The sequence below is a fragment of the Rana temporaria genome, chromosome 9, assembly GCF_905171775.1.
Source record: "Rana temporaria chromosome 9, aRanTem1.1, whole genome shotgun sequence".
In the NCBI taxonomy this organism is placed as follows: domain Eukaryota; kingdom Metazoa; phylum Chordata; class Amphibia; order Anura; family Ranidae; genus Rana; species Rana temporaria.
The window spans coordinates 37,290,437-37,420,154 of NC_053497.1; the positions used below are offsets into that span (position 1 = coordinate 37,290,437).

The window sequence follows — 129,718 nt, forward strand, 5'->3', positions numbered from 1 at the left end:
AACCGAAAAAAAAAAAAGAATTTGGAGATTTGGAGGAGGCTGAGAGCAATAGAAGGGACTTTTTTGAGTTAACAATACATACTGCAATAGAAAATAATTTATTTACACTAGAGCTTTCTGTCACTTTAAAGAACAGTAAAGAACATTATTATGTTGGAAATTCAGACAAAAACTAACTAACTCTAAAGCTACTGCCAGTCACATTCTAAAACTAGTCTATCTAACCCATGTTTTGTAAAGCAAAAATCGGTATACATACTTTTTTGTTAACCAATCCGGTCTGATCTCCAGCTGTGGATGCTGTGTGGGAAATACTGTACCTTGGAAGTGATGTCACCTATAGAAATACTATGGGGCCTCCATTGTCAGCTGCCTTTACTGCACACACCTACACAGGGAAGCTGCCACTGACAGCTCAGCATGGGACAGGATCAAAGCGGCTGCAGAAAATATATGTATTGCGATTTTTTTGCTTTGCAGGATTAGTCTTATAATGTGGCTGCCAGTTGATTTAGGCCCCGTACACACATCAGAAAAACTCGACGGGCAAAACACATCGTTTTGCTCGTCGAGTTCCTTGTGAAGCCGCCGAGGATCTTAGCGAGCCAACTTTCCCCTTGACTAACGAGGAAATAGAGAACATGTTCTCTTTTTGGCCCGACGAGATCCTCGTCGGTTTCCTCGGCGAAAAGTGTACACACGACCGGTTTTCTCGGCAGAATACGTCTCCCATCGAATTTCTGGCTGAATTCTGCCGAGAAACTCGGTCGTGTGTACGGGGCATTAGAGTTAGTTTTTGGCTGAACTTTTACTTTAAACATTGAGTTCCATGTTTCAAACGTTTTTATTACTTTTTAAAAACAGGTAACAGAGATACAATTTGTGATCACAATATCAGGATACATGTTAAAATACCCATTGAGTTCCAATACAACGTATAATACTTTATATATATATATATATATAAAAAAAAAAAATGAACTAACCTCTATTTCCAGTTTTTAGACACAAACCTCCTAATATGTCTATGCATTTTATTACACTGTATTATCTAAGCAGATTAAGATTTAGATCAACCAATTAGCTAAGTACACACTTTATATACATATATGGAATCTGCTTTCCTTGCACAACATTTTTTTACTTTATTCAGCAAGTACAGAGGTTTACAAAGCCCTGCCAGACAGCACAGTCAGATTGCTGACCTCAGTTTTATCTATTTCTGATATGCAATACAGCTTTGGGCACCTCACAGCCACCAGCCACATGTACATGCTGGAGAGTCTCAGTGGCTGAAAGGGTGACTCCTCTCTCCCAGTGTACTGTACAAAGGTTACCAACAGATATCAACAGATTCTACAGAGAATACATATTGCAATCTGTGGTATTTTATATCTGTCTGGACTTCAGCTCTAACTTTTCTTTACAAAATCAAATTCTTATGTGTACAATTTAAAGCGGGGGTTCACCCGTACATAACACTTTTTACCCTTAGATGGATGCTCGTTTTGTCTAGGGGAATCGGCTAGTTGTTTTAAAATATGAGCTGTACTTACCGTTTACGAGATGCATCTTCTCCGCCGCTTTCGGGTATGGGCTGCGGGACTGGGCGTTCCTATTTTGATTGACAGTCTTCCGAGAGGCTTCCGACGGTCGCATCCATCGCGTCACGATTTTCCGAAAGAAGCCGAACGTCGGTGCGCAGGCGCAGTATAGAGCCGCACCGACGTTCGGCTTCTTTCGGCTACTAGTGACGCGATGGATGCGACCGTCGGAAGCCTCTCGGAAGACTGTCAATCAAGAAGGAACGCCCGCTCCCCGAAGACCCATACACGTAAGCGACGGAGAAGATGCATCTCGAAAACGGTAAGTACAGCTCATATTTTAAAACAACTAGCCGATTCCCCTAGACAAAACGAGCATTCATCTAAGGGGAAAAATTGTTTTATGGGTGAACTCCCGCTTTAATATGGAATGCTCCACATAGGCTGTAAGGTGGAAAGGTGGAGATTATATATATATATATATATATATATATATATATATATATATATATATATATATATATATATATAAGAGAGAGAGAGTATCTATCTATCTATCTATCTATCTATCTATCTATCTATATATATATATATATATATATATATATATATATATATATATATATATATATATATATGTAAATATATGCTTTCACTGTGTTAGAAGGCGCATTTCCGGTTTGAAACTCAAAATAACAAGTACAATATAAAGTTCAATAGTCCAATTGATTAACGAGGCAGGAAGCACAGTTCATAGGAAGGTGGGACGTTTCCAAATCCACTCATTTGTGGTGTAAGGTCTAGGTCTTGTGGGTCTACCGGGGATTTCAAGGTGAAGTTCTGTAAAATTGTAGTGAGAAACAAGAAGAGCTCCATTTTTGCAAGACCTTCGCCCAGACACATCCGCTTCCCTGTGAAGCAAAAGAGAATTATAAATGGCATTTAGTGCAAGTTAAAAAAACAACAGAGCAACATGAAAAGTGAAGTAATCTACAAAGCAGATTAAATGTTTGGATTCAAGAATTAGCCCTTCTAATATTGAAATTTCAATTCTAGGGAGATATTGACAGTTTAAATTGAAACTATGCTTAAAGTGGAGGTTCACCCTAAAAACAAGTATATACCATTCAATCCAGCATACTGCTGACATGTACAGTATGCTTTTTTTTTTTTCGGTTTACATACCGTAGTATAGGTATTCCCCCACCCCGACTTCCGAGTAGTGAATCCCGCGGGGTGGGCGTTCCTATTCAGAGACTAAGTGATTGACGTATGACAAAAGCTTCACCCCCGGTGCATAATGCGCGTCACCAGTTTCCGAAAGAAGCTGCGAGTCGGCTCTATACGGCGCTTTACGGCGCCTGCGCACCGACGTTCGGCTATTTTCGGAAACTGGTGACGCGCCATTTGCACCGGGGGTGAAGCTTTTGTCATACGTCAATCACTTAGTCTCTGAATAGGAACGCCCACTCCCGCAGGATTCACTACCCGGAAGCCAGGGGGGAAAATACCTATACTACGGTATGTAAACCGAATAAAAAAAACCCCAGCATACTGTACATGTCGGCAGTATGCTGGATTGAATGGTATATACTTGTTTTTAGGGTGAACCTCCGCTTTAATGCAGACCTTCAGTCATTTTTTTTAACTTTCCATCTATTAAATGTTCTGCCCTTGTTGTTTTTACTTTGAATAATAAGCGTTTTTTTGCTAGAATTGCTAGAATATACAAAAATTTATTGTGATAAAGTTTTAATTGCATACAATTGGGGGAGGGTTCATCACATTAAGCACAGCGTTTATGTACCTATGTGGGGTTAACCACCGCTGCAAAAGAATGAAGGACAAATATTCTTATGATAGGCTACAGGAAAATGGCCGCGGTATACATTGACACGGGCTATGGGAAAATGGCAGCGGTAACCGCTATTTAAATAAAGGGAAATTTGTCAGCCAATCATATCTCCATAAGGAAGTCACTAGGAGTGACAAAACTAGTAGGAGGGACCTGAGATGCTGACGATTGCAGAACAAGGAAGGGACAGTCTGAGTGTAACGGGGGAAAGGAGTACCGATGGCCGGGGCTGCAGAGTTGAAAGGTGAAACATTCTTCCTAGCACCGTTGGAACATGCCTACGTTTTTCCAAATGCAAGTGCATATATGTTGTGCGATTTTTTAATACATTTTTAAAAATGATAAAGCACTATTGCAAGATATGTTTGCTTTGCGTGTGGTCATTGTGATTGGGGTTCACTGGCAGCATTAAGGAGGCATAATACTAATGCTGCGTACACACGACCATTTTTCGGGTTGTAAAAAATGACATATTTAACGTTTTTTTCAACCCGATCGTTAAAATGGCCTTGCCTACACACGATCGTGAAAAAAAATGCTCTAGCAAAGCGCGGTGACGTACAACACGTACGACGGCACTATAAAGGGGAAGTTCCATTCGGATGGCGCCACCCTTGGGGCTGCTTTTGCTGATTTTGTGTTAGTAAAAGACGATTTGCGCTTTTCAGTCTGTTACAGCGTGATGAGTGAGTGAAAAACGTATATAGCGCAAAACATGCAAACTGAATCGCCTCTGGGCGCTTGGTATCCAATCCCTGGGCCCTCAGAAGAGATGGGTCTTGATCTTTCTCCTGAAGGCCAGGTGGTTTACCTCCAATCGGATGGTGGTTGGTAGAGCGTTCCATAGTCTGGGTCCTTGGACCGCAAATCTTCGTTCTCCTTTGGACTTGTATCTGGCTGAGTCAGTGATGAATGTGCTTACTCCATTACGAACGCTAGTTTTACCAGAACGAGCGCTCCCGTCTCATAACTTGCTTCTGAGCATGCGCGTTAAAGTCCACACACGACCATTTTTTACGACGTAAAAAACGACAACGTTAAAAACGTAGTAAAAAATTAGAGCATGTTCTAAATTTTTAATGCCCATGTTTTACATTGTGAAAAATGCTCTGGAGCCCACACACGATCGTTTTTAATGACATTACAAAAAAACTAATTTTTTTACAACCCGAAAAACGGTCGTGTGTATGCGGCAATAGAGGTGATCGATGTGAATGAAGCTCACGGGCAGCTTTTAAGGAGGAGGAATACCAGGAGGAGTGCTCCAGAGGATTTACCATTTTTCAAAAGCACATCTATAAGGTGAGGGCACAACCGGTGGAGGGAGCACAAGGATTCTGAGAATATACATAGAGGTGGATGATTGTGGAGAGATCGTTTCATCTATTATTGTTTTTACTTTTCACATAACAGACTGGCACGTTGCTTTCACTATCATTTTATTTACATAAGTCTACTTTGTGGAGACATACAGTATTTGGCACATTGCACTTTATTTTGCTTTCAATTGTATATTATTAATTATATCCCTATGGGATAGTCCTATGTTTATTTAGTTAGGGCTGCACTTATTTTATTATTTTTTATTATTATTGTTTTTTGTACATTATTTAAGGAAGTGTGGGAAGTGTGGGCAGCTTCGCTGTTTTAGCACAGCAGCTCACAAGGTTTCACATATTTACATTTTAGGTCACAGACCGCTGTTCTTTTCCTTCCGACTGTCATCTGATCCGATCCAACCCAACAGAATAATGGGGAATGTATTTCTATCCATCTGCTTTTAGTGGACCGGATCGGATGCCAGCAAGTTTCAGCAGACACATGCCCACTGACATTGGCCGCGCCATACAGAACAATGGGTGGTCTGATCAGGTCTGCCTGAAAAATGGACAGGCGGACCTGATCGGTCCACTGGTCTAAAAGGGGCCTTAATCTTTGACAAACTATCTAGAAGTTCATTGGTTTCTATGTACAGCCACACCAGATTTTGCACTTTTAGTAAATTAACCCCATTGCAATCTCTGTCTATTTAAGCTGGCGTTATATAAAAAAAAGATGCCCCAAAAAAAAAAGAGACGTACAAAATCTCTGTATCAAAATTCCTAGCCCCCCAGCAACTTTTTTTTCTCTAATACAATTTGTTATGAAATCACTCCTCAGTTTCTTGTAGTACTAAGGAATTGTCAGTAGTAGAGTTGGTCTTACCAATCTAGTTGAAGTTTTCCTGTAGTTTAGATTGCAACAAATATAATGAAAGTCTAGCTATTTCTGCACTCCCGGCTACCTTTATTTGTACTACCAGGTGAAACATATTTTACAATTGAGTATCTTATTTACTTGCTTGTGTGGTTTATTATTTTAAGGCAGTGGCGGCCCATCCATTAGGGGTGCACGTAGCTATAGTGTCAGAGAAATAGTGTTCGGAGAATAGGCACTAGAAGTACTGGCAATCTTGCCAGTAGAAGAAATGGGTTCCATAGGCGCATCATGTGCCAGATGGTTCCCCCTGCTGGCCTATAAAAGGCTGCCTCTGTCTGTCCCAAGTTGCTGGATTGTCTTCAGCTTTTCCTGTTGCTGTGTTATACTTTCAAGTGATTTCAGTTGTGACCTTGGCTTGCCTCCTGACCTGCTCTGATCTCCTCTCCAGTGTTTGACCCCCGACTTGGCTCACAGACTTTGCTATACTTGCACCTGCCTGATAACCAGCGTTTGAACCCCGGCTTGGCTCACGGACTTTGCTATACTTGCACCTGCCTGATAACCAGTGTTTGACCCCCGGCTTGGCTCACGAACTTTGCTATACTTGCACTTGCCTGGTTACCAGAGTTTAAACCCACGGCTTGACTTATCACTTACCTGTGATTGACCCTCAGCTGGCCTCACCACAGCCTACATTCTGCTCCCCTGTGTTCTCCCCTTAGCCAGGCTTTTACTGGTGTTTTACTCCTTGTCGTCTTCTCAAGCAAAGTCTCCAAGTGATCATCAGCTCATGTCTTCTCAACCTGCTGGAAACCTGTGCTTCTTTGAGCCCTATACCTCCTGTACCACCTTCAGGGGTATACTGCTATTAGCCACAAGGGGAGTCTCTCTCAGCATCTTGGCCTCTGAAAGGGTACCTGGCATATAGTTATTTTGGTAGGGGTTCACTGAGACCAAAAAGTTATTTCAAGGGTTCCTTTGTGTTAAAGAGGCAAGTTTCGATTTAAAAATTCCTCCTGAGGAAGCAGAATTCTGCAAAACATGTTAAGGGCAAGGATGGTGGAACTCCCCATGAAATATACATAGTGACATCAGTGACTGAGTGCTGCTGAACATTAGTGTTCTCCTTCCTCCTAGCAGCTATAGCTGCCGCTAGCAGTAATTGCAAGTAAAATCCAGCAGGCTGGCTGTACCCAAATTGTTGATCCATCAATCATCTTCTGCCCATACACAGTTCTAATTTGTCTGGTTCCTGCTGAACTGTCCGAGATTCAAACCTTCTATGGCCGGGCTTAGTCTAGCTAGACAATCTTGTAGGTTGTATACAGGGAGTTATTTTACTGTACCATCAATGGTTCTGATGAAGACCAAGTGCTTTCCGTTCTAACACCATAGTGAAAGTCATTTACCATCAGCTAGCATAACAGTGTACTTTCTATCTCCTGTACTTGCTCTTCTGTGTGTCTGTACAGTGTTTAGATTTTATGCTCTCTCCTAGACTTCTACTATGCTTCTGTTATCAGGTTCCATTTTCACTGGAGCTCCTAAAACCCCCAAATACGGACAGCAATCAAATGCTACCCATGATATACTGTAGGTAATATAAAAGATTTGGCTGTTGGGTGCCCAATGCAGAAATCCAGTTCCACAATAGCTGAACATGTTAGTAAATTGTGACGCACAACAGCCAATGTGTTTCAGGGGCCAAAAACACGCCCTCCATCGGGGCGTGATTGAAAACAATGTGAATGGACTAGAAGTAAATTAGACCTTTAATGTTATTTTTTCCCTGTGCAATTACAAGCACAGGCCTTGTCAGCAGCAGGTTTTTCTGGTTATTGAAATAAAAGTTGTATCTGGACCTCTTAGGAATGGTATGGCACTTCAATTTCCATTTTTGTTATATTACACTACAATTCAAAGAGACAAAGGAGATCCTTTGTGGTGTAGAATCCATCTGCCCAGAAACCAGAATATTTACATCAACATCAGTTCTTTAAGACAGTAATTTCAATAAGATAACCTTATGGGTCCAGCAATATTTCCCCACATTCCTCAACTATCTAAAAGATTACAGTGGCTCAGCTTTCTTATTTTTGTTTGATGAAGCCCCTGTTCTCTAGTCAATTAAAATTGCCTGCTGTTTACATCATTGTATTGAGTAATATCCAAATTCTCAGAATATTTATGCATCCTGAGGTCCATCACTTTATCTACATGGTACAATGATACTGGTAATACTATGTGTGTAGTACTGTAGATGGCACACAGATGTGTATGTTGATCCTACAGTATTTAGTGATCCATACCTGAAGAGAAGGGCATGTATCCATCATTCCTACGGAACTTCCCATTTTCATCCAAGAAATGTCCAGGATTAAACTCATTGGGATATTTAAACTGCTTGGGGTCTCGGAGAACAGAGCCGAGCACGGTATACACAGTGGTGTCCTATAAAAGTTGATATGATGTTATATAAGATGTAAAAGTATACATTTAGTAAGGTCAGTCGTTGACTGGGTGTCTGTTCTTATGACTGAGAACTATATAATCACACCCATATTAGTACTGTAGGATTGCTATCGATAAATGTATTCAGACACCTGCATACTTCCCAATGGCTACCAACAAGACACATATGGATTTACTCTTGCTTTGTTCAGTTTGAGTTTTAGCCTATGCCAGTACATGTCTCATTTGTTTATTAATGGGATCATAATGGTTTATACCAGGAAAATATCCATTACATAAGAAAATGTTATATATATATATATATATTAAGGGCCGGATTCACAAAGAGTTACGCCGGCGTATCAGTAGCCGACGTAACTCCAAATCTAAGCCCGTCGTATGTTTAAGTGTTCAAAGTGCTCAAACTGAGATACACTTAAACATGCCTAAGATATGACAGCCTGCGCCGTCGTATCTTAGGGTGCAATATTTACGTTGGCCGCTAGGTGGCGCTTCCATTGAGTTCGGCGTAGAATATGTAAATGAGCCGTTACGCCGATTCACGAACGTACGCTTGCCCATCGCAGTAAAGATACGCCGTTTCCGTAAGAGATACGCCGCGTAAAGATAAACATGCCCCCAGGTGACGTATCCAATGTTAAGTATGGCTGTCGTTCCCGCGTTGCAATTTGAAAATTTTACGTTGTTTGCATAACTCGTCCGCGAATGGGGCTGGACGCCATTTACGTCCACGTCAAACCAATGACGTCCTTGCGACGTCATTTAAAGCAATACATGCCGGGATATTTTAGGGACGGCGCATGCGCAGTTCGTTCGGCGCGGGGACGCGCTTCATTTAAATGGAACACGCCCCCTACCCGCCGAATTTGAATTCCTCCATTTGATTTACGATACTCCGCCGCAACTTTACAGGCAAGTGCTTTGTTATCAATCTGAATTTTATTGGGTTTTAGTAGTACCTAAATAAACATACAATACTACTATAATATTAATGACTAAACATACATGTACATGATACTTATCTTATCTGCAACATATAATACCCATAGACACATAAGAAATAAAAAGGAAAAAAGGAGATCAAGAAGGAAAAAAAAAAAAAAAAAAGGAAGGAAAGAAAATAAATAAAAGGGGAGGTAAAATCAAACGATAATAATCACCCCACCATGGCTACTCGTCTGTAAGGTTCCCTTTAACCCAGGTTGGGAATTCATCTGATTTACGAAAGTCAGACCATGCAGACCAAGTATGAGAAAACTGCTCTTCCCTTCCAGTTTCCCGGGCCAATAGGCTTTCCAAGTCTCTAGAACGTTCCAATTCCTTCACCCACTCCCCCAGGGATGGCACTACCCTTGTCTTCCAATATCGAGGAATAACTACTCTGTAGCTGCTGAAATGAAATATCCAATCACGTCCTCTCTTGCCTTTTTTAAAGGGCCTGGGGTCATGTTTAGGAGAGCCACTCTGGGTGAAGCGCAAATTGCTGTATCCTCCAATTTTCCATATAAATCAAAAATTTGTTTCCAGAACCTTCTTACCGGCAGGCAATCCCACCAGACATGTAACATACTACCTTTTGCCTCATGACAGCGCCAACAAATGTCAGGTATATTTTGATTAATTTGATGCATTATAGAAGGGCACCTATACCATCTACTCACCAACTTATATGCCCTTTCTTGTGATCTTGTATCTATTGAGGTTTTGTGAGTCAAGATAAAACTTTTTTGCCAGTCTGCTAAAGCTATATTCTCTTGGAGTTCTTTCTCCCACTTCCGCGTGAACGGGGGGAGATCTGGGTGAATTGAGAGCAAAAGGATAGAGTAAATTATAGAAATTGAATGTGATAGTGGTTCTTCTTGCAGTAGCAAGGACTCAAATGCAGTTGGTTCAGCATAAAAATCTAGTTTCGATGGGATTGATCGTATATAGCATAAGGCTTGATGTCTCTGCAACCACTGCGCAGGGATCTGAAACTTCTTAGTCGATGGAAAATCTACCCCTGATAGTGAATCTGTCTGGAGTACTTGAGCAATTCTTCTATGTTCTTGTTTATACCAGGGCCCAAACGTGATTGAGTGTAGGGCTGGTAGAAAATCCGGTGTTCCAAAAAAGGGGGTCATAGGGCTCAATTGTTTTGATACTTTATATATAGGTATCAATCGGTCCCATATATACAGTGTTTGCCTAGTAAGATCCACCGGTATTGAAAGGCCTTTTCGAAGAATAGGCGAGGTCCATGGAAGGGCACATAAATCTATAGGATTCATATGTCCCTCCAATTGAACCCATTGCTTCGAGGTGGAGTGGTGAAACCAGTCAGTAATACGTGCTAATATAGTCGCTTTATGGTAAGTCGAAACATCTGGTACCCCCACTCCACCTCTAATTTTTGGTAGAGATAGTGTCCTGAAGCTAATTCTTGACTGGACTGAATTCCAAATAAACTTAGAAAATAATCGGTGAATTTTACGGAAAAACAATGCCGGAAGGTGGATTGGGATTGTTTGAAACAGGTATAGAAGACGAGGGAGTATGTCCATCTTAAGGGTATTAATTCTACCAAACCATGAAAGACGTTTGAGTGTATACGATGTCAGGGTCGTTTGAATTTTATTGAGCATCGGTAGAAAATTTAGAGAGTGTAGTTGTGCTGGTGACGCTGGAATACTAATCCCTAAGTATCGAATCGACTCCGTACATGTCTTAAAAGGAAAGTTCTTCGATATTCGCTTCATTTTTGCTTGCGGGACAGATATATTGAGAAGTTCTGATTTGTCGCAATTAACTTTAAAATTACTAACTTCACTAAATCTCTGGAATTCTGAAAGTATAGATGGGATAGAGATATGGGGATTTGTTACAAATAGTAATAAATCATCTGCAAATAGGACCAGTTTTTCATGTAAAGGACCTACCTGAATGCCCGTTATGTTTTCATTTTGTCGCAGTGCATTTGCAAGGTGTTCCATTATTATAACATACAATAATGGAGAAAGAGGACATCCCTGACGTGTTCCATTAGAGATATGAAAAGCTGGGGACAACGATCCATTCACCCTAACTCTAGCCGAGGGCGATTGATAAAGAGACATAATCCTTGCCAACATACAGGGACCCATGCCAATCTGTATAAGGGAGGCTCGTAGAAACTTCCAACTGACCCGGTCAAACGCCTTCTCGGCATCAACTGTTAACAGACATAGAGGAATCTCTTGAGTGCGAACATAGTCCGTCAGCAGGAGAGTTTTAAGCGTATTGTCTCTTGCCTCTCGACCACTGACAAAACCAACCTGATCTAAGTGGATTAATTGAGGCAATAGTGGTTGTAAACGGCCTGCTAAAATTTTTGAGAATATTTTAACATCTACCCCAATTAGAGATATAGGTCTAAAATTTGCGCACAGCGACAGATCTTTATCTGGTTTCCGGATGAGTGAGATATGTGCTTCCAGCGTTTGTTTCGGAAAAGTAGATCCGTTCTTTGTGAATAAAGCACTTGCCTGATAAACTTGCGGCGGCGTAGCGTAAATTAAATACGTTACGCCCGCCCACAAATACGCCCATCTACGTGAATCTGGCCCATAATATACAAAAAAAAATATTTATACAAAGAGATCATATAAAACAAATCCAAAGAAATTCTCAGCTTACCGACCAGCCCGCAACCAACCAAATTGTCCTGTCTAAACAGGTAAGTTGAGTTGGGAATTTTCTTTGGTTTTGTTTTGCATGCATTGCCCTTCCATGTGCTCCTTGCTGCAAAGGCCAGTAATAGGTAAGGACAGTGACTTTTTATTTGTAGGAAGACCATATAAGCCTGATTATGACAGAATATAAAGCGGCATGCTTTCATATCATCATATTAAAAATTCAATTTTGAAATGTAGATATAGTTAATGACTGTATTGTCACAGGTATGCATTTATTTACATTTCACAACAGGTAGATAAACTTGGTCTTAGCCCTAAGCCCCACTTTAGTTAAAACCAAAATGTGAGCATGGTTAATATACATGTGTTTGTTTATTCATTTAGGATAAAGAGAAACATGCAGTAACCAATAGAGACAATGCTCAATCAACTATTTACTGATCTATCTTCAGAAAAAGTGAAATTTAATTGGTTGCTATGAATTAATGCACTTTGCATACTCTCTCTGTTTTGTGTACTGCCTAAATAAGCTAGCCAAAGCTAGCCCAAAAAAATGGGTTGGCACATATTGTTTTACCTTTGGAATGATGAAATCTCTGAAGTGCACATCACAAGTTACTTTGTGTGGGACTCCCATTGGGGCAAGGTCAATGAATCTCTGAATCTCATGGATCACAGCATCCATATATGGCATACGAGACCGATCTTCAATACAAGGAGCCCGGTTCCGGCCAATGACATGGTCTATCTCTTTGTGGATTCGTTCTGCAAAAATTGAAGCCATGGAAGCAGGTGATTTAAAGCTAAAATATTGTTAATTTAATTATGTGATTTAATTATCATAAACTTCTGAATTTATAAAAAAAAAAAATGAAAAGGTCTATAATTGAATAAACTTGAATGGCTATTTGACAGCCAGTTATATTAGTTTATCTAATGTTTTATAACACAATATCTAAATGTTGCTTGATCAAATAAATGTAGTTCTTTATTTAGTAGTCTTTTTTTTTTTTTTTAATACAATTAGTATAAAGGACTGAAAAACTGCCAGACATGCATCCTGTGAGGCTGCTATCAGGCTGACAGAGGGGGATGGTAAACTGCAGGCAAGCTCAGAATCCTTAGCCGTACATGGGGATTTTCTGGTGCCTCTTTTACTAGCCCTTGAACCTCTTCTCGGGGACATAGTCCTTACTGCAAAGCAAAGGTACTATCCACAAATATAAATGCAATCACTGTTGTGCTATAGTCTTACAATACACAAAATATCAGCTCACTGAACAACCTGATGCACAACCTGATGCCGAGTAGGAGTCTTAGGTTTGCCTGGTTCAATCCACAGGGATGCTTACAGCCCACAGCTCTGTGTCCATACCGCTTTACATAAGGCTTCTAGCATGCTGGGCTTTTTAAACCAACCTCTTGGTGCCTGCACACGGGCACTAGCAACCACGGCCCTCACCCTATCCATGTCTTACTAAGACAGCTAAAAGCGCCCTCCCGCACGTTCTGCTGTCATGGCAGCGGCCAGGAGAAAACGAGGAAAGGGGGGAGAGATTGCTGGGGGCATCATTGTGGACCCCTGTATTCGTTTTGTGGCAGAGCCTGCAGCGGAAGGAGGTGAGTGGTGTTTTAAATTTGACCGACTTCACTGAGCTTGTTCCTGGATGGCTTATGTAAGAATACACCAGGTATGCACTTACTGCCTCCAGTGGTAAAAACCAGGAAAGACATCCTACTCACAGAAGATAAAACAAAAGGAATTATCCTCTTCTCACCTTATCTACGACGCAGGAAAAGCTACTAAAAGTAGTTCCAGCTTTCACCTATCACGGCGGGAAAGTTGTGCCAACCTTCAGGTTTACAAAGCCTCATACCTGGACCTGTAGAAGACTGCCAAAAACGTTTCGTGCCACAGATGTATTAGTACACCAAAGTCTGGATCCCAGAGCCCAGACCGCCGCAGAGAGACATTACAGGCAAACCTTGTTTCTTCTTTACGCGAGGCCCGGGTACCAACCATCTTAGGCTTTTGATATCGGCCCGAGGTATGGATCTAGTTATAGCTACTAGGTCTCATCAAACAGACCATCAAAAGATCATTTTTCTTCTTAGCACATGTTGAACGTGACCAACCACCTAAAACACTGGCAAAGAAACTGAGGTACTCCCCATTTGGGAGGGGTTATATAGGGGAGGAATTAAATTTTTATTGGGTTTGCCAGTGTACAATCACCTGTGTTGACAACATAACCCATTAAGTAATTAAGGCTCTGTGTCCCGTGATGTATGATCAAGAAACGGGTTTAGTGCACACGCGTGAGCTACGCCACGGCACCCTGGAATCTGTGGTCCTAACGCTAAACTATGAGTGTCCCCATAATGGAGGCACATGCATACTGATGGATAGATGAGGACAGGTGGACTGAGGGGGAGCCCACACCTTCTTAAAGGTACAGGAGCACACCAAACACCCAGCATGTAGCTCAATGGCTGCAAAGGTGTTGGTGCGTTGCTGGACCAATACAAACACCAACGTGATATGAAAAACAAACTTGTCCACCACCCTCATTTATAGCTGGCCATTGCAGTAAGCAGCATTGGAAGGCTGAAACAGATACAGTAACAATAAGGCCTGGGGAATGCCCAGGAAAAACCCAAGCCTACTTAGTATAAAGGACTGATCTGAATATCTAAGCCCATGTCAATGACATTAAACAGGCCTCACAACATTAAAGTGCCTTTAAAAAGTATTCATACCACCTGAAAATTTCCACATTTTGTCATGTTACATAAAAAAAAACGTAAATGCATTTTATCAGGATTTTATGTCATAGACAAACACAAAGTGGCACATAATTGTGAATTAGAAGGAAAATGATAAATGATTTTCAAAATTCTTTACAAATATATATCTGAAAAGTGTGGTGTGCATTTGTAGTCAGCCCCCCTGAGTCAATACTTTGTAGAACCACCTTTTATTGCAATTACAGCTGCAAGTCTTTTTGGGGATGCGTCTACCATTTTTGCACATCCAGAGAGAGTAAAATATTTGCCCATTCTTCTTCGCAAAATAGCTCAAGCTCTGTCAGATTGACTGAAGAGCGTCTGTGAACAGCAATTTTTCCATCGGAAATTCCAACCGTGTGTATGCCCCATCGGAGTAATTCCATCGGATATTCCGAGGAATTCCATCGGAGTTTAGATAGAGAACATGTTCTCTTTTACTCCGATGGAATTTCATCGGAATTCTAATGTGAGTTTGGCCGGGCAAAAGCCAGATCTTGTGTATGGGGCTTTACAGGTTTTTATTCTAAGATTGCCCTTTATTTGGCTCCATCCATCTTCCAATAAGCTGTCCAGCTTCCCTGTCCCTGCAGATCCTCCAGAGTTATCATGGTCTCTGCTTCTATGATTAAAGCATTCCTTGCCCAGAGTGTCAGTTTAGGTTTACAGCCATGTCTTGGTAGGTTTGCAGTTGTGCCATACTCTTTCCATTTTCGGATGATGGATTGAACAGTGCTCCACGAGATGTTCAAAGCTTGGGATATTTTTATATAACCTAATCCTGCTTTAAACCTCTCCACAACATTATCCCTGACCTGTCTGATGTGTTCCTTGGCCTTCATAATGCTGTTTGTTCATTAAGTTTCTCTAACAAACCTCAGAGGGCTTCACAGAATAGCTGTATTTATACTGATAATAAATAACACATGGGCGGACTCTATTTACTAATTAGGTGACTTCTGAAGGCAATTGGATTAGACTAGATTTTAGTTAGGGGCATCAGAGTAAAGGGAGCTAAATACAAATGCACGCCACACTTTTCAGATATTTATTTATAAAGAAAGTTTAAAAACCATTTCTCATTTTCCTTCCACTTCACAATTATGTGCCACTTCACGTTGGCCTATCACAAAAAATCCCAATAAAATACATTTAAGTTTTTGGTTGTAACATGACAAAATGTGGAAATTTTCAAGGGGTATGAATATTTTTATAATATCTACATAATTAATTATGAAATGAATTGGAGCGAAGGACGACGGTTGGGAAGTCACGCTATGAACTTGTCTTATTAGCTTAAAATGTTTTATTATTTGTGATGTCATTGGTGTTCCCAGAGTTCCTATATTATACCCACAACCTCTTTCCAACTACCTTCTGTGTTTTTTAGTCCTTTACTTTTTTAAGAACTTTACAAACCTTCAACATCTGCGTGTTTGAGCAAAATCAACAGTCCGTAACGCAAAGTTGTGCTGACAGATTCTGTACCAGCACTAAACAAATCGAATGTGGTATGCACAATTCCCTCCACGTGAAATTCAGTTTGCAGCACATCTTTTTCCTAAAGAATTGGGAAGACAACTTAGATGTCAAAAATTTGAATAAAGCTAAGGCTTGGACAAAATCCTGGATTCACATTTTTTCTTTTTTGAATGAGTAAGACAGAATTATAATCCCTGTCAGGTTTTTTCACCATCTGTATCCTATTGGGGAGATTTCCCTTCCCTTTGTGTCCCATAGCCAAAACAAGAAGTGCAATGGAGATGTGTTCAAGAGGAGGGGTCCGTCTTACACATTTTCTGGAACAGCCCGGATGCAAGACTATTGGAAATAAGTGAGCGACATTACAATTACCACTTAAGACACGGACCAAAATGCAGGTAAAGGACCCAGCCAGTTTTTGCGATTCGGCACTGCGTCACTTTAACTGACAATTGGTGTCCTTTTTTTCCCACAAATAGAGCTTGGTGGTATTTGATCACCTCTGCGGTTTTTATTTTTTGCGCTATAAACAAAAATAGAGCGACAATTTTGAAAAAAATGCTATATTCCCCAAAAATATATAAAAAAACATATTTTTTCCTCAGTTTAGGCCGATACGTATTCTTCTACCTATTTTTGGTAAAAAAAAATCGCAATAAGCGTTTATCGATTGGTTTGCGCAAAATGTATAGTGTTTACAAAATAGGGGATAGTTTTATTGCATTTTTATTAATATTTTTTTTTAACTACTTATGGTGGCGATCAGCAACATTGTCGCGACCGCGACATTATGGCAGACACATCGGACAATTTTGACACATTTTTGGGACAATTGTCATTTTCACAGCAAAAAATGCTATAAAAATGCATTGTTTACTGTGAAAATGACAATTGCAGTTTGGGAGTTAACCACTAGGGGGCGCTGAAGGGGTTAAGTGTGACCTCATATGTGTTTCTAACTGGAGGGAGGCGGGGGTGGGGCTGGACGTGTGACGTAATTTATAGTGCTTCCCTATATCAGGGAACACACGATCAATAACAGCGCCACAGTGAAGAACGGGGAAGGTGAGTTTACACACGGCTCTCCTCGTTCTTCAGCTCTGGGGGCCGAATGCGGGACTCCAGCGGCAATCGGGTTCACAGGTCCCGCGCCCGTGGTCACAGAGCTTCGAAAAGGGTGCCCAGCCGTGCCATTCTGCGACGTATATGTGCAGGAGGCGGTCCTGATGTTAATTTAAAAAATGACCTGGATGCTTTCCTCCTACATCTTGCCCCACTCCCGGCCAAACGTTATAAGAAATAACTTTTCATCCGTCTCTCAAAGGCCTGTATCCCTATGTTATAGAAACAAAGCACTGCCCCATCACTTATGCTGCGTACACACGATCGTAATTTCCTGAAATCGAAAGTCCCGTTGTCACATGAAAAGATACAATCATTTTTTTTAACAAAAATGTGAGGGGTGTACTCACTTTCGGGAGATACTGTGTGTGTATATATATATACACACACACACACACACACACACACACACACACACATACACACTGCTCAAAAAAATTCAAGGAACACTTTGAAAACATATCAGATCTCAACGGGCAAAAATCTCATGCTAGATATCTATACTGATATGGACTGGATAATGTGTTATGAATGAAAGGATGGCACATCATTTGATGGGAATGAAAATTATGCACCTACAGAGGTCTGAATTCAAAGACACCCCGAAAATCAAGGTAACATTTTTTTACAGCAAGCTAGTCCATTTTTTCATTGCAACAACTCAAAATGGTCCTCAGTAGTTTGTATGGCCCCCAAGTGCTTGTATACATGCCTGACAACATCAGGGCATGCTCCTAATGAGACAACAGATGGTGTCCTGGGGTATTTCCTCCCAGATCTGGACCAGAGCATCACTGAGCTCCTGAACAGACTGAGGTACAACCTGGCGGCACCGGATGCACTGAAACATAATGTCCCAGAGGTGTTCTTTTGGATTTAGGTCATTTGAGCGTGGGGGCCATTCAATGGTATCAATTTCTTCATCCTCCAGGAACTGGCTGCATGCTCTCATCATATGAGGCCGGGCATTGTCGTGCACCAGGAGGAACACAGGACCCACTGCACCAGCGTAGGGTCTGACAATGGGTCCAAGGATTTCATCCCGATACCTAATGGCAGTCAGGGTGCAATTGTGTAGCCTGTAGAGGTCTGTGCGTCCCTCCATGGATATACCTCCCCAGACCATCACTGACCCACCACCAAACCAGTCATGCTGAACAATGTTACAGGCAGCATAAGGTTCTCCACGGCTTCTCCAGACCCTTTCACGTCTGTCACATATGCTCAGGGTGAACCTGCTCTCATCTGTGAATAGCATGGGGCACCAGTGGCGGACCTGCCAATTCTGGTGTTCAATGGAAAATGCCAATTGAGCTCCACAGTGTCCGGCAGTGAGCACAGAGCACACTAGAGGATGTCGGGCCCTCAGGCCACCCTCATGAAGTCTGTTTCTGATTGTTTGGTCAGAGACATTCACACCAGTGGCCTGCTGGAGGTCATTTTGTAGGGCTCTTGCAGTGCTCATCCTGTTCCTCCTTGTACAAAGGAGCAGATACCAGTCCTGCTGATGGGTTAAAGACCTTCTACGGCTCTGTCTAGCTCTCCTAGAGTAACTGCCTGTCTCCTGGAATCTCCTCCATGCTCTTGAGACTGTGCTGGGAGACACGGCAAACCTTCTGGCAATGACACATATTGATGTGCCATCCTGGAGGAGTTGGACTACCTGTGCAACCTTTATAGGGTCCAAGTATCGCCTTGTGCTATAGGTAGTGACACTGACCCTAGCCAAATGCAAAACTAGTGAAAAACTGTCAGAAAAGATGAGTAGGGAAAAAAAATGTCAGACACCTCCACCTAAAAAAACATTCCTGTTTTGGAGGTCGTTTCATTGTTGCCCATCTAGTGCACCTGTTAACTTCAATTAACAGCAAAGCAGTTGAAACTGATTAACAACCCCCTCTGTATACACCCCTCCCCCTCTGCTTCTTAACTGACAAGATCAATATCCCAGGAGTTCTGATTCAAAAGTGTTCCTTTAATTTTTTTGAGCAGTGTATATACTGTGGGTATAGAATTGGGTATATGGGATTGTATGATATTTTTTATTTTATTTATTTTTATGGTTGAACTGAATGGACTTTTTTCAACCTGACTAACTATGTAAATATATACATTTCTGCAGAGTTTAGGAATAAAAGCAGAGTTTAGAAATGACATTTTAGATTGGCCATTTTCCAATTTAATGGTGGCTACAATTTTTTAAATTTCTGGTCTTAAAGGGGTTGTAAAGACAAAAATATTTTCCTCTTAAATTCAAGTCTGACAGTAGCTGATAAAGTAAAAAGTTATGTTTTGCATTATAACTAGTTTGATACCTGTTGTTGAAATCGAGCTGTTTTATTCACCTCCGTCACTCCTGAATCATTATTCTCACTGACTTCCTGGTTTGAGGTGCGCATTCATTATTGCTACATCACGGCCTATTGGGAACTACAGTTCCCATTAGGCTTAGCCTCCATACCTGTGAAGGATAAGAGAGCATATTCACGCAGGGCTGTAGTCATAGGGAGGGGGTGAGCACATTCTGCTTTCCACCGTGCAAAACGGCTCAGATGCTGGTGGAAAACAAGAAGAGGAGAGACAGGAAATGGCATTTTCAAACCTGGATTACTGTATTTTGGAGGTCAAAAGGACAAAAACGAGGTAAGTGATATTCAGTGTTGTAAGTAACGGCGTTTAAATAAACGCTGTTACCTAACGATGCCCCTTTTGAGGGGAACGAGTAATCTACCTGATTACTCTTCCCCTCTCAGCAACGCCGTTCCCATTACTAGGGCGGCGTTACGCAATTACATCTACCGCCACTAGATGGCAGCAAAGTAATTGCATACAGTATGCACCGCTCAGCCAATCCCGGCGGGCGATGCATCCTGCTGCTGAATACAGAGCTTGTTAAGCCTGCTCGGATTGGAGCGGCGCGGGCTGATGATGTCACAAGCCTCTGCCAATCCGAGCAGGCTTAACAAGTGCTGTATTCAGCAACAGAATGCATCGCCCGCCGGGATTGGCTCAGTGCATACTGCAATGGATATCACTTTTTTCTGCACTGTACTTTTTAATTGAGGCTAATAGACTGTGTGTGGACTTCGATTAATAGGAGTTTAGAAGTGGCTGCACCTAGGAGGAAGTGTCACTATATTCTGGGGAAACTGAGCAAGGAAAGAGGAGAGCGCAGACCTATAGATGGGGTCTGAGCTCTCAGCCTGCAGGGATCAGAGCCATCAGGAGAGAAGCCAAGGGGATCTGCTGCAGTGCCTGCTCACCTCTACCATGAAGAGAGGATAGACCTGCATCTAAGTCTTCCAGAGAATCCAGAGCTGCCTTCAGACATTGGGCTTGGATCGGAGCTACAAGACTGCATCCCTGTGTAAGGTAGGGGGTAGTCTTATACAGAGAGTATAGCCCAACACAATGTTTTCATTCGAAAATTAGGGGGGGTCGTCTTATACGCTGGAAAATACGGGTATGTAAAAAAGTCAGTTAGTGAGTCACTAACGCAATTACTTTTTCGGAGAACTAATTTGTAACTGTAACTAATTACTTTTTTAAAGTAAGATGAGCAACACTGGTGATATTTAAATGCTCTAGCTTACAGAAATCAACTGATCTAATAAAAAACAAACCTTTAGTGTTCTTTTAAGTATCAAATAAGAAAAAAATTGTGAGACTCCAACTGTAAATCTGACAACCTTCTGTGAGCTGAAAGTAAAATTTCCCAGTAAAACCCAGCACAATAAATTGCTTTACCTGCTCCATCTTCAAGAGAAAGCAATCGATGAAGTCTCGAGGAGAACCTGGATCCAGAGATTCTTTATGCATTTTCACTCTTTCTTCAATAAATGTATGCATGCCATGAACAGCTTTAAATAATTTTTGATGAGGTCCCGGAATCTTTCCGACCACTTTGGGAAACATATTGTACATCTAAGAGATATTTGCAAAGTAAATTTGCATTCATATATGCAGCAGAATTACTGGAAAGAATTGAGAATGGGAGTGTGTGCACCAAAATGATAAACAAATAAGCCTATCCAAGAAAAATGAAAGATTTCCACATATGGATAATTTTACGATTGTAGGCAGGAGCAGTTTATCCTCCACTTTACAGGTGGCGCTTTTTTTGCGGCCGCTGTACAGAGGGAATGGAGGATGAGAGGAGCTTCGTTCGTCTGAAGCCTCGGTAGGTGTCATCAGGGAAGCAGCCGTCCGATTAGACACTGCAACACTGGATGACCTCCACAGTCATTTTTAGTGAGAGCAATGCTAATGAATAGCACGGCCCCACTACAGTTGGCGTTCATTTGCTAAGTGGATAAAATAGGGACAGAATCCCCCCTGGTTAGGGACAGTGTATTTGGCACTAGGGAGAGGTTCCTTTTGAGGAGGGACAGAACAGGGATACTACTGGTTTTGCTATGTGGGGACTCTAGAGCTGGGACAAAAATATTTCTATTGGTCTGCTAAGTGCACCTGGAATGCTGCTCTGATAATGTAAGAATTATTAAAGTGACAAATGATGGGACTGTGTTAAAGTACTGCAACTTTGCAGAGAATTTCTGTACCTGACTTCCTTGTGTTATCAAAACACACCGCTGACTTCCAGGTTGTTATTTATGTCTACATAACCAAATAATAATTGTGCCTTCCTTCCTTGGTCTTGGTGTACCTTTATTCCATCTTGGGTACCAATCAGCTGGCCCTGCCCAAATGTTTATATTGGTCCAGCTTGAACCAATGTAATTCCTCATACACCATACCTGTGGGATCCCTCTCGAAGCTTCAGATCACAGTAATAGGCACTGCTACTCTAGTGGTCTCCTTGAGCTTCCATGTCCAGTGCTGAATGACTGCCTTGCTGCATTGTGAACACAGCATGTAGCCCGCTCGGCATAGGCGCCATTCAGAGATACACTATATTACTAAAAGTATTGGGACACCTGCCTTTATAATATGTACTAATGACATCCCAGTCTTTGTCTGTAGGGTTCAATATTGAGTTGGCCCACCCTTTGCAGCTATAACAGCTTCTGGAACAATGGCCAACCATTCCCATAGACACACTCCTAAACCTTGTGGACAGTGTTCCCAAAAGAGTTGAGGCTGTTATAGCTGCAAAGGGTGGGCAAACTCAATATTGAACCCTACGGACTAAGACTGGGATGCAATGGCAGTTCATGTGTGTGAAAAGGCAGGCATCCCAATACTTTTGGTAATATAGGTCGAGAAAAAGGGTGGTGACATTACACATTGTTTAATTACTATTGCTACTGCCCAAAGACCTTTTTCACACCACATTTCTTTTAAATCCTTATTCTGTGTTTATATTCCTATGCACCAAATTAGAAACTAAAGTACTTTTTCACATGCTACAGTTTTTGTTAATTCCCCCCACAAACATATTTACAGTATAATCTCTAGGCATGGTCCCGATGTTCGAGTCAAACGTAAGGGTGTTCGAACATATGGGGCATTCGTGGCAAATTCAAGCGCCGCGGAGTGCCCCATAATGCACTGCGAGATCACAGTGCGTTGACGGCTGCGGATTGGCAAAGGCATGCACCTGACCTGCATGCTTTGGCCAATCACAGCGCGATCTGCTGTGAGAGCCATGATTGCGCAAGGTGCCTTTGGCCAATCATGGCACAGGGGGCAAAGTCCACACCCCAGGTTGGACTTGATGGCCTTGTGTCTTTTTTCAACCTCACCTACTATGTAACTATGTAGTGTAATACGTGGAGGCAATTGACATACCCATTCACATAGGGGGCCGAGATCTGCCCCAGAAGGTTTTACCCCCTTCCAGACCAGAGCACTTTTTACAATTTGGCACTACGTTGCTTTAACTGACAGTCGTTCGATGCTGTACCCAAACAAAATTTGTGCCCTTTTTTCCCCAAAAATAGAGCTGTCTTTTGGTGGTATTTGATAACCTCTGCAGTTTTTATTTTTTGCGCTATAAATAAAAAAAAGCGACAATTTTGAAAAAAAATAAATAAACTTTTTGCTCTAATAAATATCCCCAACAGTTTTTTTTTTAAATAATTTTTTGCTCAGTTTAGGCAAAAATATAGTCTTCTACATATTTTTGGTATATTGCGCAGCTTATTTTTACAGGTATATTAATTGGTTTGCGCAAAAGTTATAGATTCTGCAAACTTGGGGAAAGATTTTTGTCTTTTTTTATACATTTTTCTAGTAATGGTGATGATCTGCGATTTTTAGCGGTACTGCGACAATGCGACGGACAGATCGGAGACTTTTGACACTTTTTTGGGACCATTGGCATTTATGCAGCGATCAGTGCTATACAAAATGCACTAATTACTGTGTAAATGTCACTGGCAGGGAAGGGGTTAAAACTAGGGGGCGATCAAGGGGTTAACTATGTGTTCCCTCTGCATGTTCTAACTGTGTGGGGATGTGAGTGACTAGGAGAGAAGCCATATCAATTTTCCTACTTCGAAGGAAGCAACGATATGGCTCCTCTCCTCTGACAGCACAGGGATTTGTGTGTTTATACACATAAATCCCCGTGCTGGTGCTCTTGCATACAATCCTGCGTGGCCGGTGGCGATCGTGCCCGCCAGCCATCGGGTCCCCCACTGTGCAGCGCCCTAGTGCCCTCTGGTGGCTGAAAATGGGAAGGACGTACCCATACGAGATTTTGCCCAGGAGTGCCATTGTGCCGCCTTATATCTGCGTGACATGGTCGGCAATTGGTTAAATTAACTACTCCTGAAAAAAAAAACGGTTGTTTTAAAAACTTTTTTTTGCATTGATAGATGTCCCCCGGGGCAGTACCCAGGTCCCCAGACACTTTTTATGGCAATAACTTGCATATAAGCCTTTAAAATTAGCACTTTTGATTTTTCATGTTCATGTCCCATAGACTTTGAACCATCCCTAGCAAGCATTTCCTTTTTAGAGGGTCTGAAGCTCTTACCTGTCCCCAAATAGAGCTAAAATGTTTAAAACTTTCATGTAAAAGGGCCAAAAGCCGAAGAAACGATTTGTCTTCATACTCAAACCGGCTTCCAAACACCACTGAGCAGATGACATTTGAAACTGCTTTGGCAAAATAGAAAGTTGGATCCACAGACTTACCTGTAAGATAGAGATAGTAAAGACTTAAACCATTACAATAAATTTTCTATAAAGAAAATTAGAGGGTTATTTCCAACAAAGCTGATATTTCAATTTCTGGTAGGTGCTGGAGAGTTAAAGCGTATAGAAAACCCACAAACAGAAAATTCTAATGTTGAAGCTTACCAGTCCTTAGATGTGCTGACAGTATAATCTTTTTCTGTCTTTTTTTTCTTAATTTCCTTCTGGTGATCCTGCCAGTAACCCACTTCCTGTCTTAGGGTGACAACGATCACTCAATGTACTGTACATAAGAAGGAACTACATTTTTAGCCTTGTGTGTTTTCCTGATTTGGACTACAAAAACCTTCCCTTCTCAGCTCTATTACATTGGAAGAAGAGTGGTGTAAAAAGAAACTGGGAAGGTCAGGATAAAGCTAGTTAAACCTATTTTCTTCAAATTTTAATGAGTGGCCACGTGTCTTGTTAAACTCCCTTCCGCAAAAAAAGTTTTATCCCTATTGTGGGGTCATCATTTCGGTATTTGTAAATTGAAATCAGAGCGTCTCTTCTCCAGAGAGAATAAGTTCAGTGCTCGCAACCTTTCCTCATAACTAATATCCTCCAGACCCTTTATTAGCTTCGTTGCCCTTCTTTGTACTCCCTCCATTTCCAGTACATCCTTTTCTGAGGACTGGTGCCCAGAACTGGACAGCATACTCCAGGTGCGGCCGGACCAGAGTCTTGTAGAAAGGAAGAATTATCGCTTTATTCCATTTTTATTGCATGCCAATATTCTGGTTGCTTTGTCAGCAGCAGCTTGGCATTACATGCCATTGCTGAGCCTATCATCTACTAGGACCCCCAGGTCCTTTTCCATCCCAGATTCCCCCCCGAGGTTCTCCCCCCAGTGTATAGATTGCATTCGTAATTTTGACACCCAAATGCATTATTTTACATTTTTCTACATTGACCCTCATTTGCCATGTAGTTGTGTAGCAAACCCAGAGGGAGCTGCTTTTGTTTGTTCTGTCTTTTACTCTGCCTTTCAACCCAATGAACTGTCCCAGGCCCTCTGGCACACATAGCAATGTGATTATTGGAATACACAACACAGTTCTTCTTGTAGTTTACTTGAAGAAAAGTAAAATTCAGGTTAACATTAGTCAGCCAGGACCTGTGTATTTACAGGACTTGGTTGAAACAACAAAAGCAACAATTAACAATATGTACAGATTAAATAGACTCCCCAATAACTTTTGGTGTGCATGGGATTCTGTGGCTAAAGGGGAACCCCAGGCTGGCCTACGATACCTCCAGTGGCGTGTCCCCTTTAGGAGCAACCGCGGTAATGTCCTGGAGGCAAAGCTTTGTGTTTGATTATCTTCACCGGCAATGTAGGAGCTCTGTGGACAATACTTGGATGTGGTATTCTATAAAAAGCATTAAAGGGGTTGTAAAGGAAAATCTTTTTTTTCATAATAAGCATCCTTTACCTGCAGACATTCCTCTTTTCACTTCCTTATTGTTCGTTTTTGCTCAGAAGTTGCTCTGTTTCTCTTCACTTCCTGCTTGTCTGATTGTTACTCACCACTGTGAAGGGAGGCTTAACTGCGGTGGTCAGTGAGGTGCTCGCCCCCTCCTGGGAACTACATCTGTGCGGCAGGACGCTCTCTACGTGTTAGAGACTTCAAGGAGGTGTGAATTACTGGGCGTGCCGCAATGCATACTGGGAAATGTAGTTCTTACATGAACGAGCGCCGCAAACCAGGAAGTGAATGAGAGAACAGAAACTAGACCGCCGGAGGTGATATAGATGAAGGAATTTAATAGGTATTTACTCGTTTTTTAACAGAATCATTACACTATTCTGTCTACCTTGCAGACATTCATTTTAGGCAGGTGAGTATTAAATGGTTGGGGGTTAGATATACACTTTGTCACTTTTCCTTAAACTGTCCGATGGTCACCATAGTGTCTATTCCTCACTGTGCCTGCATTTTATGAGTCATTACTAGAATACAGGTTGTGGTGTGTAGCCTGTGGTGTCCTACAGAGTACACTCTAATGCTGCACTGTGATTGGAGGAGAGGCTTGACAGTTTTATATGACAAGACTCTCTACCTAACCTAACTCCAGCTAATCTCTTTTTTTATTATACCTTTTTTTTTTTCTCAAATATAAGCAATAAAAAGGATACAAGTGGTGAAAGACATATACGGCAGGTTTATGGACAATCTTATTTACAAAAATGGAGCTATACTTGCTTTAGAGTCAAGAAGCAAGCTCTAAACACATTTGTAAAAATAATCAATGAGCTTTATTAATGTTCAGTGTTTTTGGTCATACAACCGCTTTATAAATGTCCTCCTATGTGCTTTACTTACAGTTGGTTTTCCTAAATTCTTCTGTAAGGAAATAGGCCTCTTCCTGGATTCTCTCTTCAATGCTTTTTTTACCCATTCCGAAATTTCTGAGGGTCATCAGAGAAAATCGCCGTAGCTGTTTCCAACGTTCCCCGTTACTGGAGACCACTCCTAAAAATGATGTATGGCACCAATGAGACACAACTGTTTACTACAGAACTCAGGAAGCACATGCAACTTTAACCAAAAGCTTTTCATCAGATTCTCATAACTTGTCTGTCTGAATATGGCTAAATGGCTATGGCTATTTTTTTTTTATTGGGCAGGCATGTTAAATCAAAGGGAACCAAGGTGAGTAGAATACATTGACAGGGGACTAGCTAGAGTCAACGTGGCCATAGCTACTTAAAGCTGAAACCTTAGGCTAGCCCTCAAAATTTTCACTTGCCTGCTTACATTAGGCAAGCGGAAATAAGCTGAGGGAGAGTGTGGAGCCACGTCGAAGGGGGTGGGGGCAGGTGGGGTTAAATGAGAGCTGATTCTAGTCCCAGCATCTGCCCAATATCATTCTCTTTGCAGGGCCTGGCATAGAGTGGGATTCGGCAAAGAACTGAATGAAGTGGGGTGGGGGCTGCCAAAGTTTAATTTTCCTAATAACAAGCTGATGATTGGTTGCTCGGACCACTTGTTCTTTTTCTGCCCTCACTCTTCTCTAACACTAAGGCCCCGTACACACGACCGGATCGATCCGCTGGGATTGATCCGCGGATCAGTTACAGCAGATAGATCCGGTCGTGTGTACGGCCTAGCGGACATTTTCAGGCGCATAAAAATCCAGCCGACGGATTTTCAGCGGATAAACATTTCTTAGCATGCTAAGAAATCTATCCGCTGGAATCCTGTCCGCCGGACTTATTCGGTCGTCTGTACAGACTCTCCGGATAAGTCCGTCCGATCCCATCCCTCGCATGCGTTGTAATGATTCGACGCATGAGTGGAAATATTTACCTTCCAGGGTCGCGCACGTCGCCGCGTCGACGGAGCGGCCATGTCACCGCGGATGTTTTACGCAGGGATTTTGATCTGATGGTGTGTACAGCCATCAGATCAAAATCCGCCAGAGGATTTATCCGCTGGAAACGGTCCGGTGGACCGTTTACAGCGGAAATCCTCTCGTGTGTTCAAGGCCTTATAGTACATCTTGAGACTGGTAGAGAGAGAAGGCTGCATGTGGCATGTTCCCGGTCTTAGGCAGTTCCCATTCAAAAGAAGGCACTGTGAGAAGGACAGTTTCATAATCGAAGTTGTTCTTACCATGTCCTCCTGAGCTTATCCTTTCCAGTAGAGGCATGCTTCCCCGAGCACCAAAATCATCTGCGTTATCAATAAGGGCCTCCTTGACTGCATCATAGCTGCACAGCATTACAACTTTTTCCATGCCCATATGCATGGTATAAACTGGGCCATACTTCTCACTGAGCTGCAGGATAAATACAATTATAAATGTGATTTTTTTGTTTGAAATTTTATGACATGTCAGTGTTCTAAAATCTCAGAAAGGTCCCTCCGAATGCAGAGTATTCCACTTAAGAACAATGTCACCCAACAGAGCCACATTAGTGGCTGTTATTACTGACAACTCACAAACTGTGGCTGTATTTGTCAGTTGTTACCTTTTTTTCCAGGGACAATCTTAGATGTTGTTATGATCATGATTTTCTTGCTATTGAAGTTTAACTTAAATTTTTTTACTTTGGGTCAACTGGTTATGCTTACAACTGTCATAACAATGGCCTCCCACCCCCCACCCAATACTTGCCTTTTTAGGTTCCTTCCAGAGTCTCTTTACCTGCTGTCTCATTTTTCCTTCAATCCCTTAGCCACTGCTAAGAATGGGTTCTACATAAGGAAGAGACAGTAACTGGCTGCTGAGACAGAAGAAACCAATTAGCATCTTTGCTTCACACAGGTCCAAGACAGAAGTCCCTGCATCGGTGGTATAACTAAAAGGAAAACACGTCCCTACATCTTTGGTAACACCACTACAAAGTTCCCCCCCTCTCGTGTAAAGCTCTTCCCTGAACCCTGGCCTGTTCCCCTTTCCCACTTCAAAGCTTACCCTTCACCCCCCCTCCACCAGTACAGAACTCCATTCCCTCCTCACTGGAAAGTCCCCACAGCTACTAACCAGTCCTCATTGCAGGAGGAGCATCTGCCATGGTCTGTAAAATTGCTCATTGCTCTGTAGCATGACAGCCCAGCCTCTGGCAGTTGCTCCTCCTGTATTCAGAAGGCCCTGTCACTTGGGGTACGTAGTCACTCACACTGGGAGGGAGGAAGGGTGCTGCTAGAGCTCCCACCAACCCCCCCCCCCCCACATAGAGCCATGGCACCTGAGGTACGTTTCCCTTCTGCCCCCTGGTATTCTTGTTTTGGTGACAACTCTGACATTTTGGATTTTGCATCACTTTTAGCCCTTAGGTCAGTAAGCACCAGGACATAGAAAAATATTGAATCTACCCAGCAGGGAAACAAAAAGCAATGAAGACTTACTAACCCTACCTCATGCTATCGAAAATGTCAAAACTAAATTTTACATACAATTTAAGATATGTTTAGGTACAAAAATTATAATCAAAGTACATTCCACCAAATTCCCTTGCAAACCCAAATAATACCTTCAATAGCAGTTAAATCATCACTGTGCTGACCATAGCCTGTGCCAACAATGGATATGTAAGAGGGGCTGAGTAGGCCCACCAACTACAGGCTGCCTGCAGAAAACTACAGGTGTAGCACTACCCCCTCAGGAGCCGCTGGTTAGATTGGGACGGCATGATTATATTACCTCTGTGATGTGTCTAGGGATGATGGTGGAGTAATGGAATGTCCAAACAGCGGAGTGTCGTTTTCTGTGCTTTATTTACTTGCCCAACATGGCAAACAGTTAACTTGAGGTAGATAGAGATAGGTTGGTGAAAGGAGAATTTGCAGATTCAGGCCTATAGATAAACGGAAGCAGTCCTGCCTCCAATGGGACTTTAACTCAAGTCGCCACTCCAGCCGGGGTGGGTAAAGTGTACCTGGACAGGCCTCTCTCACTGACCTGGCAGCCAGAGTATCACTTAGAACTTCTGAGAAGGAAAAAGTCTCTGCCACTGACTTGGCTCTAGTAGAATTAGGATTAGTAGTGAGACCTCTGCCACATTTTAGTATTCAGGAACATGGATGGTAGAGCGAATCCTCTCAGTAAATGCAATTTTGCCTGAATCTCCCTCAGGTAGATTTTTCTGTATGGTCACCGACTAACAGGTTGCCATCGAACAAACTGTCAGTGTACGGTCACCGTGATGCCCGATGGATTGTCTATGTCTAGGCCCTGTTGGATTGCCTGCCTCCGGGCTCACCTCAGACTGATTCCCCATCAAACAGCATAACCCGCTTGGGATCTTCCTCATGAAGTGTGGGGACCCAGTAAGTCACTGGGGCCCCTTTGCAGCTTTAGGTGCTCCGGGCCATGGGAGCCCAGAACCAGGAACTTCGCGTAGCACGTGCGCCCCGGCCTGGTAGGCCATCTCGCCGGGGCCTGTGATGTGCCCACACCCTAAAGGAACCAGGAACAAGCAAAGACCCCAAAGAATGGCGTCCGTCCTAGAAGTAGCATTCCCCAGCATGCCCCGCGAGGGAGAAACTCCTCTGATTGGCTGCTGGCAAGAGGCATCTCTTCCCTGGACCCCTCTGGTGCCACCTGCTATACAAAGATGGAACAGTATCTTTGGAACACAAAATGAACCCACAGGACAGTCCAGCCGGACAGAAACCTATTTTAACAAATCATATTGAATCAGAGCAAAATAACTCTCTCATTCCCCTCTAAATCTGACATAGCACCTGTACTGAAAGTACACAGGCGCTACACAGGAGGAGGCAGATACAAGACCGGTCATTCTGCACAAGATGTGAGAACAGCAGTGACTGGTCTTTATTACAGTAAGCTCCTGAAGCAAAGTATCAGAGTTGTTTAATTCTGAATTATTGGACAAATCAGGAAGCAATACACAAAGCACATTACAATTAAAATCAGAATACACATACCTCTTGTATTTTCTTTTGGGGCAAATTTTTTTTCATTATTTTTTAACAGAAGGTGATTTTCAGTAAAAATTATGACTGCATACAATTACCTACATAAAGCCAGCAGAGGAGACACTAGGAGTCTAGTTATTAAATATCCTATGGACAAATGTCACAGGCATTCGCCCAACCTGCATCAATGTCCCTGTATTTTCTTTAATATTTTCCAAGATCTTTAGCTCCATCTAGTGGCCAAAATATGGTTATTTTTATGAAATACCCTAATCAGAAAATAAACCCGCATTTTGGCCACTAGATGGAGCTGACAATCATATGTGATAATATTATTAGATAAAATACAGGGAAAATTCATGCAGGCTTGGAGAATACTTATGACATTCGTCAAATAAATGTTATATAAATAGACGCCTAGGAGAAGGTTAAGGTTTCAAAAAACCTTTGGTGACACTCAAAATCATTGGATGTATTTAGGAAATAACTTTTGCTCTTAATTAAAAATCTAATTGCGATCACTGCAACATGTTATGCTTTATACCTGCCAAGCTGGTAACTGATACCTTTAATTAAACTTGAAAACTTACCTTATTGAGTGACTTGAAGAGGTCTTTTCCAGTTAGTTGCAGAATGTTCCCGATAATGGGCAATGGGGTGGGCCCCGGCGGCAGCCTACCTTTGCTCTGATGCTTCCTGGCATGTGTGATACTTAGGACCAGGAAGATCAAACAGACAATTAATAACAGAGTGCTTGTACTCAAGATCTCCATGTCGGCACTATGCTCTCCTGCAATGGAGGTAATAATATTTCAGTCTGCTACAGACTTATTTATAAAGGGAACAGCTCAGTAGGCATGAAATTGGCGCACTAAATAGATCACAAGAGCCAGCTATCTTTTGGCATTGCTGACATTTGAACTGAGTTCTTGTACACTGAAGTCTCCCACCTGATCTGATATGGAATGCTGACTGCCAAAAGGATGACATGTTTACCTGTCCTAATAATATCAAATTACCTTGGTTGACTTCTATCAGGTGAGAAGAATGCGTCCATTGGATAATATGAACATAATATAATATTGCAGTTAAATGACTGTTATGGCTTCTACTTGCTTTGTGGACTGGTTTATGTTTTATGACACTCTAGTCATGCATGAAAATCTTCAATCTAATACGCCCTAAATGTGGGGAAAGGGTTAGAACCTCTGCCTGGTTTTATTGTTGTCTGTATTACCTATTAAGAAGGTCCTCTTTTACTACCTATTTCAGTGATGGGGGTTAAGAGAGAGATTTGAGGGCTCAGTGAAACAGGGACCAAAGGAAAACTTTCCTCTTATGAACAAAGCCAATTACAAAAAAAAAAAAATCATGTTCAATCCCGATAGTTTCAAACCCTTGTAAGGACAGGTTTACGATCCGTTATTTTAAACAACTGCTAACACCAAAGTTATGGCGCGTACACACGACGGTTATTCATGTCATGGAAAAAAAAAACAATGGGGTAGATTCAATAAGATTTGCGCAGTTTTTACGTAGGCGCAGGGCACCGTTTTTGCCCTGCGCCCCCGCAAATTATCTGCGCTACCCACGATTCACGGAGCAGTAGCTCCGTAAATTGCGTGGGCGCTCCGGCAAAATGCCCGGCGTAAGCGTGCACAATTTAAATGATCCCGTAGGGGGCGGGAATCATTTAAATTAGGCGCGTTCCCACGTAGGGCGCATGCTCTGTCGGGAAACTTTCCCGATGTGCATTGCAGCAAATGACGTCGCAAGGACGTCATTTGCTTCAAAGTGAACGTGAATGGCGTCCAGCGCCATTCACGATTCACTTACGCAAACAACGTAAAATTTAAACTTCGCAACGCGGGAACGACGGGTATACGTAACATTGGCTGCCCCTGCTATTAGAAGGGGCAGCCTTACGCGAAACCCGACGGACAAAAACGACGTAAACTGCGTACGCAGGGCTCGCGTAACGTTGTGAATCGGCGTTAGTATGCAATTTGCATACTATACGCTGACCACAATGGGAACGCCCCCTAGCGGCCAACGTAAGAATGCAGCCTACGATATGACTGGCATAAGAGCCTTATGCTAGTCATATCTTAGGCTGCCATCGGCGTAAAGAGGTTCCTGAATCAGGAGCATTCGTAACGCCGGCGCAAGTAAGCAATTGCGCTGCGTAACTATGGTTACGCAGACGCAATTGCTTCTTGAATCTAGGCCAATGTTTTTCTCAACGTGATTCCTCTCAAGCCTGCCTTGCATACACACGATCGTGAAAAAAAATGCTGGAGCAAAGCGCGGTGACATACAACACGTACAACGGCACTATAAAGGGGAAGTTCCACTCGAATGGTGCCACCCTTTGGGCTGCTTATGCTAATTTCCTTGTCTCATAACTTGCTTTTGAGCATGCGTGTTTTTTCCCCCCTCGTTAAAGCGTGCACACGGCCGTTTTTAACGACGTGAAAACGACAAGAAAAATAGAGCAGGTTCTAAATTTTTTAATGCCCATTTTTCTCGTTGAGAAAAATGCTCTGGAGCATACACACGGCCGTTTTTCATGACCAATTAAAAAAATTGCATTTTTCTCGTCATGAAAAACGGTTGTGTGTACGCGACATTATACTCATACATGAATGGGTTAGGAGAAGGCTTTGAGATGAGGAGGGAATCACTACTAGCATCAATTACAGTTATACCCAACAAGGGAAAAGATGCAACCATGTGCTCTAGATACAGATTGTAGGAGAAGCTCAGTTGGAACCAGAAGGCCATTACATGTTCATGCTCAGAATAATGAGCAAAGGCTCAATAAAGAATGGGCATTGGCATGAATGCGCAAACGTATTAGCATGCAAACAAGAAGGAATGTGTACCCACTGGAGCCATACGGCCTATTTAAGCTGAACTATGGCATGAGCAGGATTGCTGAGTGGTCTTTAGCTAGTTCCCGTTTACCTGTGCCTTGTCCTGCTATATCTGCCTACTCGTGTTTGACTGGGCTTGCCCTTGACCAATCTCTGGATTCCCGCGTGCCTAATGTGACCTCGGCTTGTACTCTGATTACGGTCTTGTGCTTCTGTGCCCTGCTGCCTGACTGTGTACCGATAATCCCCTAAAATCTCAATAAGCGTATGTTTATTTCTTTGCGCAAAAGTTATAGCGTCTACAAAATAGGGGATATATTTATGGTATTTTTATTTATTTTTTACTTGTAATGGTGGTGATCAGTGATTTTTAGCGGGACTGCGACATTGCGGCAGACAGATCCGACACCTAGCTGACACTTTTGACACTTTTTTGGGGAACCAGTGACATAATTACAGTGATCAGTGCTAAAACTATGCACTGACATTGTACTAATGACGTTGGCAGGGAATGTGTTAAAATTAGGAGCAATCAAAGGGTTAACAGTGTTCTCTCAGTGCGTTTCTAACTGTGTGGAGGGATGGGCTCACTGCATCGACACTGTGATCTGTGTTTCTGATTAGCAGAAACACTAGATCAGAGTGTCCATGTCTGAAAGCACGGCAGTCTGCTTGTTTACATCGGCAGACCGCCGTTCTGTCTCTGCGGGGGAACGATCGCTGGTGGCCAGCTGATTGGCTCCCCCTGAGTGAGAGAATAACTTGTATAGTGCTACAAATGCGAACTGAATCGCCTCAAGGCGCTTGGTATCCATTTCCTTCTATTTCGCTTTCAGAATAGGTGGGTCTTGAGTTTTTTCCTAAAGGCCTGGTGAGCCACTTCTGTTCGGATATTAGTTGGTAATGCGTTCTAAAGTCGAGGTGCTTGGACTGCAAATCTCCGTTCTCCTTTGGTCTTGTAGCGGGCCTTGGGGATGTGTAGTAGATTTTGGTTAGTTGATCGAAGAACACAATTGGGGTTGTGTTTTTTTATTTTCTCACATAAATATTGGGGGGGCGATACATTTGTGCGTCAAGCAGAGGGCCTTAAATGTGATCCTGTGGCCAATCAGCGTGCAATCACTACTCCTGCGGCATGCGCGCACCCCCCAGTGGCCATTTACAAAATCATGTACAGGTATGTGGTTTTGTGTAATAGAGCCGCCTTGCCGCAGTATATTTACGGCAGGTGGTCGGGAAGTGGTTAAGAGATATATTGAAAAAAGCAAAGATTTGCACATTTCAGGAACTGAGGCACAAGAGGGAACTAATGGTGATAGATGAATGGCGATATTTTCATTAAAGCATTTTGTTACAACACTGCCACAGCCAATAAGATCTGTGGCCTCCATTTGAGCATCTGTGTAATTCTCAGATGAACTCAAAGAATTGTATTTCCCAGATCTGCAAGATAGTCCCAACGATGGCTGAACCTAAAATACCGGCATTCATTGAAAAATGGGAAAGGGAATTAGGCTCACATTTAAATGAACAGCAATTAGGAAACATTTGAGGATGGTACATAGCTCAGCAGTAGATATAAATACTTTAGAAATTAAATATAAATGTTTGGCAAGATGGTACATAACACCAGATAAAGCACACACCGTATTTATCGGGGTATACCGCGCCCCGGCGTATAACGCGCACCCCAAGCTCAGCAAGGTAAAAAAGGAAAAAAAAGAAAACTTACATCTTTGCCCTGCATCCATCGGCGGCCTTGTCCGGCGTCTGTCTGCGGCCTTGTGGGTGTCCGTCTGCAGCTTCCTTGCGCAGGGTCCGTCTGCGGCTTTGGTGGTGTCCATCTGCGGCCTCCATCCAGGTGTCCGTCTCGTCCAGCGTGTCCGTCTGCGGCCTCCATCCAGGTGTCCGTCTGCGGCCTCCATCCAGGTGAGCGTCTCCGGTGTTCGTTTTTCGATTTTGGCGCGAGAGGAGCCGGATTTCCTGTGTTCGGCTTGTCTCGGCTTGTCTCGCGGTGCAGCGGGCAGAGCCAAGCATGGCCGAGCCTAGCCGAGCCTAGCCGAGTGCGCAGTACACTCGGCTCGGCTCGGACAATGTCGGAGACAGTGGGGATCGGCGGAGTATCGGCGTATATCGCGCACCCACGATTTTCGAGGGGAAAAAAGTGCGCGGTATACGCTGATAAATATAGTAAATACCAATCAAGAAAAACACCACTTTGTTTACGAGGATGTAAATTGGTGGGAATCATGGCCCATTTATGGTGGGAATGCCCAAAAATAGAGGAATGCTGGAGGGAGGTGTTGCAACAGATACAGGAGATTACAAATATAGATATACCCGAGAACCCATGGTTTTGTTTATTTCATTGTACAAAAAGTACAACAAAACAATATAAGTAAAATGGTAGATATCACAATATTGGCAAGTACCAGAGATTCCTACAATAAGGGATTGGGTTAAAAGAATGGAAAATACATATAAAATTGAAATATGGAAAAATAACGTTTACTGCGCTGTTCCTCAAATATAGGTGAATGATAATGCTGCAACTTAAATGCGAGACACACACACCACAATACAACAAAAAATATATATTTATGTGTGTACCAGCTCTGACATCTTGGCTGACCGGTCTATGGGTAAGGCCCCGTACACACAACCGGATCTATCCGCTGGGATTTATCCGCGGATCAGTTCCAGCGGATAGATCTGGTCGTGTGTAGGCCCGAGCGGACAATTTTCGGCGGATAAAAATCCAGTCGACGGATTCCCAGCGGATAAAAAATTTGTAGCATGCTACAAAATCTATCCGCCGGAATCCAGTCCAGCGGACTGATCCAGTCGTCTGTACAGACTCACCGGATCAGTCCCATCCCTCGCATGCGTCGTAATGATTCGACGCATGCGTGGAAGTATTTACCTTCCAGCGTCGCGCACGTCGCCGCGTCATCGTTTTCCGCGCGGATTTTGATCTGATGGTGTGTACAAGCCATCGGATCAAAATCTGGGGGAGGAATGTCCGCTGGAAACGGTCCGCCAGACCGTTTCCAGCGGATAACCCCTCGTCTGTACGAGGCCTAAGATGATAGAGAGGGATGGTGGGAACTTCCATCCCGATACTTTGGGAGTATGCCCTTTAAATACAGGTCCTGGTATTACGTTCTGGTCCATGTTTCAAGCCCAGGTGACCCCATATAATGTTTGAATTAATATCCAACTTTAGAAGTGGAATCTAGGGGCAGTGGACCCAATCACATTTGTATCAATGGGACAGATCCGTATGGATCACATTGGTTTATATTGTATTAATAAATCTATTTATTGATCTTTCTTTGTGCAATACACATACATTCAATGCCTTAAAACTTCTAACAACTAAACTTCAGGTTATTTTTGTTAGGGAACATTAATACATAGTTTGTATGCAATCCACTCAGCTCAGCTGGTTTATTTAAATTTTTTTCTTTTTTATGACATATAATATATGTGTCAGATTTTTCTTTTTCTAAATCCACATACTCGCCGCGACTATAATTGCGGATCATGTTTTTACGATGTTTTGCATACAATGTTATGTTTTTAGTTAATTATCTCAATGATTATTGTAATACATTCTATTGTTTGGGACTTGAGTCCAGAACTTAGATGTAAGGCTAGATAGTAGCTTGAGATATACCATAAATCACTGAGTGGGATTCTGGTAGCAAATTTCAAATACTATGTAGATCCCTGCAATATCGCTATTTATCCATAGGTGGCAGTGGCACATTGTATTGAGTTACGTACGGCACCGCTCTTTGGTTTTCTGCTTAGTATTAGTTCGATTTTTAACGTATAATTGGCACTTAGTTGTGTTGATTTGAAGAGGAAAGAGTGGGGGCATTCTTGTAGTGCCTTCTCTCTTCTCATGCACACGCCAGTATTCAAGATGGCAATGCTTTAGTTGGGACACCAGGAAGTCAGAGCTGGACGTTACCTATTGCAGTGTGGAATATTTAAGGTGGTGAGTCAGTGCACCGCCCGTGCCCCTGGAAGACGTCTAATTAGACAAAACGGCGTAGGGTTAGCGGCGTGCTGACGTCATCGCATACCGTGCCAGTCCCGGATGCTACAGGCTGTGATCGAGAGCCGGCTCGAATTTATGAATTGTATCGCCTACATTTACCAGCACAATTATAAGAGCAATTGTATGGCTTTTTTAATAAATTTATTTTAACGGATTACACCATGGAAGTGTCTTTTTGTTCTACATAGGTCACATGTATATATGTTGCGGTGGACGTTTAAGTTGGATACCTCTGAAAACTCCCCCCATTGAGACGCAGCGACCCAGGGCTGGGGAATAAGCCTCAAGTGTGTGTGATCCCTCTAACCAAGGGATCATACAATCTGGTAAGCGGCTGCTACCTTGTGGGGGAGGATCTCTTTATACTATATATCACTCCTTTCTGGGTGTTGTATTCATGTCACCGCAGATTCTGGGTGTGAGGAATCTACATCTTTGAAACTCCCTGTTTGGAACTTTGCTTTCGTTGTGGACATTTCAGTGTTGATTCACATTGTGCAGGGCACTTAGCCCGTTTGCTTAAAGTGGAGGTTCCATCAAAAAAACAATTTTGCTTTAAACTGTAGCTTACGAAAAATTAGAGCGACAATTTTGAAAAAAAATCAATATTTTTTACTTTTTTCAATAATAAATATCCCCCAAAAATATATAAAACATTATTTTTTTTCCTCAGTTCAGGCCGATATGTATTCTTCTACCTATTTTTGGTAAAAAAAATCGCAATAAGCATTTATCGATTGGTTTGCGCAAAATTTATAGCGTTTACAAAAAAGGGGATAGTTTTATTGCATTTTTATTAATTATTTTTTTACTACATTATGGCGGACACTTTGGACAATTTTGACACATTTTTGGGACCATTGTCATTTTCACAGCAAGAAATGCATTTAAAATGACAGTTGCAGTTTGGGAGTTAACCACAAGGGGGCGCTGATGGGGTTATGTATGACCTCATTTGTGTTTCTAACTGTAGGGGGGTGTGGCTGTAGGTGTGACGTCATCGATTGTGTATCCCTATAAAAGGGATCACACGATCGATGTCAGCGCCACAGTGAACGGGGAAGATGTGTTTACATACAGCTCTCCCCGTTCTTCAGCTTCAGGGACCGAACGCGGGACTCCAGCGGCAATCGGGTCTGCGAGTCAAGCGGCCACGGTCACGGAGCTTCGAACCAGGTTGCATGCACGTGCCCGCGCGACCCCACGGCTGGGCTTAAAGAGCCACGTACATGTACGTGGATGTGCCCAGCTGTGCCATTCTGCTGACGTATATCGGCGTGAATGGGTCCTTAAGTGGTTAAAAAAAAAGTCGAACCTAGAGTGTCACTTTATGCATAAGTGCAGAAAAAGCAGCCGCTATAAAAATCACATAAAATGCATAAACTAATAGTAATGAATTTAGTTCAAAATCACAATTTTGTGCACCACCCAATACTATAGCAGCGCTCCTGTCAGTCCTTAAAACGTGACCGGCATTCATATGTTTAATTGTATTTAGTTTTATCAATTTCCATTACCAAAAATACGTAGAAGAATATATATCGGCCTAAAATTATGAAGAACTTTTTATTTTTACATTTTAGGGACATTTATTATAGCAAAAAGTAAAAAATAGTGTTTTTTTTTTCAAAATTTACACTTATTATAGCGCAAAATATAAAAAAGTCAGAGGTGATCAAATACCACCAAAAAAAAACTCTATTGTTTGGGTACAACGTCACACGACCACACAAATTGTCAGTTAAAGGGAAGTAGTGCCATATCACAAAAAATAGCCTGGTCAGAAAGGGTCAGATTTTTCCGGGGCCTAAGTGGTTTTAAAGTAGAATTATTGGCCAAACTTTTTTTTTCATTTTGGATAAAGTAAGGGAGGGTCATCTGTGTCCCTTTTTGGAGATTTCCCTTTACTTCCAGTCCCATAGCCAAAAGGAAATCCCTGCAAATTAAGGGAATTCCTTGGGGACCCCCAGGTCATCAGGACTAGTGTCCCCATCTGAAGATTTCCCCTCTATTACTTTTCTTGGGACTTTCTTTTATTTTCACTTTCAATGATAACAATAAACAGGACAAATAGAGAGGGAAATCCACTTAACTGGGGAACAGACAGCAATAAAAATGGACAACCGTTCTAATTCCATCCCAATTTATCCAAAACAATATATAGAAATAAATACGTTTTGCCTTTACTTATACTTCAGCTTAAATCAGGAACTTCTTATTGTACTATAACTTTTCTTTTGGACTATAACCACACTAATAGCTAGATAAAAGAACAAAACATTTGAAATTGTACAATGCCTTTCACAATGAAAGGTCTAATTTTACATAAAACACATAAGAGGAATTGTTCACAGTGAGTTCACAAATTTTAATGTAAAGTCATTTAAGAAGTATATAAGTGTGTGATAAGTAAATTGTCACATAAAATAATTAATAGACATGTGTGTTTCTTTTTATTCTGGATTGAAATTTAGACAAATATTTTTATACAACCGAATTTCCGAATTACAATAGTATCGAATTGAAATAAATGCGAAATAAGGAAACATAATTCAAATCCATTTGAATCAAATTCCAAATCTAGTTGGAAAACAAGAATAAAATAAAACAGAATATAAAATAAAGAAATAGATAGAAAATAATAGAACTGAGTAAAACAGAACAGAATAGAATAGAAAATAAAATAATAGAATATAATATACAGTGCCTTGCAAAAGTATTCACCCGCCTTGGCTTTTTACCTATTTTGTTATATTACAGACTTTAGTTCAATTTTTTTTAATCTGAAGTATATGTGATGGATCAGAACACAATAGTCCAAGTTGGTGAAGTAAAATTAGAAATATATATATATAAAACAATTTTTCAGAAATAATAAAATGATAATTGGAACATGCGTATGTATTCACCCCCTTTGTTATGAATCCCATAAAAAGCTTCAGAAGTCACATAATTAGTGAAATGATGTCCACCTGAGTCACATGATCTGTCATTACATATACACACCTTTTTGAAAGGCCGCAAAAGGCTGCAACACCTAAGCAAGAGGCACCACTAACCAAATACGTCAAATACGTGGGGTCACAGTAAATTTAGGTAAAACACGCCCACATCATCCACATTTGAATTAGGCGGGCTTACGCCGGACCACATACGTTACGCCGCCGTAACTTAGGGCGCAAGTTCTTTCTAAATACGGAACTTGCGCCCTAATTTACGGCGGCGTAATGTATCTGTGATACGTTGCGCCCGCCGATAGATACGTAAATGTATCTGAATCCGGGCCATTGACTTTTTCTGTTATTTAGTCCTATTTGTTGTTTGCATGTTCTGTAAATTAAATGATGCAAATCCTCAAACAATCCATGTTAATTATAGGTTGTGAGGCAACAAAACATGAAAAATGCCAAGGGGGGCGAATACTTTTGCAAGGCACTTTAATTGAAAATAAAGGAATATAATAGAAAATAATATATTAGAACAGAATAAAATAGAAAATAAAATGTAATAGAATCAAAAAGAATAAGAGTATAACAGAACATAATAGAATAGAAAATAAAAGAATAGAATAGAAAATAAGGAAATAGTAAAGAATAGAATCCTATAAAATAATTGTTTGAGAATGGATTGTTCGTGTTCCAAAATTGATCCTACAGAGATTGGATCATTTTGGCTATATAATCTCTTTTACACGAAGACACAATAAATCACAAACCAGTTAGGAGTGGTGAAAGTTTTAAAGTACAGTGGAAGGTCTACAGTCACATCAATTTGGTGAATGAAAAAAAAAAAACTATTGTGTTTATAAGAGGTTGAGATTTATTACAAGATTTGATCATATGATCATGCTTTCTGATTCTTTTGGCAAGGACCTAAATTAGGCCTCCGTTTGCCAGGTAACACTTTAATTACTGAAAGATCTAAGCTGTACATTTTGTTTTTGGTAACATAGATTCATCCAGTGATATCTGCAGTTAGTAAGTTCCCCTTGTAATTTATTGTGTATCAGCAACTGAAAGCATGATTTGATTCCAGGGCCACCAGATCCTGTCTGATGTAGGAAAATTTGGTGATAGGTCCACCACCTGTGATCTGTAGCTGGCAAAATCGGACAGTTCTCAAGATTGTGAGCAGCACGGAAAATGCATCAGAAAGTAATAACTTATTTCCGCAAAAAATGAAAATGTAGGCGTAGTTGTACCTTTGGTGAATTTAACCCCTTTACACCTAATTCCCCGTACACATGATCGTATATTTCTTATGAAGTTCTAATATTTAATTGTCTCAGTTTATTATATCCAGGGTGACTTTTTTATTCCACAAATGCCTCTCAGAATCTGCGTGGGATAAAGCCTATCTTGAAAGGTTTTGGAAAATTGGAAAACCCAATCATCTGTGGTGTGATGTCCAACTCTTTGAGGTCTACAGGTGAAGTAATATCAAAGTTCTGCAGTAGTGTGGTGAGAGTGAGAAAAAGTTCCTGACGGGCCAGTCCTTCACCTAAGCACATTCGCTTCCCTGGGGAGAGAAGAAGATATGAAAGCATTTACATTTTACAAGGCACCCATGGATGGAAGAGGCACGTAAAGGCTCCAATACTCCAATCAAACCGAGTTTTATATGGAATTTTATTTTCAAAGATAAATAAATCAATTTTTTTGAGGGATGGGTCATTGCACAACATGATAAGTTCATCTTTGGAACATGCCTCCTTGCCACCCTGATCCTCCCTCCCTGTAACAGCGGGCGGGGGATTTTCCCCCTGCACCAGCTGTCACAATTTAAAAACAGTGCAGCCATGTGGGGCTTTGCCCACACAGCTGCATTGTTCACTCACAGAGTTCTATGAATAAATTAAATTCATCAACAGCCAGCCTCTGTCCAAAATGTCCAAATTGGGCCTGATTAGCCATTTTCCCTCCCCGGTGTCATGTGACTCGCTAGTGTTACAAGATCTCAGGTGTGAATGGGAAGCAGATGTGTTAAATTTGGTGTTATCACTTTCACTCACTGACATACTGGTCACTGGAAGTTCAACATGGCACCTCATGACAAAGAACTGTCTGAGGATCTGAAAAAAAAGTTGCTCTAAATAAAGATGGCCTAGGCTATAAGAAGATTGCCAAGACCCTGGAACTGAGCTGCAGCACGGTGGCGAAGACCATACAGCAGTTCAACAGGACAGGCTCCACTCAGAACAGGCCTCACCATGGTCGACCAAAGAAGTTGAATGCACATGCTCAGCATCATATCCAGAGGTTTTCTTTGGGAAATAGACATATGAGTGCTGCCAGCATTGCTCCAGAGGTTGAATGGGTGGGGGGTCAGCCTGTCACTGCTCAGGCCATATGCCAAACACTGCATTAAATTGGTCTTCATGGCTGTCGACCCAAAAGGAAGCCTCTTCTAAAGATGATGCACAAGAAAACCCGCAAACAGTTTGCTGAAGACAAGCAGACTAAGGACATGGATTACTGGAACCACGTCCTGTGGTCTGATGAGACCAGGATAAACTTATTTGTTTCAGATGGTGTGAAGCGTGTGTGGCGGTAACCAAAGTACAAAGACAAGTGTGTCTTGCCTACAGTCAAGCAAGGTGGTGGGAGTGTCATGGTCTGGGGCTGCATGAGTGCTGCCGGCACTGGAGAACTACAGTTCATTGAGGGAACCATAAATGCCAACATGTACTGTGACATACTGAAGCAGAGCATGATCCCCTCCCTTCAGAGACTGGGCTGCAGGGCAGTATTCCAACATGATAACAACCCCAAACACACCTCCATGACAACCACTGCCTTGCTAAAGAAGTTGAGGGTAAAGGTGATGGACTGGCCAAGCAGGTTTCCAGACCTAAACAATATTGAGCATATGTAGGGCTACCTGAAACAGAAGGTGGAGGAGCGCAAGGTCTCTAACATTCACCAGCTTTGTGATGTCATCATGGAGAAGAGGAAGAGGACTCACGTGGCAAAATATTGACACGGGCCCAATTTGGACATTTTCACTTTTGTTTCCAGACATTGTGTTTAGACATTAGTGTTGAGTTATTTCGATAGTATGGGAAATTGACACTGTTATACAAGCTGTACACTCACTACTTTACATTGTAGCAAAGTGTCCTTTCTTCAGTGTTGTCACATGAGAAGATAAAATATTTACAAAAATGTGAGGGGTGTACTCACTTTTGTGAGATACTGTACATGTACTTTATCAAGTGTTGTTGTTATAATTCTAATAAAATTTGTGATACAATTTTTAGTATGCCTATAAAGTCAAATTTTGTCATACCCTAGTTCTTGACATCATTTTGTATGAAGATTTTACATGAAGTAAATCATTGCATTGGACATTGTGACCTAATGTTTTTACATTTTTGATCGGTGGAAAGTTGGGAGCCCACTGTGACACCTCTCCTACATTTGAAGCAGACATGAGTGACTCACCTGTTATTTGGATATATATTTTATATATTTAGGAATTAATATTGACATGCTTGATTTATGTGAATTTTGCTGAAGTGAAAACGATTTTTTTGTACCTGCAGAAAATGCTAAGAAGGCCTCATTCTTTTTAAAGCTCCCATTTTCATCTAAGAACCGCTCTGGAGTAAAAGTGAATGGATCAGAAAAGTACTTTGGATCATGTAGAATGAAGGACAGGGGGACAAATACATCTGTACCCTGCAAAGAAAAGGAAACACAAATGGTCAGGTTACTGCAATGTTAAGTAAGTGAGGTTAAAAGCACTTGGAAGCTAACAGATAAAGTCCCAGTACACAAGGAATAGCCTAAAAGTCCCTAATGCAAACATTGATAATAGCTAAATATAGGCCCATTGCCCTCCAAGCGGTTCTTTAGTCTGGAAAAAAAAAACAACTACAAATATTGTAGCTGCTAATGTTTAATAAAAGGACTACCTGTCCAGGGATCCAGTGCTGTACTCACCTGTGCTAGATCTTCACTAGTCTTCGGGTCCCTGGAGTCGGTATCTTAAGTGTGGGAAGCTGGTTGTGACTCCTTTTATAGCCAGCTTCCCACTGTGCATGTGCGAGCCACACTGCACTTTGTGAATGGTCTTACAGCCTTCTGGGATCTGCTTTCTCAGAAAGCTGTGGGCAGGGAAGGAGGCGGGTAAACTTCAGAACTGTCAAGATGCATCTCGAAAAAGATCTCGAAAAAAGAAAATGCTACATAGTGTAGTATGTCTAATCCAATTGGTGTGTTTAAAATAATGCGTTTGCATTGTGCTTACATCAAAATCATAAAAAAGTTTCCACTGAATTCAAAGATGTGTTCTTATACAGTATACAGGTATGTACTCTTACCCTCATCTTTCTCAAACAGAGCCTTCCATAACACTCCAATGTGGATGTTTCTCTGTGTCTCTATCTCCCCTCCAGAATAATTTCTCCTCCACTCTCTCAAGATTGTAAGACTAAAGGGGTTGTAAAGGTTGTTTTTTATTTTCTAAATAGGTTTCTTTAAGCTAGTGCATTGTTGGTTCACTTACCCTTTCCTTCGATTTCCCTTCTAAATGATTTTTTTCTTTGTCTGAATTTCTCACTTCCTGTTCCTCCTCAGTAAGCTTGCCCCCATCATCCGAGTCGTTCTGGCTGGGGGTTAGTCAGCATGCTAATCTGGTGGCAAGCTTACTTACCTTTACAACCCCTTTAATGTAAGATTAATAATGTGTCATTAATTAGTCCTCTCTGATGAGAGTTCCTTGTTCTTACATCCAGAAATACACATAAAAAAGAATGCTATTCAGTAAGCGCTGTTATCATGGATATAAGTGCAGGCCTGGTGCAAGGATTTTTGACACCCTAGGCAAAACCTCATTTTGCCCTGCCCATGTATACAGTAGAGGTGACGGGGTGGAGAGCACACAGACCTACCTGATTCCTACATTCACTTACCTGACCACTACACTGGCCTTCCTGACCACTACACTGACCTATCTGATCACTAAACTGACCTACCTGACATACCTGACCACTACACAGAACCATCTGACCCCTACACAGACCTACCTGACCACTGCACTTACCTACCTGACCACTTGACTGAGCTACCTGAGCACTACACTGACCTACATGACCGCTACACTGACCCACCTGACCACTACACTGACCCACCTGACAACTACACTGACCTACCTGGCCACTACACTGACCTACCTAATTCCAACATTGACCACTACACTCAACCACCTGATTCTTACTAACTGGCTGTAAAATCCGGTACATCTCCAGCCCTCGTTACAGCCCTGTAATGCATACAGAACACCCACCGCCCTCCACAGTACAATGTACATAAGTGGATCCTCCTCTCCATGGCCTCCAGACTCCGTCGTCAGGCTCTCCCCAGCACCGGACACACAGAGTACTCCTTTGAGGTCCTGAAACCCAGCTGCTCCTCGGTATCCCCTGCTGGTCCACCAACAGCCGCTGAACCAACAGCTCCTCCATCTGCCCCATACAACACCCCTCCCTGTCCGCCATTTTCGCACAACAGGCCACACCAGACCAGAGGATCCCCGAGGCAGGGGGAGGGGCAATAGGCTGCTGCAAAGGACTGCACCTCATCGGAGGGGGAGGCAAATGGCCACAGCACACTCAGGGCTGCACAGAGAGGCTGGGTGTGTGTCGCCAGCCCAAGGAGCAGCCCAGCTGCCTTAGGCCCCACAAATACATGCAGCCCCTGCCCAGTCTACCCCTGCAGGTGCCGCCCCTGACTAAAGTGCGCTCTAGGCTGGCGCCGACCTCGCGTATTGGTAGTGCTGGCCCTGTATAAGTGTATCAACAACAATACTCCAATGTTAAGAATCTCCCATTAAACACATTAGAAAATGTCCCAGAGCACAGCAGTACAAGTAAAAATCCAACGTTTAATGTGCAAAAACCTACGAACAACAGCTTGTAAAAATGTCTGTAAACCTCAATTAAGATGGCTGCCACAGCACTTCCGGTGTGTGATTACGCCACTTGCACATTTTCCGTCCTTTCTGATGTGTTTCGTCCAATGGACTCCTTCCGAGGATGTGGGTTCCTAGGAAGAAATCTATTGGATTAGACATACTTAACTATATAGCATTTTCGATTTTGAGATCTTTTCAACCTTCTTGAGTGGAGCACTACCAAAAAACAATGGCCCCCACCCAAAGCACCAGTGACCAATGCTGATGGGTACTGAGAATTCTGTCACCCCTGGTGGCCAGAAGGGATGCTGTCAAGGGAAGATTTGTTAACCAGTTACCTCACCCCATGGGAGGAAAACATGTGGTTAGTCTTAATTTGTGATCTGGTTTAAAGGTCCCTCAGACCTCTTACTAGCTCACCATGCATGTGAAAGTATATAAATATAAACAACCCACATTGATAAAAAACGAATTTTCATCTATTTTATTAATATTTACCCTTTAGGTTCTGAAGTCAACTCTTCAAGTCTTGTGCATAAACACAGTTTCAGCACCATGGAGAGTTATTTCTGGCAGAATGACCTACAGCATCAACTCTTTCCTCTGGGCCCACTAACAGGCCAGGTTTGCAAGATAACTGCAATACATCACAGGTGATATCATTTGCTGCTCAGTGATTGAAGTATTCTAGTCTCCATCTCCCCAAGGTAATACATAAAACCTGGCCTGTTAGTGGGCCCTGAGGACAGGTTTGATGACCACTGACCTACAGGATAAGTGTTAGCCAAGCAATTCCCCCATTACTACAGTCAGTGTTGATGGGGGAATCCCTCCCGTGGTGCTATTGTGTTCTCCTGGAGGGGGGAGCCATCACTGTCTGGAGAACATGATTACTGCTAACAGATATACTGTAATCGCATGCTCAAAATCCGACATGGTGGTTGTACCCAAGTCGATTGGTAGATCGACTTGAGTAAAATCAGCCGGCCCATAGATGGATCAAATCTCAGCCAACCCTTGATCCATCTATGGCTAGTTTTAACCTTTATTATTACTATAGGATTTCCTGGCTGTTTGCAGGCAGCTCTATTTGCCTGGTGCACATTTATCCTATTAAATCTCACTTGGCCAAGCTCCCAAAAAGTGAAGGCTAATGTCCTTAATGGGATACAGACAGAAAAAAAAGAAGCTTGATGAGGTTCTGACCCCTAACTAAAGGGCCCTTTCAAACTGATCAGTTTTTGATCAGCTTTTCAGTTAAAGAAAGAGATGAAAAAGTGCATGAAAAATGCATCCCGAAGGTGACTTGGCGGAGCCTAGCAGGACAGACATGGAGAGCTAGAGCTCCACTCCACCGAGGGAAAAAGGAGCCTTAATAAGGGACAAAGCAGGACAAAAGGGTATACCTCAGCACCCCCTTATACCAGGGAACAAGCAGATACCATTTTAAGCCTCCAAAATGGTTTTGGGAGGAAACTGTGGCAAGTCCAAAACTCTCCTCACAAAAGACACAAAGGGGTGCACCGCAGCTAAAATGGCGGTGGCTCCCTCATCATTCACTGCCTCAGTACGTTCTGACAGGCAAAAAGTAACTCAGTCAATTTCTCCTGCTGACTCAGAAACCGAAATAACGCCTTCACAAAGCCCCTCACAAATATCCACAGCATCTCCAGCACTTCTGCATCAGTTTGAGAGAATGCTCCATAAGGTATTAAAGCAGACCTCTGAACAGATAACTAGCAGCCTCACTAAAGAGATCAGAGAGCTAGGTAACCGCACTGCTGCATTGGAATTAAAAATAGATGAAATAGAACTGAATGCACAAGACAATATGACTGAAAAGGAGAATTTAAAGGAGGAGAATTTAATACTCCAAACTAAACTGGAGGACTTTGAGAATAGGGCTAGGAGATCCAAATTGCGCATAAGAGGAATTCCAGAAACGGTAATAGATCTGCAATCTACAATTACAGCATTGTTGCAAGAACTCCAACCATCCATCCCTATCGAACGTCTGGAACTAGACAGGGTCCATCGTGCTCTCACAGCAAAGAAAACAGATGGTCTCCCAAGAGACATAGTTGTAAAATTCCACTATTACAGGTCAAAGGAGCAAATTCTGTAAACAGCTGGAGAGAAAAAAAGATTTAAACTTTCAAGGATTTAAGTACCAGCTGTTTGCGGACTTATCCCACTATTGCCAAAAGACGCTCAATGAAACCCCAATTACTGGAACTCCAACGCCACAATATTGTATACCATTATCAATGGGGACTCCCCTTTGCCATCAAAATCACTTTTCAAGGCAAACGATATACCTCCAGAACAGCTGAAGAACTGCTACAAACCCTAATAAACCTCCACCTGATGCAAGAAACAACCAGCGCTTCCCCACAACGCAGGAGAGCAGCCCCATCTTCACCAACAAGCAACACATCCCAAAATGCAAAGAATAATGGGAAACACCATTCCCACAAAAGAACAAGATATGCCCCCACTCCTTTGAACCAAGAAAATTCCATGGACTGATAATATGAACTTATAACAATTGCAGTCATATCATCTCCAAAGAGATGAATATATACTGATTGAACAAATGAATGAACCCACAGGACCTTCACCTAGCCTCATAACCAATGACAACACTTTATTTAAAATTCTATGAGTAAAATACAAATTAATCCTAATTCACTTATACCCTAATGCCGCGTACACACCATCACTTTATGTGATGAAAAAAAATGACGCTTTTAAAAACGTCACTTTAAATGACCGTGTGTGGGGGAAAACGTCGTATTATGTCTTGTGAAAAACGACAAAAAAAATTGAAGCATGCTTCAATTTTATGTGTCGTTTTTCAAATCGTTATTTTTTACTTCACAGAAATTGACCGTGTGTAGCAAAAAACGTCGTTTAAAACAGAAGCTACTTATGAAGCGAGCTTCAATGGAAAAATGTGGTGAACGTAACCTCGCTTTGCTAGAACATTGTGAGAAAAACGATGGTGTGTAGGCAACTTCGTCTTTGAAAATTGAAGTTTCAAAAACGTCGTTTTTTACTTCACAGAAAATGTCGTTTTTTTTCATCACATAAAGTGATGGTGTGTATGCGGCATAAGGATACTTGGGAAAAAAAATACTTTTTTGTATAAACTTTTTATTTTTATTAGTTTCAAAATGGTCAGGAAATGACAAATAGCAAAATACAGTAAAGGTTTAGGCAAATTTGGGGTTTGATGTAGACTGACCTTTTTCTGACCACTAGCCTCTTATACCCTTTCTAGCCCAAGTATCCTCACTTGGTTAATATTTCCTCCGAGATATTACAGTTTTTTTTGTGTTCAAAATAATAGTTTAAATGTGGACAGTTAATAGAGATAGTAACCGTCTTAGATGCACTATTCTAGTATAAGATAAGGGATAAAACTGAATTTATGAAAATTCAATCTATTACTTCAGGTTTACTCCAGTTATTAATTATCTCTGCACCACGGTTCCATTGTTCTAAATTGCCTCTAGACAATAGAACCAGTTAACCAAATGTGTTATATTCCCAAGGCAAACACTCAGAGAATTCCTGGCAACAGTAACTTTGTTCAAATTACCTGCACCCGAAATATATGCATCCTATTGATGCTCTCACTTTAGGGCTTTTTCCTGCACGCGGAAGACCTGCGCGCCCTCCTTGGTCTGCTTCGCTCACCCACACATTGTATGTGGAAGTCTGAAGTAGGCACTTTTTCCCCTGATAGGGACCCTTATACCCTATCACGGGCCACGTTTGAACTTTTTGAATTTTTGGATTTTTTTTTATTTCTTGCATATCTATTTGTCTCAAACAAAGCAATATATATGTTAACCTTTTTTGCTTCTGTTTTATTTTTCCTTTCCACTTCAGATTCTACAAGATCTCTTTCTTCTCCTATTCCCTTTAAGTTCACACAGGTCGCTCCACCAATCCAGAATTGGACACTTCTTGGTAAGTCCACTCTCTATAACCAGTTACCATGGCTCTGATAAATGTTTATCAATTGAATGGTCAGCATTCCACAAAAAAGGACCAAAGCATTTTACACTTTTCAAGCACGTAAGGCTCACATCTAGGGTTGAACGAACCCGAACTGTAAAGTTTTTGTACCCGGACCCGAACAATTTGCTGTAAGTTCGGGTTCGGGTCCGGTGTTTGGCAATGTAATGGCAGGCTGCAGGGCAGCCAATCACCATTTGTTTTACTCCTGTGACTAAGAAGCCATCACAGCCATGCCTACTAATGGCATGGCTGTGATTGGCCAGTGCAGCATGTGACCCAGCATGTGACCCAGAGTATATTTAAGCTAGAGGGACATAGCACAGCTCGTCACTCTGCTTTAGATAGGGTAGGGAAAGGCTGCTGCTTATCTGATCGGAGGGAGAGAATTAGATAGGAGTCAGACTGTCCTGCTACAGAAATCATATTACACCAGCACTGCATATGTTCCTGTGAGATACTCTGCATTAGATACTTTAGGGAAAGGTTCCAGATTGTTCTTATAGGGAGAGAAATATATAGGAGTCAGTCCTGCTTCACAAATCAAATTGCAGCAGCACTGCATATTTTCCTGTGAGATACTCTGCATATTACACCAGCACTGCATATGTTCCTGTGAGATACTCTGCATATTGCACCAGCACTGCATATGTTCCTTCGAGATACTCTGCATATTGCAGCAGCACTGCATATGTTCCTGTGAGATACTCTGCATATTGCAGCAGCACTGCGTATGTTCCTGTGAGATACTCTGCATTAGATACTTTAGGGAAAGTTTCCAGATTGTTCTTATAGGGAGAGAAATATATAGGAGTCAGTCCTGCTTCACAAATCAAATTGCAGCAGCACTGCATATGTTCCTGTAAGATACTCTGCATATTGCAGCAGCACTGCATATGTTCCTGTGAGATACTCTGCATATTGCAGCAGCACTGCATATGTTCCTGTCAGATACTCTGCATTAGATACTTTAGGGAAAGGTTACAGATTGTTCTTATAGGGAGAGAAATATATAGGAGTCAGTCCTGCTTCACAAATCAAATTGCAGCAGCACTGCATATGTTCCTGTGAGATACTCTGCATATTGCACCAGCGCTGCATATGTTCCTGTGAGATACTCTGCATATTAAAAAAAATCAATTAAAAACCAAAACCTGCTGTGTTGGCTACCTCGTCCTCCTCCGCCGCCGCTTCCACCTACACCGCCACATCCACCGCCACCTCAACCTCCTACTCCATATGGACCTCGTCCTCCTAGGTCAAGATTATTATTATTTTTTTTTATGTTATTTTAAGTTATTTCCCTATCCACATTTATTTTCAGAGTACTTGCCATGCTCTTACCGCCATTTTGCTGCCATTTGCAGGCCTCTAGCCCTTTCCCTTAGTTTTTTAGAGACGTTTTAGTACTCAAAAGTTCGGGTCCCATTGACATCAATGGGGTTCGGGTTCGGGGTCAAGTTCAGGTCAAGTTCGGGTCCCGAACCTAGACTTTTTTCCGAAGTTCGGCCGAACCCGTCAAACCCGAACATCCAGGTGTCCGCTTAACTCTACTCACATCGTATGTCTACAGGAAACACGTATATAGGGTCCTTTAACACTGATTCGTTTTTGATAATTGTTTTAGTTAAAAAAAGTAGAAGATTATGCATTTTTACCACTTTTTTACAATGGAACAGTGTGAAAGCAGCCAAAAATGCAACTGGATTTCAACTGGCCAGCATGAAGAGTTCTATAGGATTCAAATGGACCTTACACTTTTTTTTACTGAAAACTCATCAAAGACTGATTAGTGTGAAAGGGTCCTAAAATCTCCAAAATACAAATATTTTTTGCCTAGAGATACAATTAAGGAAACAAGCTATCTCTGCATAAATATTTTACCTTGGGAATAGTAAATCCACGGAACTGAGTAGTCCTGGAGACCTCATGTGGCAGGTTCATGGGCAGCACATCAGCATATCTCTGAATTTCATGAATGACGGCATCGGTATAAGGCATAGACTCCCTGTCTTGGGTTACTGGGACACGCAAACTTCCAATCACTTGATCAATTTCCTCTTGTACCTTAACTAACATAGAAAGTTAGTCAAAGTCAGTAAGAAAAAAATTAATAAATCAACCTTTAGTTAGAATATTAAAGCAGATCTTCACTGCATCTGAGCACCAGAAACCAAAACACACAATTTAAAATTCAAAGCAACTCTCCCCCCAACCATCCATGTCTCCCTGCTTTATTTTGTTGAGAAATCACTTTGAAAAACACCCTCCAGGGGGAGCATTCACGCGAGTGAGGGAGATGGCTGCGTGATTCCCCTGTTCCGCACCGTCGGAACGTTACATCGCGGCTAACAGGGTCCGGATACCTGAATAGGAGGTGTCAATGATGACCATAGATAGATTCATGCAATGCATGAATCTATCTATGGTGATAGAAAGGTGCTAGGAGAGAGGGAGGCGGCCCCCATGTGCCCCTTATGGACGTACCGCCACTGACTTGTGGGTTTAACCAATCTTTTTTTGTATAATTCTCTTTTAAGGGGGCATGGTAGGTGGTGTGTCCTATCCCTACATACCTTTTCTAACAGGTATCCCTCGTTCCCATCTCAACAAGTTGGGAGGTATGTGGTAGAATGCTATCTGCATGGAGTTTGTATGTTCTCCCTGTGCATGTATGGGTTCCATCCAGGTGCTCCAGTTTCCTCCCACACTCCAAATACATTTAGGTTAATTGGCTCATGTCTATAAAGGACCCTAGTATGATATTCTACTTGGTGCATCCAAGATGGCTGCCTCATTATCTGCCCAACAGGGAGAAAAGCGCTTTAGAAAAATGAATTAATAGAAAAAAAAAAAAAAGAAATAGATACACATCCCACCACAGTCCGCATATGAAGCTCTCTGCCTTGGACTCTTACGTTTAACATCTGGGTATTTGAGAAGAAGCAGGAATCCATGTCTCAAGGTGGTGCTCACTGTCTCAGTCCCGGCCACAAATAAAGTTAAAGCAGTTCCATAAAAATTCTTCTCTGTGAAATGTGTGGATGGATTATGCTTCTCCTGCAGGTAATGAAATATGGAATTTCAGTCATTGTATGATCTTTAGAGGTTAACTAAAGTGACCCTGACTCAAAATAAAAATTAAACAAAAGACACACTGTAATGGAGGAGGACTACTACGTCCCCCCCTTCCAGTGCCACTTGTTTTAGCCTAATAAATGCAGCTTTACCAATGTTTAACCACTTCCCGTCGGTAGGCTGTACACAGCCTCAGGTTGAAGTGGTTATACCCATAGGTGTGCACAGCCTATTGCATTAGGGTGTGCACCTCAATGCTCAAACACATATGTGTGTGTGCATGTGTATTTGTACTGACGGTGTCAGAAGAGCAGTGGATGTTGCCATTATTTTTTATTTTTATTATTTTCTACAGCTTTCTTTTTTTTTTATTAGTTTTTACATTTTCTAAGGGGCTTTGGTGAAATATCAGTGGTGTAAACAGGGGGAAACTGCACCACATGTGGTGATTAGGGTATGCCCAGGCACATCTGGCACACCCTGTGCACACACGCCTATGGTTATTCCAGGATTATGGTTGCAGCTACAACCATGATCCTAGTATCAACCTTTGCAGCTGGTGAGTTCCTACAATGTAAAAGAGATCTGAGCGGCTATACAGCCACTGGATAACTTTTACAGACTTCTATAGGCAGACAGCCATGCAGGGAAAGGCATCAGCAAGAAACCACATCTGCATGAGTAGGATCGCTGTCTCCTATGGCAACAGTCATATAACAGTTTCTAACACAAGTTGTAACAAACTCATTCGTTTCTTAAATATTCTCCTATAGTCACTCTATTGAGCTCCCAGTATCTCTCACTAGACTTGTTGATCCACTGCCTTGGAGAACCCCAGGCAAAATTGAGCCACTATTTAGAATCCGAATACATATAAGCTGATCTTACATATCTGTATTGCCGCATACACACAATCATTTTTCGGGTTGTAAAAAACAACATTTTTCAGGCTCTAGAAAAAACAAAGTTTTTTTTAACCCTATCATTAAAACGGCCTTGCCTACACTCGATCGTGAAAAAAAAATGCTTGAGCAAAGCGCGGTGACGTACAACACGTACGACGGCACTATAAAGGGGAAGTTCCATTCGGATGGTGCCACCCTTTGGGCTGATTTAGCTGATTTTGTGTTAGTAAAAGATGATTTGCGCTTTTCAGTCTGTTACAGCGTGATGAATGTGCTTACTCCATTCCGAACGCTAGTTTTACCAGAACGAGCGCTCCCGTCTCATAACTTGCTTCTGAGCATGCACAGATCTTTCACGTTGTTAAAGCCCACACACGACCATTTTTTACAACCCGAAAAACAACAACGTTAAAAACGTTGTGAAAAAATAGAGCATGTTGGAAAAAATTTAATGACATTAATTTTTTACAACCCGAAAAATAATCGTGTGTACGCGGCATTTGTTTTGGAAGGTGAGCAGGCAATTCACATTCAGGTGGTGATGAATTTCTGTCTGCACTTTTCATTATATATTATCACAGAGCAAGGATTTTTTCTTATACAATTTGAAATCATATTTTTGGACATTTTATGTGTAGCGCCTGTGTACTTTCAGTACAGGTGCTATGTTAAATTTAGAGGGGAATGAGAGAGTTATTTTGCTCTCATTCAACATGATTCGTTAAAATAGGGTTCTGTCCGGCTGGACTGTCCTGTGGGTTCATTTTGCGTTCCAAAGATACTGAGGGGTCCAGGGAAGAGATGCCTCTTGCCAGCAGCCAATTAGAGGAGTTTCTCCCTCGCGGGGCATGCTGGGGGAGGGTACTTCTAGGGCGGACGCCATTTGGTGGGGTCTTCGCTTGTTCCTGGTTCCGGGTGCGGCACCCACCTTTAGGGTGTGCGCACATCACGGGCCCCGGCGAGATGGCCTACCAGGCCAGGGCGCACGTGCTACGCGGAGTTCCTGACTCTGGGCCCTCATGGCCCGGAGCACCTAAAGCTGCAAAGGGGGCCCAGTGACTTACTGGGTCCCCACAGTTCATGAGGAAGATCCCAAGCGAGTTATGCTGTTCGATGGGGAGTCAGTCTGAGGTGAGCCCGGAGGCAGGCAATCCAACAGGGCCTAGACAATCCATCGGGGATCACGGTGACCGTACACTGACAGTTTGTTCGATGGCAACCTGTTAGTCGGTGACCATACAGAAAAGCTACCTGAGGGAGATTTAGGCAAATTGTATTTACTGAGAGGATTCGCTCTACCATTCATGTTCCTGAGTACTGACCTGTGGCAGAGGTCCCTCTATTAATCCTAATTCTACTAGAGCCAAGTCAGTGGCAGAGACTTGTTCCTTCTCAGAAGTTCTAACTGATACTCTTGCTGCCAGGTCAGTGTGAGAGGCCTGTCCAGGTACACTTTACCCACTCCGACTGGAGTGGCGACGTGAGTTAAAGTCCCATTGGAGGCAGGACTGCTTCCGTTTATCTATAGGCCTGAATCTGCAAATTCTCCTTTCACCAACCTATCTCTATCTACCTCAAGTTGACTGTTTGCCATGTTGGGCAAGTAAATAAAGCACAGAAAACGACACTATGCTGTTTGGACATTCCATTACTCCACCATCATCCCTAGACACATCACAGTGTTTTTTAGCGCACTATTAACCTTTATTCAATAAATAAACTGACATTACATACAAAAGGCAAACACAACAGGTATAACTTATTACTTCTGAACAAAAGAAAAGACATTCACAAAATATTTTTTTAATATATAGACCCCTAAATCTTTTAATGACTAGATCAGCATGATTTATTTTTTCATGATTTCAACCACCACAAGAAAAAAAAAAAACACTGCTTGCTTTCGGTTATGTTTTTACATGTTGGAGGGTGAGCAGCCTTCATCTGATATTTGAAGGATTATCATGCTTTGGGACACCACCTACTCCTGAGAACATGGAGTGCCTTCTCCTGAGAACATGGAGTGCCTTCTCCTGAGAACATGGAGTGCCTTCACCTGAGAACATGGAATGACATCTCTTGAGAACATGGAATACCATCTCCTATAAACATGGAGTGCCATCTCCTGAGAACATGGAATGCCATCTCTTGAGAACATGGAATGCCATCTCCTATAAACATGGAGTGCCATCTCCTGAGAACATGGAGTACCATACATTATTTCTGCTTGTTACCAGCCCGTGAACTCTCACAAACAAGTAGTGACTCATTGGGAGTGAATTTAAAATTAATCTTTTGTCATAAAATGCATAAAGGTAAAAAACATTCTGACTTTAGAAACACTTTAACTGTTTAATGTGTGCTGCGGTAAAGTGGTTTTAAAGTCTCAAGTCTTTTTACCCCCCAATACTTACCTGAGCCCCCATTCAATTCAGCAACGGGCATGAGTGCCTCAGCTCTCCAGGGACTCTGCCTCTTCCCTGCTGCTGTTGATCACAGCCACTAAGCCAATCAGGAGAGAGAGGGGCAGTGCCGAGCTATAGCTCTGTTTGTTAATGGACAAATGAAGCTGCAGCTGGAGAGTGCACTGGCTTGTGTACCCCCATTGCAAGCTGCTTGCTGTGGGGGCACTCGACAGGAGGGAGGGGTCAGGAGCTCCGGCGAGGGACCAGAGAATAGGAGGATCTGGGCTGCTCTGAGCAAAACCATCGCACAGAACCGGTAAGTATACATGTTTTTTATTCTTATATTTTTTTAAAGAGACTTTAATATCACTTTAAATGTGTAATATGTGCTGTTTTACTTACTAATCTGGACATTTGTTTTCCCCTGCTTTTCAGGGAGAAGAAACAGCCAGATCACTATTCGTATGCACACAGAGTTCTATGTGTTTGTAAACACAGAACTCTGTGTGTGATTGAAAACAGCCAATCAGCAGGTTTCAGCCAAAATCATTGGCTGAAACCTGCTGCCAAACTCATGCTGTGTTCAATCACAGCATAGGTTGGCAGCAGGCGTGCACATGCGCACCCCAATCCGGGAAGCAGACCGGTTAATGTACATGTAAGTGACCATGCCTGTGCCTGCCCCCCACACGCAGTATATTTACTGTGAGCGGTCAGCAGGTGGTTAAGCCAATTTTGTCTGCCAGCTCATGCTGGATAGACTGACTCCTATGAGCACATGCAGGGTGACTTCTTCCCCACTATCCAATCAAAAAGCCTAAAATCAGGCACCTGGAAGTAGCTCAGGGAGAAGAGACAGCAGGTGGTAAAGAATTTAATTATCACAACAATAGAAGATGAAGGTGAGTATTTTTAGAAGTTTAGTTCCACTTTAGGTACTAAGTATTGCAAACACATGTAAAGGAATTTTCATTGGGGCAAGAGGAGTTGACAGTAGTAACCCATCAAGCCAATCAACAACAAAACCAACTTCTATCTTGCAGTTTGTTTCTGCTGCACTTTCCAGAAATATAATCAATGGGGTAGATTCAGGTAGGGAGCGTGTATTTGTGTGCAGGCGTAACGTATCCTATTTAAGATGTGGGCGTGTTTTATGTAAATTTATTGTGACCCCACGTAAATGACGCTTTTTTCCGAACGGCGCATGCGCCGTCCGTGAAAGTATCCCAGTGCGCATGCTCCAAATTAACCCGCAAAAAGCCAATGCTTTCGACGTGAGCGTAAATTACGCCCAGCCCTATTCGCGAACGACTTACGCAAACGACGTAATCGACGGAAAATTCGACGCTGGCCCGACGTCCATACTTAACTTTGGCTGCGCCTCATATAGCAGGGGTAACTTTACACCGGAAGCCTAACGTAAACGGCGTATCTGTACTGCGACGGCCGGACGTATGTTCGTGAATAGGCGTATCTAGCTGATTTACATATTCTAGGCGTAAATCAGCGTACACGCCCCTAGCGGCCAGCGTAAATATGCAGTTAAAATACGACGGCGTAGGAGACTTATGCTGGTCGTATCTTAGACAAATTCTGGCGTATCTGATTCTTTGAATCAGGCGCCAAGATACACACTCAGAGATAGGATGGCGTATCTGGAGATACGCCGTCGTATCTCCTACCTGAATCTGGCCCAATATGTCTGCACAAGTACTGGAGGGGAGGTGACAACAAAGTTTTCTCTAGCTCTAACAGAGAATGTGTTGTCACCCTCTTGGTTGGGTTGTCTGGCAGAGGTGTGTGACTCATAAAATTGGCTGGACAGAATGACAAATTATTTGGTTTTAACACAATTCATACGTGTGTACTTCAAGTTGTTCTTTAAAAAATAACCCAAATAATGATGTAGCATACCTTTTCCATCTGGATAAGAAAACTGTCTATCAGGTGACGCGAACTGCTTGTATTCAGGGTGTCTTTGCTGCTTTCTATTTTCTCTTTCACAAACTGCTCCAGCTGCAGAATACACCTGTATGCCCTATGATGAGGTCCTGGCACATATCTCATCAGTACATCATATATATCATAGAGCTGTATGACAGAAGAGAGGAAATTAGCATTATGCATATGAAAAAATTAACTTAATCTCAAACCAGATGTGAACCTAAGGCCCCCATATTCACTATTTGATTTTCTGCAGATTTACCAAAACCATATAATATGTGACCAAGTCCTGTCATGACGAAACGTAGGAAGGCGGCGTTCTAACGTCACCGCGCATCCTCTACCCGGATATGGGCTGTGTGTTAAGCTGGCCGGCTTGTTTTTATGCGTGATTTTCTCTGGATAAATGTAAGTGCATATCCACTTGTTTTTATACCAATAAAGAAGGTTTTACACTATGTGAGCCCCTTCTGTTTTACATACCCTTGGATGGCTTTCGGGAGTACCTATCTATACTAAGGATACAGGCTGTCAGGATTTCAGTGTCTGGCGCTTCCTTCAGGATATCAGTGTTTTTGGGCTTCCTTCAGGATATCATCCATCCATGTCTCTTACCATGCTGTTTTAGATCTCTTATAATTTGGAGATCATTTCCATCCGGTAAGAGGCTTCATATAACCTTGGTGGAGGTTTTTTCTTTCAACCACTTTGTGGATTTGGTGAAACACTTGGGAGATTGTTTATTTGAATTTGCCTTTGTGGCGGGACTGATTACTTTGAACATTCACTTGTTTATTATTCACTTGATTTTTTGCACCTAATTTAGCGCGATCTCTCCCCTTTTTTGCATATAATATGTGGTCAAACCTTAACCCTACGTTCACACCTATGCATTTTGTTGTGCATTTTGCAGAAATGCACTACAGTCAATTTAACCTCCCTGGCGGTATGATTATGTCAGATTTTTGATGCTGAAAGCGGTACCATTATTTTGCATGGAAATTTGGCATTTTATATTGTAGGCCTGTAATTCTTAGGAATAACTCACTTAAATCTGTCCAAACCAGAGTCTAGTAGACATCCCGGGTATGATAAAGTTTGAAACACAAAATCATAAATTACAATATAATAAATAACTATAAATAATAACAAATAGTAATATATTAATAATACTTTTTATTCAATACATTTTAGTCAAAATTATAATCAAATCAAAAACTTCGATTTTTTTTTGCCCAAACAAGGGTTCAATATTACTAGTCATATTGCTTCAGTAAACATCCCGGGTATGGTCAATTTTGAAACATGGGACTGCACAAAGTCCGACCTCACAAACAGGACAATAGAACCTGGTTTCTTTTCTGAATTTCCTTCCAGTGTCATCACGCTTATGCTGTGTACACACTATCGAAAATTCCGACAACAAAACCGTGGATTTTTTTCCCCGACTGAACTCTGGCTCAAACTTGATTTGCATACACACGGTCACACAAATGTTGTCTGAAATTCCGAACGTCAAGAACGCAGTGACATACAACACTGCGACAAGCCGGGAATAAATGAAGTTCAATGTTTCCAAGCATGCGTAGGATTTTTGTGCGTCAAAATTGCATACAGACGACCGGAATTTCCGACAAGAACTTTTCCCGTCAGAAAAATTGAGAATCAGCTCTTAAATCTTTGCTGTCGGAAATTCCGACAGAAAATGTCCGATGGGGCCTACACACGGTCGGAATTTCCGACCAAATGCTCACATCGAACATTTCTTGTCAGAAATTACGAACGTGTGTATGCGGCATTAGAGCAACAAACTACACGCAACCTTGTGGGTGCTGACTTATTTTCCGTTGGTGGGATGTGGTCCATAAAGTGACGACCAGTCAGGTGTTCCGGTTCAACAACACCAACAGCCAACAGCACGAAGTCCAGCTCTATTTACAGTTGTTGGCGTTTGGTGCTTCAGAAATATCAGTTCGGCAACTTTCCAAACAAAGTCAGCATGAACCACAGGCTTGCCACTCTTTTTTTTTGCAGAATGAAGGCATTCCACAGGCACTGTTCAAGAAGATGCCTGAAGATCTTCTTCTGTCATTGCCTCGTTAGCTCTGTCAACACCTCCCATGGTGTTGTTGTAGTCTATCATGACTGAATAGTACTCATTAGGCACACACCTTTTTTGCCGCGCCATCTCAGTGCCATCATTTTGCCTTTCTGCCAGGCAACTATTTCTTCTGTCTCAAGCTTTTTATTGCCAAAGATTGGTGGCATGGCATGTCATGTCGGTTACCCCTAACGGTCCCATAGGCCTCCGTCTTGTTCTGTAGAAGGAACTCATAGAGTTCTGGAGATGTGTAAAAATTGTCTGTGGTTACACAATAGCCCTGATTTAGCAATGGCTCAATCAAAGTAAGAACTGAAGATGTTGCCATTCCATAATTACTAAATCTTTGGGTGAATTTGGTTAGTTTTTTCCCGGTGTATAGGACCTAATGCCATATGTAACCAGTGCTCGATTCACATAGCATTAATGATTTTATGCCAAATCGTGCTCGCTTTGATGCCATATATTGTATTCAGCTGAGTCTTCCTTTGTAGGCCATTAGACCTTTGTCTATACTGATGTATCTATCTGGTACATAACTCTGTTTGAAATGTTTCTGAATAATTTGATATACCTCCCAAATCTTTTTGAGTTTTGGTGCTGGATGAGTAGTTTCATCAAATTCTTTATTATTTTCAAAGTGCAAATACTTCATTATCAGGGAAAATTTGTACTCCGACATGACCGTGCCAAAGAATGGAGTAAGTAATAATTTATTGGTTGTCCAATACCACTTCTGCAGGGGTTTCCCCACGACTCCCTGAAGAATTATTAGGCCCAGAAATTTCCAAATGTCCTCTCTGGTCACTGGTTCCCACTTTCTGATCCTTGAAAACCTCTGATGCGTAGTAGCTTGTTGCTCCTGGTACCGATTTGTCACCGTAACAATAACCTCATAGGTCAAAAATAGTTTGGAGGTATGCCAAGGGGTTGTCATCTTCAACATCCACTTTGATACCAGGTGCTCCAGTAAATGGGAATCTTGGGGGCGCTACGTGATCCGTACCGCAGTCAATAGAGCACCAAGTTCGCACATCACTGAGCACAGTCACAGGATCTTCGCTGAAACCGCTTTCCGTGTCTGATAATGAATTTCCCCACCATTGCTATCACTCAATTCTGCAAGTGATTCTGTATCGCTGTTTTCCAGCAGGTCATAAACCGCTTTTGAGGTAAAGGCGCGCTTTTTTAATGCCATGGTCGTTCTGTAGTTTTCAGGCAGAAAGTACAGTAAAACTGCAGGCAAGGGCACTGGACAAAGCACTGGGGGGGGGCAAACTAAGGTCAATTTATTTGATTTAGTAATGTAATCCAATAAGATTACAATGTTATGTTTGTGTTGTGTTTTATACTGTTTGAATTTGCAGTCGGTCGCGACGCTCGCAGGGAAGGGAAGCCGGAACACACATTGCATCGGGAATATCGGCAAGGAGGTTTACATGGTTTCCTATGGTACTAGTTCACATCTATGCGTTTTGTGGCCGGTGCGTTTTTGGAAAGGGTAGGATACTCTTTTCTCTGCGATTTGCAGCTAATAGATTTTAATGGAGTGGTGCATTGTGATGCGATTTTTGATGTGTTTATTTTTTACCACTTTTTATAGCTGGTTGCTAAGCAGGGGGATGGGCAGCCAGCCACAGAGTCCTTAGCAACCGATGAGTCATCCTAGGTCGATTCAGTCATTCAGGCTTCCTGCTGAAAGCTGAATAAAAGCAAAAATTAAATTTGCCGGCAAAAAAAATTGTGAAATAAACAGCATAGGGTCTGCCCCGCCCCCCAGCCTCTTACAAGGCTCTTCGGGTCTAGTATGAATTCGGAGGGTTTCCCTCCAAAATCCATACCAGACCCTTATCCTAGCATGCCGCCCTGTAGGTCAGGAAAGGGAGGGGTTATATCTTTAAATTTGTCTGACTGTTTGGATGTTGAATTGTAAAAGTAGCGGCAAACCTGCTGATTTCACAGGTTTTCCAATCTGAAAATTCAACATCAAAACATGTATGTAAGCTCCGTTTAAAGCTGAGTTCCGCATAATCCTATGCATTAAGGTAAAAAAAACCCTTGCACTCTCCAGCCCCCCGTTTTACTTACCTGAGGCCCAATCTCCATGGGCGCGATCCCCCAGCTTGAGCCGGTTATTCATTGAAAGATTGATAGCAATGACGCGGCGCGCCGGGGGTGGGGCCGAGTGATTCACTCGGCAGGTATGGCCGCCGACTGTATCACACGGGAGCGTGCCGCAAGCTAACCCCCTTGGGAAAGCGTTTCGCAGAGGAGGGTTAGCTCTTTTGGGAAGGAGCCGAGACAGCCGCCGAGGGACCCCAGAACAGGAGGATCTGGGCCACTCTGTGTAAAACGAAATGCACAGTGGAGGTAAGTATAACATGTTTGTCATTTAAAAAGAAAAACAAACCCATACAACCCCTTTAAGTGTGATTGGGGTTACTTATCATTTCCCAGAATCTTGCTGGAAGAATGATGATGCCGCCTACTAGGGATGAGCCGAACACCCCCCTGTTCGGTTCGCATCAGAACATGCAAACAGGCAATAAATTTGTTCGAACATCCGAACACCGTTAAAATCTATGGGACTCGAACATGAAAAATCTAAATGTATCAATGCAAAAATAAGTTTTAAAAACAGACGTTTTTTCGGGAGCAGTGATTTTAATAATGCTTGAAGTGAAACAATAAAAGTAAAATATTCCTTTAAATTTCGTACCTAGGGGTGTGTATAATTTGCCTTTAAAGCAGCACGTGTTTCCCGTGCTTAGAACTGTCCCTACACAAAGTGTAATTTCTGAAGGAAAAAAAGTAATTTAAAACCACTCACCGCTATAATGAATTGTCGGCTCCCGGCAATACAGAGAAAAGGCATTGAAAGTCATTGATAAAAAAAAAAAAAAGCATGGGGGTACCCCCAAATTCAATTACCAGGCCCTTCAGGTCTGGTATGGATATTAAAGGGAACTCCACCTCAAATATAAAAAAAAATTACGCGGGTTCCCCCCAAATATCCATACCATACCATACGAACATGAGTTCGACTCGAACTCGAAGCTCATCCCTACCGCCTACACTTAGGCACTGTAACGGAAACCCCACCATTTTTTACACGAGTCATCCTTACAGATATTTGGAACATCCAGTGTACTACTCAGATTAGTCTTTTGTACATTTTTTGTATAAATACACCTCAGTGTGTAGTTTGGATTCTGATAATATACAAAATGATCTAATTATTAATTACCTGACCCCAGAAAGAGGACATGGCTTCAAAAATGTTATACACAATTTGAAGCATCCTTTGGAAATTAGGGTCTTCATAACTGTATCTGTCGCCAAACATTATGGAGCACATGATATTAGCAGACAACTGGCTGCAGTATATTGTGGGATTGAAGGGCACACCTGGAAAAGAAAAAGAATACAGCTACCAGTTAACACACACATGCAAACATGGGAGCTTATTCATGAATCTAAAGAAAACAGTCACCTTGCCAGTATACAGCAATCTAGTTGTACAATCTTTGTACAATTGTCTTAAGATTTACCAAAATTATGTAATATGACAACCTAATTAAGCAATTATATACTGTGTTATTTATCTCCATGTTAAGTTTGCTTAAGGTATTGAAGAGAAACTCAAATTGTTTTGGATCAATTTTATAAATAAATAGAGAGATAGAGAGAGAAAAGAAAAATCCAATTTGCAGCACCTTGTAAGTTATCTGACTTGAATTTCACTTTGTTTTAGCACTGTTTTTTCACACTATACAATAGACATGTGCACTGCCGAAAAATGTGTTTGTTTACATTGATTTATTTTTTTCAGAAATTAGAAAATTCGTAAATTCTAAAAATTCTAAAATTCAGAATTTGTTGATTAATAAATTCGGAAATTTGATAATTCGCAAATTCGAAAATTCGGAAAATTGAAAATCCAAAAAGGAAAATCCAAAAATTTGAAAGAATGAAAATCCAGAAAACCCCAAAAAATAACTAACTAACTAATAATAACTAACTATTAAAATAGAGGTATTGGAATTTCCTTTCAGATTTGGCTGTTATTGAACGTGATGAATACAAATTGTTCTGAATTTACAAATTATCCGAAATAAAGAATGCCACATCTAAAAAAACGGAACAAAACTAAATAATAATAAATAATAATATATTTTTATTATTATTGTTATTTATTATTATTAATTTGTTACATTCCATACATTTAGATATGGCATTATTCCAAATTTTCTAATTTCCAGATTTTCTACATTTTCGAATTTCATATTTAGAATTTTAAAATTTTGAATTTTTTGAATTTTCAAATTTCATAATATTTTGAATTTCGAATTTCCAAGATTCAGAATTTTCAGAAAAATTCGGAAATTCAGATATATGTTAAAAAACAAATGTGGAAGTAAACAAATTGCACATGTCTACTATACAAGGTAGATAATGGATTTAAAAAAAAAGCAATGTGCCATTGTTGAGTTCTCAAGGAAGGAAGGGGTGCAGGCTGTCCAACATCCACAGAAATCCACACAATGTTTACGGAGATGACACAGCTGACAAGAGTCACCAATGACAAGATATTGCTCCTGTCAATGGTGCAATTTCCGTAAACATTCTGTAGTCTTCTGTGGATGTTGGACAGCCTGCACCCCTTTTTTCGTCAAGAGCTCAATGACAGCACATTGCTTCTGCTTGTTATCCATTATTTAATTTCAATGAAAAAGAAGAAAAGTTACTATAGAGCAGTGATGGCAAACCTTGGCACCCCAGATGTTTTGGAACTACATTTCCCATGATGCTCATGCACTCTGCAGTGTAGCTGAGCATCATGGGGTATATAGTTCCAAAACATCTGGGGTGCCAAGGTTCACCATCACTGCTATAGAGGGAGAGTTATTCTACCAACATGTGAAATTTGAATGACCTATGTAAGTTGATAGAAAAAAAAACATACCCAATTTTGCACTCTAGTCAATAGGAATATGTTATGTTAAATTAATAAAATTGGTAAAAAAAAATTATCCTACTATCCAAAGCCTGTAAATGTGACCAAGCTGTGTAGATTTTATACAATGGTTCCTATGTTAAGATCCACATACCCTGGGTTGTCTTTAGGGCCTCCACCAGACTTTGAGCTTCCTCTTGAATTCGTTCCTCAATGCTTCTTTTACCCACGCCAAAAGATCTCAGGGTCTGAGTCGTGAAACGACGGAGCTGCTTCCAACGCTCACCATTACTGAATATTAGGCCTGAAAGAAATTTTAAAATGATGTTCCAAAAGTTTCTTGCCAGTTTTCTTGGCCTAAGGAAACTTAAAAAGAATAGGTTTGGTGACAGTAGCGAAAGTTGGGTCAAGAATGGCATTGGATCTCAAGATTGTTTAGATTCTCAATGAACTTGGAACAGGTGATGGACCTCAAATAGACAGTAATACCTCCCTACTTTCTGGAAAGCTAAAAGAAAAACCTTTTAGCATACAGTATGTAGGCAAAGGGCATGACCCTGCCACGGCCTTGGTTAAACAGACCACAAAGATCTGATAGGCAAAAAATGATTGATTAATCCCTTGATGCTCATGTCACACATGGGGCCCCACTAGACTGGGCTTTTTTCTGTGGGGCCACATATTCACATTTCTCCCTTTTGTGATTGGAGCGTGCCACATGGTGCAATCCCAACAGAGACACCAGGCTCCCACCGTGAGCCCAGTGCCTTGTACTTGAGATTTAGGGTCACCTGATTGCTGTAATAGCCTCTCATTGGCTATCACAGTGATTAGTCATTGTGAATCACACTGTCACGTACCTGGTGATGGAGTCTGACGTGGAGAGAAAGAAAATCTCTTATGCCGCGTACACACGATCATTTTTCGGCATGTAAAAAAAACGTTTTTCAGCATGTGGAAAAAACAACAATATTTCCAACTTCATCATTAAAACGACGTTGCTCACACACGATCGTTTAAAAAAAAAATGCTCTAGTAAAGCGCGGTGAAGTACAACACGTACGACGGCACTATAAAGGGGAAGTTCCATTTGGATGACGTCACCCTTTAGCTGATTCCGTGTTAGTAAAAGACGATTCGCGCTTTTCTGTCTGTTACAGCATGATGAATGTGCTTACTCCATTACGAACGGTAGTTTTACCAGAACGAGCGCTCCCGTCTCATAACTTGCTTCTGAGCATGCGCAGGTTTTTAACGTCGTTTTAGCCCACACACTATAATTTTTTACAACCCAAAAAACAACATTGTTTAAAACGTTGTTAAAAAATGCAGCATGTTTGAATTTTTTTTTTCGTTTTTCAGAACCCGAAAAATTATGTGAAGCCCACACACGATCATTTTAAATGACATTTTTTAAAAACTTTGTTTTTTACATGCCGAAAAATGATTGTGTGTACGCGGCATTACACCTCTGGCACGGTACTCCTGATAAGGTAACAGGAGGTAAAAGAGCCTGGAGTGGCACGGGTGCCTGGTCGTTCTAGTGATGGCAGTTGCAGATGAGAGGTCTGTGTGCACTTGCATGCAGGCTGGAACATCACGCAGGGCAGCAGGTACAGTAGGCTGGAAGACAGTCTTTGGGCACTTGGTGGCTGGCAAGTGATGGGCATCAAGCACTCGGTAGGCCGGCAGGTGGCAGACGGCAGGTACTTGGCAGGCTGCATGGGTAGGGATGGCCTCCATGAGCTGGACACAGAGCAGAGTCAGGCAAGTCGGGTCAGGTACAGAATAGCAGGCAGAAGAAATTTCAGGCTCAGACTGAAGCTGGCAATGGTAAGTAGATAGGCAGAAGGATCAGGCAGGAATGTGGTCAAAGGGCAAGCCAGGGTCGGCTCAGGCAGTCCTTAAGATCCTAGTGCAGCAAAAGTGGTTAAATAGCCCACTTGGCACCGATCTAATGGCGGCTAGTACATCTGTGCCAGGGGCCCCTCCCCAGTGTAAGCTTTCTTGAACCCCCCCTCCCCAGTGTAAGCTCTCCTGATCCCCCCTCCCCAGAGTAAGCTCTCCTGATCCCCCCTCCCCAATGTAAGCTCTCCTGATCCCCCCTCCCCAGTGCAAGCTCGCCTGACTCCCCCCCTCCCCAGTGTAAGCTCTCCTGATCCCCCCCAGTGTAAGCTCTCCTGATCCCCCCTCCCCAGTGTAAGCTTTCCTGATCCCCCCAGTGTAGGCTTTCCTGACCCCCCCACCCCAGTGTAAGCTCTCCTGATCCCCCCCCAGTGTAAGCTCTCCTGATTCCCCCACCCCAGTGTAAGCTCTCCTAATTCCCCCCAGTGTAAACTCTCCTGATTCCCCCCCCAGTGTAAGCTTTCCTGATCCCCCCAGTGTAAGCTCTCCTTATCCCCCCACCCCAATGTAAGCTCTCTTGATCCCCCCAGTGTGAGCTCTCTTGATCCCCCCCAGTGTGAGCTCTCTTGATCCCCCCCTGTGTAATCTCTCCTGCCCCCCAGTGTAAGCTCTACCGATCCCCCCAGTGTAAGCTCTCTTGATCCCCCCCCCCCAGTGTAAGCTCTCTTGACCCCCCCAGTGTAAGCTCTCTTGATTCCCCCCCCCCCAATGTAAGCTCTCTTGATCCCCCCAGTGTAAGCTCTCTTGACCCCCCCCAGTGTAAGCTCTCTTGACCCCCCCCCCAGTGTAAGCTCTCCTGACCACCCTCCCCCCAGTGTATGCTCTCCTGGTCGCCCCACAGCCGTTCTAACCCCCCGGTGTGTGCTGTTTTTACCCCCCTGGTGACACCACACAAGCACTTTTTAACCTCTATTTTTCCTTTATATTAGCTTTTCAAAATAACAGATGCAGTAATATTGGGGTTGGATAAAACATTTAGTGCGGCATAATTTTTTTTGTAATAAAATAATACATTTTATATAGTGAGTACACATTACAACAAAAAGAGGGATAACTAAGGCTGAACAAGGGACAGAGGGATTTGATCTAAAAAGAGGGACAGTCCCTCCATATGAGTGACAGTTGGGAGCTGTATGAAATAAGATTCTTGTTGCCCCTGGAAATTGGGTGTAACCAGTGCCCACCAAATGCAGCCTACCAGTGCCCATAAAATGCAGCTTATTAGTGCCCATCAAATGCAGTTTAACAGTGTCCATCAAATGCAGCCTACCAGTACCCATCAAATGCAGTCTGCCAGAGCCCATTAAATACAGCCTACCAGTGCCCACCAAATGCACCCAACCAGTTCCCACCAAATGCACCCAACCAGTTCCAAACAAATGCAGCCTTATCAGTGCCCACCAAATGCAGCCTACATGTGCTCATCAAATGCAGCATACCAGTGCCCATTAAATGCAGTCTACCAGCGCCCATCAAATGCAGCCTTATCAGTGCTCACCAATTGCAGCCTACTAGTGCCCACCAATTGCAGCCTACCAGTGCCCATCAAATGCAGCCTTATCGGCGCTCACCAGTTGCAGCCTACCAGTGCCCACCAATTGCAGCTTACCATTGCTCATCATCTGCAGCCTACCAGTGCCCATAAAATGCAGCCTACCAGTACCCATTAAATTGCAGCCTATCAGTGCCCACCAAATGCAGCCTACCAATTCCCACCAAATGCAGCTTACTAGTGCCCAACAATTGCAGCCTACCAGTGCCCACCAATTTAAGCCTACCAGTGCTCACCAATTGAAGCCTACCAGTGCCCACCAATTGCAGCCTACCAGTGCCCACCAAATGCAGCCAACCAGTGCCCACCAATTGAAGCCTACCAGTGCCCACCAATTGCAGCCTACCAGTGCCCACCAAATGCAGCCTACCAGTAACCACCAATTGTGGCCTACCAGCGCCCACAAAATGCAGTCTTATCAATGCCCACCAATTGCAGCTGCAATCTCCTGCTGTCACAGAGCTTGGATTTGAATAACCAAGGCAACCGATGTAACAAAGTCCCGCCTCACGGCTCTTATTATACACATCACACTGATTTAATTTCACGGCATTGGATCAGTTTTCTGTCTCCTAAACTAGGAGGCGGGACTTTGTTACAGCGCCACCAGGCATTTCAGATGAAAGCTCCATGCAGCGTCTGTGACATACACAAGAAAAGGAGAAGGGAGGGGAGCACTCTGGCACTTTGTGCACCCTGCGCACCCACCCAAGATAGACCCTGCATATACCTTCACTATTCGTAATAAATACTAACATTATGGTTTTATTCTATTTGCTGGTGGTGTGGTAAGCTTTTTCCTGACATAGAGTTGTGCGGGCTTGCTGTGTTTCTGGCTATCATTTGGAAGCTTAAAAGGGCAGTATCCTTGATTGAAACTGGTGATGACAGTGGAAGAACAGGCCAACCTGGGTGTTGTCTGAGTTACTTAAAGAGTTAGCAATTCACTTAAATGATGTGGTTTGAATATGCACTAGCAGATTTAATCATCGATAAGACTTGGCGGTGAAGACATGTTTATCTCTTTATTTATTAACTTTTGATTTATTTATTGAGACACATTGGACATTTAATTGAGGAGTATATATAATACATTTTATTATTGAAATTGATGGTGTTGTTTTATAGTTTATTTTCCCTAATGCCCTTTTCCTGTGCTGTGTCCCAAAAGCTCAGTGTGAAGTGATGCTACTAATGCTGCCCAGCTCTGCCCTATTGTTGTGTATGGATGACTCACCTGCAGACCATGTGTTTATATGTAAATAACCGACATTCATATGTAAATAGACATGCCATTCATATGTAAATTGTGACAGCCAGTGGCATTGATATGCAAATAAAGGCGGCATTCATATGTATATCATGCCCCCCTGAGGTCATGTCCACCATCACTTATACTGAATTCTGCCCACTGGGGAGGTAAAAGGGCATGATATAAAAAAAGTCCTGCTCACCTTCCCAGTCCATGGTGTGCAGGCAGTGAGGGGATGATATGCTATAACCTCTAGCAACCAATCAGTGAGCAGTATTACTGTACAGCAGGGATATGCAATTAGCGGACCTCCAGATGTTGCAAAACTACAATTCCCATCATGCCTCTGCCTTTGGGTGTCATGCTTGTGGCTGTCAGAGTCTTGCTATGCCTCATGGGACTTGTAGTTCTGCAACAGCTGGAGGTCCGCTAATTGCATATCCCTGCTGTACAGTAATCACTAGCAACCAATCAACAAGCAGAAGTCATGTTCCCTAACCTCCAGCAACTAATCAGTGAGCCGTAATGTGTGCTGTAACCACTAGCAACCAGTCAGTAAGCGGTAATGATACACTGTATTTTTTTTTTGCCCAGGGTCCAATTAATATTAAAGACAGCCCTGAGCAACAGGTTTTTTAACAAGTGACCACACTTGCCAGCTGAGCCAAGGTCTAAGGGAGGTATGTAAATTCATATATAAGAGCTGTTTTACCTGCCATGGAATATATATTTATGCCTAGACATTCCTGCGATTTACAGCCTTACTAGGAAGACTTTTCTCTACTGCGGTTAAGCAACACAGCATGGTCTCCTTCCCACACCCAGTCTGCAATTGGTCAGTGAAGATATAGAAGCACAAAAATCATCACTTTGCTCTTACCTTCTGCTAGCATGCTTATTGTAAGCACATGTGCATGCATGACACCTGATTGGCTATGTGCTGCTCCTTGCTCTTCCAGTTGGAAGGATGGCAATTCAGCTTTAAAGTGTTTGTCAAAACTTTTTTTTTTTTGTCGTTTTAGATAAAGTAATAAATAGTAAAATATCTAAAACCTAGAAGGTTATTTTTTGTGTTGCCTGTGCCCAGTGGAGGGATTTCCTTCCTTTCCTTCACTTTCTGTCATGGAGGTGCAATGATAAATTAGAGGAAGTCTTTCAAAAGTGAACAGAATTCCTATCTTGGAGAGTTGTCACAAGTTGGAGGATTTTTCCTTACTTCCTGCTCTGGTAAAAGTTATAAAATTTTGGATTTCCTTGTACCTTCTGTCTAGGTGACAGTGGTCATCAGGACAAATAGGGAAGTGTCAGGAAAGGTTTCACCTGTTGGTGACGCTGTCTGTTTTGTGGATCACAGTACTGGTGTCCACCAGCGGGTGTCTCCTAACAGTCTGGAGCTGTCATTAAAGGTTTCACCTGCTGGTGGCACTGTTAGATCTTTGGGCCGCAGTACCAATGTCCACCAGCTGGTGTCTCCTGGCCGTATGGAGCCAACATTATCCCCTGCGATTATATATTGCAGCCAACCTGTTCCTAGATGCGATGGCTGCATTAATTTTCTTCGATAGAGCAATTTACTTTATTTTCATCCAGTGATCCGAACAGCAGGGCTGTCTTAATGAGAGGGCACAACTGGGCACTGCCCAGGGGCCCCAGCTGCATGGGGGGCCCCTGTGCTTTCCCCAAAGCAGCTGGTCCTTGAGCCCACGCTGCCCCAAAATTGTCTCTATTGTAGGGGCCCCAGAGCATTACTTTGCCCAGGGGCCCATGATTCTATTAAGACGGCCCTGCCGAACAGGAACAAACTCCTAGTGCTGTTTGTCCGTATCATAGAGGAGCGTGGTTCTGTACTCCTCAAAGAACAATTTCATTGTCAACAGTCAGCAGAGGCAGAGAGCACAGGAATAAAAGCACTGCTACCAAGGTCTCCAGCAAGATCAACAGGTATATTCTGAGCTTATCAAACTAATATAATAAAACGTTGTCAATTATATATTTTCCAGACCAAAAGAAACCAAGAAAGAGAAGTTGCATAGTCAGGTTTAAAAAAGACACAAGTCCATCCAGTTCAACCATAAAAAATAAATAAATACAATTAAAAATATCGTACTATGCCATATACCCAATTCTATACCCACAGTTATTCCAGAGGAAGGCAAAAAATAACCAGCAGAGCATGATCCAATTTGCTACAGCAGGAGAAAAAATTCCTTCCTGATCCCCCGAGAGGCAATTGGATATTCCCCGGATCAACTTTACCTATAAATGTTAGTACCCAGTTATATTCTGTACATTTAGAAAAGTATCCAGGCAAAGCAATCTACTGACCTAGCTAGAACCACCTCTGGAGGGAGTCTGTTCCACATTTTCACAGCTCTTATTGTGAAGAAACCTTTCCGTATTTGGAGATGAAATCTCTATTCCTCTAGACGTAAAGAGTGCCCCCTTGTCCTCAGTGTTGACCGTAAAGTGAATAACTCAACACCAAGTTCACTATATGGACCCCTTATATATTTGTACATGTTGATCATATCCCCCCCTAATCTCCTCTTCTCAAGAGTGAATAAATTCAGTTCCTCTAATCTTTCCTCATAGCTGCTCTCCTCCATGCCTCTTATCAGTTTGGTTGCCCTTCTCTGCACTTTCTCCAGTTCCCCGAAATGCTTTTTGAGAACTGGTGCCCAAAACTGAACTGCATATTTCAGATGAGGTCTTACTAATGGTTTGTACATAGGCATCAAGATATCTCTCTCTCTCTGGAGTCCAAACCTCTCTTAATACAAGAAAGGACTTTGTTCGCTTTGGAAACCGCAGAAGTTCCTTCTTAGGGTTTACATACACTGTAATGAATTAAATGCTCACTTTAGATACCGGATTTAAATTCAGGATTTGTATCTGAACATCTGGAACATCTGGTTATCCCGAAAAATATTGGTCAGTAGAGTTTTTATATCATAATAAGACCTTTTGTCCATAAAGACAATTAATAATTAATTAAAGACAATTAATGAAATGGTCGAACCTTAGTAGTAATAACAGCTAGTGCTGAATGTAGCTGTGACATGACTTACCATGACCTTTGAAATATTGCTCTATAGATGGCGTTAGACCTCTCATTCCAAACACATCACTTTGGTCAACTAGAGCTTCTTTTACAGCATCATAGCCACACAGGACAATGACTCTCCGTGGACCAAGATATATGGTATATACATCACCATACTTCTCTTTGATCTAAAACACAAAATACATTTTACATGTTACAATATACCAAGAATTTTTTTTAGTGAACGTTTGTCCCATAAGGCAAATGTAATCGCATGGTCTTTTTATGGTAGGGGCAAATTCATGTGGGTTAATGGAAGTGCACTTCATAAAGCCTGCTGTGGTGCTGCAATTGGTGTCATGGATGTATTGTATTTTGGACCATATATATTGTATATAGGTATATGCTTAAAAAAAATTAAAATCTCTATAAAAGTGCTGTAGCCTCCTTTATATAAAATATTAAATAACATACCATGAACCAAAACAAATCCTTATTGTTCAGCTATCTTTAACATTTCACAATTTTGCATTCTTCCAGTCTTCACTTATTTGCATCTCTCTGACATCGGTCACATGACATTGCAGAGTTTGGACAAGACAATGGGAAAATAGATATTATTATGGTATATGTTGGCAATATAAACAACTGACAGAGAAGGTACCAATTTTTAGCTGTTCTCATTGCTTTAGAGCAGCTAATGTCAAACATTGGACCCAAGCCTAATTGTAGTTCTGTCAATAATAGTCAACAGAAGCATGACATTTTGACATATTTTAGATAAGGTATTTAGGGTAATACACTGCCATCCAGAGTTTGTAGACAGAAATGCATTCCTCATAAAAATCGATGCTGGAACCCAATTTGAAAGGTCTGCTCCCATGTGGGAATTCTTTCCGAATTCTCCAAGGTATTGTTAAGCAGCACAAGCTGAAAAAGGGACTGCCAAGGGAGAACAGTAAAACCCTCACTTCAAGACAGAGAGACTGCCAAGACCAAGAACCCATTTTCCCTGCAACCCCTAAAATGACTGTAGTTCTGTAAAAAATGTGTAGCCACCCTTCCCTACGCTGGGGTGAATATCTAAATTTAGTTTTGCTGAGTGGTAAACATCCCAAGCTGATTTGTAGTCTGTGCTCAGTTGGTCTTCACGTGAGCTCAGTATTGCTATTGGTCCTGACTTCTGCCAGTGGGTTACATAGTTTGTAAGGTTGAATAAAGACACCAGTCCATCCAGTTCAACCTGTGTGGGTTTGTGTGTGTATTATATCTCTACCACTTCCCATATCCCCAATAAGATGCCCATCTAAGACAGATGTCACTGATACCTTTAGCTTAGGAATAGTGTCACTGGTACCTCTAGGAATAGTGTCACTGATACCACTAGAAATAGAGTGAAAGGCCATATTAATGCTGGGATATGAATATTTATATATCCCCGACCAACTAGGTTTATTGCCGGTGGTGCGTGCTAGGGGAAAGCATAAATATTCAAGGTTGGGATTCTCGACAAGAAAACTGCCCAGAATCTAAACGAGAAAAATAGAGAGGATGTTCACTATTTTCTCGTTGTGAGATTCTCGGCAGTGGAAACCCACGCATGCTCGAAATGACTTTGACACATGCGCGGTAGATTCCTAGGCATAGGTAGAGTGCAGTAAGATGGCAGCGATGGCATCGAATGTGACGAGCGCATGCTCGTCGTACGCGAATGATGTCACAGCGCTCTTGCCTTTCAAGAGAGTCTGTACACTCGGGCAGCAAGAGATTCTTGACAAGAATCACGTCAGGAAAAACAACGTTTTTTTCCTGGCGAGATTCTGGCCCGTGTGTACAGGGCTTCACAGTCGGAACACCTGTTTCAGGGATTAAGCACAAAATGTATGTGTGAAACGCATCTACTTGACCTCGTGTTGGTGTCTTTGGTGTTATCACTTAAAGGCAATCGGAATTCCTGGATGTGTAGCAATTTATTTATTTTCTTACCTGTTTCAGGGACAACTGTCTAATGAGTTAATTCCAGGGGTATTCCTAGGGTCCTAATAGACCAGGGTCACCTTTGGGCACACAGATTGAAACTTTGATGGGCTGGTAGGATACTATGATGACCGCTTCGGATCAAATACAAGACAATACTTTTTTTTTTAGCTGAACAAAAAAAATTATCAAAAAATTGTGAGGTTACATTCTGATGGCAAAGTAAATAATAGATTGTTTGAAAAATAGATAAAATATGCAATGTGCAAAAACTGTATATAAATGCATATAGCATATCATCCCCATATTTCAAAAGAGGCCCAGGGCACCCAGTAAAAGACCTGGGGCATGTGCCTTGAGTCAGCGAATCTATCAACATTCCTAGGAAATTCTCCTCATTTGGGAGATTTTCTCTAACTACCTGTTACATCCAGAGGATAGGAAGTGAAAGAAAATGTTCCCAATGATATAGAGACAGCACAGCAAAAAATTGACTGGCAGAGGTTTTAATGCTTCCCTACTTTATCCCTATAATTATATAAAGCCAAAATCCAGGAAATTAGAGGGACATATAGCTCCATCATTTCCCTCACCTCCTGGGCAATGGCAGCATGCACAGAAGGTCTTGTGACTCTTGGTCATCCTATGGTATGGCCTAGGCATGCACAGGTGAAAGGATTCTGTATATTTCTGATACAATAGCACCACATGCATACCTCCCAACTGTCTCTGATTTCGAGGGACTGTCTCTGATTTGGAGCAATGTCCCTCTGTCCCTCATTCTCCTAATTTGCCTCTCATTTTGGTCTGATCTATACAGATGTATATAAAATGCACTTTTTATCTACCAAAAAGTGTTTCCCAGTGCTAAACCTTTCATCTGATTTCTAAATTGCTGCATTTGTAAATTCCAAAAGCCAATATAAAGAAATAGTAGTGGTAAAAAAAGCACTTGTGGGTTTAACCAATCTTTTTTTTTGTACAATTCTCCTTTAAGGGGGCGTGGCAAGGGGTGTGTCCTATGCCTACATACTTTTGCTGATAGGTGTCCCTCATTCCCAAGTTGGGTGGTATGCACATGTGCATGTTCATATGAAGTGTACAGCAGAGAAATATGTTCACTTCAGTGCAGTAAACTGAGGGCACTAGACCCCACCCACAGCCTGCCACAGACATTGCCTACAGCTTGGCATCAGGTCCCGCCCACAGCCAGACACCAGGCTGGCTCACATGACCGTTCCACAGCCTTTCTCTCTACCTTTCATTATTTCCCTTGACAGAGAGAGGGAGTCACTTCACTTCAATTAACAGAGGAATGGATTAGGACGCCCCCTGTCTTTACAGTATGCATGTAGCTAGATGGATCAATGAACACTTGTTCTGGAACACTTATCATGTATCTATTACCTTTGAATTAGATTTCATTATGTAATGTATAAATATCTTTTTGCTGGCACCTAGTGGCAATCCAGTGTAACTACAATTTGTTTTTACTGTGTTGTGTGGTGGGAAGATCCAGTTTACCTGCATGTTTGTTAGTTCAATCCTTAGCTGGACCCCTCCCTTCTTTTTAATGTTTCCTAAGTTAGTTTTCAGCCTTCATAGTGGATACAAGCTGTAGACGGTCATTGTCTATTTACACTCTGATTTGACCAATGAACATCCATGTACTGAGTGTTAACAAATAACACTATGTTGGATTAAACTGCCGTATCCTATTGGAGAGTTGCTCTGTCTGTAGAGGGCATTTAGTAACATATAGTAAAGCCTTCATCTACATTCTAGAGGTGAATGCATTGGCACGTTTATGTGCATTGAGACACTTTACTTAATTCACACTTTTGGAAGGACACCACTGCCCACTGTCATCACACAAAACAGCCACCGCACTGCTGGCAAGACCCTGTTCACTGGCACAGCCCCTGCCAAGTAAGACTCTGCCTGCCAGCATTACACCTTATTGCCCTGTAAACTCCTACGCACTTCATTCACTGACAAACACACTGAGGTTTCAATTACGTCTCACTAACTATGCACCCAAGCTCACCTTCGCGCTCACCAGGACTGATGCAATGACGTGTGTTACTGCACTTGCCAACATTGTAAGGGCTGCCCTGTACACATATATGAGAAAGGTCACATGAGAGGGTGGGCAGGAAGGCAGAAAAAGGGTTAGGAATAGGTGGGGATTGGTTTAAGGATATGACATAGCAATCAGGAAAGAAGTTCTTGGGGAAGAACACACAGCAAGGTGAATTTGGCCTACCCTTCTGCCTTTTTTGTAGAAGTGTGGACATGGCTATGATTAGAAGTGCATACGTTTGGGGAATTGAGGTATGGGAAGAAGATGGAGGACTTGTGGGGCATGTCTTACTTTTGTTACTGCATCGATCTGGAGTACTCGGAATTGTCAGGGGTGGGTAGTGGTGTCCCACAGGGTTCTGTGCTGGGACCAATCCTGTTTAATTTGTTCATAAACTACCTGGAGGATGGGGTAAACAGTGCAATCTCTGTATTTGCGAACAATACTAAGCAAAGCAGGGCAATAACTTCTCCGCTGGATGTGGAAACCTTGCAAACAAATCTGAACAAATGAATGGGGTAGGCAACTATATGGAAAATGAGGTTCAATGTCGAAAATTTTTAAATAATTAATTTTGGTTTCAAAAATACGAATGCAATCTACTCACTAGGGGGAGAACCTCTGGGGGAATCTAGGATGGAAATGGACTTAGGGGTCCTAGTAGATGATAGGCTCAGCAATGGCATGCAATGCCAAGCTGCTGCTAACAAAGCAAACTGAATATTGGCATGCATTAAAAAAGGGATCAACTTCAGAGATAAAATGTTAATTCTCCCGCTCTACAAGACTCTGGTCCGGCTGCACCTAGAATATGCTTTCCAGTTCTGGACACCAGTCCTCAGGAAGGATGTACTTTAAATGAAACAAGTACAAAGAAGGGCAACAAAGCTAATAAAGGGTCTGGAGGATATTAGTTAGAGTTGAGCGGACACCTGGATGTTCGGGTTCGAACTTCAGGAAAAAAGTCCGGGTTCGGGACCCGAACTTGACCCGAACTTGACCCCGAACCCAAACCCCATTGAAGTAAATGGGGACCCGGACTTTTGACTACTAAAATGTCTGTAAAAATCTAATGGAAAGGGCTAGAGTGCTGCAAATGGCAGCAAAATGTCGTTAAGAGCATGGCAAGTACTCTGCAAATAAATGTGGATCAGGAAATAACTTAAAATAACATAAAAAAAAATATAATAATCTTGACCTAGGAGAACGAGGTCCATATGGAGTGGGAGGATGAGGGTTAGGGTTAGGGGGTTAGGGTTAGGGTTGGCTAGAGGGCTGCAAATGGCAGCAGAATGTTGAGAAGAGCATGGCCAGTACTCTGCAAAAAAATGTGGATCGGGAAATAACTTAAAATAACATAAATAAATAATCTTGACCTAGGAGGACGAGGTCCATATGGAGTAGGAGGTTGAGGGTTAAGGTTAGGGTTAGGGGGTTAGGGTTGGCTAGAGGGCTGCCAATGGCAGCAAAATGTCGGGAAGAGCATGGCAATATAATTCTCTCCCTATAAGAACAAGCAGGAAACCTGCCCTAAACTATCTAATGCAGAGTATTTCACAGAAAGAAATGCAGTGCTGGTGCAATATGCAGAGTATCTCACAGAAAGAAATGCTGTGCTGCTGCAATATGCAGAGTATCTCACAGGAACAGATGCAGTGCAGCTGCAATTTGATTTGTGAACCAGGACTGACTCCTATATAATTCTCTCCCTATAAGAACAAGCAGGAACCTTGCCCTAAACTATCTAATGCAGAGTAGCTCACAGAAAGAAATGCAGTGCTGGTGCAATATGCAGAGTATCTCACAGGAACAGTTGCAGTGCAGCTGCAATTTGATTTGTGAACCAGGACTGACTCCTATATAATTATCTCCCTATAAGAACAAGCAGGAACCTTGCCCTAAACTATCTAATGCAGAGTATCTCACAGAAAGAAATGCAGTGCTGCTGCAATTCGATTTGTGAACCAGGACTGACTCCTATATAATTATCTCCCTATAAGTACAAGCAGGAACCTTGCCCTAAACTATCTAATGCAGAGTATCTCACAGAAAGAAACAGTGCTGGTGTAGATTTCTGAAGCAGGATAGTCCTATCTAAATCTCTCCCTCAGATCAGCAGGAACCTTGCCCTAAACTATCTAATGCAGAGTATCTCACAGAAAGAAACAGTGCTGGTGTAGATTTCTGAAGCAGGATAGTCCTATCTAAATCTCTCCCTCAGATCAGCAGCAGCCTTTCCCTACCCTAGCTAAAGCAGAGTGACGAGTTGTGCTATGTGCCTCTAGCTTATATAGAGGCTGGGTCACATGCTGGGTCACATGCTGCACTGGCCAATCACAGCCATGCCAATAGTAGGCATGGCTGTGATGGCTTCTAGGTAAAACAAGTAAAACAAATGGTGATTGGCTGCCCTGCAGCGCACCATTACATTGCCGAACACCGGACCCGAACCCGAACTTTCAGCAAAATGTCCGGGTTCGGGTACAAAAAAAACCCAAAGTCCGTACCGAACCCGACCTTTACAGTTCGGGTTCACTCAACCCTAGTTATGAGGAAAGGTTGCAAGCACTGAACTTGTTCTCTCTGAAGAAGAGATGCTTGAGAGGGGATAGGATTTCAATTTACAAATACCGTACTGGTGACCCCACAATAGGGATAAAACTTTTTTGCGGAAGGGAGTTTAACAAGACACGTGGCCACTCATTAAAATTAGAAGAAAATAAGTTTAACCTTAAACTACGTAGAGGGTTCTTTACTGTAAGTGCGGCAAGGATGTGGAATTCCCTTCCACAGGCGGTGGTCTCAACGGGGGGCATCGATAGTTTCAAGAAACTATTAGATAAGCACCTGAACGACCACAGCATACAGAGATATACAATGTAATACTGACATATAATCACACACATACTGTAGGTTGGTTTTGATGGACTTGTGTCTTTTTTCAACCTCACCTACTATGTAACTATGTAACTATGATAGGTTCTTGATTATGCCAAAAAGTAAGATTTTTGGTAATGCTTGGAGTGCTGCTTTAACTTTAATAGTCACAAATATATATGATTATGTAGTGTTCATGAAGGAAGAAATTACAATGTTTTTTTTTAAGTGAATAATGGTGTACAATGACTTGTGTGAACTCACCAAACTGGTTGTGAATGGCTGGTGGCCAGTCCAAGATTTGCTCACCTTGCTGTCTGTTCTTCCTCGAGAACTTCTTCTCTGCTTCTTACAATTTATCCTTAAACCATTTCCAAAACGTATGTTTAATGGTCTTGGTAGAATTCTTATGTTTTTTTTTTTAAGAACTGGTGTCTAAATAATGTTACTTATGTTATCTTGTTATTTAATAAAATCTGTGGCCATAACATTTTAACGAAAATGATTTGCTTTGTAGTGCATTTTTAAATTTAATGTGCTTAGTCACTCCACCCTCTCAGCCCTACATGACATGTTTTTCTGCAATCGCAAACATTGCAACAGCATCCTTAATTGCACTTATAATATGATTTCCTGTACTTGCCAAAATTACAACAATGAACGCTTCTGCACTTGCCAATATTGCAACAGCAAGCTTTTCTTTTCTCACCAACATTGCAACTACTCTACATTTCATGCTGCCATCAATCAAATTCATTGAGCCAATGAGGGGAGAGAGGGAGCGGGGCCGAGCCACAACTCTGTGTCGGAATGGACACAGAAATTAGCAGCTTGGGTGCCCCCATAGCAAGCTGCTTGCTGTGGGGGCACTCATCAAGAGGGAAGGGCCAGGAGCTCTGGTGAGAGACTCGAGAAGAGGAGAATCTGGGCTGCTCTGTGCAAAACCATTTTTAAAGGAAAAATAAAACACTTTTAGTATCACTTTAACCACATCCCGCCCGGCCTGTAGCAAAATGATGGCCGGGCGGTGGTTTAATTGTTCAGACTGGACGTCATTTGATGTCCTTCAAAACATGCCACTTGTGCACACCCCCAGGTAGAGGATTTGTGCTAGGAGGGGGTATTCTTTTTCTTGGGGGGATTGATTTGGGGGGAAAAAAAGGATTTGGAGGGGAATGAGGAGCAAAAAATGTGTGCTGGCATGGGTGTATTTCAGCAGGGGGGCAGATTTGTACTGGGAGGAGAGGGAATTTATGCTTAGAGGATAAGCATTCAGATTAGTGCTTGATTTTTTGGGGGGGGGGGATTTTGCTGACACATAATGCTTCTTGCTTGGGGGCCAAAGTTTGGTATGTTTGCCCTGGGCTCTTGTCCCAGCACTGGCCTAACGTTTACATTTAAAATAGTTTGTAAATATATGGCTGTTCCCATTCAACAGAAATCGATTTAATGATCGACTTTTGTTAAACATCATGTTGAAAAAAAAATATTCGATCAACGGCTGTAGCCAATCGTTTGCAATGCTGAACAGTGTATTCTGGCAGTGGTTAGTCCCCAATCCCTGCTGTCGGATTGCAATAGCACAGTGGGTAAGATGCCTCCATCCACTTTGCTTGTGTGGATGGAGGAATCCAATAAACAAAAAAACATCCATTTAACACTGTACATCCACACATTTCTGCTTTAGCTGACAACACAGCTATGCGACTGTAGATACCGTGTCAGTGCGTACTTTTGCACTTGCTGACACCACAACAATACACACTTTTTGACTCACCAGTACCACAGCAATGTGCATTTCTGTACTTGATGGCACCGACACACACATGGCCATATTCATACAACATACAAAGCCTTTCACAACTCTGCCCCGAGCTACATCACCAATCTCATCTCCAGATATCACCCAAACTGTCCTCTACGCTCCTCCCATGACCTCCTGCTCTCAAGCTCCCTTGTCTCCTCCTCCCATGCTCGTCTCCAGGACTTCTCCAGAGCCTCTCCTATCCTCTGGAACTCTCTACCTCAATCTGTCTGGCTATCTTCTACTCTAGCTGCCGATCCCTGACAACTCATCTCTTCAGGGAAGCCTATCACGCCTCCAACTCATTTTTTTACCCCTTCCAGCAGGTCGTTCCCCACAGTTACCACGTTTTGTACCACCTGCCCCACCCTATTGTAAGCTCTTCTATACAGAGCCCTGTTAATCTTCTTGTATTTTTTTTGTATTGTAACTGTATTGTCTCCCCACTATGTAAATCCTGTATCATAATAATAATAATAATAATAATAATAATAATAATAATAATAATAATAATAAAAATAATAATAATTCATCACATTCAGTAAACATTCACACTTTTTCTAGTCCAACGCCATACATACCTTTTATTGTGGAATGGTAAATACCGTATTTATCCGCGTATAACACGCACAGGCGTATAACACGCACCCTAGCTTTAAGGCCCCGTACTCACGACCAAACATGTCTGCTGAAACTGGTCCGCAGGCCAGTTTCAGCAGACATGTTTGGTCGTGTGTGGGCGCGAGCGGGCCGAATTCCAGCAAACATTTGCCCGCCGGGCCTTTTCCCAGCAGACAAATATTCCTGGACTTGTTTTAAAACAGTCCGCTGGAATTCAGCCCGCTCGGACATGTACGGTCGTCAGTACAGACCTACCGTACATGTCCAGGCGCCCGCCGTCCCTCGCATGCGTCGAATGACTTCGACGCATGCGTGGAAGCGTTTTAAAGGCGGGCCGCCCACGTCGCCGCGTCATTGTCGCGGCGACACCGCGTCATCGACGCGGCGACACCGCGGACACGCCCCGCGTATTGTTTACGCGCGGACTTCTGTACGATGGTGTGTACAACCATCGTACAGAAGCCCTCTGGCAGACATGTATGGTGAAAACGGTCCGACGGACCGCTTTCACCATACATGTTTGGTCGTGAGTACCCGGCCTAAGAGGGAAGTTTCAGGAAAAAAACTTTCCACAGCCCCCTGTGTATAACACGCAGGCACAGTTTACCTTCTATTTTCAGGGTAAAAAAGTGAGTATTATACATCAATAAATACAGTATATACTGCTTGGTACAAAAAAGGGTTTGTGATAGTAACATATGCTTTGCTGCTTCCCCTTACCTCCTTCATGGAATCCAGCAGTTTCCCTGGTTTAAGTTGAAGAAGATTCCCAAAAAAAGGCAGTGGGGTAGGTCCAGGAGGTAAGTTGCTTTTCTTGTACATGTGATTCCATGTGTAAAGACACAGAATGCCAGAGACCAAGAATACCAGGAACAAAGTGAGAAGCTCCATCCTGAGTCAGGGAGACTGCTGATCTGTACAGTGGATGTCTTATGTGACGTGATGAACTAGATCTTGCATGTATATAATTATACTCCCCTAAAGCTATTTACAAGACAGGATTGGTTAACATACTTAAAGGGAAAGATATTATCACTGAGCACATGTTCTAAATTATTATTGTTGTACGAACCTTATAGCTGAACTCCAGGCCAGCAGCTGACAGTGCTGTGAAAAAGTATTTGTCACACTTAACCACTTAATGACGAGCCTCTTTCTGAGATTTGGTGTTTACAAGTTAAAAAATTTTTTTTTTGCTAGAAAATTACTTAGAACCCTCAAACATTATATAAATTTTTCCAACACCCTAGAGAATAAAATGGCGGTCGTTGCAATACTGTTTGGCACACCGTATTTGCGCAGCGGTCTTACAAGCGCACTTTTTTTGAAAAAAAAAATCCTTTTTGAATTAAAAAATAAGTCATATGTGGGCGTTGCTTACGTATGCATTCGCTTCTGTGCGCAAACTCGTCTGGACTTTATGGGCCAGATTCACAGCGGCAATACGCCGGCGTATTTTCAAATTTTGCCGCGTCGTATATTGTTTTGGAATCCTCAAACCAAGATACGACGGCTTTTGGCTAAGATCCGACAGGCGTACGGCTTCGTACGCCTTCGGATCTTAGGTGTAATTTTCCGGCGGCCGCTGGGTGGAGTTTGCGTCATTTTCCAGCATCGGGTATGCAAATTAGCTGATTACGGCGATCCACGAAGATACGCGCGTTCGTCGCACTCTCTTACGTCGTCGCTCGTCGGCTTTTTCCGTCGTATAGTTACGAGTCCTATTTAGATGATGTAACATTAGACCATCCATGTTAAAGTATGGCCGTCGTTCCCGCGTCAAATTTCAATTTTTTTTTTGCGTAAGACGTCCGGGAATACGAAAGTACGTTACGCACGTCGCCGTTCAAAAAACACGTCGGGGCGCCGTAAATTCGCGCAAAGCACGTCGGGAAATTTTCAGACGGAGCATGCGCAGAACGTCCGGCGCGGGAGCGTGCCTAATTTAAATGACACACGCCCCATTTGAATTAGGCGGGCTTGCGCCGGACGGCTTTACGCTACGTCGCCGCAAGTTTACAGGCAAGTGCTTTGTGAATCAAGCACTTACGCCGAAAACTTGCAGTGGCGTAACGTAAAGGGGATACGTTACGCCGCCGTAATTTTTCATGAATCTAGCCCTATGTTTTTGTTTTGACACTGTTTTTAAAAAAAAAAAAAGAAAAAAAATGGTTTACTTTTATTCCTATTACAAGGAATGTAAACATCCCTTGTAATAGAACAAAACATGAAAGGCATCAAAAAGACCTTAGATCTCATATTTAGACTAAGATGCAATAAATAAAAAAAACTAAATAAAATATGTAATTCTAAAAAAAAATGGGCGGAAGTGACGTTTTGACGTCGCTTCCGCCCTGCAGTAATATGGAGACGGGTGGGTGCCATCATCCCCTCATTCAAACAATCGGCGCCGCCTCGGCTGGGAAGCCGAGATCATTTCTTTTTTATTTATTTTATTTCAGGCTTCCAGCCTAGAGGTGAAATGTGGGGTCTTATTGACCCCATATGTCACTGTGAAGAGGACCTGTCATGCCATATTTCTATTACAAGGAAGGTTTACAGTGATCAACTTTTTTTTTAAGTGTCAAAGTAATACGCATATGTAAGTCCCGCGAACGTTAGAGCAAGAGCAATAATTTTGGCCCTAGACCTCCTCTGTAACTCAAAACATGTAACCAGTATGTTAAAAAACGTTGCCTATAAGGATTTTTAAGTTTGGCGCCATTCCATGAGCATGTGCAATTTTGAAGTGTAACATGTTAGGTATCTATTTACTCGGTGTAACTTCATCTTTCACATTATGCAAAAACATTGGGCTAACTTTACTGTTTGTTTGTTTTTTAAAGCACAAAACAAAACGCGTCTGAAAAATGTAAATACTGTGCAAGATAAAAAGTTGCAACAACCGCCATTGTATTCACTAGGGTCTTTACTAAAAAATATATAATTTTGGTGGTTCTATGTAATTTTCTAGAAAAAAATTATGATTTTTACATGTAGGAGAGAAATGTCAGAATTGGCCTGGGTGGCAAAGGGTAAAGTGGTTCTAAACCCTTACATTTACCCAGTAAAGTGACTGGCCCCAGGTGATACACAGAGATGAAACAAATCCTTCTACATAAGTTATATATTTTTTTCTCTACATCCCATCAAAACCATAATTTATAAACTTTGTCTGAGCTGTCAGAAAACAAATGGCAGAGAGCTGAAATTGCACAGCGCAGAACTCAGTGAGCAAAGCTCTGATGCCGCGTACACACGACTGTTTTGTAAAAAATTACGTTTTTAATGGTCTAGAAAAAACAAAGTTTTTTTCAACCAGATCGTTAAAACGGCCTTGCCTACACACGATCGTGAAAAAAAATGCTCTAGCAAAGCGCGGTGACATACAACACATACGACAGCACTATAAAGGGAAAGTTCCATTCGGATGACGCCACCCTTGGGGCTGCTTTTGCTGATTTTGTGTTAGTAAAAGACGATTCGCGCTTTTCAGTCTGTTACAGCGTGATGAATGTGCTTACTCTATTACGAACGATAGTTTTACCAGAACGAGCGCTCCCGTCTCATAACTTGCTTCTGAGCATGCGCGTTTTTTTCACGTCGTTAAAGCCCACACGACCATTTTTTACGACGTTAAAAACGTTGTGAAAAATTAGAACATGTTCTAAATTTTTAATAGCCATTTTTTACATCGTGAAAAATGCTCCGGAGCCCACACACGATCATTTTTTACAACCTGAAAAATGGTCATGTGTGCACAGCATAAGAGCTGATTGGAGGGAAGGGACACATTCCCCTTCACACAGCACACAGGGACAGAGCTTAAAGTGGAGTTCCACCCAAAAGTGGAACTTGCGGTCATCTGATTCCTCCCCCCCTCCGGTACCATAATTGGCAGCTTTAGGGGGAAGAGGGGACTGGATACCTATCTTTGACAGGTATCCTTTCCCACTTTCGGGAGAATCAGCCACGGATATTGGCAACACGGCTGGGCTCCCTCTTCCTCCCTCCTCCTCCCCCTGTCACCGGGCCAGTAGGAGAGGAGCGGGCCTCGCTCATGCGCAGTAGGGTTCCCGGCATGAAGCCGTAAGTCTACATGGCTGGGTACTCTTTCCAGCAATGGCGGCGGCAGCACCAGACAGCTGATAGAAAAATCAGCTGTGGTGCCGACATCGCTGGACTCCAGGACAAGTAAGTGCCCTATTATTAAAAGGCAGCAGCTGCAGTATGTTTGGCTGCTGGTTTTAAAAATATTTTTTTTAGGGTGGACCTCAGCTTTAAGCGCTGGAGCTCCCTCCCCTATCGGCTTTTTTCTATTGATGTCAGGAAAATTTGTAAGACATAATTCATGCAGATAGCAACAAAGCAGCAGACAAAAATCACACTTAGGGCCACGAAGCAGTTACGCTGGCGTATCTATTGATACGCCACGTAACTTCTAGGTTGCTCCGTCCACAAAACAAGATAAGCCTTAAGCTGGGGTAGATCCGACTGGCGTACGTCTTAGTACGCCGTCGGATCTAAGGTGCATATTTACGGTGGCCGATAGGTGGCGCTTCCGTCGATTTCCGCGTTGAGTGTGCAAATTAGCTAGATACGCCAATCCACAAACGTACGTCCGGCCGGTGCATTTTTTTACGTCGTTTCCGTAAGGCTTTTTTCGGCGTAATGTTACCCCTGCTATATGAGGCGTAGCCAATGCTAAGTATGGACGTCGGACCAGCGTCAAATTTTCCGTCGTGTACGTCGTTTGCGTAAAATGTTTGCGAATAGGGCTTTGCGTAGAATGACATTCACGTCGAAAGCATTGGCTTGTTGCGGGTTAATTTGGAGCATGCGCACTGGGATACCCCCACGGATGGCGCATGCGTCGTTCAGAAAAAACGACATTTACGACGGGTCAAGTAAAATTAACATAAAACACGCCCACATCTTTATCATTTGAATTCCGCGCCCTTACGTCGGCAGATTTACGCTACGCCGCCGTAACTTTAGAGGCAAGTGCTTTGTGAATACAACACTTGCCTCTCAAAGTTGCGGCGGCGTAGCGTTACTACGATACGCTACGCCTGCCTAAAATTACGATGCGCTACGTGGATCTGGCCCTTAGTCCTCATTCACATTGACTGTGGCTTGGAAATAGTAAAACTTCATCTCAAATCCCACGATTTCAAAGCTGCATATCGGTGCAACTTGGAAGACATCTGTGTGACTTCATGCCAGATGCTTATGCAAGTCGTAGCCGAAATCACCCAAAGTAGTGCAGGAACTACCTTTTCAATTCGGTGCAGCACCGTAAAGTCGGCGTGGCACCAATTTGAACAGTGTGATTGCTGGCAATAGGGTGCAAATTGTCATGGAATCTAACTTCTCAAATCGCATGATACATTGCTCCATCGTGATCGAGGGTTTTGTGCTCTGGATTAAGAAAAGTACACACTGTAGAGGAATAATGCTTTATTCATATTTCATGTTTTAAAGTATACAACCACTTTAAATCTTGGGCAGTTGCCACATAAGTCCCAATATATAACTATTTAGCATTTAACACATTCACTTAAACCTGGCCATTCTGACAGTGATGAGTCCTCGTAGGGAGGGATTGCTCTATCCACTTCGCTTATGGCTAAACAAAGAAAATAAATAAACTAACTCCAACCTTTTTGAACAAATAACACAGGTAACAATAACAAGAAACATTCATTTCTGTTATTTTGGAACACCTTATCATATCAGCTTTACCACAACCTATACTCTGGATGCAAAGTGTCGAGGCGATCATTTTTCGGGTTGTAAAAAACAAAGTTTTTCAGGCTCTAGAAAAAATTAATATTTTTTCAACTTCATCATTAAAACGGCGTTGCCTACACACAACGTTAAATAAAAATTCTCTAGCAAAGCGTGGTGACGTACAACACGTACGACGGCACTATAAAGGGGAAGTTCCATGCGGATGGCGCCACCCATTGGGCTGCTTTAGCCGATTCCGTGTTAGTAAAAGACGATTTGCGCTTTTCTGTCTGTTACAGCGTGATGAATGTGCTTACTCCATTACGAATGCTAGTTTTACCAGAACGAGCGCTCCCGTCTCATAACTTGCTTCTGAGCATGCGCGGATTTTTCACGTCGTTAAAGCCTACACACGATAGTTTTTTACAACCCGAAAAACGACATTGTTTAACCACTTAAGGACCGCCTCCTGCACATTTACGTCGGCAGAATGGCACGGCTGGGCACATGCACGTACAGGTACGTCCTGTGTTAGTACCCAGCTGTGGGTCGCGGGCGCGCGCCCTCGAGACCTGGTCCGAAGCTCCGTGACCGGGACCGCGGGACCCGCGGACCCGATCTCTTCTGGAGTCCCGCAATCGGTCCCTGGAGCTGAAGAACGGGGAGAGCTGTGTGTAAACACAGCTTCCCCGTTCTTCACTGTGGCGGCGGCATCGATTGTGTGATCCCTTTTATAGGGATACACAATCGATGACGTCACACCTACAGCCACACCCCCCTACAGTTGTAAACACACATGAGGTCACACATAACCCCATCAGCGCCCCCTGTGGTTAACTCCCAAACTGCAACTGTCATTTTCACAGTAAACAATGCATTTTAAATGCATTTTTTGCTGTGAAAATGACAATGGTCCCAAAAATGTGTCAAAATTGTCTGAAGTGTCCCCCATAATGTCGCAGTCATGAAAAAAATTGCTGATCGCCGCCATTAGTAGTAAAAAGAAAATAATTAATAAAAATGCAATAAAACTATCCCCTATTTTGTAAACGCTATAAATTTTGCGCAAACCAATCGATAAACGCTTATTGCGATTTTTTTTTACCAAAAATAGGTAGAAGAATACGTATCGGCCTAAACTGAGGAAAGTTTTTTTTTTATATATTTTTGGGGGATATTTATTATAGCAAAAAATAAAAAAATATTGCACTTTTTTCAAAATTGTCGCTCTATTTTTGTTTATAGCGCAAAAAATTAAAACCACAGAGGTGATCAAATACCACCAAAAGAAATCTCTATTTGTGGGAAAAAAAGGACGCCAATTTTGTTTGGGAGCCACGTTGCACGACCACGCAATTGTCTGTTAAAGCGACGCAATGCCGAATCGCAAAACCTGGCCGGGTCCTTTAGCTGCATTTTGGTCCGGGTCTTAAGTGGTTAAAACGTCGTTAAAAAATAGAGCATGTTCGGCAAAAAAATTGGCAGTTTTTCAGAACCTGAAAAATGCTTTGAAGCCCACACACGATCGTTTTAAATTACATTTTTAAAAAACGTCATTTTTTTAAACCCGAAAAATGATTGTGTGTACGCGGCATAACTATCTTTAAACATTGCACATCAAGACCTGGAGGAAGACAGAACAACTTGTTCTAATAATAAATTTCTGCTAAATAATTCCAACACGCAAAAAGAGCCTAATGTTAGCACCTAATATTGTCAATTGTTCATTAGTAAAACTATAATAAACATTTTTCTTTATCATAATTAACATTTTAGAGCTGGGCTATTGTAGTTTACATTCTGAAATTTTTCTCGATCCTCTCATAGACCTACTCTCGGGGAAGAAAGATGACCTTGTAGTTTGGCGGGATGTTTTCTAAACCAGTCTCTGTTGGAGTGATGTCAAGATTTTTGGGGTCCACGGCAGACTTAAGTGTGAATTTTTGCAGAAGGGTGGTGAAGAAGAGGAAAAGCTCCGTGCGTACCAAGCTTTCTCCAATGCATAATCTTTTTCCTGAAGCAATGACAATATACATATTAACGTACATAAAAAAAGAGCAGAAATTCCAAATGTAAATGCTAGAAAATGTAAGAGAACTTGGGGCATTCAGTATTCAGTGTAAAGCCTGAATTATTTGAGGTTTCAGCAAAGAACTATTTTATTCTGTGCTCTGGAGATTGAAGACTCAGGACATGGAACATCATATAACTTAAAAATTAAGGGGCCAGATTCAGATAGGTGAGCGGATCTTTAGATCCGCGTAACCTATCTGATTTACAAGCCGCCACCGAAAGTTTTTGAGGCGAGTGCTTAATTCAGAAAGCACTTACCTCAAAACTTGCGGCGGCGTATCGTAAATCCCCCGGCGGAATTCAAATTCTGCGGCTAGGGGGAGTGTACTATTCAAATCAGGCGCGTCCCCACGCCAATCGAACAGCGCATGCTCCGTCCGGAAATTTTCCCAGCGTGCATTGCTCCAAATGATGTCGCAAGGACGTCATTGGTTTCGACGTTTACGTAAATTACGTCCATCCGTATTCGCGAATGACTTACGCAAACGACGTAAAAAATTCAAATTTCGTCGCGGGAACGACGCCCATACTTTACATTGGCTGCGCCTCATAGACCCAGGGGTAACTATACGCCGAAAAAAGCAGAACGCAAACGACGTAAAAAAAAAGCGCCGGGCGGTCGTTCGTTTCTGAATCGGCGTAACTCCTCATTTGCATATTCCTCGCGTATACAAACGGAAGCGCCACCTAGCGGACAGCGTGAGATTGCAGCCTAAGATTCGATGGTGTAAGTCACTTACACCTTTCGGATCTTAGGGAGATCTATGCGGAACCTGATTCTATGAATCAGGCGCATAGATCTGACCGGCAGAACTCAGAGATACAACGGCGTATCAGGAGATACACCGTCGTATCTCTTTGTGAATCTGGCCCAAGGTATTTTGAGCATTTAGAATATTTCTTTTTAAAATGAACTCAGTGATTAGTTGGGGTGGAGGGCGGAAAGAGTGGTCCCCAGTGCAAGAAACCATGAATGGCCCCCGGCCCGGGCCCTTCCCTCTGACACAGGAGGCCTTCCCACCGAAAAAGGGGACCTTCTCACTGATCCTGGTGTTCTTTACTCGAGTTGTGGGACCCTTTATTATAGTCTCCAAACGGGACCCTTTCACATGTTCTGCAGCATGCCCGCTTCCCGGGCTACTCTTAATGTGCTGGCTGAGACCCAACAGGTAGATCGCCTCGGGAACCCCTGGGGGCTTCTCGGTTGAGAAACACTGGTCTAAACAGATCTCTGGTGTTTCGCCTTTGAGAAATCAGATTGAGGAGACAGGCCTCAATCTCCATCTCTGCAGCCTTAGCTTCACAAAATGAATGGACAGGAATAGCTCTGTACAGCACTTCCTGTTTATTCAGGAACTGAAGCATAGCAAACATTATTTACTATGCTTAGGTTGTGAATGAACAGAGAAAGTGATTGATACTAATCACTGACCCTGTCCATTCAGAACAAGAAGGTGCCAGTACATTGCATATTTACTGGGCCCATTCCCCACTCTCCATCCTGGCACATTCCCCACAGCATCTGGTGGGAGATGAGATGGGGAAGCCGGCAGTGCTGCTGAGGGTTGGGGGGAATCGGGGAGCATACAGGGGTCCAGGGGGAGCAGGAAACAAGTAACCTGGATAGGAGAGGCGGAAGGGTGGCATGAAAAGGAACCAATGCCTGAGCATTTTTCTGTGGGAGAGAGAGGAGAAGAAGCAGGATCTCAATGGCTTCAGGAGGAAACCAGAGGGCATTGTTCCTCTATATGCCCCTCCTCCTATGCATGTGTACAGGGGAGCCACACTGGCCCCCTGAAGCATGTGGTTGGGTGGCAATTGCAACCCTTGCGACCACTATAGCTACACCCCTGGCTTAACTTACCTTTTTGATAAGCTCTACACACAGCAAGAACATTTTCAATCTCCTTCCTAATTTATACAACAGCAAATCGAGGAGCATGCTTATTATACCAAGCCAAGGAAGGTTATCTCCAAGCCAAACCTTAGAAGTAATGCTCTTCATAAATCGCAGGGGTTCTTTTTTAAACTAGAGTATGTGACTTTCACAAAAATCCTTCGGTGGAGAAACATCCAGGTCCATGTTTTAAATGGGAGTGATTGATTCTCCACCAGTGAATATTTGTGAAAGTCACATTTTTTACTTAGTAAATAGACAACCAGAGTATAAAAATCGTAAAACAAATCTGGCATACCTGCAGCAAATGGCATGAAACCATTATTTTTCTTAAATTTCCCATTCTCATCCAAAAAGTGATTGACATTAAATTTTCCTGGAGTTTCAAACTGTGATGGGTCATGCAAAACAGTGGTCAGGACCGGTAGAATGTCTGTACCCTGCAAAAGAGATCTGAATTAATGTATGCCAGGCTAGATAAAGTGATTGGAACTTGTGAGGGATAGGCTTCATCAATAAAAACAAAAGCTCATGCATACAACCTGCATGGTGCACGCACATGGACAAGCTTGCACAAAAAGCAAGCACATGAATCACTGTTGTCTTCTCTTTTCATACTGCCAATACCTCTGCCTCATATCTTTATGTACTGCATGTCCCCCTTTCTACTTCAGCAGCCAGAGCTGTGTAGAGGAAGAAGTAGGAAGCAGAGGCTGAAGAGGAGTCAAACATGGCATCGTTACAATGCCAAATCTTTCTACTGGCTGTAGCCTATTTATTGGGCTTGCCCAGAGGGAAATCATCCATCTGGCAACTCAAAAGATAGTTCCATGAAGCAAGCAAAGAACAGAGATAAAATAAACCCTACCAGGCTTCAACAACACAAAAACATCCTAAAAAGCTCAGAAACTGTGACCCAGAGCTGCCCGAATCTCAAAGTAGCAGCTCAGTAGATTGTAGTGCTGGTATTCAGAAGAAGGGATACAGCCAATTGGCTGGTGTGTCCCAACGGGATGTCTAGAGATTGACTACATATAGGATTGTACCTTTGTTGTTCGAAATAGGAAAGAAGAAGGTGGTCACTTATTAGGGCATGTTCAGTAAAGAAGAATGTACCCTTAAAATGGTATAAAAGTGATTGTAAACAATTGCCCTGTAAAACAACTTATTCAGTTTAAAATAGAAATGAAAGGCAAAACATTTGTGTATAAATATAAAAAAATATATAAATACCTTTTTTTCCCCCCATTTTTATAAGTGATCACCTTGACTTTGTTCCCTCTGTTCTCAGCTGCATAAGAGCTGAGGGAGGAGAAGCAACAGCATGGGGGAGGGGGGGGGGGGTGTCAGGGCAAGTTTGATTATTGGATGAGAGCAGGCTCTCAGCATTGCTAGAGAACTGACCACCATGTGCTCTGCTTAGTGTGGTATTTTTTTTAATAAGAATGCAGAGGAACTGGCAGGAACCATAATAACATTGTACTACTCTGGGGAAGTTAACATTGTACTACTCTGGGGAAGTGATCAGGGTTTTTTTCACATAATGATTGCTTATACCCATGAATTCCATTGGTATAAACAACCATTTTTACTAAATGAAACTGATTTATTTTGGTATTTATTGTTGTGATTAGCTGTGATTAGCCACGGCTAATCACGTGGTACAGATGGGCTGTGATTGGCCCTGTCTGTACCATGTGATCACTGTGACCAATCACAGATAGCAACACAATTATACGCACTGAATGGTATGAAAGAAAGCCATTCATTGTTTACAATTGTCATGTGATCTGCTGTGATTGGTCACAGCAATCACATGGAACTGACAGTGGGCCAGTACACTGATCAGCCATCGAATGTGTCCAGTTGACACAACTGATGGCAGATTGTGCTAAGGCGAGGCCACAGGGCTGCATGTGTGGCACATGCCTGGCGCATATCATATGATGTCCACCTGGAATGACAAAAGTGGTTAATACCACTCTGCAATTTTTTTTTTTTTTAATGGGGCCCCCAGAAGATTTATGCCATAATGTGCTAGTACCCCATATTAGCACTTTATTGCAGATTTACCTGTCAGGCCAGCCCTCCAGCACTGCACAGTCACCACTCCAGTTGGTCCTGGGTGCTTCTATTTTCGCCTGATCTTCCTTCAAGGTACCATTTGCATACACAAGGGAATCACTTCATCACGGGACAGAGGAAGTGCTGTAAATGTGGTCTGAGCTGCACATGTATGGCTCAGATTACATTACTGATGACAGGCCAGGAGAGACATTTATGAGTTTTGACGTTACTACCGCTTTAAGGTGTCATAGCCTATAGCAGTGATGGCAAACCATTGGCACCCCAGATGTTTTGGAACTACATTTCCCATGATGCTCATGCACTCTGCAGTATAGTTGTGCCTCATGGGAAATGTAGTTCCAAAACATCTGGGGTGCCAAGGTTCACCACCACTGGCCTATAGCAATCAAAATCAAACTCATAGATCCGGCTTCAGCTAAAATGCAATTGCTTCTTTTTGGACATTGTCACTAACCTTGGGGTGCCAAGGGTTACCATCACTGGCCTATAGCAATCAAAATCAAACTAATAGATCCAGCTTCAACTAAAATGCATTTTCTTCTTTTTGGACATTGTCACTAACCTTGATCCTGCCTGTTGAGTTTCACACATGCTAGTGTTAAACAAAATTACCATGGCCTTGACCATCTGTGACTCAGGCCTCGTACACACGACCGAGGAACTCGTCGGGCGAAACACATCGTTTTCCTCGTCGAGTTCCTTGTTAGGCTTGTCGAGTAACTCGATAAGCTTGCTTTGCGTACACACGGTCAAGACAAAATCTCCTCGTTCTCAAACGCGGTGGCATACAACAGCAGGGAAAGTTCGATTCCACTGGCACAACTCTTGGGGCTGATTTTGCCAATCTCATGTGTTTGTGTGTTAAGTAAAAGTTTGTTAAGAGACGATTTTGACTTTTTAGTCTGGTACAGCTTGAAAAATGTGTTATCTCCATTACAAATGCTACTTTTACTCCTGTCTCATACTTTATTCTGAGCAAGCGCGGGTTTCTTAGCATACACACGCTCGAGTTTCTCGTCAAAAACCAGCCCGACGAGGAACTCGACGAGCAAATTGAGACTCCCATCGAGGAAAAAGAGAACTTGCTCTCTTTTTTGCTCGTCGAGTTCCTCGACAGTTTCCTCGATGAAAAATGTACACACGACCAGTTTCCTTGGCAAAAAAGCTCTCCCGCCAAGTAAACGGTCGTGTGTACGAGGCCTCAGTGATTAGTTGTGAATAAACTGCCAAGCTTTGCTACTGCCTAACCAGTATGTCAATTCAACATTGCAATTACTGATTAAAGTACAATAATCCATCAACCAAACAGCACTCATCTGTCATTGATCTGGCATCATGAAAATTAAAATGTAATTATTTGAATGAATTATTGCAATCATATAATAGCTGTCACATACAATAATCCTAAGAGCTTCTACCTTGGGAAGGTGATATCCACGGAGGGTCACATTGTCCACGGCCGATCTAATACACCCCATAGGTAATACATCACTAATTCTTTGAACCTCATGTATAATAGCATTCATATACGGCATTTGATTCCTATCTTCCACCCTTGGGTCCCGTGTTCGACCAATGACCTTGTCAATCTCCTCATGAAGTTTATCTACAGGTAACAGGAAAATATGAAGAATTAGAATGGTGGATGGAGGAAATCCCTGATTTCACCAAGATAAGACGCACTGAGGATAAGCAGACGATAATGAAGCAATCCCCAGTGATAGTGGTGCCCTATAAATACTTTTCCTGTTTGATATTTATATAGCTGGCAATGATTACCTTGTATCTCTGGATACTTTATAAAATACAAGACTCCAAAACTCGTTGTAACCGATGTGGTCTCTGCTCCTCCAAGGAACATGTCAAACGCTGTGGCCAGTAAGTGCTTATAATGAAAACACGTATCAGATTCCAGTTTTTCCTATGGTTAAAACCAGACATACAGATTGTGAATATAAAATACGCTTGAATATCAAATCAACAACAATAGAGCGGGACATTGTTCTGGCATCAGAGAAGCAGACAGAGTTTTGGCATAATTTCTTTCAATAATCCTATAAGAGCATTTTAAATCTCTGAACGTAAAAGTCCTCACCAGACGGTATCTGTCTGGTGAGGACTTTTAACATGACTTTTAACATGTGGCCAGCGGATCCCTCTGATGTGGCCCGCGACCTCCTGCTCTGGAATGGTGGGTTGACAAGCCCAGATCGCTGGTTGCCAACCCACCATACTGCAGCATTAGTGTTGTGAATGGTGGTGGTAGAGGAAGACAGCGGCTGCGGAGCAGAGCCCCATAATTCTCTACAGCTAGTCTGTGGCAAAGTTAAGCTAACCCACAGAATAGACACAGGTGCATTATGTTGCACCCACGTTGTGGGTAAACCGCATGAAAAAACATCAGGGTGAAAGCAGTTTTAGGCCCTTTTCACACGATCAGCCCAACCAAATAGGACCCTTAATTCACCTCTACAGAGCGACAGATGTCTGTTTACGCCCGCCTACCTCCAATCCAAAAAACAGAAGGGAATTCGTCCCCTTCCATCTGGGCGGATCGGAGGACCTATAGAGTAGCCGTGACCTGTCATCCGACCGCTCCGCTCAATGTGGCCCACGACTTGTTACCAAGTTGCTTAAGTGGCCCTCGCTCTTCAAAAGGTTGGGCACCCCTGCTCTAAACTATAGCTTTCCATTTGTTCAGAAACATGCCTAGTCATGTCTGTGAATGTCAGAGTTTTACAATGCCTCATAGGATGTGTAGTAAAAGCTGAAAGGGCGTAGTTTAAAAATCTCTGTTTTAGAATTAAGGGATTCTGGAATAGATTCTGGAAGGGTTACTGGAGTCTTATGCCCTGTACACATGATCAGTTTTCCGATAGGAAAATACTTTTTTTTTTAAGCAGGAAAAAGTCTGGAATTTGTCTTGCATACACACGGTTACACAAATCTTGGCTGAAATTCCAAACGTCAAGAACGCAGTGACGTACAAGACGTACGACGAGCTGAGATCAATGAAATTCAATAGGCAGTTTGGCTCTTCTGTTTGATTATGAACATGCATGTTTTTTTCGTTAAATTGCATCCAGATGACCGTGATTCCCGATAGGAATTTTTCCTGTCACGAAAATTTATATTCTGCTCTCAATCTTTTCTTGGCAGGAATTCTCACAGAAAAAGTGTGATGGAGCATACACACGGTCGGAATTCTTGACAAAAGCTCACATCACACTTTTCTTGTCGGGAAAACTGATCATGTGTACGAGGCATTAGCACCACAGTCCTCATGTATTGCTCTTTTTAAGGAGCCATGTGCAACTCAAAGATTAATATATTTTTTCTCTTGTTTACTAAATTAACTCTAGCCTGATTAAGGAAAAAGGCTTCAGTTTCCATAACTCTGATGAGGCAGAAAGTATCTTGCATTATGACCCCCAAAAAAACTAGACAACATTCTTAACTTAACATACAAGTAAGTTCTTTGAAAAGGTTTGGACCCCATGGGCTCACTAAATGTGTATTGACCTCTAATTTTTCTACATGATTTATCTGGTGGTCACTACAGTCCCTGGGATTCTTCGTTCTTCTTTCTACTCTCTATTCTCCCCTCCCCCCTAACCCCCCCCCCTCTTTTTTCTGACTCTATATCACTTCTTTCTCTTTACTTCCTTATTCTCGATTGTATATAATTTGTTGATTGTGACACTGCAGATATATGTTTTGTAGTGACAACTACAGTGTCCTTTGTAAAGCAAGTAGGATTCCCCGGACCCGCTTTTATATTTATTTTCTGAGTCACTTTAGTACTTTATCAATGTTCAAAGCCCATTTTCTATTGCCTGACATGGACTCTGGTCACTAATGTGGTGATATACGGGAGAGATTGCATATAGGAACCTGACCACTTTGGGGGCACCAATATCACTGACTATACATGTGTACAAATATTCATACTTGCCATTACCTGTATACTCAAGACCTTTGGTCCCATATTTTTATGTCTTATAAATCACACCATTTACTGCAGATCTGGACATGGTGGGCTACTCCCATGGGCCAGTAGGCATTTACCCTCATCTGGAGATCCTTTTCAGTGATTTCTTTTATTTCTATGATGCCTGTATGAGCTACATACTTTGACTTAAGTTAAGAGTTAAATACTATATATGCTTGAATGGTCCTGAGGAAGCAGGGAGTCTCGCAAAACATGTCAACCAGACCAAGCTCTAACTGAACTCTTGTATCTTCATGATATGTACTCTATACTGTATAGTATTAACTGTATGTCTTTTATGCTATAAGGAATCTTTTATCTGTATGAACTTTAATAAAAAACTTGTTTTAAACTATATGTACTGTGTAAAATGTTCGCAGAGGCATAAGTAAAGTCCCACCTTCATTGCTTTTCCCTATTTATTTTCCAAACATGGGTTGGTTGTTGTAGCTGTTAGGTGACGTCATCACGCAGATCACTATACACGGAAGTGGTGGTTTGGCTGGACTACGGAGGCACGGAAACATCGCCCTGATATTCTCCCACTGCACCAACGTGATGTGATGTATTGCATTTGAATTTTTTATGTATTGTAAGTGCAATTTTAAAGGGGAGAGGTTTTAAATAAATAGTTTATACGGTATTACACTATTGTGGCTTTTTTTACCTCTTTATCTGAGCACCAGTCGCTGGATGTGTTTATGTACCCTTTTGAATCTGAAGAAGTGGAGAGGCATTTTTGAGTTCATACAACGCTGTATATACAGTACCTTTTGGTAAGAGCAATTACAACAGGGGTGAATTTAGACCCCGAATTATCTTCATGAGTGGTGGTTCTGATGGAAGAGGATAAGCATTTCAAGCTGTTGAGATCTATTTTGCTTTTCTTTGAACAGACTCTTGTTTCTACTATTTCTTACCTGTTAATGATCTTTACCATCTTCACTTTTTCAGATATAGTGTTTATATATTAGAAAATATATATATATATATATACCGTATTTATCGGCGTATACTGTGCATTTTTTCGAACGTTCGTGTCCGAACCACACAGGGGTCCGTTCGACCCATCCCTAATCTCCATTAGATGCTCAGTCCTGAGCCTAGCAACTTCCCTGCTGCATTGTGAACACAGGAGGTCGGCTGATTGACATGGACGGCATTCAAAGATCACTTTGCATTTTCTCAATGAACAGTGTTCTCTGATTGGATGAGGGGGAGGAGTGGGGCAGTGAAGTCACTCTCTCCACCTTGTCCAATCCATTAAGAAAATGCTAAGTGTTCTCTGAATGGTGCCTGTGTCAACCTTCTGTGTTCACAAAGTAGCAGAGAAGCCACTCAGGCATAGTCAGTACAGTACAGTAGAATTGCACTTTACCTCCTCACAAGTCTACAAATCGGCTGAGTTTTCCAGAAATTGCAATCTAAATGTAATGCAATTACAAAATCATGAAGTGTAAGCATAGTAAATTAGTTCAGAACAACCCATTGTAGTAAACGAGAGATTCAGCGACACATACAGAATTGATTTACAATGAAGGTAGAATAAGAATTGACAGATATTTGAGCCAAAAAAGTAGCCCAGAAACAATTGGCAAAAATAGACCTAGAAATCCAAATGATGAACCTCCTTTGGTTCTGGTCAAATATTTGGTGATTACAGAAAGGTCTGATCCTTCCTTAACTATGGATTCAAAGTAAACACATTGGCCCAGATTCACAAAGCACTTACGTCGAAGTATATCAAGTTATGTCGACGTAAGTGCAAATGTGTGCCGTCGTATCTGTGCGCAAGACCCACAAACAGAGATGCGCCTAAAAATAGGCTTCACCCTGCCGACGTAACTTGCTTACGCCGGCGTAGAGTGGGTGCACATTTAGGCTGGACGCATAGTGCCACTCCCATTGATTAGCTATTCAAACATGCAAATGAGGGAAATGCGGCGATTCAGGAACCTGCGTGTGCCCGACGCAGGCTACGAGAGGTGTGCGTAAGTTGTACATCCGGCGTAAAGTTATGCCCCATAAAGGAGGTGCAACCCAGCAGCAGACATGCAAAGGTCTGTACCAAGGAACACAAGCCGGCGCATTTTACGTTGGACGTGTGTCTGGCTGGGCGTAGGTTACATTCACGGCGTACGCAGTGATCCGGCGTATCTTAGGCAGTTGTTCCGACGTGGTTGTGAGCAGGCACAGGGCGATGCGTCCACATTACGGCGCATGCGCAGTTCGTTATAAGTACTTGTCTGGCGCTCGGCCCATCATTTGCATGGGGTCACACCTCATTAGCATGGGTCACGCCCACTTCCACCTACGCCGGCCTGCGCCTTTGATACCCACGCCACGCTGGCGCAGCGTTGGGAGCACTGGCTTTCTGAATTGCATGCTTGCCTCTCTGCGCTGCGTCGGCGTAGCGTACATTGGTTACTCTACAGCGGCGTAATGTGTGCCGTGCTCTCTGTGAATCTGGGCCATTTTATGAAATGCCAACTGAACAAAATTATTTGTTTACTTGCTCCATCCTGATGAGGAAACAGTCAATGTAATCTCGGGGGCAGGCTGGATCCAGAGTCTCTTTATGGCTCTTGATGCTTTCCCTCACCATTTCTTGTAGATCTTTTAAAAGTGGAAAGATTCTTTGGTGTGGTCCAGGTATATATGTCATGATACTCGGATACATGTCATACAACTGTGGAATACAGAACAGAAAAATATTACAGCAAGCAAGATAGATACAGTACCGGTTCAAGAAAGGGGCTAACATGGTATGGTGGGGATCACATTCTATTTAATTTGTCTATAGTGTAGACATATTCTATAAGACATATAAGACTAGCGTTTCTCAATCCTTTAACGTGGATGAACCCTTGAAGTAACTTTCTGGTCTCAGGGAACCCCTGCTATGTATTACTATATTTACAGTTCACTGTACGTTAGTGTGATGGTCAGTAGGAAGAATGCTCCTTACATCATTAGTATAAGTGGGAACTTATCTGAGAGGCAGAAATTGTTACTAGCTCAAGGAACCCGTAGCAACCTATGTAGGAACCCTAGGGGCCTACAGAACCTTGGTTGAGAAAGGCTGCTATAGAAAAATTTGAATATTGTGTAACATGAGTTTGTCCACTTAAAGGCATATTTTTCTTTTTGGTAGATGCTTGAATGTTCAATGTTTTAATGAATCTTAGGGACCTGAGCATTCAGATGTGCTAGTAGCGTTTACAAGCAAGTCCCATTCTTATGTCATTTATATATTCATATACAGTATCTCACAACATTGAGTACACCCCTCACATTTCTGTAAATATTTTATTTTATCTTTTCATGTGACAACACTGAAGAAATTGTGTTGAGTTATTTTGAGGGGACAGCAAATTGACACTGTTATACAAGCTGTACACTCACTACTTTACATTGTAGCAAAGTGTAAATCCTTCAGTGTTGTCACATGAAAGACTATAATAAAATATTTACAAAAATGTGAGGGGTGTACTTACTCTTGTTACTGTATATACTGTATAGGGATGAGCTGAACACCCCCCCGGTTCGGTTCGCAGCAGAACATGCGAACAGGCGAACACCATTAAAGTCTATGGGACACGAACATGAAAAATCAAAAGTGCTTGTTTTAAAGGTTAATATGCAAGTTATTGTCAGAAAAAGTGTTTGGTGACCTGGATCCTGCCCCAGGGGACATGTATCAATGCAAAAAAAAAGTTTTAAAAACGTCCGTTTTTTCAGGAGCAGTGATTTTAAAAATGCTTAAAGTGAAACAATAAAAGTGAAATATTCCTTAAAATGTTATGCCTGGGGGGTGTCTATAGTATGCCTGTAAAGTAACGCTTGTTTCCCATGTTTATAACACTCTCTGCACAAAATGACATTTCTACAGGAAAAAAAGTCATTGAAAACTACTTGCGGCTATAATGAATTGTCGGGTCCCGGCAATACAGATGAAAGTCATTGAAAGTCTTTGAAAAAAAAAAATCAAAATGTGTGGGGGTCCCCCTGAATTCCATTACCAGGCCCTTCAGGTCTGGTATGGATATTAAGGGGAACCCTACACCAAATTAAAAAAATGGCATTGGGGTTCCCCCCAAAAATCCATACCAGACCCTTCAGGTCCGGAATTGATTTTAAGGCCCCCCCCCCCCCCGGGCCATAATAAAAAAAAATGGCATAGGGTTCCCCCCAAAAATCCATACCAGAACCTTATCCGAGCACGCAGTAGGAAAAGAGGGGGACGAGAAAGCACCCCTCCTCCTGAACCGTTCTAGGCCACATGCCCTCAACATGGGGAGGATGTTCCCATGTTGATGGGGACAAGGGCCTCATCCCCACAACCCTTGCCAGGTGGTTGTGGGGGTCTGCAGGCGGGGGGGGCTTATCGGAATCTGGAAGCCCCCTTTAACAAAGGGGAACTCTAGATCCCCCCCATGTGAATTGGTAAGGCAATGTACCCCTACCATTTCACAAAAAAAAGTGTGAAAATGTTAAAAACAACAGGAGACTGCATAGGGACAAGTCCTTTATTAAAAATAAAAGAATAAAAGAAAAAAAAAAACGATTCTAGCGATGTAATCCAGTCTTGATCGAGGGCATGATGTGTGACCCCACCCCCTCTGACACGTCACGGGAAACACAGTTGTGTCAGAGGGGCAGGATCTCCTGTCAATGTCACGGGTGGCCCAGCCCTTGGTTATGAAAGAGCTGTCAAACACCTTGCGCGTCCTTCGGCCAGGTCCCTCTGGTCGAGGCAGGATCATGCATCGTTCCTCGCTGGAGAGCATCGCTGGAAAATGAATCATCGCTGGACATCAAGAATGGATTATAATGCTGGACATCGAGACTGGATTACATCGTTGGAATTGTTTTTTTGTCCCAAGCCGTCTCCTGTCGTTTTTAAAATTTGCACCCTTTTTGGTGAAGTGGTAGGGGTACAGTGTACCTCTTACCAATTCACATAGGGGGGCAGGATCTGGAAAAGGGGGCTTCCAGATTCCGATAAGCCCCCCCATCTGCAGACCCCCACAACCACCGGCCAAGGGTTGTGGGGATGAGGCCCTTGTGCCCATCAACATAGGGACATCCTCCCCATGTTGAGGGCATGTGGCCTGGTACGGCTCTCTCGCTCCCCCCCTCTTTTCCTGTGGCCTGCCAGGTTGCGTGCTCGGATTTTAATTATGGCGCGGGGTTACCCTTAAAATCCATACCAGACCGGTATGGATTGTTGGGGGGAACCCCACGCCATTTTTTTTATTTGACATAGGGTTCCCTTTAACCACTTAAGGACCAGCCCATGTACATATACGTCCACAATATGGCACGTACAGGCACATGGGCGTATGGGTACGTCCTCGCCTATTAGCGGGTGGGGGGTCCGATCGGGACCCCCCCCGCTACATGCGGCGGTCGGGTCCGCTCGGGGAGCGATCCGGGACCACGGCGCGGCTATTTGTTTATAGCCGCTCCGTCGCGATCGCTCCCCGGAGCTGAAGAACGAGGAGAGCCGTGTGTAAACACGGCTTCCCCGTCCTTCACTATGGCGGCGCATCGATCGCGTCATTCCCTTTATAGGGAAGACACGATCGATGACGTCATTCCTACAGCCACACCCCCAAACAGTTGTAAACACATACTAGGTGCACCCTAACTCCTACAGCGCCACCTGTGGTTAACTCCCAAACTGCAACTGTCATTTTCACAATAAAGAATGCAATTTAAATGCATTTTTTGCTGTGAAAATGACAATGGTCCCAAAAATGTGTCAAAATTGTCCGAAGTGTCCGCCATAATGTCGCAGTCACGAAAAAAATTGCTGATCGCCGCCATTAGTAGTAAAAAAAAAATAAAAAATAAAAATGCAATAAAACTATCCCCTATTTTGTAAACACTATAAATTTTGCGCAAACCAATCGATAAACGCTTATTGCGATTTTTTTTACTAAAAATAGGTAGAAGAATACGTATCGGCCTAAACTGAGGAAAAAAAATGTTTTTATATATGTTTTTGGGGGATATTTATTACAGCAAAAAGTAAAAAATATTGCTTTTTTTTCAAAATTGTCGCTCTATTTTTGTTTATAGCGCAAAAACTAAAAACCGCAGATGTGATCAAATACCACCAAAAGAAAGCTCTATTTGTGGGGAAAAAAGGACGCCAATTTTGTTTGGGAGCCACGTCGCACGACCGCGCAATTGTCTGTTAAAGCGACGCAGTCCCGAACTGTAAAAACACCTTGGGTCTTTAGGCTGCATATTGGTCCGGGGCTTAAGTGGTTAATATAGACCTGAAGGGCCTGGTAATTGAATTTAGGGGGACTCTCACGCATTTTCTTTTTTTTTAATGACTTTCAATGACTTTGATCTGTATTGTCGGGACCCGACACAAGTAGTTTTAAATGACTTTTTTTCCTTTATAAATGTCATTTTATAAACACAGGAAACATGCGCTACTCTACAGGCATACTATAGACACCCCCAGGTATGAAATTTAACGGAATATTTCACTTTTATTGTTTCACTTTAAGCATTATTAAAATCACTGCTCCCGAAAAAAACCTGACGTTTTCAAAACTTTTTTTTGCATTGATACAATGGGGCAGGACCCAGGTCCCCAAACACTTTTTATGTCAATAATTTGCATATTAACCTTTAAAATTAGCACTTTAGATTTCTCCCATAGACTTTTAAAGGGTGTTCTGTGGCTTTTCGAATTTGCTGCGAACACCCTAAATAGTTCGCTGTTCGGCGAACGGGCGAACAGCCGATGTTAGAGTCAAACTCATGTACGACTTCAACATAAAGCTCATCCCTAATATTGTATAATTGATGTTGTGGAAAGACCAAGGAACACTCTGGTCTATCAGGCTGGTCTATCATACTAAAATTTGTTTGTTATTTTACTCCCATATCTGATAGTGTTTTGTACTTGCCTGGCCCCATACGGAAGAAATTTTTTCAAACGATTCCCTCATGTCATGCAGAATCTTCATCCACTTTTCATCAGTGTACTCAAAACGTCTTCCGAGCACCAGATCAGCAATGATATTTGAAGACGCACAACTGAGTACAGTGCTGGGGTTAAAAGGCTGCCCTGAAGAGATTAAATAGGAATGATGGTAGCAAGAAACCAATTCTTTAAGTCACCAGCCTGTCCTAACAAATGACTTGGTAGAGTAATTTCATGCATTGCCACGACAAGATCACCAGAAACCCCGTGGGCCTGATTTACTCAACTGTAAAGTGCTATGGCCTGAAGTGATTCAGATTTATTCAAGTGCAAAGTGAGTGGAAGTGAACATGTGTGCGCTTCAAACTTTCAATCATGTTATGGAAATTTAGAAAATATATAGAGCTTTATAATCACATGACGAGATGTTCAAAGCGAGCAGAGATTCTCTTCAGGTCATTTCACACTTTACCCACTTCAGCCCCGGACCATTTTGCTGGTCAATGACCGGGCCACTTTTGCGATTCGGCACTGCATCGCTTTAACTGACAATTGCGCGGTCGCGCGACGTGGCTCCCAAACAAAATTAGCGTCCTTTTTTTCCCACAAAAAGAGCGTTCTTTTGGTGGTATTTGATCACCTCTGCGGTTTTTATTTTTTGCGCTATAAACAAAAATAGAGCGACAATTTTGAAAGAAATTAATATTTTTTTAAATTTTTGCTATAATAAATATCCCCCAAAAATATATAAAAAAATATTTTTTTCCTTAGTTTAGGCCGATACGTATTCTTCTACATATTTTTTGTACAAAAAAATCGCATATAAGCGTTTATTGATTGGTTTGCGCAAAAGTTATAGCGTCTACAAAATAGGGGATAGTTTTATGGCATTTTTATTAATATTTTTTTTTACTAGTAATGGCAGCGATCTGTGATTTTTACCAGTACTGCGACTTTATGGCGGACACTTCGGACACTTTTGGCACGTTTTTGGGACCATTGCCATTTTTATAGCGATCAGTGCTATAAAAATGCATTGATTACTGTAAAAATATCACTGGCAGGGAAGTGGTTAACACTAGGGGGCGATTAAGGGGTTAAAAATGTTCCCTCATTGTGTTCCAACTGAAGGGGGGGGGATGGGACTGATTAGGGGAAATAACAGATCGCTGTTCATACATTGTATGAACAGACGATCAGTCATTTCTCCCCCTGAAAGAACCGGGAGCTGTGTGTTTACACACACAGCTCCCGGTTCTCGCTCCGTAACGAGTGATCGCGGGTGCAGGCAGGCACTCGCATTAGCACCATGGGCGAGCAGAGGGCCCATGGCCTAGTGGCCGCAATGCAAAATCGCATAATATTACGTGATTTAGCGCAGCCAAGGCGACCTGCCGCTGTAAAACTTCGGTGGGCGGACGGCAAGCGGTTAATAAATCTGACCCACAGTGATCTGTACCTTGGTGAAGCCATAAAGCCAACTAGATGCCCTTTGGGGTGCCTCAAAATGCAATTTATAGCAACCTGTCACTAAATGAATGGCGACATACCATCCAAATTTTGGTAAATATTTTTCCACACAAATATTTATTTTTGAAATGTCCTTTCTATATCTGTGTAAATGTAACAATGTAGTTGTATGATACTCACTGTTAGTACTTCTGAAATAATCTACTAAGTGTTGTGCCTCTGCCTGAATAGGCTCTTCTAATATTTTTTTGCCCATTCCAAAGTCCTTGAGAGTCAGTAGGGAAAACTGTCTAAGTTGCTTCCATAGCTCTCCATTGACAAGAGTCAATCCTTAAAAAAAAAACATATTCAGAATCACAGCAAATAGAGCAAGATTTTATAGGAACAAACATAGGTGTGCACAGCCTTTGGCATTAGGATGTGCACCCCAAAGCTCAAACACACTCTACTCTACTCTCATTTAGAAAAGGAAGGGACCCGTAAATGGCCTATTTACAGGCCCCTTCCCCCACTCATCCTAAAACATCCACAGCAACAACAGGTGGGAGAGGAGGGAAGCCGGCAGTGCTGTGGGGGGAAGGAGGGGGAGCCAGGTCAGTAGGGGGAATCTGTTTTGCACAGGGTGATTAGGGTGTGCCTGGGCACACCTGGCACACCCTGTGCGCACGCCTATGGCAACAAACAAGAAATCATCTATTGACCAACTGAAATCCAATTGTTTGCTGTAGGTTGAGGCACGCCCACTTCCTTATTGCTACCATGTTATTACATAAGCCTGTTAGACCTCGTACACACGACCGAGAAATTCGACACAATCCATTAAGAAACTTGGTGGGAGAGCTTTTTTTGCCAAGGAAAATGGTCGTGTGTACGTTTTTCATCAAGGAAACTGTCGAGGAACTCGACGAGGAAAAAAGAGAACAAGTTCTCTTTTTCCTCGACGGGAGTCTCAATTTCCTCGTCGTGTTCCTCGTCGGGCTGGTTTTCGACGAGAAACTAGAGCGTGTGTATGCTAAGAAACCCTTGCATGCTCAGAATAAAGTATGAGACGGGAGTAAAAGAAGCTTTTTTAATGGAGATAATACATTTTTTCACGCTGTAACAGACTGAAAAGTGCAAATCGTCTCTGACCAAACTTTTACTTAACACGCAGTAACATGAGATTAGCAAAACCAGTCCCAAGAGTTGTGCCAGTGGAATCGAACTTCCCCTACCGTCCTATGTGTTGTAGTCACCGCGTTTAAGAATGAGGAGATTTTGTCTTGACAGTGTGTACGCAAAGCAAGCTTGTCGAGTTCCTCGACAAGCCTAACAAGGAACTCGTCGAGGAAAGCGATGTGTCTTTTCCGACGAGTTCCTCGGTCGTGTGTACGAGGCCTAAGAGTAGTAGAGTATACATAAAGAATCACATTGTGAACAATCAAGCTAAAAGATGCATATCTAATTACCTACATATTAGGGTTGATTTACTACTTTCAGTTGTTTTTTTTTTCAAAGCTTAAAGTGGAGTTCCACCCATAAATATAACATTACATCAGTAGTTTTAAAAAAATGTCATTAGTCCTTTACGAATTTTTTTTTTTTTTTTAGATGCCTTCAAAGTATTGTTGCTAGGCAGAATAGTTAATCTTCCCACTTCCTGCACCTAGGTGCTTAATGCTTCCTAACCTACACCGCACAGACTCCTGGGAATGTAGTGGGTGTAACTTTCCAGGAGTCTGTGCACTCCCCAGTCTCAAAGAATCATGTGACTTGGACAGCACAGGTGCTGAAACCTGATCTGACACTGCTTGTGCAGCACTGAGCATGTTCGAGATCTGCAAGGCTGAAATCCAGGAAGTCATACAGTCTGGCTTCATGATGCCCACACTTAAGATGGCCCCAGTCAATTTCTATTTTATAAAGTGTCTAAATGCTGTAACAACCTAACAAAACGGACCTTAGTTTACAGACTAACTTTACTAGAATACATTAAGCTTGTGTATTACAGGGGTATTTATATTTAAAAAGTGAAATTGTGGCCGAAACTCCGCTTTAAGAGTCCTTTCATACTGACAGCGCTGCTGCGTTAGCGGTAAAGCGTTGCTAGTTTAGGCGGTACTTTACCATTGTTTTATAGGGGCTTTTTCGGCCACTAGCTGGCCCCTTTTCACCCCCACTAGTGGCCAAATAAATGGTTAAAAGCGGTCGCAGGAGATTTGCCGGCGCTGCTGATTGACTTCAATGGGGAGGGGCGCTCTAGAAGTGGTTTATACACTGCTCCTAAAGCGCCCAAAGATGCTGCTTGCAGTACTTTTTTGATGTCCTGCCAGCGCAGCACTTGGGCTTTCACACTGGGACTGCAGATGAGGCATTTTTCAGGCGCTTTACAGACGCTATTTTTAGCGCTAAAGCGCCTGAAAAATCCCTCCAGTGTAAAAGGGGTCTAATTGAACAAGCTGCAGTAAGAAGCTGATTGGCTACCTTGCAAAGCTGTATCAGATTTTGCACTCTCCAGTTTTAGTAAGGCTTGGTTCACACCTATGCTGCTTTTGATCAGTTTCTGCAGTGAACCCGGCCTAAATCAACCCCTTTTATGCAGTATAAAAAAAAAACACACTCAATTATCTTAAGAACATATCTCACAAATTTAAGCGAGCCATTTCTTAGTAAGTATTGTCTTTGCGCACATTTTTATCACTTACCGCTTTTGTTGTAAAACCTCTCAAATACAGGAATAGTTCCTCTTCTTAGGAAAACATCGCCAAGGTCCAGCAGGACCTCTTTGACCGCTTGGTATCCAACCACAATGACCGTGGGTCTGCTGCCAAAGTGAATGGTGTAGATAGGACCATACTTATCTCCCATCTGTTGGAGAATTAGACAGATATATAAATTCATTTTTAGTAGGTAATTTCTCTGAAATCTGCAGAAGAAGATAACTTCATGGGGGTGCATACAAAGTCTGCAGTATTATTCATGAATGAAAACCAATGGATTCACTTACTATCACTCTCTGCTTCACTATTCACGGATAGAAGCAAAAAGTAATACAATGTGTACTTTTGAGTATGAAGAAGCATGTGATTCATTCTCCTTTCTTCCATGTGATGGCACAGGGGATTGCTGGTTGGTTGCTAAGGCATCAGAGCTGTCACATGGGGGTGGGAAAAAGGCACAAAAATCTATGTAAGCTCTAATTTCAGTAGTATTACTAATATAACCCTGTGCCTCCCCCACAATTAAGTGATAAGTACCTGAGTGGGCAATTACCAAGGACAATTGCTATCCTGTAGGGACAAGGAGAAATGCATAACACTGTGTAAGTTTTGACTTGCCAAACAAGGCAAAACCTATACAGTAGTTTCATGATGTTTTGGAGGAAGATCGAGGGAAGTGTGTGAGGAGAAGGGGGGGGGGGGGTGTATGTTCTAAATTTTCAATGCCCATTTTTCACGTCGAGAAAAATATTCAGGAGACTACACACAATCGTTTTTAACCACTTAACGACTGCCGCATGTACATATATGTCCACAGAATGGCACGTACAGGCAGATGGGCGTACATGTACGTCCCTGCCTTTCTGCGGGTTGGGGGTCTGATCGGGACCCCCCCCTGGTACATGCAGCGGTCTGAAATCGCCGGGGAGCGATCCGGGATGAGGGGGCGGCTATTCGTCGAATAGCCTCCCCCTCGCGATCGCTCCCCAGAGCTGAAGAACGGGTCGAGCCGTATGTAAACACGGCTTCCCCGTGCTTCACTGCGGCGGCTGCATCGATCGTGTCATCCCTTTTATAGGGAGACACAATCGATGACGTCAGACCTACAGCCACACCCCCCTACAGTTGTAAACACACACTAGGTGAAACATAACTCCTTCAGCGCCCCCTGTGGTTATCTCCCAAACTGCAACTGTCATTTTCACAATAAACAATGCAATTTAAATGCATTTTTTGCTGTGAAAATGACAATGGTCCCAAAAATGTGTCAAAATTGTCCGAAGAGTCCGCCATAATGTCGCAGTCACGAAAAAAATTGCTGATCGTTTAGTATCATTAGTAGTAAAAAAAAAAAAAATAATAAAAATGCAATAAAACTATCCCCTATTTTGTAAACGCTATAAATTTTGCGCAAACCAACCGATAAACGCTTATTGCGATTTTTTTTACCAAAAATATGTAGAAGAATACGTATTGGCCTAAACTGAGGAAAAAAATTGTTTTTTTATATATTTTTGGGGGATATTTATTATAGAAAAAAGTTAAAAATATTGCATTTTTTTCAAAATTGTCGCTCTATTTTTGTTTAAAAAAATAAAAACCGCAGAGGTGATCAAATGCCACCAAAAGAAAGCTCTATTTGTAGGAAAAAAAGGACGTCAATTTTGTTTGGGAGCCATGTCGCACGACCGCGCATTTTTTTCCCTAAAGTTATGCATTCGATAAAGAAATACTGTGTAACATACACATGCCTACTTTGACAAAAATATATATTTGTGGGTTTAAATAAATTTTCTAGCAAAAAATACAGATTTCAACATGTGTGTGCAAAAAAAATAAAAAATCTGCCATGTGCCCCTCCTAAAATTTAACTGTTAATGATCTCCTAGAATTGAACCTGTTACTTTGCCTAATATGGTCAAAGAACGGGTAAACTTTAAGATAACTACCAGACATGAAGACATACCTGTAAGGTGGGCATGGTGACACTTTTTATGATGATTACATTAAGAAGACAGTAAATCCTTCATTACCTTTACTAAGCTTGGCAGTAGACCTTTGGATTGAAGTTGGAGAAAGTTCCCCAGAATGGGCAGAGGAAAGGGACCTGGTGGCATGTTCCTTCTCCTCCATGCATACTTGCTGTAATACAAGACTAAGAAGAAAGTGACAAGTCCCACCAAGACAAAGGTGACATTATTCAGATCTAGCATGTCTCTACCAATAACCAGAGCCGCTGTGGATCCAAGCTTCTCCTGCCGGTGTATTTCTTTCTATACATTAACTGGGAATGTGGGCGTTTCGCTGTTTTCATGGATATGTGCAGAGGAAATCTGTCTTTGAATGCTGCTGCTGTGTATTTACATTTGTGTACATTCCATCGGGGCCCTGCAGGGGCTCGGAGCGGCAGAACAACCAAGTATGTACAAAGGGGACAATTCCAGCTATATCACTGGGCTTTAATTATTTTCAACTTGTAATAATGCATCAAATTAACTCTTAAAATGATATATACAGTACATAGTAAATAACATTTATTTTACATTTTTTATATTTTACTAGTAAGAAAACTTTGGATCCATCAAATTATTATTGAAAGGATGAAACAAACACATCAAACCGTAGTTCATGGCCTTTATAGGCACAACCAAAGTACACGAAAATTACAAAACTTTATTGATGCACAAAAAGCAGCGTTGACTCGACGGGGAACCCCCATACTAGGAGGATGTCTTTGTTGAGACTCACTTAGCTGCACCATGACTATTGCCTGTCCATTATTCTTGCCCAGGTCACGGTTACCCCGCCCAAGCTCCAGTGGGTCCATGCAACCTTCCAGTCACGTTAAGTTGGGGGTCAGCAACATGGTGATTGTGACCTACCTGTTGATTGGTAGGTGATGGGTTGATTGCGTCACTTCCCTATAACCTGGACAGCATTACTAACACCAACCTCTGCCCTACTAACACCAACCTCTGCCCTACTGACATCGTCCACTGCTTTACTGACTGACACCGTCCAATACCCTACTGGCACCAATTTTTGACCTACTTACATGTTCACTGCCCTACTGACACCATCCACTGCTCCATTGACACCGCCTACTGCTCTATTGACACCATCCTCTATCCTTCTGGCACCAAAGTCTGCCCAAATAACTGACTGACATTATCCACTTTTAAGGTAGGTTAAAGTGGATGTCCCCTGAAAAAAAATATTAAAAGCCAGCAGCTACAAATAGTGCAGCTGCTGACTTTTAATATTAGGACACTTACCTGTCCTGGAGTCCGCAGCAGAAGACGAGCGATCGCTTGTCACTCTGCTGCCCCCCCCCATCCTCGGTGAGGGAACCAGGAAGTGAAGCGCTCCGGCTTCACTGCCCAGTTCCCTACGGCACATGCGTGAGTCGCGCTACGCCTGCCGATTGGCTAGCGCTGTGAACTGGGAGCCGAGTGTTCCCAGAACACAATGGGGGGTGGGTGGGTGGGACGGAAGGTGACGTCATGCCCGCAGTCTGCCCGAGACTGTGGCCGAAAGTGGGTGCAAATACCTATCTTTAGACAGGTATCTGCACCCCCTCCCCCCTGAAAGGTGTCAAATGTGACACCGGAGGGGGGGAGGGTTCTGATCAGCGGGAGTTGCACTTTAGGGTGGAGCTCCGCTTTAAGTTTATATTTTTACAGTTACATTTGTTTTATTATATTTTTCAAGGTTTTGCTTACTATTCAGTTAGGCCTTGCTATTTTGTTTCCTAAAAAAATAAATAAATAGGGCACCAAACCCCGGTGATCTTCGACCCCTTTTATGTTGTTCAGGTATATCTCCACCTCTTAAAGGTTGCCTACCCCAGCATTAGGTTTTAAGCTGTATTGCTGGGGAAAAGTGCTTGCCGCATCACCCTGCATAGGTAATTCAGTAAACTATAAGTAGGCCTCCCCAGGCCCATCCCAGCCCAACCCATGAACCACATGTACGGTGTGCATATAACTTATGGCTGAACCAATGACGTCCGGACAGTGTTGTGTTTATGTTTTGTAATTTGTTAGTCCCGTCTGTTAATCTTGTCCATGGCAATTCATGTGTTTTTAATTATTCTATATTGTCCTATCCAGTTTTGAGATAACTGCACTTTTTATATACACAATTTTGATACTGAAATACAAATTTTAATTGTATCATACATTTATGTGAAGATCATTACTTGTTGCTATAAGTAACCTCTTTCTAAATAGCCTTCTCTTAGGCTATTTCCCTTTCCCAGTCCTTTCCCTCCTTTTTAAAGCCATCCCAGCCCTCCCAGTTTCCATTTTCACCTACACAGGGTGACAGGGCAATCCCTTTACCCAATCGGTGCACTCTCTGCTCTGCACCCTCGGCCCGCCCAGTACAGCCTCTGCACGCAATGTGGGTGAAAGTGGTAAGCTTATACGTAAATCTGGAGGTCAGAGGGCCATCCACCCCGGGGGGCCCCAGGTCAACTTTTGCATTGGAGCCCACATGCCTCTGATTGGTGGTCAGTGGTGAGTTCCATACAACCCCCCCCCCTGCCCTCCCCTTAAAAAGCAATGGTGTTCAGTAGTATTTATTTAGTGGTGTTACCACCTCACCCCATTTCCCCCTACCTGAAAGCCCAAAAAGCATTGGTGGTCAGTGGTATTTCCCCACTCCTTCCCCAAAAAGCATTGGTGGTCAAGGCAAACACAAAGCACACTTATGCCACGTACACGCAGTCAGACTTTAGACCGCGCACAACTCTGTCGGAATTTCCGACGGAAAAATAGAGAACCTGCTCTCTATCTAAAGTCCGTCTGAAATTCCGATGGAAAAAGTCAGATGGCATACACACTGTCGGAATATCCGATGGAAAGCTCCCATCTGACTTTTTCAATCAGAAATTCTGACCGTGTGTATGCGGCATCACCTGTTTCAGGAGATCACTTTGTCTGGCAGTATGTGCATAGGTGTGGAGGCAAGTGTCAGAAGAACTATTTTGTTGAAATCCTGGTACAGTACCGCAGAACCTGGGACAGTTAAGTAAGGGGTTGCTCTAACCTTTGTAATAAAGGTAGGGGATGGCCCTAAGGCCTCATACACACGATCAGTCCATCCGATGAGAACAGTCCGAAAGACCGTTGTCATCGGTTAACCGATGAAGCTGACTGATGGTCTGATGTGCCTACACACCATAGGTTAAAAAAACGATCGTGTCAGAATGCGGTGACATAAAACACAACGACGTGCTGAAAAAAACGAAGTTCAATGCTTCCAAGCATGCGTCAACTTGATTCTGAGCATGCGTGGATTTTTAACCAATGGTTGTGCGTACTAACGATCGGTTTTGACCTATCGGTTAGGAATCCATCGGTTAAATTTTAAAGCAATTTCTCATTTTTTTTACCGAAGGTTAACTAACCGATGGGGCCCACACACGATCGGTTTGGACAGATGAAAAAGGTCCATCAGACCATTCTCATCGGATGTACTGATCGTGTGTACGCGGCCTAACCTTTGCCTTGCTGTCTGCGTCCCTGTTGCAGATCTGTATTCCCTTCCATGAAAGCATGTATGTGCCATCTGAGCACATGGTTATAGTTCACATACTAGCTTCCTAATACATTATGGAACACACCTCTTATGGACCAGAAGTACATGCTATTTTGTGGTAGGTCTCCTGTAAAAATACATGTTCTCCTCAGCTTGTCAGTCCACCTTTGCTGACCTTGACTTGTCTTGCCATGTATAAACCTAAACCTTATCCACCTGTCTTTATCTAAGTGTATCTCTATGTGTATAATTAGCCATACTTTATGTACTCTGGCCTGGACTTGTCCTATCATGAGTACATATCCTGATCTTTGGCAGCATGTTAACTCCACCCCTCACAGTTCAGTAAATCCTGGCCAGAATCACATATTTTCGCCACAATTCAAACTGAAAGTTATACTTATTGTATTTTGGCTGTTATGCCGCGTACACGCGATCGGACATTCCGACAACAAATGTTCGATGTGAGCTTGTAGTCGAAAAATCCGACCGTGTGAATGCTCCATCGGACATTTGCTGTCGGACATTCCGACAACAAATGTTTGAGAGCTGGTTCTCAAATTTTCCGACAACAAAAGTTCTTGCCGGAAAGTCTGATCGTGTGTACACAATTCAACGCACAAAAATTCTACGCATGCTCGGAATCAATTCGATGCATGCTCGGAATCATTAAACTTCACTTTTCTCGGCTCGTCGTAGTGTTGTACCATACGTCACCACGTTCTTGACGTTCGCAATTTCAGACAACATTTGTGTGACCGTGTGTATGCAAGACAAGTTTGAGCCAACATCTGTCTGAAAAAAAATCCACGGTTTTGATGTCGGAATGTCTGATCGTGTGTCCGCGGCATTACAGGTTCTATACGATCACATCCTTTGAAAGCTATCACATTTTGTAGCCATCCAGCAGGTCCTTTGGGAATGACCCTCCTATGGACTTGCTATAATATAAATGCTGTGTGTGGTAGATATGTGTAGCGGCTTGCTCCTGTTGGGCTGGCGCTGCTTTAAATTTAAAAGGGACTCTGAGTGTTAGTTACCTCAGACACATATAATTTTGGCTAAATTTGGTTTTTGTTTCAGCCGTGGCTGTGCTGAGAGCGACCTCCATTGTTCGCCTGGGGTGTTGTTACCACCCCAGGCCAAGGATGGCAGCAGCTAAGTCAGGGTGATATTGGGTGTCTCCCCTCGGCAGCCAATCAGTGGGGGTTGATCGTCGATTGTGCATGCTGGGGAGGGGTACTTAAGGAACAGATGCTACCAAACCGAGGACGTCGATCCTTGGTCTGTCGTCCCACCACCTCGTGGCCCTCCTGGCCGGGGGTGCATGTTTCTGTAATCCTGGCTCCGGGACCACATTGGTCCAGGGTTGTGATCTGTTGAGTAGGCCCAGTAAGCAGACTGGGTCTACGGTTTCAAGATGATCCTGTGCTGTCCGTCCTGGAGGGAGGAAGCCGCTTGATAAAGGACCTATCTTGGAGAGGACCAAGCATGAGGCTGGTATCTCGGGCGAGGCCTGGAAACTTCATCGAAGGATGCACCGTTTACTGAGAGGCTTGATGGTGATCGCCTGTCAGACTTGAATTCTACAGAAATTAATCTGAAGAGATCTGGGTGCTGAATCCTGTGCTAGGGTAAGGTGACCAGATTTTTAAGATGAAATCCGGGGACATATTTTTTTTTACTAGTAATAGCGGAATTAAAGCGTCTCCTGTCGCTGCCCGCCTCATAGACTTTCAAGTCTTACTCTTCGGGCCCCGGCTACTACTGGGTGGGGTGCGGAGGAAGATCACTTTGCCAGAGTAGGCAAGGAGATAAGAAGACAGGCAGCTGGCCGGGACTTGAGCCAAGGCAGAATAACATGTCAGCGGAGCTGAATAGGCATGCACCCGAAATATTCCCTCCACTCCGACCAGCACATGATCATTGGAAAGGGGCACAGATAAAGGAAAAAAAATACACCCTACTAGGAGTGGCGGAGTGGGAGGGGGTTGTAATTCAGATTTATTTATTTTTATTCTGTACCAGGGGCAGACTGACAACTCATTGGGCCCCCGGGCAATAGGAGATTATGGGGCCCCCGGGCAATAGGAGATTATGGTGGCCCCGGGCAATAGGAGATTATGGGGCCCCTGGACAATAGGAGATTATGGGGCCCCCAGGCAACAGATTTTGGGGGCACACAGTATATACAGTATACACACACAGTATACATACACTGAAAGGTACTGTAGAGGCGGGGCAGCTATAATCTTGGGATTTAAAAAAAAAACACTGATTTTTTCATACTGTCCCTGGTTTTACTGAGGCTGGCAACCCTGATGGGGCCCCCTAGTGGCATGGGGCCCTCGGGCAGTGCCCGAATGGTCAGTTTGCCCCTGTTCTGCACTGACTGTCTTTGAAATTGCCCCAGTCCCTGTTCAAATTCAATCCGGGGACAAAATCGGTAACAGAGTTGGTCCGGGGACAGTATCCTCAATCCAGGGACTGTCCCCTGAAACCGGGGATGTCTGGTCAGCCTATGCTAGGGGATTCTGGACCGAAAGTATCTCCATTCATAGGAAGGTCTGTGTCAGAGACTGTACTTTATTCCGTGTGCCACTCTGGTTGCTAGGCCAGTGAGAGAGACCTATCCGGGTGCTCAATACCCACTCTGGCTAGAGTGGTGACGAAAGCTGTGTTGCTGGAAGCAGGAGTGTTTCTGGATTGAAATTTGCATCTGAACCTACCTACTTGTTTACCCTTCCACCCCTCAACCACTTCTTCTTTCCTTACCAAGTTCTACAAATAAATCTTAGAAAAAGAAGTGTACAGTGTGGACATTGAACTTTCTCAACTCTCCTGGACGGTGAGGAGATAGAGGTAACATGCCACCCGAAAATATCCAGCAGCTCCTTCGAGGGTAGTGCTACATATGGGTAAGTGGATATCCTGCTTTCCGAGAATCTATACAGATTTAATCGGCACATTAAATATTTTCAGAGCTGTTTTTCAGACTGCTGACCATTCCCTGTCTTATTTTGTTTATCTCTGTCCGCTAATGATTCTGTAATTGCTTAATGAATTCAAGATTTGCTGAAACAGTCAAGTTCTGTTTGGTTTGGCTCGTGTCCATGGAATCAATACATAGCTCCCTGCTGAACTGCACGGAAGAGAAGGAGCATTGGGGCCTATAGCAGGGATTGTAATTCTGCAGCAGCAACAGCGATAATATATATTTGCACAAAAAAACAGATTACACAATGGTGTAAAGATTAACAGAACAATTCTTATTTATTTGTTACTTATTTTTAGTGCTACACAAATAAAGTATCTCTCCTATATAGACAAATAGGCCCGGATTCAGAAACAATAGTGTATCTATCGGCGGGCGTAACGTATCTCAGATACGTTACGCCGCCGTAAATTAGGGCGTAAGTTCCGTATTCAGAAAGAACTTGCGCCCTAAGTTAAGGCGGCATAACGTATGTGGTCAGGCGTAAGCCCGCGGAATTCAAATATGGATGATGTGGGCGTGTTTTATTAAAATTAATTGTGACCCCACGTATTTGAAGTTTTTTACGAACGGCGCATGCGCCGTTCGTGAAAGAATCCCAGTGCGCATGCTCGAAATTACACCGCAAATCGTCATTGCTTTAGACGTGAACTTAACTTACGTACAGCCCTATTCGCGAACGACTTACGCAAACGACGTAATCGACGGACAATTCGACGATGGCCCGACGTCCATACTTAACATAGGATATGACTCAAATAGCAGGGGTAACTTTACGCCCGAAAAAGCCTTACGTAAACGACGTAAAAAAATGCGCCGGGCGGACGTACGTTTCTGAATCGGCGTATCTACCTAATTTGCATATTCCTTGCGTAAATCGACGGAAGCACCACCTAGCGGCCAGCGTAAATATGCAACTAAGATACGATGGCGTAAGAGACTTACGCCAGTCGGATCTTAGCTAAATTCCGGCGTATCTTGTTTTCTGAAAACAGAAAATAGATACGCCGGAGCATCCTAGAAGTTACGCGGCGTATCAATAGATACGCCAGCGTAACTTCTTTCTGAATCTGGCCCCATAGTCTGTGTCCTCCACACAACTAAAGTAGTAATGGTAGGTGACAGAGGGCAAGATTCAGGTACCTGCGCTTGTTCTTATGGCGGCGCAGCGTACCGTATTTACGCTACTCCGACGCAACTTACAGGAGTGTACATATCTCAGTGTGCATTGCTCCCAAGTATGGTGCAACGACGTATTGGTCCCGACGTGAACGTAAATTACGTCCATCCCTATTCGCGAACGACTTACGCAAACAACGTAAAAAACTAAAATTTCGAAGCGGGAACGACGTCCATACTTAACATTGGCTGCGCCACCTAATAGCAGGAGCAACGTTACGCTGAAAAAGCCTTACGCAAACGACGTAAAAAACTACCGCCGGGCGCACGTACGTTTGTGAATCGGCGTAACTAGGTAATTTGCATACTCTACGCCGAAAACGACGGAAGCGCCCCTAGCGGCCAATGTAATATTGCACACAATTATACGCCGCCGCATTCAAGTTACGTCGGCGGAGGAAGCCTATTTTTTGAGCGTATCTGCCTTTGAGAATCGGCGTAATGATACGCCGACGCAGATTTGAAATTACGGCGGCGTATCTGGAGACCTGTCGCACAACGCACGTCACCAGATTTCCGGAAATTGCCCAGCTGCGAGTCGGCACTATACGGCGCCTGACTGCGCAGGCGCCGTATAGTGCCGACTCGCAGCTCCACTATTTCCCAACATCTGGTGACGCGCGTTGTGCGACAGGTCACCTGAACGCATATGTGAGTAGCGCCCGCATATGAAAACGGAGTTCAAACCACACATGTGAGGTATCACTGCGATCGTTAGAGCGAGAGCAATAATTATAGCCTTAGACCTCCTCTGTAGCTCAAAAGATGCAACCTATAGAATTTTTTAAACGTCGCCTATGGAGATTTTTAAGGGTAAAAGTTTGACGCCATTCCACGAGTGGACGCAATTTTGAAGCGTGACATGTTGGGTATCATTTTACTTGGCGTAACATTATCTTTCATATATATATTAAAAATTGGGCTAACTTTACTGTTGTCTTATTTTTTAATACAAAAAAGTGATTTTTTTCCAAAAAAAGTGCGCTTGTAAGACCGCTGCGCAAATACAGTGTGACAAAGACATGCTGGTAGGTAAATTGGATCTTTTCCAAATTGGCCCAGTATATATATGTATATCGGTGTGTATGACTGTGTGTCCCAAGCGTGTCGAGATCCTACGGGTTAAAATGACCCCACCAGCCAAGCAGACACTGGCTGGAAAAAGCGCCTAGAGGCGATTCAGTTCGCATGTGTAGCGCAATACAAGTCATTCATTTATTCATTCACAAAAAGTATTGCAATGACCGCCATTTTATTCCCTAGGGTGTTAGAAAAAAAGATATAATGTTTGGGGGTTTTAAGTAATTTTCTAGCAAAAAAAATGTTTCAATCTTGTAAATGCCAAATCTGAAAAACAGGCTTGGTCCTTAAGTGGTTAACTCTACCCCTCAGATTTACAGCCACTGCACTTCCAAGTGCACTTTCAGTGCAATTCCAAGTGCACTTTGCACTTGTAGGGCCAGATTCACATACTGTAGGTTAGCGGATCTTTAGATCCGCGTAACCTATCTGATTTAAGATCCGCCGCAAGTTTTTGAGGCAAGTGGTTAATTCACAAAGCACTTACCTCAAAACTTGCAGCGGCGTATCGTAAATCCCCCGGCGGAATTTAAATTCCGCGGCTAGGGGGCGTGTAGTATTTAAATCAGGCGCGTTCCCGCGCCGATCGAACAGCGCATGCGCCGTCCGCAAATTTACCCAACGTGCATTGCTCCAAATGACGTCGCAAGGACGTCATAGGTTTCGACGTTAACGTAAATTACGTCCATCCGTATTCGCGAACGACTTACGCAAACAACGTAAAAAATTAAAATTTTGTCGCGGGAACGACGGCCATATTTAACATTGGCTGCACCTCATAGACCCAGGGGTAACTATACGCCGGAAAAAGCCGAACGCAAACGACGTAAAAAAAAAGCGCCAGGCGGTCGTTCGTTTCAGAATCGGCGTAAATGCTCATTAGCATATTCGACGCGTAAAAGACACAGAAGCGCCACCTATCGGCCGGCCTGGAATTGCAGCCTAAGATCCGACGGTGTAAGTCACTTACACCTGTCGGATCTTAGGCATATCTATGCGTAACCTGATTCTATGAATCAGTCGCATAGATGCGACCGGCAGAACTCAGAGATACGACGGCGTATCAGGAGATACACCGTCGTATCTCTTTGTGAATCTGGCCCGTAGTTTGCACTTGTAGTGCAAAGTGGATTTGCCTTTAGTAAATAACCCCCAAAGTGTACTTTTATTTGCAAGGATTTTTATATATTTTTTGATGACTGTGTCACTCATAAAAAAATTAAGAGAAACCCTCCATGGATACTGTCCCTTTAACCAGTACACCTGCTTATGCAGGGTTTGGTGACCTAGCCTATCACATTCACATGGATATCTTAAAAAAACATCTTAAAAAAAAACATTGAATTGAAAAGAATGTAGTTTCCTTTTTAAGGAGCATTCTCATCGAAGTGTTCTTTGATTAGGAGTTTCAAACTGTGAGGACATAACACAATGCTTCACAATGGAAAACTATGTCAGAAAAACAAACCTAAGTCAGCGAGCTTCCCTCAATTGTATTTCTATGTCAATAGACACCACTTTATGTCTCTCAGTACATTATATGGTCAGCATAGGCATGCGCACAGGGTGTGCCAGGTGTGCCCAGACACAGCCTAATCACCCTTTACATCATAGATTCTCCCTACTTCCCTGGCTCCCTCCTCCCCCCTACAGTGCTACCAGCTTCCCTCCTCTCCCACCAGCTGTTGCTGCAAGGATTTTTTATGATGAGTGGAGGAAGGGGCCTGTAAATATGTAATTGACCATCCCCTTCCCTTTGTGAATGAACATCATAAGTGATCAGTAGTGTGTGTTTGAGCTTTTGGGTGCACACCCTAATGGAATAGACTGCGCACACCTATGATGGTCAGTATGACAAAAAGATGACCCCCAAACAGTAATTCATTCCATGTAAATGGGTTTAGCTTGGTTTATGTTTTACTGTCATTTTTTTTTAGACCGATTATTGCTTAGATTTTTTGTTTTCAAACCCAAAAATTAAAGCCCAACTCTCTGATCCCTTGCAATGGAGCTGTGCCCACACTGCAAGGGTTGCCTGTTTGTTTTTTTCTAGGGGAGAGGAGAAGCACCTTTACCTATTCTCCATTGGTAGACAATGCTCCCTCATGGTCCAGCGGTGGACTGTTCCTCTGCGTAATCACGCCCAATGCAGGGTTTTGAACCTTAGACTGCTGGAGCATAGGGAAGTGGACACTACAGGGACCGGTCTAAAATAGGGTGACCAGACATCTCCGGTTTCCTGGGACAGTCCCTGGATTGAGGACACTGTCCCCAGACCAAGCCTGTCCCCGGTTTTGTCCCCGGATTGAATTTAGACAGGGGCTGGGGAAATTTCAATGACAGTCAGTGCAGAATAAAAAAAGAAATAAAATCTGAATTACACACACCCGCTCCACCGCCCCTATTAGCTTGGGGGGTGTATTTTTTCCATTATCTGTGCCCCTTTCTGATGATCATGTGCTGGTCGAAACAGAGGGAATATTACTTCAGTAAAATGTATCAGAGCTAGAGAAGAGATATAGGGATATATTTATAAAAGATTTGCTAAGTACCTCAGGCATTTGCACATCTGCCATGAATAATCAGAAGAACATTTTCTTCCTATGAGTGTCAGCTCCTTTTAGCCATAATGTGTTATTTTCCTTGATTGAGGTATTTTTGGAAAATATCACCTTCAGGTCTGGTATGGATTTTAAGGGGAACCCCTGCGCCAAGATAAAAAAAAATGCCACAGGGTCCCCCCAAAAATCCATACCAGACCCTTATCCAAGCATGCAACCCGGCAGGCCGCAGAAGGGGGGGACGAGAGAGCGGCCCCCCTCCTGAACCGTGCCAGGCCACATGCCTTCAACATGGGGGGTTCTTAGGACAGCTGTTACAGCGGGCGTAGCGTCACTTGGCTTGAGCCACTCATGAGGACAGAGCTGTTGTTTTTGCGGCACTTTTTTTTTAAATTTTTTTTTTTTACTCAAGATGGATTACATCGCTGGAAATTTGTCCCAAGCTGGCTCTTGTCTTTTTTGTACCCCATTACCAATTCACATGGGGGGCCGGGATCTGGGGGTCTCCTTGTTAAAGGGGGCTTCCAGATTCCAATAAGCCCCTGCCCGCAGACCACCCAAAACAACCAGGCAAGGGTTGTGGGGGTGAGGCCCTTGTCCTCTTCAACATGGGGACATGTTGCTTTGGGAGTGACTCCTAAGCACCTCCCCATGTTGAGGACATGTGGTCTGGTACAGTTCAGGAGAGGGGGGGGCACTCTCTCGTGCCCCCCTCTTTTCCTACAGCCTGTCAGGTTTTACGTGCTCGGATAAGGGCCTGGTATGCATTTTGAGGGGGACCCCTACGCCATTTTGTAAAACAAAATTGGTGCAGGGTTTCCTCTTAATATCCATACCAGACCTGAAGGGCCTGGTATGGAATTTTTTTTCTACATTTTGGTTCGGGGTTCCCCTTAATCTTCATACCAGAACCAAAGGGCCTGGTAATGGACTGGGGGGGGCATGGTGTTTTTTCCAATGACTTTTATCTGTATTGCAGGACCCAACAATTCATTACAGCCACTAGTAGTTTTCAATTACTCTTTTCTTTTAGAAATGTCATTTTGCTGCAGGGACTGTTCTAAAATGTGCCACTTTACAGGCATACTATAGACACCCCCTCCACCCCACACACTTTAACCATTTTTTTTAAATCACTGCTCTCGAAAAAAAAATTAGTTTTTAACTTTTTTGCATTGATACATTTCCCCTGGGGCAGGACCCAGGTCCCCAAACACTTTTTATGACAATACCATGCATATAAGAATTTAAAATGGTTATAAAAAAGATATATAAGTGTAGCGCTTAAAGTGATATGTTAAATATCAAAATACCATGATATATATAATAAAATTTACACAGAAATGAATAAATGTGAAACATAAATAAACAGTTTGTGCAACCCTTTGGGAAGAGGGTAATACCAATAAATGAATAATGTAATATACTTGATGTGATATCCAGTGAAATCAAAGTCCAACAAAACTTAGTGTTCAAAATAATTAATAGTATTGAAGTTCATTATTTCCACATTTCATCCAAGTGAGTGAGAAAAAATGAAGAAAATGCGTGACTTGTAGAGCGATAAGATCCCACCACCGGTAAAAGTGCAGGCTTACCAGAACTTATTGACCCCTAGTGGCGTATGCCAAGAGAGGTCAATCAAGGCTTATTATGACGGATGTCAAAACACGATCCTTAGCCAGGAATTGTAGACCCAATTGGATGATGTATCCGTAGATGGAATAGATCCCCAGAGACAGACTGGAACCTGCACTGGTGTAGGGCTCTCACAGCCAATTGGTTCAGTAAAATGGCGGTGCATAGGAAAGAGAAAAGAGAGGTGGCCACATAGCGTAACTCCGTATGCTAAAAAATAGCGAGTTTATTCACAGCTGACAAACTTACATTTGGCTGTTGTAAAGATTTCTTGCATGCAAAAATGGGGCGACAGTGGAGTCCTCCCGACGCGTTTCGTGGTCAAAAGCACATCGTCTGACGATGTGCTTTTGACCACGAAACGCGTCGGGAGGACTCCACTGTCGCCCCATTTTTGCATGCAAGAAATCTTTACAACAGCCAAATGTAAGTTTGTCAGCTGTGAATAAACTCGCTATTTTTTAGCATACGGAGTTACGCTATGTGGCCACCTCTCTTTTCTCTTTCCTATGCACCGCCATTTTACTGAACCAATTGGCTGTGAGAGCCCTACACCAGTGCAGGTTCCAGTCTGTCTCTGGGGATCTATTCCATCTACGGATACATCATCCAATTGGGTCTACAATTCCTGGCTAAGGATCGTGTTTTGACATCCGTCATAATAAGCCTTGATTGACCTCTCTTGGCATACGCCACTAGGGGTCAATAAGTTCTGGTAAGCCTGCACTTTTACCGGTGGTGGGATCTTATCGCTCTACAAGTCACGCATTTTCTTCATTTTTTCTCACTCACTTGGATGAAATGTGGAAATAATGAACTTCAATACTATTAATTATTTTGAACACTAAGTTTTGTTGGACTTTGATTTCACTGGATATCACATCAAGTATATTACATTATTCATTTATTGGTATTACCCTCTTCCCAAAGGGTTGCACAAACTGTTTATTTATGTTTCACATTTATTCATTTCTGTGTAAATTTTATTATATATATCATGGTATTTTGATATTTAACATATCACTTTAAGCGCTACACTTATATATCTTTTTTGTCACTTTTGCTTTTTTGAATAAGCTGTGTTAGCAGCTACCATTATTGCACTATAGGCAGCGCAGGGTATTCACTTTTCTTAAGAATTTAAAATGAGCACTTTTGATTTTTCATGTTCGTGTCCCATAGACTTTAACGGTGTTCAAAATTTTTTGCCTGTTCGCAAGTTCTGGTGCAAACCGAATCGGGGGGTGTTCAGCCCATCCTTATTTGTGTTATGGGGTGACAATTCTCTGTCTACAAAAATGACATTTATCCTGCAAGGCTAGTTAAAAACACCTGAACATATTAAAAAATACGGGGGTTTGGTCACACTATATGGTCATATAGTGCTAAGCCCACTTACTGGGACAAAGTACCCCTGACCTGGTCAGAGTCTATACAAAATCCAGTGACACGGGAGCCAGGGATGGGGCCGAGTCCTGCTATCTGTGTCAATAGACGCGCCCACACGAGTGCCCCCATGGAATGCGGCTCTCCATGAGGCTCTCCATGAGGGCACTCGAGAAGAGGAGGAGCCAGGAACTCCGCAGGGGAACCCCAGAAAAGGAGGATCGGGCCACTCTGTGCAAAACCCTTGCACAGAGGAGGTAAGTATGGCATGTTTATTTTATTTATTTTTCTTAACCTTTACAACCACTTTAAATTGTTGCAGCCATTAAAATAGTGATGGGGCTGGATTATACAAAATGACCCCTCTTTGCCCTACTAACCCAGCTTGACCTAAGTTCAAAGGCCAAGCACTGCATTATGGTTGCAACAAATTCAGTCTGAAGCCTCGTACACACGGCCGAGGAACTCGACGTGCCAAACACATCGAGTTCCTCGGCCAGTTCAGCCCTGAAGCCGCCGAGGAGCTCGGCGGGACGAGAGCTCCCATAGAACAACGAGGAAATAGAGAACATGTTCTCTATTTCCTCGTCGAGCTCCTCGTCGGCTTCCTCGGCCGAAAGTGTACACACGGCCAGTTTCCTCGGCAGAATTCAGCCAGAAACTCGGTCGGAAGCTGAATTCTGCCGAGGAAACTGGTCGTGTGTACGGGGCCTGACAAATGTACCCATTAATCTGCTTGGACCATGAATTTCATACCCAATGGATCTGCCAACAACTCATAGCAGCAGTGAACCTAAACCTCACTCTCATTCCTGCCCCTGATATGTAAGTGAAAGTAAATCTAAAAAAAGCATCATTAGGAACTCTCCTCTTGGTCATAGATGGATAAAATTCCAAACAAAAATTCTTAGGAAAGATTTTAGGAAAATTCTCAGAATATTTGAATGTCTTTCGAACCATTTTATTTACTTTTAACATTTAATTTTGGAATAAATGGACTTTATGGGGGTTGCATGCATGCAGCCTAACCCAGCGGTAATGCTGGCTTAAAGCTCCGCTGCAGAGAGAACCACACCGGAGTACACCGACTAGCATCGGCTCCCCAAACGACACCCACAGACGTTTTCTGCCACGGAGAGATCGCTGCACCTGCTTTGATCCTTGGAGGCTCCAAATCCAAGATTAAGTGAAGGAACATCAGGGGCATTCTTTCCCGGCCTTCTGACAAGCACACAACCTTCACAACCCAGCACACCGCGCTCTGACAAGTCTCAGCTCCACAGTCAATTGCTCCAGGACATTAATGGTGTGCCAGATTCAGATGCTGGCAGCACACACACAGTGATACAATCTGTAATGTTTAAGCAGTTTGAATGGATGCTGCAGAAAGCACCTAAGAAGGAGAAGTTGCATTTTGCAGGGGAATTTTCTTCAGAGCTCAGTGAAGGTGAAACTATGTTGCCTTCCATCATCCAATCATGTGCAAGAAAAAAAAAACTTTTTTTTTTTTATTATATATTCTTGCACGTGATTGGGTATTTTTTGCCCCACATTCACTGATTTCGGCCAAAAATTGCCTTGAAAAGAGCAACTTCCATTGAAAAGTGAGCAACCCAATTGCTTTTAGTAAAACAACTTCTTTATGTTTAGTGCTAGCTAATTAAAGTAAAAGAGCCATGTTGTGTCATTTCAGATGCATACTTTCACTTCCTTTGTTACCAGTTTAGTGAATTAAACCTGTCAAGTATTGATCTCATTGTTACTGATGATTATATAATCTGTTCTTGCTATGCAGTGAGTTAACTAATTCTCTTGGTTGTATATTACACTGTTCCAAAATTGAATGGTTATTGTTTAAAAATATCTTTCTGTCTATAAATAAATATATATGTATGTATGAAATATTCTTTCTCTGCAATAAATTCATAATTTTGTAAAAAAAAAAAAAAAAAAAAAAAAAGAAAGCACCTAAGAAAACTTCAGACCATATCAGTGACAAACTGACACGCACGATCAGGGTGCTAGGCCAAAGAACCGCAGAGCTGTAAGTGAGAATAAGTTAGAGAATCACACACAGGACTACAGGGCTGAATTTGAAAATCTCAAGGAGAAGAATTTGGTATTGCAGTCATGGGCCCGGATTCACATACATCGGCGCATATTTATGCCGGCGTAGCTCATCTAATATACGCTACGCCGACGCAGCGCACAGAGGCAAGCACAGTTTTCATGAAGCCAGTGCTCCCACTCGCCCTCAAATATACGCTGGGTTTCCTCGGCGTAAGCCAGCGTAGGTGGAAGTGGGCGTGAACCATGCTAATGAGGCGTGACCCCATGCAAATGATGGGCCAAGCGCCATAGAAGTACTTAAAATGAACGGCGCATGCGCCGTCCCGTGGCCGCATCCCAGTGCGCATGCTCAGAATCAAATCGAAACAACTGCCTAAGATACTTCGAATCACTGCCTACGACGTGAATGTAACCTACGCCTAGTCATATTCACGTACAACGTAAACGACAAAAGATACGACGGGTTGTGTTCCCTGGTCCATACCTTTGCATGAGTTGCGCCTCCTATATGGGGAATAACTTTACGCCGGACGTACGACTTACGCAAACCGCGTATATTATGCGCTGGGCGCAAGTACGTTCGTGAATCGGCGTATCTCCCTCATTTGCATGTGTGCATAGAAAATCGATGGGAGCGGCAAATGCGCCCAGCGTAAATATGCGCCCACGATACGACGGCGTTGGCAAGTTACGTTGGTCGTAGAAAGCCTATTTTTAGACGTATCTCAGATTGTGGGCACGGTGCATAGATACTACGGCGCATAGTTATACTTACGCAGCGTATCTCGAGATACGTCGGCGTAAGTGCTTTGTGAATCCGGGCCATGCTTTGAAGACCAGGAGAATAGGGCCTGTTGATCTAATCTACGAATCAGGGGGATCCCCGAGACAGTGTTGATTCTGCAAGCTACTATGATGGCCATGTTTCAAGAACTGCAACCTGCCATCCCTGTGGAAAAACTAGAAATTAACAGAATACACAGGGCCCTATCCCCACACAAAACCAATGGTCCACCTCGAGACATTATAGCCAAACTCCACTACTACCGCACCAAGAAGCAGTTACTCGCAGCTGCCAGAGGCAAAGATTCCCTGTCCTACCAAAGTCATGCTTACCAGCTATTTGCTGACCTATCCCCACTTACAGTGGCAAAGAGAAACTCTCTCACACCCCATGAACGTAATCAGATCGCATACCATTGGGGATTTAAATTTTCTGTCCGCTTTACTTGGGCCTACTGGACCCTACCCCACACAGGGACACATGGCGCAGACGATCGGCCTCTCGCTTCCCACAATAATCGGCAGCTGCCGGCAAAGAT

The 129,718-nt window shown here is 42.7% G+C and overlaps 2 protein-coding genes across 2 annotated transcripts; both read right to left on the reverse strand.

The window, feature by feature from the left end:
* Window positions 1-2,160: 2,160 nt before the first annotated feature.
* LOC120913320 (cytochrome P450 2C5-like) lies at window positions 2,161-31,896 on the reverse strand. Its single transcript, XM_040323189.1, has 9 exons — window positions 31,240-31,896; window positions 27,878-28,043; window positions 26,585-26,734; window positions 24,058-24,218; window positions 20,862-21,038; window positions 15,930-16,071; window positions 12,301-12,488; window positions 7,908-8,049; window positions 2,161-2,455 (listed from the first exon to the last, which is right to left on the reverse strand). The coding sequence occupies exons 1-9, from the start codon at window positions 31,420-31,422 to the stop codon at window positions 2,274-2,276; spliced, it is 1,491 nt and encodes a 496-aa protein (XP_040179123.1). The 5' UTR covers window positions 31,423-31,896; the 3' UTR covers window positions 2,161-2,273.
* A 9,497-nt stretch (window positions 31,897-41,393) lies between these two features.
* LOC120914518 lies at window positions 41,394-112,266 on the reverse strand. Its single transcript, XM_040325195.1, has 18 exons — window positions 111,977-112,266; window positions 109,929-110,091; window positions 107,425-107,574; window positions 105,758-105,918; window positions 101,335-101,511; window positions 96,611-96,752; window positions 96,250-96,437; window positions 93,042-93,183; window positions 90,606-90,787; window positions 83,761-83,937; window positions 73,704-73,866; window positions 66,081-66,230; window positions 64,217-64,377; window positions 58,839-59,015; window positions 53,455-53,596; window positions 52,421-52,608; window positions 44,133-44,274; window positions 41,394-42,112 (listed from the first exon to the last, which is right to left on the reverse strand). Exons 1-18 carry the CDS (start codon window positions 112,154-112,156, stop codon window positions 41,925-41,927), a joined length of 2,973 nt encoding a protein of 990 aa, XP_040181129.1. The 5' UTR covers window positions 112,157-112,266; the 3' UTR covers window positions 41,394-41,924.
* Window positions 112,267-129,718: the final 17,452 nt, after the last annotated feature.

Bases quoted from the DNA above. Each gene is read 5' to 3' on its own strand.
- LOC120914518 (XM_040325195.1), bottom strand. From the start codon at position 112,156: ATGCTAGATCTGAATAATGTCACCTTTGTCTTGGTGGGACTTGTCACT. The intron at 110,092-111,976 runs GTAATGAAGGAT...ATTCTCCAACAG, and splicing joins TACTGCCAAGCTTAGTAAAG to ATGGGAGATAAGTATGGTCC. The intron at 107,575-109,928 runs GTAAGTGATAAA...TTTTTTTTTAAG, and splicing joins GAGGTTTTACAACAAAAGCG to GATTGACTCTTGTCAATGGA.
- LOC120913320 (XM_040323189.1), bottom strand. From the start codon at position 31,422: ATGGAGATCTTGAGTACAAGCACTCTGTTATTAATTGTCTGTTTGATC. The intron at 16,072-20,861 runs GTAAAGCAATTT...CCAATTCTTTAG, and splicing joins TTCTCTTGAAGATGGAGCAG to GAAAAAGATGTGCTGCAAAC. The intron at 8,050-12,300 runs GTAAAACAATAT...CAACTTTTATAG, and splicing joins GAGATTTCATCATTCCAAAG to GACACCACTGTGTATACCGT.